Raw genomic sequence first — 133,578 nt, forward strand, 5'->3', positions numbered from 1 at the left:
ACCATATAATCAGATGCCAACAAGTAAATAACCAAGCGTGAAAAATTGCACAATTATATACATGTTAGTCTGATGACTTAGGCTGCGGTTGGGCCCACACGTAACAATCCTTGGTGTATAATACGGCCGTTCTTTGTGCAGACCGCACGCAGACCTTTAGTTCTTTAGCTATTATAAACACCTTCGGGCGCCCAGCACGCTGCATATCCGTATTGCTTAGGCCTGTGACAATAATAGATAAAAATATGACACATTTTTAATTATTTTACTTTGATTGTGGAAGAGAAATACAAAATATACTCAGAATAATCCTCAAAAACTAATATAAGAAGTACTGTTTATCGTTGTCAAAGTGAATCTGTAGCTCTTTATCATTAACCTTCAGCTCTATTTACAAGACTACTACCTACTTTACAACCGTTACTCAACTAACATTGTTTCTATTTCCCAACCTCTCATCTGAAACTATCTTCCATGCCCTTATGGCCTCAAGGTCCAAAGCACATAAACTTTTCTTTTGTAAAAATTTAATGTACAAGACTAGCCTACATTATGTAAGTTAAAAATTCCAGTTTGACGTTGTACGAATGGCCCAACTTATTTTTTGGGTTCTTATATTCGACGGTCGCACATCGAACGGTATAAAACCGGCCGTGGAAGCATCTGTCGTCGCATTTAGCCATTAATGTCTATTAATGTCTATATGAATGCTCTACGTAATCTTCCTCTCCTGGATTTGCCACATGTGCAGGCGCTGGTATACCTCTGGGGTTTTCGGTAAAGCCCGGTCATTGGTATCATTGTATCATTGTATGCAAATTTGAGCGAGCATGCAAGTCTTACTTGACAGACCCTCATTCTCTCTCTTCCCCCCCTCGCCTCCGACCCATGATAGTCCTGGTTACCCACCTAATACCATCGGCCTACCGCGGCGCCGCCACATCGTAGTAATACTTAAAAAAGCGGCTGCTCTTCCAACAAACATATCTTTTCGGCGCCAAAGTGGCCCATTGGCATATGCACATAAGAAAGAAGGTGCTAGCTTGCAAGAGCCAGCGTATGATGCGTTGCATCTTCAACCTAGGGCATGGGCAAAAGTGTATCCAGCCATGGCGCCGAGGCATTTTGGACGCGGGTGAGATTTCAGGGATGGAGTCCGCGCTCGGCGTGGCGAACGGCGATCTACCTACCTACCTACCTAGGTAGGTTGGATACGGCCGGGCTATTTTCAGCTCGTGCAGCAGCTCCTCCTGACCTCGTATGCGATGCCTACCTTGAACTTTCCCAAAATGGGTTATGAGTAGACGGAGAAATTACAAAGACACTGGTGAGGGCTAAAGACGGAATGCTGAAGAGAGGGAGGGGGAAAGGCCAAGACGATGTAGTTGAAAAGTGGTCAAGCGTGAAGCTCTATACTCCACTGCTGTGCATGGGCGGCACTGCTACAATTGGGCACGATCTGTGGGGGATGGCGCCCTCTACCCGGCGGACCATAGTGGATGCCAGTACTGGCGGGAAGCTAGCCGGGAAGAGTCAAGCTAGGCTAGGCGCCTTTACAGTTTCGGGCCGTCATTTTCTTGATCAAAGTTCAACTTTTTTTTTTTTTTTTTTTTTTTTTTGCGCCCCGTCCACTCAATCCCTCTATCCATACTACTTAGTCATAGTTTGCAAGCTGCCCTGTTGCTACCTGCCGAGCTGTCAAACATGATTTTCGCGGCAAACAAGCCAATTGCTTTATTTTTAATTTTGTGTTTTACCCAAGATGTGCAAGCATCCTTCTATCCGTTTGAGAAGTCTCTCTACAAGTTGTAGTCCTTTGAGCGTATATCAGACGTGTTATTTCCCGCTAGACTGGACACCAGGAACACTTTGTTTTTCTGCTGTGGAAGCGAAGAAAAAAAGTATATTAAGACTTGTGCAGCAATGGCATGTCACCTCAAATGAATGCGAGAACCTTCCTGTCGTAGACAGGGGTTTCATCTCGCTGGTCCCGCATCTTGGTCTATGGAATGCGGTTTTCGGGCCGCGGTGACTTACGTGCCTGATGGTTTATGTCTGCGTGGTTTCTATTTTTACCTCGTGAAGGACAAAGGTATTGAACTTCCAAAGTTGATATTTCCTGGCGCGAAGCTCGGGTAGGAAAGGCGGAGAGTGTAGATCTGAGAAACTGCTAAGATGCCAAGAAAGCTACCTAATCCCACTGAATCTTGGTTGCTCTGAATGGGCAAACCCAAGACTCCTGCCCTTGCACCAAGACCCAACACACGTGGAGACCTGGGCAGATCTGAACGAGTTGAGACAATAAAACACCTCATTCCATAGTCAAACAGGTCACATCTCCAGTGGGGTCAAAACATGACAGCTGAAGAATAATAAGGCTTGACAGTGGAGGCGTTCGTGTCTGAAGTCTAGGCATCGGACCGGCCCATGGGATTTGCAGGGGGTAAAATGAGGAGAGGATCAATATAGCCGTCGCCAAAAAAACCATTCAATCTCCGAGCCGTGCAGAAATTGGCAGCATCCACCCAAGGCTTTCGAGGTGTTGAAGATGTTGTTGGGGGCCGAGCAGCCGCCGATCCTGACCCATATTTTCAGGGCTCGACCGGAGATGATTCGTGGAATGGGCCGTGAGAAGACTATATGGTCCACTAGAGGTCTCTCGGTGGTCGGTTCTTACATGCATGCAGCAGAGGCCGTATTGAAGCTCTTGGCATGTACGGAGGGTAGCCATTTCTGATCGGTTCTATATACGATTATTTGTGATTGGGGGGACTCGCAGTAGTATGGTTCTGTAAATAGAAACAATGTGTAGAATTATAGACGCGCGGCGGGATATATTGGATATAGCCGCCGTCTCCAACGACTGACTATATAAACCGCAGATCCAACCAGTATGATCTCCTGTTAACCTTCTTGTTCAACCAGCAGCAGCATCATCTGGATCACACATCACTCTTAAACAGTCCCTCGCTTCATCTCCATAAACTAGCTATCATCATGGCCTCCTTTTTGCTCATGCTCGCCGCGGCCGCGTCCATCGTCAAGGGCTGCGAGATCCCGACCGAGGAGCTCCCCAACACCATCACTGAGGAGTTCGCCATCCAGGTCCAGAACCCTGCTTTCCCCGAGATCCACAACCGTCTCTACAACATCTGGTCGTCTGGTGGCGGCGACCAGCACCCGTTCCTTTCGCCCGCTGGCAACTCCACCGATGAGCTGACTCTTGTCGACGGCGTCATCACCATGGCCACCGTCGTCCCGACCATCCGTGCCGTCATCAACGGCGAGGTTAGTTCTGCACTGGACAGGCGACAGAAAGGTAGATTTGTGAGCTTTGACAAAGACAACTAACGATAACATAGTACACCGAGACCGACAACACCACCAAGCTGTTCATGACGGAGCGCGGAGACCCCCGTGCCATCTTCCACCCCATCTACAGCTGCAACCCCGACACGGATGAGCTGCAGACCGAGCTCGCGTTCGTGGCCCGAGCCCTCGAGGGTGAGGCACCTGGCGGCCACATCTGCGTGCGCTCCGCCTCGGGCGAGAGGCATGAGTTCCGCTGGTCACCGGCTGGAAACCCCGGTATGTGTTTTCCCCACTACCGCTCTTAGAAGTTGCCTCGGAGGACGCGATTTGTTCGTATTGTGAGCGACTTGGAGTGCAAGCATTTACTGACATAACACTCCCAACTGCAGCCGAGGACCCTGAGCGCCCCTGCATGCCCGTGAACCTGGTTGTCTACCGCTCTTAAGGGCTTAATGACCTAAGTCGATTGGTGGGTCAAGTATATACTGCCGAGAAAGGAGGGGAAGGCTAGATGCCATAAGTTTGTCAGATGCGCTGCAAACTTTTTAGGAGTTTTGTAGATAAATAAGATGGATATAGCAATAGGCGTATGTCTTCTTGAATAGCAGGGTACCTGTGCTCCATACACTGCCAAAACCTCAGTGCCAATATCAAGTATTGACTCTCGTGTGCTCCCCTGCGTGACAGTTGTGTGTATGTTGGAGACACTTCCTAGGCATCGATGGATCTTTGACTTTTAAGAATCAGTCTCCCTGTAAATTCAAAAGGATCCGATATGAAATGACACGAAGAATCACCAGCCGACCTATTTTGTGAGAAGGCCGCCATAACTAAGTTGTTTTCAGTCCTAGGTAATAAGTACCGCATTCAGAATAGACATGTGTTCAGTGACTCACCAGCATAAGGACATGACGGATATTTACTGTTTCAAGAGCTGGTATAAGTTGAAACACCAATAAAAAGACGTTTGCTACGAACAGAGGCAAAAAAGCTATTGGTTGCCAATGCGATATTAGGCCAGCGGATGTATTGTTGACTATCATAAAAAGACAACAAGGCCAGAATGCATAGATATAATCGCCAGCTCAGACTCGAGCTGAGGCATGAGTATTAATCTTACTGCCAGCTCATTGTATTTTACCCTCCACATCAAGTACGAGCCCGCCCGAATAGAAAAGAAAGCGGTGTTCATCAATATAAGCTAAGAGAACGGCTAACATAGCAGAGAAAAAGTCCGTACAATTTGATTTGGAAACATCAAACAGCAAAATGTGCCATGCATTGTGGGTTGTTATCATGCTTTTGGTATGGGGCTTCTCCGACGATGACTTGGACGAGTTTAACCTGGTGGGGGAAAGCATCTGCTTCAAGGCATTACTGTTGTACATGCCAGGAATACCAAATATCAAGGGATAATTATTTCTATACTTTGATGACTATTTAACGCCCAATGCTCGCTAGTCTATAAACTCAGTTGGTATTCTCCCAAGCAACAAGATTTTTTTAAAAAAAAAGAAAAGAAAAAAAAAAACGACTTTGCATTCTCAACATACAAGCGAGCTCCTCACAGCCAGACTGAACATTCTCAGACCCTGACAGTTCACTGCAGCATCTGCTGCATGGCATTGACACGATAGCTCTCGCTCCTCTCCAGAAGCTCTCTGTGCGAGCCCCTCTCCACGACCCTACCTCCCTCAACCACAAGTATAACATCAGCCTTTTGGACAGTGTGCAGGCGATGCGTGATGGCGACGACGGTGATGCCCCTCGCGACCCTCTCCAGCCCCTCCTGCAGCGCGGCCTCGCTCTCCGCGTCCAGCGCCGACGTGCTCTCGTCGAGCAGCAGCAGCCTGGGCCGGCGGACGAGGGCGCGCGCAATGGCCAGCCTCTGGCGCTGGCCGCCGCTGAGCCGGCTGCCGTTGGGCCCGCACTCGGTGTCGTAGCCGTCGGGCAGGGTGTCGACGATGGTGTCGTGCAGGTTGGCGAGGCGGCACGCCTCCTCGATCTCGGCGTCGGTCGCCTCCTGGCCCGGCCGCGCGCCCAGCCCGACGTTGAAGCGCACCGTGCCGTCGAACAGCGCGTTGTCCTGCGGCACGACGGCCACGTCGTCGCGGAACGCGTGCCGGCCCGCCGCGCTGCTCAGGTCGACGCCGTCGATAGCGATGGCGCCCGAGCTCGGCAAGTACAGCCGCTGCATCAGCGCTAGTATGGTGGATTTGCCCGCGCCAGACGGGCCGACCAGGCCGACGAATTGGCCGGGGTTGATGGTGAAGTTGCACCCGTTGAGGATGGGTACGTTTTGTCGGGTGGGGTAGGCGAAGGATACGTCGCGGAAGGTGATGGCGACGCCGCGGTTCTCGCCCTCGGATAATAGCATCGTCGCCGGCGATGGGGACTTGGGCTCGGCGGACGCCTCGACGTCTTTCTGTTTCTGCTTCTCGCCGGCGCTGCTGCCCTTCTTGGGGAGGGCCAGGTCACGATTGGGATTCAGGTCGATCAGACCGAGGATCCTTGAGGCGGAAGCCTTGGCGCGTGAAATCTCAGGGGCGAGAGCAAACGTGTGACCCCAAAGGTTCGCGCTCACCAAGAGGGCGATGTTGACTGTGAAGAACTGGCTCTGGGTGTACTCTCCCCTCATGATGAGCTGAGATCCCCACCAGTAAACCAGGCCATTGACAAAGTAGCCGGTGCTGTTGGCAACCGAAAGCCAGATGTTCGTGTGCAAACTAGCCTTGAGGATGTCTCTCTGAGGGCCTTTGAGCATGCGACGATAAGTCCCAATCAGCTCCTTCTCCAGAGACAAACTAGCAACCGTCTTCATCGAGTTGACTGCCTCGACCGTGATTCCAATGGCGCTGGCGTAGGCCTTTTCATGCTTCTCGTCGAAGCGGGCGAATGCATGATACTGCATGACGCCCGCACCTAGGAGAATCGGAACAACCGCCAGACAGACCAGGGCGATCTTCCAAGCTAGGATATGGGAAAGAATTACGGCAAACAAAAAGTTCACCAGGATCGACAGCAGAGTGCCCACGATGGAGCCACTGAATCCCTGAAGGGCGGCGCCGTCTTTGGTGATGATGGAGAGCAGAGAGGCGGGCGTGCGTCCCTCGGACTGGTGCCACTCCACAGTCTGACCCATCAATGCCCGCAGGGACAACACTTTGGTCTTGTAAAGAATGTTCTCGGAGACGACACCGAATCCAAGCCAGCTGCCCACATTGGCGACCAGTTCGACAAAGGCAAGCATGAAAATCAGCCCACCGAAAAGTTGACCAAACCTCAAAACACCGTCAGGGGTAGTGGTACAGGGATTAAGAAGAGCAAGAGTGTTTCCGACGAGAAGACCCGATGCGCTGAATGCGCAACCGACGATGGCGGCACCAATGATACCCATGATTAGCCACCATATGCTTGGTCGAACAAGCCAGCCGAGCCCCTTGACGACCTCTGATGCAGGCTTATCGGAGTCCTTGTCCGCAGGAGCCTCATTCTTCTCGTTGTCTGAGTCTGCGGGGATCGGTGACTTCTCGGCTTGCTCACTAGAGCGCTCAGACTGAATTGGATGATCTTGCTCTTTTACCGACACAAACGCATCAGCACCTTTTGCGTCAATGAATGTGCTGCCTGAAGACAAGACGCTGTCGTGGTCATCACCCGAGCCGATGCCCTGGAGATTTACCATGGCAGCAAATGCACCACCAGAGGTGACTAGATCCGTGTATGCGCCCTGTTCCACTACCCTACCATCTCGCATGACCACAATGTTGTCCGCATTTCGAATGGTGGAGAGCCTGTGGGCAATCGAAATGACAGTCCGGCCACCAGCAGCAGCCACGCGGTCGATGGCGACCTGGATTCGTCTCTCACTAGCCGAATCCAAAGCCGCCGTTGCCTCATCCAAGACCAAGACCCTTGGATCACGGACGAGTGCTCGTGCCAATGCGATCCGCTGGCGCTGCCCACCACTGACAAGCTTGCCGCCCACGCCGACCTGGGTGCTGTAGCCGTTGTCGAAGCTGTCGATGAAGGTAGCGTCCGCAAGCTGTGCCGCTGCATATACGAGCTCCACAAGCTCGGCCAGGTCGGGGTCCTGGCCGCGCGCGACCTCAAGGACGTCTTTGTCCCCGTTGGCGACGAGGTTGGCAAGGATGGGGCTGTTCAGGATGGGTTTGAACTTTTCGTGGGCGGGAGCGGGAGAGTTGACGAGGCCCAGAGCAATGTTCTCGAGCACGGATCGATCGAATAGGGGCGCTTCCTGTTGTACCAGACTGATGAAGCTGCGAAGGTTGCTGACGTTGAGTTGACGGATATCGACGCCGTCGAATGTGATGGTCCCACTTAGGGGGTCGTACAGGCGAGAGACGAGCGCCGCCACTGTGGACTTGCCGCTGCCAGAGAGACCAACGAGCGCGGTGTGTTTCCCAGCAGGGAAATAAAGGTTGACATCACTCAGAGCGAGCTGCTCCGGTCTTGAGGGGTATGAGAAGGATACTCCTTGGAGTTCTATGGCACCCGGCGTGTCGTGTGGTAGTCGATCGCCAGAGTCATCGGTGCCGTCGATGGAGCTGGGCTGATCCATGTCTGCCTTGAGCCGCAGGTAGGCAGATGAGGCACCGCTAAAGATTGGAAGCATTGGAGTAACACCGCCAAAAACGATGCAAGCTGGAATGCTTGGTAAGCATATACTCCCTGATAATGGCCATTGGGGGGTGGGGGGGTCAGAACATACCATCGACAACCAAGAATACAACCGTAAAGACCTTTCCGACGGTGGCATCACCCCCATGAATTTGTGAATCGGCAATCATACGACTGCCCTGCCAGTAAGCAAGCGAGTTGGCGCAGTAGCTGATGAAGTAGATTGAGCCCGCTTGAAGTGAAGCCACAAAGGCCTTCTTGATTCCGGCGGTTCTCGAGGAAGCCATGTGTGATGCGAACTTGGCCTCGAGTCTCGGGCCGGCCCCGAACGCTTGCACAACAGCCACGTTGTTGAGTGCCTCGGAAGCAATCGACGCAGCAGAGGCCGAAGCCTCCATCACACGGCCGGAGAACTTGACCAAGGGGCCGCCCGTGAGCCAAGACATGGCGACAAAGGCGGGAAAGATGCACGTCATGATCCCCGCCAGGACCGGCAAACGTACAAACGCAACAATAAAAGAGGTGCAGAAGAAGGAGATTTGGCCGATGACGGTGCCGACCTTTTCCGAAGTGCCGGCCTGGACGGCGGCGCAATCGGCGCTCAATCTCGACGAGACTTCTCCTGCGCTCCTGTTGTCAAAGAAGGCTGGCTCGTGCGCCAAGACGGACCGGAAATAGGCATCGCGGAGGCGGTGCGTCAGTCGCTCGCTCTGAAGCCGCCAGCACACGGCATAGATGTAAATGAGACAGAATTGTGCCGCCGCGATGATGACGAGCAGCTTGACGGACGAGTTGACACTGGACTCGATGGCGTACGGATCGCTGCTATCACTGCTTGTGCAGCTGGCGCTGTTCAGATCATCCATCAAGTTACCGAGAACGATACCGATGAGCGGCGTTGGCGTTCCGGCCCCGATTGCGGAGATGGTGCCTACCAGGACGAGTATGATGTCGACCCATGCTGGCTTTGTGCGGAAGAGAAGATTGAGATAGGTGAAGATTTGTGACGAGCTCTATACATTGTACATTAGTTACCCATGGATGCTTGGTGAGGCACGGGTGTGGGAAGCTGTTACAGCTTTGACCTACCGAAGGCTGTTTGTTATCTTTTTGCTTCTTGGCATCGGTCGACTGATGGGTAGTATCTACCGCAATCGTCTCGTCGACAACAACAGTAGCAGTAGCAGCAGCAGCAGCAGCAGCATCGCTGTGACGAGGTTCCCTATCAGCTGACATTGTGACGACAGACAAAACAGACGACAAACCGTGAGGGAACAAACGTCTACAGAAACGCAGGAGAAGCGTCGTCTCTCATCTCTTTCTGAGGTGTTTGACAAAAGGCCGTCTTGGATCAAAAAAGGAAACCCCGGCGACGACCTTCGCGTAGGTATGTAATGGCATGCTCGGATGCAGACGCCAAGGGCCCACCGATGCATGCGACTGGGGACAATTTCAGTGCCGGCCCACAAGTCGATCCACGCATAGAATAGTAGCATTTTCTTCTGGGGGTGGGCTATACTTTTTGTTTTTTGCTGTTCATTTTGCGGAGTATTACGCGTTCTCGAATGCATCTAGAACTCTGTATTGACTCGACCATATCCATTCAGAAATACCCGATTCGGGGAATTCGTGATTGTAAGTTAAGTTTCTCAGGGGAGTTATTTACCACCATGTAATTCGGTTGTATGACTGTGCACTTGAGTATTTCATCCAAGCGACTGCCAGTCTATGGCGAGCGATTTTCCAAATTGGCCGAGACGCCGAGTCTCTTTTTCTGGTTCAAGAAGGTGGGAGGGTGGATTGTCACTTGGTAAGGAGGGGCTTGGGAGGGGGTAAACGAACAGGGCTTGCAAGGGTGTATGTACTATGTAAATGGGGCGATGTCGGTCTTTTTTGATCTGATAAAAATTTTTGCTCTCTGGGATCCACCCCGAGCGCGGATCTGATAACTTTGATGGAGCGTTCGTTGGGTCTAAACTGGGGTTGTTTTCGCAGGGTTTTGCCACCAATTGAAGCTGGTTCAGTGCACGTGATTCGACAACTCAACCAACCACAAGCGGCGACGTGATTTGATTGCATGCCTGGACCCAAACTTCGGTGACTGGCGTTCGTTGCTCTTAAGTGCCTCATCTTAATGTCAACCTCGATGACTCGGCTAGAACGAGCAAGCAAGTCGCGAGAAACTACCTACGGATAAAGAGCCCTCAATTTAGTATGCTTTCATCTATCGCTTCAGCGGCGGAATTATACTTTTTTTTGGATATTTACTCATTTCAGCTCCCTAGCTGAGCTACTACCATTTCGTAAAAAAAAAAGTCTGTTTTATTCATGAAACAATCATCCTCCATACACTAACTGTAGGAAGGATGGAAAATTGCCGACATTGCATCAAAAGCAGCAGTTGGAGCCGCCGATTGGGGGACCACCACGACGACTTGGCAGTCACAGGCTTCTACCGAAAGCTGGCTAAAAATCCACACCTCATGGCTGCCAAAAACGGAGCTAAATCCGGCACTCGGTCTGTCAAGGAGAATTGAAATTTTCTTCCGATTCTACCCAGTGGTCCCTTTCCCAGTTGCCCTGAATACCACGCATGTTAATGGTAGTGTCGGATGGGAACAGGCCACAAAAAGTCCCCACCCCCCTCCGGCTTGTGCATGAAAATGATGTCGTTTATTTGCCTCCCATACCCAGAGCTTTTCTGGTTCGCGTACGACGCTATCGTTCAACGTCCACCAAAAGGACGAGGACAACACATACCAAACTGACATGCACCGCGCTATCTAGAACTATAACCCCCCCGGAGCTCTTCATACCGGTCTTGTGGAAGTTACCGGTCACCAGGTTGATGATCTGCGTATCTTTGCACTTTTGCAGTCTCCTTGTGTCGCCGCCCACTTACCGATACTGGTATTTCTTTCGTCATACGACGATTTACCATCACTATCCACATCTTACCCACCTGAAGGGCATGAATGAACGGGTCAAGCGATCTCATGCAAGCTTATTAGAATAGTAGAATCATCGCACTTTAATGTTCAATGTCCACTCAAGGTTACCAAAATAACACAAGTACATCAGAAACCCCTTTTCTTCCCTCTATAATCCTGGCATGATCTAATCTTCAACACATTTGCTCTGCTCATTAAGGAGTGCCTGAACTGCATCGTACAAGTCGGATATTTTGAACCCTCCTGGATCATGGCGTCGCCGGTCTCGGTCTCGGTGACAGGTGCCATCACCTCTGCACTCCACTCGACCCATATGATACAGGATTGGTAGCGATGGATACCTTACTTGCAACCTTCCGGTCCTGGCCGAGTAACCGTAGGGGTAAGTGCCCACCCCTATCCTCCGCTAGCGTCTGTCTGCTCAGGCCAAAGCCGAGGATCATCTTGTTTTGGCGGTTCGTAGTTTGAGTAGCCTTCAAGACGGCACTTTCCAGGGCACCCTTTCCTTTCACGCCTATACGAGGGATATATATGTGCCGTTCCCCGGCAAATTTTGATAATCTTATCTGATCTGCTCTGAAGTGTTCATTCTCCCCGCCGTCCTTGTCTTGGTCTTTCTCTCTTTCACCCTCCAACCAATTTTGCCATTCCATGTACAACTGCATCATTGCTGCATCACCATCATAATCTATAAGGGCTCCCCCACGAAAGCTTTCCTAACACTATACATCTAAGGAATATTGACCCGGTTTTCTGCATACATATTATACCTAAATGCTGCAACTCACACCCCAGGACCCGGAAACGCTCCGGAATGGACGTTTAGACTCTGCATCTCGCGGATTCCAGACACACGGATCAAGCAGCAACGGTCCCACCAGCCCATCAGTGACATCAACAACTCTGTACACAAGGACGCGCGATGGGTTCCTCACTTATTGTAACCCGGCAGACATACCCCTCAGTGCCGCGTTGCTGGCATGGCGGCTCCTCGTGGCCCGCTCTGGTGAGGAAGACGGCATAGAGGCCCTGAGATTTGGTCGCTACGTCGATGATTGGACGTACCATCGATACTCTCAGACGACGCAGCCCGACGGGGACCAAGTCCAGACGTTCACGGCTCAAGTTGCCAAATTTATGGTTACACCCAGTGCAACCATTGAGGAGGCCCACAGGGAAGCAGAACGTCTCATTGCAGACACAATTCACAGATCAGATGAAAGAGTCGGAGCCAACAGTACGGTATACTTTACCGATGCGGCGCAGTCGGATATTAAAAACGGTGTAGTTTCTCAAATTCTTGTGAGTCGCCCCTGTCCAGTTCTATCTCGGAGGTAGATGCAGTCTTGGCTTGAGTTATGCCTTTACACGTGCTGACTTCATTGTTCTTTTGCACTTGCAACTGCAGTATAATGTTTGTATCAAACTCAAATCGTCTCCTGGACAACTCGTCATTTCATTCGAATGGACAAACTCGGAAATCACACGCTTGTGGGCCGGAAGGGCACTGCAGACCTTTACAAGATACCTGACAGCCATACTCTCACAAGTCATCATGTCCAAACCAGGGACGCGTATTGATGGACAATCTGATTCGGCTCGTCTAGTCTGGGACCTCATTGGTCCTTCCAATGAAGATCTCAATCAGATATGGTTCTGGAATGCCTCCATGCCACCGACTGTTGATCGATGCATACACGACCTCATCTCAGAACGAAGCATCATCACCCCAGATAAAGTTGCAGTACAAGCCTGGGATGGCGACTTTACATATCATGAGATCGAGTCCCTAAGCAACACGATAGCCCGCCAGCTTCGCACGCAGGCCGGTGTGCGCGTCGGGGATATTGTCATGCTCGTCTTCGAAAAGTCCCGCTGGACAACCCCGGCACTGCTTGGAGTACTCAAGTCCGGAGCCGCGTTCGTCTTGACGGACCCCGCGCAGCCAGAGGCAAGACTCAAGACCATTGCATCCCAGACGCGTGCCAAGGCAGTTGTCTGCTCCAAGCTTCAGGCCGACTTGGCCTCCCGCATTGCTCAAGACGCCAACGCCGAGGACAAGTCTGGCCAACAAAAGCCGGCCGTCGTTCTCGTCACGTCCGACGACACAACGCTAGAGCATGCCGGCTGGGGGGTTGGTGCCTCGATGGGCTTCCTCCCGGTAGTACCACCCAACAGCCCAATGTACGTCATCTTTACCTCGGGCAGCACAGGTGTTCCCAAGGGAGTCATTTGCAGCCACGCCAACTTTGTGTCTGGTGCCATCCCAAGAGCAGAGGCGGTTGGCTACTGCGAGACCAGTCGCGTCTTCGAGTTTGCCAGCTATGCATTTGACGTCAGCATCGACTGCATGCTGTGCACGTTGATGCAGGGAGGCACCGTCTGCGTCCCGAGCGAGGCCGGTCGAGTCGACAACCTCGGCGCGGCCATCATGGCGAGCGGTGCCAACATGGCCCACATGACGCCCAGTGTCGCCCGTGTTCTAGAAGATCCGGAAAAGGTCATGCGCTCGCTCGACGTACTTGGCCTGGGAGGCGAGGCGGTCAGTGCTGGCGACGCGGCGGCCTGGAGTCGGTTGACCAAGGTCGTCATCGCATACGGGCCGTCTGAGTGCACAGTTGGCTGCACCATCAACCACGAGGTGTCTGCCGAGAACACCACCATCGGCAAGGGCAAGGGTGGCGTCACCTGGATTGTCCATCCTGATGATCACAACAGGCTCATGCCGGTAGGGTCCGTCGGCGAGCTGCTGATCGAGGGCCCAGTTGTCGGCCTCGGCTATCTTGGCCAGCCGGAGAAGACTGCCGAGGTCTTTATCAAGGATCCCATCTGGCTGCCCAAAGGCCACTTCGGGTCCAAAGGTCGCACTGGTGTGCTCTACAAAACCGGCGACCTCGTAAAGTATGACGCCAACGGCTACATTGTGTTCGTCGGGAGGAAGGACCAGCAGGTCAAGCTGCGCGGGCAGCGAATCGAGCTGTCCGAGATTGAATACCACCTCCGCAAGAACCTCCCACCTTGCGTCAAGATCGCCGCCGAAGTTGTCCGTCCGAACGGCGCGGAGCCGACGCTGGTCGTTTTCGTGGACGAGCAGCCGATTGTTAACGGAATCAAGACCAAGAAGATCAAGAACGACAAGGTCGGCATGGGAGAGATCGTCAAGCTCAGCCCCGAGCTTGCCGTCATCATGGCCAACATGGACAACCTGCTCGGCGAGGAGCTCCCGCGCTACATGGTCCCCGCTGCGTACATTCCGCTCCAGCAAATGCCGGTGCTGGCTTCGGCAAAGATTGACAGGAAAAAGCTCAAGGCGCTGGGCAACTCGATGACGCGTGAGCAGATTGCAAAGTTGAGACTGCTGTCGCCCAAGCCCTCGAGGCCGTTGAATGATCTGGAGCGGACTCTTCGGTCGCTTTGGGCGAGGATACTCAACACAGATGTCGAGATTGGTCTGCAAGACAGCTTCTTTGGGATTGGTGGAGATTCTTTGAGAGCAATGAAGCTCGTCTCTGCTGCAAGAGTCGATGGCATCGCTCTCACTGTGGCTCAAGTCTTCAACAACCACACGCTTATGGATATGGCTGCCGTTGCTGTTGTCGACAGTAACCTGGAGAGCTCCAAGCCTCAAGATATTGCCCCGTTCTCTTTGATCGAAAAGACGTGGACTACTGAAGAGGCAAGACAAGCCGCGAGTAAATATTGCGACATTAAAGAGTCAGAGGTCGAGGATGTTTACCCCTGCACTCCTTTACAGGAAGGTCTCATGGCTCTCTCGGCCAAGTTCCCAGACTCATACGTTGCTCAGCGTGTTCTGCAACTAGCAGATATGATAGAAGCACAAAGACTTCAAGATGCGTTTGAGACGGCTGCTAGGGATTCTGCCATCCTCAGAACACGAATCATCCAGGTTCCTGGTCACGGCCTCCAGCAGGTTGTTGTTCAGAAGCCGATCGAGTGGCGGTCGGGCGTGACAGTCGAGGCATATTTAGAGGCAGACAGGGAAGATTCCATGGACCTGGGCAAGCCTCTTGTGCGCTACGGTCTGGTTCAAAGCGCGGACAAGGTCGACTTTGTATTAACCATGCACCACGCGCTGTATGATGGCTGGGCAATGCCTCTTGTCATTGACCGGGTCAACAGAGCTTATGACGGGCTGTCGACCGAGAGGCCTGCCGAGTTTAAGCATTTCATCCGATTCCTCACCGAGGTCGATCAGAGTGCATGTGAGGCTTATTGGCGCCAGCAGTTGGAGGGAGCCACAGCGGTTCAGTTCCCAGCCCTGCCGCATGAGGGTTACATCACCCAAGCCGACTCTCTATTGGAGATATCTATCCCTGCGCCACCAAGAAGCAGCGCCTCGGCGACCACAACAGCAACAATTGTCCGCGGTGCTTGGGCTCTCGTCGCATCAATGTACGCTGGCCACAACGACATCGTCTTTGGCGAGACGCTGACTGGCCGCAACGCCCCTGTCGCCGGTGCCGATCTTATCGAGGGTCCCATGATAACAACCGTTCCGATCCGCGTTGCCGTCGACAAGCAAACCCGCGTCGCCGACTTCCTCGCACTCATTCAAGATCAAACCGTCAGTCAAATCCCTTTTGAACACACCGGCCTCCAGCATATCCGCCGCGTCAGCCCCGACGCCATGGAGGCGTGCGAGTTGCGCACCGGCTTGGTCCTGCACCCCGCAGGCGCCGAGGATGCCTTTGATCCCAAGTACCCGGCCAGCAGGCTCGTGCCGGCAAACGACGCCGAGGCGGCCAAGGAGGCGCTCAAGTTCAATACGTATGCGCTCATGCTGGTGTGCGCGTTGGCTGCTGATGGTTACCACGTCATGGCCAGTTTTGACTCCCACACGGTCGACATGTCGACAATGGAGCGGGTTTTGCAGACGCTCAAGGACGTCACGGCCCTGCTTTGCGAGGGCTTGGTCGACGAGAGCGTCAAGGTGGGGGATGTTGTGCAGTCCGTTGTAGCGGTCAAGCCCACCGCAGAGACGCTTGCTGAGTTGGATCAGCTCGGTCGGGATGCTGTTGGGTCCGTTGATGTCGGTGCCAAGGTGGACAGGATCTGGTTGGTTGACCCTGATACAAACCAGATTCTTGTCCCGCGCGGCGCTGTGGGTGAAATTGTCGTCGACAGCCCCGATGCACTGAGCCTCCCTGCTATCGACGTCCCAACTTGGCTTAGCCAAGTACCGCCAGTCGACGGGGAAGGAGTGGTCCATTTACACGCTACTGGTCAACTTGCCAAGTTTAATCATGAGGGCAAACTGGTTCATATGGGCCGCAAGGGCGAGAGGGTACTCCTACCTCAGCCAACTAAAGAGAAGAGATTGAGCAGGGTTCAGAACGGATCTGAGCTGCTTTCGGCCAAAGAGATTCGTCTGCGCGATCTCTGGGCTCAGATCTTGTATCTTGATGCTGCAGGAATCGGTGCCGATGACAGCTTCTTCAAGCTGGGTGGCGATTCCATCGGTGCCATGAAGCTTGTCTCGGAAGCGCGGCCTGCCGGCTTCAAGATTTCAGTTGCGCAAATCTTCAAGACCAAGACGCTTGCTGCCATGGCCAAGATTGCCGAGGATATTAGCATCGCCACGACCGAGGCGCAGGGAGAAGCATCTAGCACACCTGGACGTGTCACTAGCCCCTTTTCCCTTCTCGAGGAAATTGGTGACGTCGACGCATTCGTTGACCAGCAGATCAAGCCCAAGCTTGCCAAGCCCTGGAAGGTTTCCGACGCCTACCCGACCAGACCACTGCAGACTGTTGCTGTCACTGGCAGCACGCAGGTTCCCCGCTTCTCGATGCGGTATGAAGCCATGTACTTTGACGATCACCGTGGTCTCGACTTAGCACGCTTGCAGCAGGTCTGTCAAGAGTTGGTGGAACAGAACGAGATCCTCCGTACTGTGTTCGCAACCGCGCAAAACAACGTTTGTTATGGCGTCGTCCTCGATGACATGGTTGCCGAGTTTGACCACCACGATGTGGCAGAAGGCACCGACATCCAAAAGTTCACCCATGAACTGTGCAATCAGGACATAGAAGGCAACATCCCAGAGGGTGCCGCATTTGTCAAGTGGTATCTCATCAGGTCGCAATCGACCGGCGCCAATGCACCCGGTGCCCTGGTGCTGCGCATCTCGCACGCGCAGTACGATGAGATCTGCCTCCCGCTCATCCTCCGCCAGCTGGAAGCCCTGTACACCGGCAAGACCCCCATCACCAAGACGATCCCCTTCTCGAGCTTCGTGCACCACACCCTCCGCACGGCGAACCCGACCAGCGTCAAGTACTGGAAGGACCTGCTCGCCGGCTCGGCACCACCGACGGTTCTGCGCCCGGATCTCGGCCCCATGACCCAGGTCCCCGCATCAGGCCGCATGCACTTTGCCGTCGACCGCACCATCGACATCTCGGCGGCGGCCACCAATACTCCCGGCATCACCGTCGCCACGATCCCGACGGCCGCCTGGGCGCTCTGCCTGGCCCGCCGCCGCGGTCTGACGGACGTACTGTTTGGCGAGGTCGTCTCGGGCCGCGGCACGGGCTTCCCGTCCGCCGAGAAGGTCGTCGGCCCCTGCTGGCAGTACATTCCGTTCCGGGCCGAGCTTGCGCCCGGCGTCACGACCGGCACGGACCTGCTCGAGGCGGTGCAGGAGCAGCACGCCGCGTCGTCGGCGCACGAGGGCATGGCGCTGTCCGAGATCGCCAAGCTCTGCTGCCCGGCCTGGGAGCAAACCGGGGAAAAGGTCGACTGGTTCGACACGGTGGTGCACCAGGACGTCGAGCACGTCGAGGACCTGGGGTTCAGCGGCCTCGGCGCGACCATGGAGACCATATACCCCCACCAGGAGCCGCTCAGGGAGTGGAAGTGCCAGGCGTTTGTGGCCGACGGTGGCAGGAAGCTGACCATGGAGATTGTGACTTTTGAGGCGTGGAAGGAGCAGGCCGTAGAGGTGTTGGCTGAGGTTGCGGCTTGCGTGGAGGAGTTGGTTGGGCGACCTGGTGAGGTTTTGAAGCTGTGAGGGGAGGGGGTTTTCTTTTGTGTATAACTCTTGTCTTTTTTCTTTTTTTGTCTGTTTGTTGTTTTGCATATACCTGCTGATACAGCTCACATTTCCTTTGTCATGACCTCTTTGCATTATTTGTACCGAGACATTTAAATACCATTTCTTTGATACTATCTTTAGTCACGAATCATGTCTTTTAGCTTCCATAGTCCATTTTATCTAAATTAAGTAATACGTAGGTATTTTCATGAACATTGGCTGTGACGAATGTCTAAAAACGTGCTCCCACAAAAACACCAGCCCCTCCAATCAATGAGCAATGCTGATGACAATTGTCTTCACAAGTTTTGAACCTACCCCTTCTCAAAGTAAAAAGCACTTCTAGTACACATATACAAATTCATCGTTCTGCCTGTCGGTAAGGTCCATAAAGGCATTCTCACCGAGCCTGACGCCGCCCTCGCCCACCTCCTCTTGTTCGGTCTCGGCGGCGTGCGAGTAGCTGTGCTCCATGGACAGATCCTTGATCTTTCTCGGCTTGCCGTTGGTGACCCTCTTCTTCTCCTGCAGCTTGTTGAGGAAAACGAGGTTGGCAGCCTGGAGACCGATGACGGCGACGAGGGCGCAAGTGATGCCCATGACCTTTGTCAGGCCGGAGTGGTAGTAGGGGGCGTCGGCCGAGTTGAACAGCAAGGGGCCGATGATGTTGCCGGCGGAGCTGCCGGCGTTGTACAGCGACATGATGACCGACTTCTTGGTGGTGCCGCCCGTGTTGGATATCATCCACGACACGATCAGCGGGTTGCCGCCGTACACGAAGGCGAGGAAGTAGTAGGCCGTCAGCAGCGGCGCGACCGTTTTGCGGTCCAGCACGTACAGCATGATGGACCCGGCCAGCACGGGAAGCATGATTATGGCCAGGAAGGCCGACTTTATGCGGTACCGGTGCGCGGCCCACGAGGAAGGAAGGATGACGATGAGCTGCACGAGCCCAAAGGGTATGTTGAGCAGCGACGCCCTGTACTTGTCAAAGCCGAAGCCGGCCACCACTATGGGGCCGAACGTGTTGGTCACGGCCGCCGTCGTGTTGACGCACATGGCCAGGCCGAAGAAGAGCCACGTCTTTGGCTCCAGCAGCGCCTCCCAGACGTGGGGGAGTTTGAACTCGCGGCTTCCGGTGCCGGTCTGGTTGGCGCGCAGGCGCTCGATGGCCTTGAGCTTGTCGTCCTCGTCGAGGAAGCGGGCCGAGGGGATGTCGTTGTCGAGGAGGTAGTAGCAGACCGGGGCGGAGATGACGGTCATCAGGCCGACGAAGATGTACAGGATCTGCCAGCTGTGGATGCTGCCGTCGATCTGGCCCAGGCCGTACGAGACGGCGGCGGCGAACATGGTGGAGAGGCCGTTGGTTCCGTACCAGCAGGCGACGCGCATGGGCTGCTCGGCGCGGCGGTACCACTGGCTCGTGATGATGGAGAAGAGCGGGAGGCAGCCGGCCTCGAACAGGCCCAGGAGGGCGCGCGTGACCATCAGTCCCGAGTAGTTGTGGCACAGCGCCATGAAGGTCTGGGCCGTGCCCCAGCCGAGGACGAGCGACGGCATCAGGATCCGGTGAGGGACCTTGACGATCAGCCACGACGAAAACGGTTGCCACGCGAGCTGGACGATGGCCGAGATGGACGACACCATCGAGTACTGGTCGCCGGTGAGGTTGCAGTCCTCGCGCATGCCAAAGATGGCGCCGTAGCCGAGCACGCTCTTGTCGAGAATCTGGAGGAAATAGATCCAGATTAGGATGGTCAGGATCCTCTTGTCGGTCAGTCTGCGGATTCGCTTGTTCTATTGCGCGGATGTTTGTTTTGCTTTGTTAGTATTGGATTGTCTTTTTTTTTCTTCCCCACCCCATTTCTTTCTTGACAATGTTTCGCACAAGGATTTATTGTCTGCGACTGACATCTTCATCCGTCACCACAACCTGACGATCACCAATCATCTGAGCCGCAGTATCAACGCCTCTGCTGACAGGCCGATTCTTGCTGATGGAGGCATTATTTTCTTCGTGGTGCGCGCTGGGCGCCTTGTTCACGTCGATGTGGCTCATCTTGTCGGGGGAGAAGAAGAAGAAAAAAAAAAGGAAGAGGCGATTCCACCGCTATGCCAACTACCAAAGGAAAAAAAGAAAAGGACCGAAAGAAGAGTCAGTATCGTGGTTACAACATGGTAATAAACAAGTCGAGGAGGTCGACTGGGGGTTTAAATCACCAATCGGATAATCTCCATTATTATTATTTTCAGACTGATCGCAGAGAAAAATCAGACAAGCTTACCTACCCCATATGTTTCTTGAGGGGTATACACAAAAAAAAAAAAAAAAAAAAAAAAAAAAAAAAAAACTGGTTATTACAACCGAAAATGACGGGATGGCAGATCCATTTTCCCCCACAAAGCCGGGGTTGGCGTGCGGGGGAAATTCTCAAAGAGGGATGTTTGCAGTGCCGACTGGGGACCTTGACGTGGAGAAAATAACGAGACCCAGGAAGAGTTACCGCGTGGACAATGCTGTAACATGAACGGGAATCCCCGCACTCATAAGCAGGAAGCCAGTCAAAGAAAATTCCCAACTGCAATTGAAGTGCGATGGGCTTGCGATGTCAAGACGGTAGAGTAAGTTACAGGATCAATTCACATCTCCTAGAACTAGAGTAAGTAAGCCTTTGCCCAGAGCAGGATCTGAGTAGCTTGACTTTTGGAGTAAACCAATTCTTGGAACGCGAACGCGTTAATAACTCACCAAGTTGGCTTTAGCCAAGTTTCAAAAAAAGCAACAAGCTTTTTTACTCTCCAACCCTGATAATAATAGTACAAGACAGCGCATCGAAATATAGGGACAGATAACAAATGCATGATCAAAAAAGTATCGTATCTTATCGACCAATATAAGGTTTTTTTTTATTTATGTCGAAAGATTGACAGCGCATCCAGATAGCGGCGGTCAGTTGTAGTAGTATCGTTGTTCTCCCGCAAGACCGTCCCCCATTTTGACTTTTTCTCAGAAGCTGACGACGAAAACCAACCCTGGGCCCCGCAGCTCGGTGACAGGGGCAGGGTAGCCTCCAATGACTCCAGAACAAGGTTCGGGTATCGTTTTCCGATTACCCCGAACTCAGCTTGGGGAAAGTGTTACGTGCCGAGATTGAGTCGGTCGGGATCATGGACGCGAGACGAGTGCTCTCGAATTGCGTGGGCTTTTGCTTGGAATGAGCGGGCTGGTCACGTTTTTAGTCACGGGCTTTCTCTTTCTTCTTTTTCTTCCTCTTGCTCCGGTCAATTAAACCGACAATAACAGCTTTATCAGTCTTGTAAAATAGCACCGGTTGGTCCCAAACAAAAATAATTAAAAAAATGAATAAAAAAGAATTTAGCCCTCAACATCAACCAGCATTTACTAACTTGGGAAAGCTCCGTTGACAAATACTACCCTATTTACACTTGAATCTTTAGTATCTAATCAATTGATATTTGAACTTCAGAATGCACCAGGTTAAGCCTCAGTTAGTTACTAAAGCCAACGAAGTTATGGATCTCCGGCCCTTAAAAAAAGAAAAAAAGAAAAACACCAAATCCGCAGGCTTTTATTTCGGTTTGCCCATGGATGGCTTCGGTGAATTATGCAAGACAAAACTTTCAGTCAGTCCCGCTTGTAGAGATGACTAAGGTAGGTACCTGCACTTATTGCGGTGAAGTTAGCCCATTGGATAACGTTCGTCAAGCTGGCAAGGCTTTAAACCCTGTCAGTGCAAGACCTCTGCGGCGCTCGGACTAACACATGAGACTTCAAGACAAATTGATAGACTTGTTAAAGTCTTTCTGTTAGTAAAAACCATTGGAGAATATCTTTTTCAGAACAAAGGCTTTTCGATATGTGCCCGACCTGACACATCGCCAAGGGATATAGATTGGGTCATTGATGCCATTTCAGACGTGTCTACCAATCACCGCAAGCCAAGTTCACTGCCTACGACGTCAGAGATCTACTGAAGGATTATATAATCCGTCTGCAGAGCTAGATCCATCTTCTAGAGCTTCCTGCCAGCCTCTGGGAGCGTTCATTGGGTAACAGCGTAGCAGGCCCTCTGATAAGCTACTGTGGCTTTGCATAAAAGCCTCTGCGATTAGAGATAATAAAAGTACCGCTGTACCTCAGTCCTTGGGTATGGCCAAACGATGAAGCTTAGGGTGCCGCAATGTTAGGCGTCGGTTTTTTCCGGAAACTCCTATTGACTTGGAAAAAGACAACATTGATATCCGGCCGTGGTGAATAGCGAACTATCGCCCGTTTCTGACTTCAGATACTTCAATCAGTATAATGCAGTAATCCAAACAAGTATCTCGGGCTTTGGGAAACTCCACAAAGTATAAAGCCTACATCTGCTTGGTGGCAGAGGCCCAGTGATTGCCGACACCCAAGACTCAGAGAAGCAAGAGATCTGCATTTCTCTGATAAGAAAGTATAACTCACACGCTTTGGTGGCTTACAAAGTACCGCTTCTTTGCCATTGCTGTAGTCAGTTGCTGTTTCTGAACTCATCAAGTCGCCTCGCTGTTTTTGGAAGCCAGTTCCCTGGAAAGAAATACAAGCAGCTTGCCAACATGTTGCTTTCACTAATTCAAACATCTTCCATACGGATGTCACTATACACCAACTTTAAAAGAACATAGCTATTTCAGAGTTGTCAGCAAATCAGACACAAGAATCAAGCATTTCACCGGAAACCTTGGCTCCGTTTTCTCTCTCGCCATATACTATAAAAAGGCTGGGCATCTCGACGATCATGTCCATTTACCCGCTGCAACCAGCCCTACCCGACGCAGGAACAGTCGTTATTTGGGTGTGTCTGAATTTTGGTTTAATCGCATTTAGTTCCCAGGTTCCTGGTCTCTTTTTTTTGATCTGTTAATCTGAAACACCCCCAAGAAGCGGCACGGCCCGTTTTTTTTCTTCTTCTTTCTCACTCAACTAAGTCGATCATCATGCGAGTCGCCGGCGCGCAGCTGACAACTGTAAAAGTCTCCTCTTTATTTTGTCTCTTTTTTTCTCCAAGTGGATCAAGCGGGAGGGAGCTCACAGATAGTAGCTTGGAAGCTTATTCGATGGAGAACAAAAAAAAAGGGTTTCTTCATTCGGCGCTACTAGCCTACTACTGCACGACGGGTTGCTCCCGAGTGAAAGCCCTACATCCTGCAGTATGGTGTGATGACGGGCGTTTTCCGTTAAGGTTAGGCTTTGGGGATGTTGCTGAGGAGCTGGTAGAGATTGTGGCTGTGTTGAGTGTCATCGAGAGATCGTGGGGAAAAAAACGTCATGGTTCTTGAGCGTACAGCAACATCTGAAGTTTTGGAATCGAACCTTGTGTAAGGCGCGGACAGAATTAAGACTATAGATAATAGTAGTTGTCATTTGTGAAAAGAGGTGGTTCATGAGTGATGAAAGCATTGAGGACTGCCAGGTCCTGGGGCAGGAGCACTTCTCGTAGTACATTTGAAAGACTTGTTTGACAGGTCTTGGAGTGATGCAGGGAGAGATGAAAGAAAGCAACCAAGGCTACTAACGTAGAACGATCACGATGACTATCTGCCCTTACCTGACCCTTCCATGGCGGGCAGGTTCTTTACCCCAGACGAGATAGAACTCAAAAAGCCGCCAGGGGAAGGTCACACTACTAATTGCAACTCCTTCCCCTTCGCCAAGGTCTTCCATCCTGTCAGCATCCCTCAACCTTCCCCTTGGGGGGTCACACCCCGCATGGGTTATCTGTGATTTGAGGGTGTGCCGTCACCGAAGATGCGATGGGCCTATGCCCGATTCAACCCTCCTTGGTAGTGAGATATCGGGTGTGGGGACTGGACCTGATTGTGATGATATTCGGGCCGGCTCTAGGAAGACACGGCATTTGAAGCTTCTGGCCTTGTTTCTTTTGTCTGTTCATCATCGACATAGTATACATCCAAGGCTCTTGGCTTCTTGCTGTCACGACGTGAAAAGAACTAACCTTCCTATCCGGGTGAGTGACGCTGCAGTTTTCACGATATCAAAAGGGGGTCAGTGTCCACGGGATTTTTATTCCAAGGAACATCCTAGGCCACGAGTCTAGGTGCCAATCCAAACTTGAATAAAAGGATGCAGCTGGAGTGCCTTTGCGAAAGTCGCAATGATGAAAGCATGGCACGTATTTGCTTGGCTATTCTGACGTTCTCCAATATTTGACGCATGTCTTTTCTTGTCCTTGGCCGGTAAAAAAAAAGGGAAACAAGGGGGAAAGTGCTGTGTCGTTCTAGCTCGTAGGGTAAAAAAAAATAGCCCATGGTCCCGCGAATCACAGTCATCAACGTCGCCTAGATATTGCCCTGCATATGGAAGGGTACGAGCTACTTGCCGTAAAGAAAGAGGTAAGCCTTGTGATGGTTGTAGCAGCTGTTGCATTGCATGTTGCATTGCCTTTGCAGCGAGTAAGTAGCATGGTTCTGGTAGGCGAAGTGGCAGCTTATCTATTAAGTTTTTCTTTTTCTTGGTCGCCGGAGAAAACCTTCTAGAATTCCAAAATACCAAGACATTACAAGGTGGTATTGGTCGTGTGTTGTGCACACGCAGGCAAAGACATTTTCTCCTTTCTCGTCTTGAGATTGGTGCAATTCATCACATTCCGACGAGATAAGGATCAAGGGGCGGTGTTGCCTGATTATCCCGAATAGTTGACGATCGGCGGTGGTTTTGTTTTGATACTTGAAGCCATGGACCATGGATCGGATTGATGACGGTATAGGACTTGTCCATATCCTAGAACTCATTTCTTTCTGTTTCAGTACTAGAATAGAACTGAAACTAGATCTAAAAAAAAAAAAAAAAAAAAAGACTGCCGTCGGCAGCTTCCGTAGCTGGCTTTCCGGTCGTGTTTCCTGATCGATCCGCCAAGGGAACCCCGCCAACATGCCTGTCTGCATCTTTATCATCTGAATTCGAAGATTAGGGCTGATTGGGTAAGGTAGGCATTTGGAAATCGCAAGGCTTATGAGTACAATCCTGGGACGGCTTGGACGGGACTTGTTGATCATTTCAAAGGAAAGGCCGGTAGATAACGGATGAAGAATGCCTGCTAGTACAGGTCCAGTCGAGCCAGTATCTGCGGGACAGAGCACAGACTAATGCGATCTAGTTCTAGCCTACGATGTGCGGGGCCGTCTTGCGGGGCCGCTTCATCCTACAATGCGAAAATAACTGACTGCGGTAGATGGCAATCATAAACTCGTGAATGGTAAAAAGAGATCAACCCCACTACTTTTAGTGGGGGGACCAGATCAAAAGGAAAGGAAAAAAAAAGAAACCTCTTTGAGCACGAGAGCAGAGCTCGTCATGGGAGATGGTGGGCACACTTGAGACATGCGTGATGTGGTGCTATACCGTATGGGGAAGGACGTGTTAACTTGGACTGCAGTGCCAAGCAAAAGTCATCTCGTTGCTTTGCCATTCGAATTCCAATCATTCAATGTTGTACTGTCAAGTAGGATTACGCAAATTTGCAGTGTTCGAGGGGGAGGCATTTTATTTTATCGATTTTCTTTTTTGATCCTCGTTGGGGGCTGCTGCAGGTGGTGTTACGTTTTTGTCCCGCCCTCCCCGGTGACTTTTTGTTATTGCTCCGCAGGTCATCTACACTACGTCGTAGCTCAGATTCCCATGATAACAATTAATCCCGGCCTATAATTTACAACTCTTAATGGCCTCTTAATAGGCTACTCCATTAAAAAAAAAAAGCAAACTGATTGCGTGCCTCACAACTTACCATCGACGTTGCAGAGTACAGCACAAAGCCAAGACATTTTTACATAGATAGATACTTAGCACCAAGTAAGATAGCAGGCATTCCCCTCATCCAAGCAGGTGACCTATCCTGAAGCTGCTTTTTTAAATGAACGGGGCGAATAAATCCGAAGCTTACTTGTAGCTCGCAAGATATCGTCAAGGAAACTAGGCTATAGGTAGAGCATTATGCCATGTAACTTTGTGGCCATAGAGGTGTTTTGTCAACAACGACACACCCGTTGTTCCACCCTGGATTCCACCACGAATTCGCTAGATGTAGCTCGTTGGGTTAAAAATACGTACAGGCACAAAAATCTGATCTTGCTGGTGGAATATTTCACGGCTGCCTAGTGGCTATGCAGATTCTCTTGGCCATCATCTTCCTACATACCCGACTATGCCTCCTATCGACCCGAGGAGTTGCATGAAAGCTCCTGTTTGCCACAGCCACTTCCCTCACCGGATCCCTCCGTGCTCCCACACCCTTCACGGACACACGGTGATTTTGTACAACCTGTTCATTTACCTCCAATCCCACGCGCACCCCTGTAGGGTCCAACCAGAGCCGCCCGAACGATCAAAGACATGCACCGACCGCTTGTCAACGACCAGTGTTTCTGTCTGCCCCCACATAATTTTCCGACCTCCCGCTACCCGGACACTTATTTTGATGTTTCACTTTTTTTTTATTCTTATTCTCGCCGACGTGGCATTTGCTCGTCTGCGCTGCAGCCAGATGTAATCCTTGGAAGCGACAAGGACCTTCTTCTTTCATCACAGATCTGTGGGATGGTAGTGTGTGACAGACAACACTACCGAGTCAACAAAGACAAGAAAAGATGAGACCTACCAGCAGGAAGCCTTGACGTCTTTTATTGCCAAGATGCTCTCGTGAGGGACCGTTGCGGGCCTGCTGCCCACCAACAACCGGGCGGCTACCGGGACTGAATGCCTCGTGCCGTCAGCAAGAGGATCATACCAGAAACCCTGATCGACGACATCCTTCCCGGATTCGGAGGTGGCCACCCTCGTCCATCCTGTCAGCTGTCTTGACACTTTACTTCTACCCGTCGCTGTAAATCTATTACCAAGCTGACATGAGATAAGCCGCCTTTACTATTGGCCGACCTCTGATGTTCGCCGCTTGAAGATCCGCAGATGGTCAACCAACAGATGACCCTGTAATGGGATGATTGATACCAGCAAGCAGCAGCAGCAGCAGCAGAGGCGGCGGCAGTAGCAGTGGTAGCGACTAGAGAGCATCAGCAACATCACTCAAGCGGGGCAATCATGATATTGACAACCGAACAACCCGTATAGCATTACATAGCCAGGGGTTCCTCCTAGGGCATCTGGTCCCCCCTGTCCGGCATCTCTAGCCAATAGTGACCTCGGGTAGACCTATCCGCCACGGCATCACGACATCCCACCCGCCTCTGACGCTTGTCGTGAAGGAACACACCCCCCGGCGCTCTCCATCTTCCTTCCCCATATGCGATGGGTCTATGTCCTGTCGGGAAGGACGCAACCATATACTGCATAATGTGGGCAACTGAAGCGGATCTGCATCCCTCTCGGGAAGGTGATCAAGATGCCAGGAAGTCAAGTTGCTCGTGCCTGGGGCCGGCATCAACCTTTGAACTGGCATCTCAAGATCGTCTCCTGGGTCATGATAAATAGGGCTACGACATCCCGTCTGTCTTGATCAATGTTGATATCCGTCAAGCAGGCCCAAGACCTCTAGTCCCAGTCCAGCTCAGCCCTCCAACCACTCCTCTTCCTCAAGTCTGCGGATCCTTCCTCAGCTTTGCATTTTTTTGCATCAATTTACTTTGTCTGCAAAAACAAAAGAACCATCATTCTTTCACAGCAAAGATCGCCCATCATGCGTTCCTTCGCCGTCCTGTCGCTCTTCACCCTGGCTTCGGCCGCTCCCCTCATCAAGGCCCGTAGCGGAACCACCATCCCTGGTGCCTACATCGTCGTCCTCAAGAATGAGTCGGCCGACGAGTTCCGCATCCAGAGCGCCATCATGTCGACCGTTGAGAAGACTGCCGAGTGGAAGCAGGAGGAGTTCAACGGTTTCGCCGCCAAGCTGAGCGGCGAGGAGCTCCAGGCTCTTCAGGACGCCCCTGAGGTTAGTCAACTTTGCTCAGATTTCTCTGTGTACCTGAAAGACACAAGCTGACACCACCAAAAAAAATAGGTCGACTACATTGAGGAGGACGCCGAGGTCTCCATCAACGCCATCGTCACCCAGACCGGCGCTCCCTGGGGTCTTGCCCGCATCTCGTCCACCACCAGGGGTGGAACCACCTACCGCTACGACGACAGCGCCGGTGTTGGTACCTGCTCGTACATCATCGACACTGGCCTGTACGCCGCCCACAGCGTAAGTTCTCCACTGGAGGCTGTTTTCCCCAATTCCGACACATCACCAGACGAACAAACATTTCTAACTGTACCCCCCCGTATAACAGGACTTTGGCGGCCGCGCCTCCCAGATCGCCAACTTTGTCGACAGCTCCAACACCGACGGCAACGGCCACGGCACCCACGTCGCCGGCACCATCGGCGGCACAACCTACGGTGTGGCCAAGCGCACCACCCTCCTGGGAGTCAAGGTCCTCAACGCCTCGGGATCCGGCACCAACTCTGGCGTCATCAGCGGCATGAACTTTGTCGTGACCGACGCCCGCACCCGTTCGTGCCCCAACGGCGTCGTCGTCAACATGTCGCTCGGCGGCAGCACCAGCACGGCCATCAACTCGGCCGCCGCCGCCATCACCTCGGCCGGCCACTTCTTGGCCGTCGCCGCCGGCAACTCCAACGCCAACGCCGCCAGCTTCTCGCCCGCCAGCGAGCCCTCGGCCTGCACGGTCGGTGCCACCACCAGCGCCGACGCCAAGGCTTCCTACTCCAACTACGGCGCCCTTGTTGACATCTGGGCCCCCGGCTCCGGTGTTCTGTCTGCCTGGATTGGCGGCACCACTGCTTCGGTAAGTTCTTTTTTTTCGCTCCTTTTCTTTTTTTGCTTTCACTTGAAAGAGTAAAGACAAAAAAGAAAAAAAAAGTCCATATCTAACATCACCTACCATCCTCTCAGCGCTCCATCGACGGTACCTCCATGGCCAGCCCCCACATTGCCGGTCTCGGTGCCTACTTCTTGTCCCTCCGTGGACGCCAGACCCCCGCCGCTCTCTGCTCCTACATCGCTACCAACGCCAACCGCGGTGTCCTCACCGGCGTGCCCAGCGGCACCGTCAACGCCCTTGCCTACAACGGCGCTTAAGCGACCAGTCTGGGGCGAGAAGGGAGTTGGTCGAGGTGGTGTCAGAACCCATCGGGCCTGGTTACTCCCACTGGCTGCAAGGAGGAGTTGTGGATATGTCGGGACAGCATTGAAGGCTGGTATATAATTCTTGCTCGGGAGGATTACACACGATCACAGCATTTTTTGTTCATATATGTGATGGCTTTTTTGTACATACTGCGGCTGTGTTGGGTTGAATTGCAACTACAGTATTGATTTGAAGAGTGAAGAAAGCTTTCTCGCAAACATACAGGAAAAGAATGTCGTCAGTGATCATCGGCAAACGTTGGGAATTTTCTCTCCGCACTAGCCCCAACAAAGCACAAGCCACCGCCGCCATGGACCCCGGCGCTGCTACTGATTGCATCTCGAGCAACTGTGTACCACTTGTTGGGGGATCCCAAAAACATCAGCTAACTTTCCATCACAACATGAACGGTGGAAAGCATGAAGATCAAACGATTAAGGAAGGGGAAAGGTAAATTGAGAAAAGGTATATATGTAGGGGTTTGCCATCTGCCTTGGTTTTTTTTTTTGGGGATGGAGCTGTAGCTGTTGAAGATGTCTGAGACCCTTTCTTTTTCTTTGACAGATTAAGAATATAGCATCATACTGTAGGTCCCCCTAAATACCCAATTGTAACCGGTTCATCTACCAAAGTCTATATTCAATTCCCTACTCCCAAGTAAAAATGCCATCCAAACGTCAATCCACCGGGTCGACATCGAGCCCCAAGCGCGCTCGCGCATCTTCCCCGGGCTCTGCTTCAAACGTAACCCCCTCGTTCACAGCCCAGGAAGCCACCACCACCACCACATCTACATCTGCACCCCAGCTCGGCGCTGCAGAAAAGCTCGCCATCGCACAAATCCTGGACCGCTGGTCTGACGTGTCGTGCTCCAAGAACCTCGACAAGGAATACCAGGGCAGCCTGGAAGAGAGCAAAAAGCCATTCGAGTACTTGTGCCAGTGCAAATCGCCTTTCAAATCCCTCCAGGATGACGGCGACGACGACGACGATGGAGATGAAGCAAACGACAATGAACAGCAGGCCGACGAAAACGCAACCCCTCCCCAGGGCGACGGCGTGCTGCAGACCCTGCCCAAGTACAAAAATGTCGCGTGCGACCACCGCAAGAATGGCATCTGCGGCAAGCCCGCGGCCGAACATCCGGACCACCCCTGGGCCGTCATGCGCGCCGCCATCCGCAAGACCAACTCGACCTACACGCACCTTGACGTCCGCGACCCCGACAACCTGGGCATGGACACCTTCAAGGACCACCTCGGCTACGGCTGGGTTCAGGTCTTTCAGAATTTTGTCCTGGATTATCAGGTCGCCAGGCTCCGGAGGAATTGGCGCGAGCAGTGGGTTGTTTGCACCGTTATAGGCAGGATATCTCTGCAAGTTTCCGACAGTCCAATAGTTATGTAAGTTTTTTTTTTCTTTTTTTTTTTTTTTTTTTTTTTTTTTTTTTTTTTTTTTTTTTTTTTTTTTTCTCTTGATGAAATTGTCCAAAAAAAACCCCCCCAAAACCGGATGAACCCAATCTCAGCTAACAATCCACCCTCCAGGATCGATGACGCCGAGGGTCTGGAGGAACTATTCCTCCTCATCGCCAGCCTGTTCCTCGACATGCTCGCGACCCTCGAAGACGCAGGACAGCTCGACCCCTCCACGACGGAGATCAAGGACCTCGGGCCAGTCATGGCCTGCTTCATCATCTCAGCCCAGCAGCTGCGCAGCTTCAGCATCATGGAGAAGCCCATGGGCAAGAGTAGGCCCCAGTCGTTCGATGGACACCTGATCGACGACTACATCGTCGCCTACGCGCAGCGGCACAACATCACCCTGGGGATGCCCGAGCCGTACCGCACCAGGGCCGCCGAGCAGACGGCCGGCGCGAGCCCGGATATGCTCCCCAAGCCTGCAGGGGAGGAGGGCGGCGCGGATTCGAGGAAGTACTGGGCCTTCGAGGAGAGGCTGAAAAAGTACGAGGACCAGTACAGGGGAACGTGGGCCAAGGACTCGAAGCAGCAGGGAATCATCGGTGGCGATTCGTTGGACCTGACGTCCTGGAAGCCGGCCGACCGCAAGAAGAAGGCCTCGGGTCAGAAAGATCCCCTCCCCAAGGATGTTATCAAGGCTTTGAAGGATGGTATGATTGTTGGGCTTGTTTAAAAAAAAGTCTTGGCTTGAATGTGATTTCTGTACAGGATGCGGCGTACTTTCCTAGTGTACGAGTTGCAGGTTTTGAGTGGCAGTCTCCCTTGTTGTGTCATTTGTACTGTATTCCCAATGTTGTGTTAGATTTTGTATACCATTGTGAAACGAATAGGTCGAGCGCATCTCTCTCACCGATAAGTGCTTCCAGCAACCTCCCCATGCCCTCAAAAGGTCCCTAGTCAAAATGCATCGCGACATGATGCGCAACAGCAGCCTCGTCGCCCTCAAACTCGCCACAGACCGGACACGTCGACGACTCAACCGCCTTCTCCTCCCCACCCTCCTCCGCGGCACCAGCACCAGCACCCTTGGCACCCTTCCCCTTCTTCTTCCCTCCCCGCACCTTGGCGGGCTTGATGACGAACGCATCCAGGCCCCTCTCCGGCGGCGGCGCGCCGTACTCTTGCTCGTCCAGCCGCACGTCCCTCGCCATGCCGCGGTGGCGCGGCGGGCCTTCTGTGGCGACGGCAAGGTCTGCCGAGGAGGAAGAAGCGACTGCCGAGGCCGAGGCGAGACTCTGCACCCGCCCGACCCGCCCGTCCGACAGGCGCACCTTGATGCCGCGCGGGTGGTTGCCCTTGGTCAGCACGTCGCGCACGGCGCCAGATACGGTGCGCCCGGTCGGCTGGTCCTCCTTGAGGACGATGTTGACGGCCGCGCCCGGGACGACCTGTGTCGTGTTGGGGACGCGGGATCCGCCTCGGTGCGCCATGCTTTTGGTGGGGTCGTCTTTTTGTTACCTCTCCTTGTGTGGTTGAAATACGGAAGACGATTGCTTTGCTAATGTCTAGATATTGACAGGATTGAACGCTCTAGCGATACAGGGAATGTTGATGGGGTATGAAGTGATGCTGGCCGCTTTGATCTCATAGAATGACGACCTGCTGCTCCCTTCTTGTTAAACGTTACAAAATTCAAGATCAATTGCCCCACCTTAAAACAGGAACCACTTAAACCAGAATCCCCTGAATGGTCCAAAGCCTCGTCGTGCATCCAGAAAATCCAAGATTTCAATTGAACCACAGGAACCCAACGACACCACAAGTAATCGCATCACTCTTTCAACACCTCCAACCTGAATGTAAAGTCAAACGGCCCAGGCTTGCATTTGTATTGCTCCAACGGCCTCGGCCCGACGGTCGCAGATCCCAACCCGTTCCCACGGTAATCCAGGTTCAGCACCGTCACATCCAGCTTCTTCAGCTCGTGCGGGTGTTTGGCCCGGTTCAGGTCCTCGGGCATGTACTTCCCCGCGTGAAAGGCAAACGTCTCACCCTGGGCGTCGTTGCGGCTGTTCCCATTGCCGTCGCTGTCCACCATGCTAGCTCGCAGCACCAACCCTTCTCCCGCGTTGCCCACCGACACCCACCGCGTGTCCTCGTGGTTGCCGTTCTCCTGCGGGTAGTCGTAGACGGTGTACAGCTCATCAACGGTCGCGTTCCAGTTCCCAAACCTCCCTGCCTGCTTGCTGTCGCGGTACGTCTCGTTTGGTCCACGCCCGAACCATGCCACATCGTCAAAGGCCGCGGGGAGCCACGCCAGGAGCCCGATGCGCGGGAGAGTCTCGAGCTCGAAGTTCTTGTCGTTGTCAAATGAACCCGAAGCTTGGATCATCAGCGATGGGATTTCCGCATCGGCCTGGGGGTCGATCGTGTAGACGACGTCGGCGTCGATGGCCCACACAAAGACCTTGGGCGCGACGCGGATCTTGTAGTGGACCGTCGTGACGCCATCCTCGCCCTGCTGCCAGCGCACGTCGCGCACTTGAGGGTGCAGCTCATAAACGCGCGCTGGGTCCCAGAACACACGGCCGTCACCCCCGCCAGCTTCGTCGTTTTGCGTCGACGCGCGGATGAAGTAGAGCTCCGGCCCGCGCTGCAGGATCGACGAGCTGCCGTCGACGGTCCATGTAACGTTGCCACGCAGCAGGTCGAAGCCAAAGGTCGATGATCCTGCGGTTATTTGGAGATGCGTTCCGTTGTAGGTTGGGTCGGCTTGGCGCAGGCTCATGATATCCTGCGCCCTGGGCTTGTAGGCGCTGTGGCTCTGGCTGGTACGTCGGCTTTTGTGGGATGCTGCTTCCCCGGGAGGGATGTGTAATTGATCCCAAGCGACCAGGTGGCCTTGTTCTGCCCAGTTTGTGGCCTTTGCTAGGCGGAACTCGAGAACAAGGAAGGCTTCGCCGGCTTCGAGCTGGTTGTTGTCGAGCGGTGTGGTGATTGTTAGGCTGTCCCCAGCTGCCACGGCGGGCACATCAAAGACCACAGGCTCCGTCTTTTTGCCATCCTGAACAACATGCCAACTCGCCTCAAGATGGCTAGAGTCGACGAACCCGTAGTGGTTGGTTATGACGATCTGGCCCGAGGCGGAGCCTTCGCCGGCCCAAACCGCAACCATTGGCTGGATGACCTTCTTGTACTCAAAGATGGAGGGCATGGGTGAGTGGTCCGACAGCATCAGGCCATCCATGATAAAATCTGCGTCGTTGGGGAAGTCGCCAAAGTCTCCGCCGTATGCATAGTACTCAAGGTCGCCCTCCTTCTTGAGAAGTCCATGGTTGGACCACTCCCAGATCAGGCCGCCTTGAGCGCGGACGTTGGATCGGAAGGCGGCGATATAGTCGACTAGAGAACCAGGGCCGTTGCCCATTGCGCTATGGGAAGCGATATCGGTTAGTATTACAAATCTCAAGGTAGGTTGGTAGGTACCAATGAGAACTTCCAAGGACAACAGCCGCAGCGTATTCGACCAAACTTACTGGGCGTACTCGCACAAAATCAGCGGCTTGTCCGTCTTGTTGACGACCCACTCCCGAACCCACTGCGGACTCGAGTACATTCGGCTGTGGACGTCGGCCAGGACACCCTCATAATCCTGCTCGTAGTGAATGAGCCGCGTCGGATCCGTTGCCCTGATCCACTCGGCCATGGCGAACATGTTTTGGCCCATGAAGCACTCGTTTCCCAAACTCCAAAATATCACCGATACGTGGTTTCTCAGCCGTCTCACCAGCTGTTCGGCCCGGTTCACGTAGGCGTCTCGCCACTCCGGGTTGTCGGTCGTGTACGACTCTGCCGGCACGTCGCTGCCCTTGTCGCCGAAGCCGTGGCACTCGAGGTCCGCCTCGGCAATGACATAGAACCCGAGCTCGTCGGCCAGGTCGAAAAAGTCTGGATGGGGAGGCTGGTGTGACGTTCGGATCGTGTTGATGTTGTGCCGCTTCATGACGAGCAGGTCGTGGCGGAGCGCGGAGTACGGTACTGTCCGCCCGTACAGGTGGTGGTGCTCATGCCGGTTCACGCCGTAGATCTTGATCGGCTTGCCGTTGACGAGGAAGGTCGAGCCGTCGCCGCTGCGCTCCATGCGCCGGAACCCGAGGCGCTGGCTGATGGTCCGCCCGTTGAAGGTTATTAGCGCCGTGTACAGGCTGGGCGTCTCGGCGGACCAGATGTGTAGGTCATCGCCGGTCACGGTAAAGTTGGCGTTGCTGACTTGGGACGAGGTGCCGTTCCATTCCCCGATTTTAGAGTTGCCGTCTGGGCCTAGGAGTTTGATCGTGAGAGGCCCGTCATCACCCTGTATCTTGACTGCGGTACGCAGGGTGCCGGTGGTAAGGTCTGCATCAAGCTCCGGATGCACCTGGAAATCCACAATGGACGAGTTTGCAAACGGGGTAAGATAGACGTCCCGAAAGATCCCAGATAGCCACCACTGGTCCTGGTCCTCAATGTACGTGCCGTGCGACCACTGATAAACCCTGGCCGATACGTTGTTGGTCTCTCCGCCGCCGTTGAGGTAAGGTGTAATGTCGAACTCGCTCGGGTTGCGGCTGCCCAGGTTGCTATAGCCGACCGGTTGGCCATTCACCTGCACGTGAAACGCGCTGTCGACGCCCTCGAAGCGTAGTCGGATCTGCTGGCCGTCCCACCCGTCTGGCACCTCAAACTCACGAAAATAGGAGCCGGTCGGGTTGATGTACGAGACGTTGGGCGGCGTGACTGGGAACGGGAACTTGATGTTGGTATAGTGTGGATGCCCATACCCCTGGAGCTGCCACATTCCCGGCACCTCGATATCTACCCATGAGGCCGTGTTTGCTGGCTCGAAGGGGGGTGCCTCTGGGTGGTGGTAGTTAGTAGGATGCAGGACTTGTGGCGGGAAGTAGCGTTTGCTTGTGGACAGCAGTTCACAAAGCTCACAACTTACCAAATGGGCTCGCGGCGTAGTTGAATTTCCATGTGCCATTCAGGCTGGAGTACTCGGACTGGTACCGATCATAGGTGAGAGCAGCAGTCTCGGATGCGTACGAGTAAAAGTGAGCTCGGGCTGGTAGTGCATTGGTATGCAGCACTGCCAGGTTGCTCCAGTCAGGTAGAGCTACGGGGAATGCCATTTTGGAGGCCCACTTGATGGCAATTGGCAAAGCTGGTCAGTGAAATTGACCAAGCTCCCTGGTTACTCTACTTGCTGGTCTTCCAATTTTTGAAATATCGAGGCATCGTGGCTTCCCTTCTGATTTTATATCCCGCAGACACGCCAAGTCTGCGGGTTCTTACTCCTTCCTACTGCATGATTTTCCTGCTTTTCTCCTTTGCAATTGCCATTCTCCTGTAACAAACATTGGTCACTGCATCAGGAATGTAGTGTTTTTTTTGGAGCTCGAAGCAACATAAAATCAGCAGGCTTGCTCATAATCTTGCGTGCAGATCTTCAAAATGCCCTCCGTGTTACGTTGCAATCCAGCTTCATATTGCCTTGGCCTATGTCACTATTGTCACTATGAAAGGTCACGGGAAAGTGGGTTCCCAAGAAAACAGAGGGTTTGAGTGGTATATGGGGAGTTGAAGGGGGTAGGCACATTTACCTACGAAGTAGTTGATGTTAGAAGAAGTCTGCAAATCACATCTATATCTGTTCAAAACCAGGCATGACCTAGAGCCGTGACCACCAGAGAGGTGGTGTCTTGATTGATGTCTTGGCCATTGTCTCAGAGGTTTGCAAGACATTTCAATTTGATTGCCCAGGCCTGGCCAAGCCGGTACATCTCAGCTGACAGTTGAACCTTAGTAATGGATGTGTGTTTTGCGGGGGTCAGAACGTTCCCCGCGTTTATGAACGGCGCCAAGGTGCGTTGACCGCGTTCGTCCCAAGATCTACCCCAACCACGCTTATCATCACGAAATATATGTCCATGGGTAGGTATATTTCCGGCCATGAATAGAACACAGCCGCCTCTTTCGATGTTCTCCACAACCGGGCATATGATAGCCATTAATTGTTGTACTTCAGTTCACGCTGATGAGGAGGACTCGAAGTTTGAGAACTATACAAGTCAAGGTCTCCTGCTTGAACATCTCCTCTTGAACGAGTGGTGAGCTTTGGATGTATGGCCTGCCTGATTGATCTGCCAACATGTCTTTTTTTAGTTCTGAGGTTTGAACGTCTTGGATGGAATCTTCGGGCTTGGATCTCAACATTCCTACATTAAAGGTTCTTCTTGGGCTGTTAAGTCACCTGTGGGTATTTTATTGTCATATTTTAAAATCTTTGAGAGACTACGTAGGCAGAACCCGAATAATTGTTCTTTTTTCGTTGGATATATTCAGCACTATGATTGCTGAACTTTTGCCGAACTTTTGTGCCTCAACTATATAGCTTGTATGTTAGTCACGTGGAGGGGACCTCTATAAAAGGCTCTGATACTTTGTTCACAAGCTATTCTGGAACCTATTCCAATACAATCAAAACCTAAGGCCTCCGTACGGTATTGAGTGCTTTGTTATCGTTGTGTCATCCCAGCTTTGTTGAACCCTTTTGATTTCTGAAGTTTAAATTGCTATTGTTTAAATTGCTATTTAGACACGGCGCTGTCATCGTGGGGGCTGTATGTCATGCGACTAAGAGCCTCATTTCAACGAGAGATAGGATACAATTCCTTGTGTTGATACGATGCCTGTTCTTGTAGACTCTGCTTCATCTTGGTTCTATTTCCTTTCTACTGAAACCATGGCAATAATAAAAGGACCTCGCTGAAGCTTTTCATACTGTTGTTGCTCTTTCCAACATTGTAAATGCAAAACTCCCCTTTTAACGATTTGCTACTTGCTGCTGGGCCCATTTGTTGAATAATAGAGTTGAAACAAAGCTAGCTACCTACCTGCTTTATCTAGGCCGACGATAATTATTCGACCATGGTTGCATTGTTCAACATGTGGATCTTTGAACCGCTGAACTCTTGTTAGTGTCTGTTAAAGTGATTCCAGTGGGCTGCACATGTTTACCGAGAATTTAATCCCGCCAGTAAAGTTTGGTGGCAACGAACACTGAACCTTTCACGAGAGTAAACAACGCGTAACAATACTGTGCACTGCTCCATGCCTAGACTGGAAGGCGAGTAAAAGCAGATTATAGGGGGTTAAAAACGTAGCGAATCACGATCCGACAAATGCGAGAGAAGTGGGTACCTGATGTACAAGACGGAAATCTTACAATTGCATGATCCAATAAGCATAGGATCTAGACTAATGGTAAGGACCCTGAAAATGCAAACCAAGTCTAAAGAAAGAGTGGAAAGGTACAAAAGTACATCAAATTTTCGGTAGGGCTCTGCGTAAAATGCTAGAGCATAGTTACCAAAGTACCTTTTAGTCCATTTAAGGCAATTCGCCGACGGTCCAATGCTCGATGAAAAAGGCGGAAAGTCCCGTTTGGTGTGTTGCCCAGACTTCTTGAATCCGCCAAGACTGTTCTTCCACTTGCGCCAAGGCCTCCACTGTAAGCCCTATCCAACTCGCTTCGATATGGTTCATTTGATTGCTCGAATATGGGGTCCAAAAACCATAAAGACATCCACTGTGGCGCTCAAGGAAGAAAAGTACCTTGCATCCTTAGACGAGCAGCATGAGGGGAAAAGTCAGACAGCGAAGTAGTCTAGACCAGTTGAAGAGGGAACACAGTCTTGACAGGGTCTTTTCTGGAAGGAGATGCAGTGATGCTTAGAATGTGCCCACAAGAGCATGCAGTAGACTGTGCCTGCTTGTGAAGCGAGAGCACGAGTTTTCAGTGCCAAGAGACAAACGGGGTCAGTGGGGGCTAAGTTCTGAAAAAGAAGTCCTCACATGCTGATTTTAGTCGGCCGCTCGTCAGAACACGCTGGGAGATAGAAGCTAATATCCACCGTCTCAATTCAAAGGAGAAAGGCAAATACAGAACTTGACAGAACTTTTCTACATCATGAGAAGGAGAAATTGTTTTGCAAACAATCCCTAGACGCCCCCGCCAGACTTCCAGGGCAGATGTATATATCTAAAAGAGATGGAGTAATACTGGGTTGACGCTAGCAATAGCCTCACCTAGCCACGGAAAAACTTGTGCAACGCCCCGGACCATGGTAAGCAGCTGATGATGCATCTGTGGGGTGCAAGGCGGCACGGTAGGAGCCCCTGTCAAGAGGATGATATCGATTCATTCACATGCCTCAAGGTCTAGAAGGGAGTAGGCCTGATAATGGAGAAATGCTGGTCCAAAATTGGTATAAAAGCAACCGTTTGGCACTCACAGCTTGGTTTTGTTTTGTATTCTCCATCATCGCCATCAGCTCCATCTCTCCTCTCCTACACCGGCTCTAATCCCACCAGATCACCAAACGCCCATCAAAATGCGCTTCTCATCTCTCGTTCTGGGCCTCGCCGCCACTGTGTCGGCCATCGACATCAGGGGACACGATCAGGATGTCTGCAGAGGAGGCTATGTTGCCTGCGTGAACGTCGAGCCCAACGTTTGCTGCACGTTTAACAACAAGGCGAGCATTTGGGTGGCTGCCGTGAGTGAAGACCCTTTTTCCATTGTCCATCTCCTGTTACGCCTTTTACAAAACTAAAACAAAAACATATCGCTGACAAAATCACAGATCCCGCCGGCGTGGCGCATCCGTGCCAGGTCCTCCACTGGCGGCGGCTGCACGTACCTCGCGACCGAGGGCGACAACAACGGCACCCAGGACATCTGCCTGGCGTACACGAGCCGCGGCCTCCGTACCGGCGCCATGTACTGGTTCCTCAGCCGCAAACGCGCCGAGGACGAGACCTGCCCCGTTGCGCAGCCCGATGGTGGCAAGTGCGAGGCTATGGCCAAGCCCAACGTGCTGGGTCTTGCGGACGGCACCGAGTACAACATTGAGGGCCTGTCTGATGAGAAGGTTGCGGAGATGGTTAGTACTCCTTTCTTCTTCTCTTTCCGCATGACTTGCCGTTGCAAGGGAGTAAACTTTTGATAGCGTTCAAGACGAGCTCGCGCGGATCTGAATACTAACTTGCTTTGCCCCTCTTACAGGAAAAGATCATGGCGACCGGGGCTGGTGCCGACGCCATGCCCGCCGAGTTCCAGACCCTTCGCCGCTAGATCGAGGTTTGATACATAAACCTTAATGAGCTGTTTCAAACATGATTTATAGCGACGACAAACCTGGCTGATGCAAGATTTGGAATAAAACGGATTGGAGCACAATTGGTGATTGCGTTCTCCTGTATTGATTACGACCGCTGTAGTACAACGGCCTCTCTGTTTTTTAGAATCTGCACCACTGACAGGATGAATATGATTGAGATGAATAATCTTGGGCTGCGTGGACAAAAAGAAGTCAGTTGGTCAGTCAATTTAGGGCTTTATGGGAGACTTTAACGAAAGCATAGTGGTTCTGTATATGTGGTTGACATGCAGTGTTTCAACAATAAAAAAAGGGTATAGTTACTTAAACAATCTTGATTTGAACATCAAACCACGTGGAAGGAAAGTTTCCGACTGTTAAGGATATGATTTGGTTGCAGTATATGTATCTATCTTAGCCCCTTTCACAAACTACCGTCATACTGCCACTATTCCGCCGTCATTTGTCGGTCCGTTTGAGCGGTTGGACTTGTTTGAAAAAAAAAAAAAAAAAAGAAATTGAAAAAAAAGAAAACATTGGCCCTTATGGGCCGGTTCATCATTCTTCGGTTGCAGATGAGGCAGGATATAGGATGGAAATTCATCGCATGATCAGAGTGTGGGAGAAGAAGATTCGAGTTATGAAAATCTACATAAGGACATGGAAGAGCAAAACTTCCTTATTCGTTTCCCGGGAATTAAATAGTCGCTTTGTCCCCAAACTAGCCCTTAAGAAGACAGTTGCAGCAAGATTGGTACTGAAAGCAGAAGAAGCAATAAATATAGAAAGAAAATCAAAACCATAGAAATAAACCCTCAACGCCTGGCGCTGTCGCCCGTTACTCAACAACCAAACCACCCCTTCCTTGATGACGACTTGCCCACCACCGATGGCATTCGGAAACAGTTCAGCTTAGGTGACGGCGGCGCACGCGCCATCGCAGCCCGTCCCGCCGCCTCCTTTGGTTTGGGCAAATTTAACTCTTTACGCTGGCCAAAGTCGTCAAATACCACGCCTGGATTAACGTATTGGCCCCCAGTAGTGGTCGGGTAATAATCGCCGGTGGTGGAATCAATGCTTGTTGAGGAATGACCCGACTGCAATAGCGGCTCTAACCAGGCATCGACGGTACGACCAGCAGCTGTAAACATACCTTCCTGCCTTTGACCCCACGCAGGACAGGCCGCCGATCGCCCCCTGCCACCCCTGCAATCACCTTCGTCGTCCCTAACGTCTGCAATGCCCATGATTTTGCCAGCGCGAGGCTCGAGGGTCTTGTGCTCAACAATCGGCACCGCGGTGGTGAGAGATATGAGAGGGAGGAGAGCAAGTATGAGCCCCTTGCCAACCATTTTGTTTGTATTATATAATTCTGTGAGATTTGCGCGCGACTGGCTGTCCAGTTAGCAATTGTTATTTATGTTCTGTAATTAAAAAAGAGATCAAGGTTGCTATGGATGAGCAACACAAAATCTTTTGTGTGGTGAGCATTGTCACTTTTGAAAACACTTCGTCGGGTTTTGGGGGATATGCCTTGATGATAAGGTCTGACTCGTTACCTACTTGTTTATGATATCGGCTGGTGTCCGTGTGGGACGAACACTGCTGAGTCCTGTCGTGGTAAATGCATACAGATCTTCTTTCGCGCTCAAGACATTACAATATCTATGTGGAAAACGTGCCTCTTTATATTCCAAGAGCCGAGTTATTGCACTTCCAGGATCTTGGGTCCGGCTTGACCGTGATTGCTCGTAGACATGAGTCCCGAACCTAACAAAACTATGACTCGCCTCTGGTCTTATATATCCCTACTTCCATAATACCGTATCCCCGACTCGCATCTAACTATAGGTACCATTTGAAGATCGGCAATGCGTGGTATGAAAACTTGTCTAAGCAGTTGTAAGGCTCGGAAGATATTCTTTTAATTCTATTCTGAGCTAATACACCCTCTTGCATGTTTCTAAAAAGGGAAATGATAACTGTCAAGGAAAGAAAACAAAAGAACAAGCTAGATCATGTGACAGTGTGACTTGAAATCGAAGTTGTTTGATCTCACACCAAAGCCTATACCTTGTCAATCTTTTTTTTTTTTTTTTTTTTTTTTTTTTTTTTTTTTTTTTTTTGAAAATTGCGTTCTTTTTCTAGGATGCGATTTAAACATGCTTTCTGAAGATTGAGGTTAGAAGCATGTTAACCAACCGTTAACAACTCATGACAGAAACTTTGATTGGCTGGTAAGAATATCATTTTCTGATTTAGAAGCACCAGCCTCAATTTGACCGGTGAACTACTTTTGTTTGCTTAAAATCCCACCTTCATCACTTAGTAAAACATGACCGTGCAGTCTTCAATGCACTTCCAAAAATAATGCCTTTCACAACCGAAACCATTCAAAGATTTCCAATTGCCTAGATCCCCAAAAGAGCTTTTTTCTTTGTCAATACTTACGTGATCTTACCATGTCGGGTATGTCGCAACGTCTTGGTCGCACGAGGGAATGTCCCTAGCTTGCGGCTTCTTAACCTTGGATAGTCCAGGTTTCATACTTTTCACTTTTCGAGGGGCCTGCATTGACGTCGTGTTGGGTGTCTATTTGCACCATCACCAGTCTCAACGCCTGGATCAAATGGTTAGTGAAAGGATATTATCAATCGCGCGGATTGATTCTGATACCTCGGGTGACTAGGGGTTCACATCATCTCACGTATTTAATGTGTTTCAAAAAGCGACCCCAGAAGCCTTGGACACTGATGCTCCTGGCACAAATCCTCAAGTCGTCAACCACGGCGCTCCGGCTGAGGAGCAAAGGGCTTTGGTGAGGTATCCACCGCAGCAGCCTTCCTAAGGCATTCATGACATGATCCCGTGGGTTATGCGCTGCTTTGAAGCAATTTGTACTACCACGTCAATATGATAACGCATTTTAGGCATCGGATTGGGGCTTATGTCGTAGCTTGAGTGTCGTTCCATTTTGTGTTGGACGTTTATTAAGAGTTGGGAGTGAAGATAAAAAGGGATCCGACTGTTCAAGCCGGGCCCTATGCAGAAACTTTTGAATCTATCGAATTTACAAGAAAGAGCAGAAAGCCATCAACTTTTATGTATACCTCCGTAAAGTAGTAAATGCAAACCAACTTTTTTTTTAACCCAATCAATCCCGGTAACACCTTGCGCAAAATCAGAAAAGCCAAATGCTTTTGAAGATCCAACAACAATTATAGGCGATGGCTCACCGTCCAATGTCTCAACAAGCCCCCTGAATTACCGCCCCACCGTCATCCCCAATATTCAAAAGCTCAAAAAGAAGCGCAAGAATTCCAAGAAATAGATAGCGGGTGTCTTCGAAGCCTGCCAAATTCCTTCTGATGCCCTCCAGCAGCCTACCCAGTATCACAAGGCTGGCCCGGCTGGAGGTCCAAAAGGCACATTGAACAACAGCGAGGGGCTTTGCGACTCCGCCTGACGTTGTTGACTGGCTTGACGGGAGCCTTTGAAGTTGGTTAGGCCGCCGAAGGTGATTTCTATTTTTCTATTTTTCAAAGAATGCGGGCCGACAGAAGATTATTGCCCGCCGTTGATCTTGCGCTGCTGGCGCTGGACGGGCTTCTCAGTGGACTGGTGGGGCCTCTCAGTGGACTGGTCGGAGGGCTTGCTATCACTGGCCTCCTCCGAAGGACCACCGCCCAAGCGACGGCCCTGTCCGGGAAACGACTTTTTTCGGGGCACCCTATGCCCCCCAAAGCCCAGCTTGGCCCATATACCATTCTTTTTAGCTTGATCCCCTGTGCTGCGTTGTTGGAGCACGTCCGAGATGATGGGCGCATCGTTCGTCGTTGCCCGTGGCGTCAGGGTATCCAGGGCAGCGTTGCTTGCCAGAGGACCGAGGAGACTTGTTTCACCGGCTGGTAGTGCCGAGGTGAAAGAAAGGAGAGGGATGATGGCAAGAATGAGATTGCTGGCAATCATTTTGATGGATTATTATGTTTTACTGAGTATGAATATAAGCTTTCGTGACATGAGAGAGGAGGTGGTGTGAGAAACGGAGAAGGAGGGACGAGAGTGCTCTGAATTTATCTGGTTGCCAGGAGTAGGTGCTATGCTTGAGCAGAATTTTTTATCGTGACAATAAAGCACGAACTAGGTTTTCACGCAGAGTGGAGCTCTCATTTAAGAACGCGGATTACTCCGGGAAGAGCACTTTCCAAAATGTAATATGCTAGTAAGACGAGTCATAGCATTGCAACTAATTATAGGGCTTAATGCATCTGGGCGATGCTGGCCCAGCCCGATCCAGGATCCATATTTCTAGACTTTAAAATATGATCAGATGGAAGTGCACCCAGCTGCTGGGTAGTCTTAAATTTGGAAACGCAGTTAAACTCTTTTTCAATACAGCAGTAAACACTTCCAAAGATATTGGGGGCCACTAAATCCATGACATGACATCGACCGCAAGCTCAGACGCGGTCGATACTTATAGCAGCACTCAAGTGGCCATAGACCGCCACCATACTTGCGGTGTACTACGGACAGTATAGTTAAATTGCAATGCATGGAAGCAATACTTTGCTTGAATTATCGGATGCTACTTAGGATTTCTTTTGGAACTCAAATATTTATTCTTTTCTGCATTAACTTGGGTTGGTATCCAGGTCATTTTACTCTCGCTTAAAAGGCTTCTTTTTGATTCCTATCACTATAGCTGTTCTTCAACTAACTTTGGGACGGTGAATTTCAATTACCCCTTTCCGCGTCAACGCTTTGCTAAACATCACCTTCGAAACCCAAGTGAGCTATTGTTCAAATGTAGACCGACTGGTAGGCTCAAGTTGTGGAAGAGTACTGCAGAAAAAAAAGGGCGAAAAGACAAACTTTCACTTGCGTCAGGTGTGCATTGGTGCATTGGTTCATCGGTGCATCCACTTGCCGTCTTTCAAGGCCATTAACAGGCAGTTAGGGCTGATATTCGAGCGGCTGATCTACAACAATATGACCCTCATCGGAATTCCGGCTGTGAAATTTTCGAAATCCTATTCCTCGATATGATTCTAGGCAATGCTAGCATCCTAAGATTTATTTTATATTACATCGCTCTAATTTAATCCACCTACATGGTGATATCCTTGTTGAGCTACTATACTCTGCTTCGACAAACTTCGCTCATTGATTCCCGTTACGTAAAGTGAGAAGAAAATATCAAATTAAGTAGAACAGTCATTCGAGATTTAAATAGTATCACATGAGCAAGTTGTGTCTTGAACTTAGAATCATGTAATTTTGCTTGTGAACCAGCCACAAATACCAACCCTGTCTATGGGCCCCCAACTAGGAGTACTAAGAGTAGTAGCAATGGAAGTAGTAGAATCTATTTGCAGTCTGGTGGTTCCCGGACCTCTCGCATGGCCCCTGCAACAAGTAGCCTTGGCCCATATCCTCGATCGGCTTTATACATTGGGTGCATAGGTACATTTCGGGTGTATCCATGGCAAATGATCCAGCGGATCTAGCACCGGTAAGCATTTGAACCTATTCATAGTTCCAAGCCCTCGTCTCCCAAGAAAGTTCGGCGAAACAACCTCGCCCCACCATTCAGCGACGGAGCGATACGACGGTCCCGTTCATCGGGCAAGTCAACAGGCGTTTCCCAATACTCCAAGGCTCCGGGTCTCGACTCTCAATGACGGCAAAGGTTTGCACAAACCGCACCACAACGTACGACGCTTCGGTCAAGGCGTATTGTTGACCAACGCAGATCCGTGGTCCGCCGTTAAAAGGTACGTAATTCCAACCCGGCCGCAGCGTTTCCCACCTTTCCGGGCGGAACTCGAGCGCATCTTCCCCGAAAAGGTCTTTGCGGCGGTGCTGCGCGAGCATACTGTAGAGGACTATGGAGCCTTTGGGAAGGAAGATGGGTGATTTGCCGTTGGGTCCGCCGCCGCGCGGCAGGGTAGTATCGAACGATGCTTGCTTCCCCAATACGCCAACCACAGAATGCAGGCGTAGAGCTAAGGAAATTGTGGAATGAGTTTGGCTAAATTAGCATTGCTCCAAGTTACGTAATACTTAAAAGACAGCATTCTTCAAAATCTGACGGGGCCGTGTTTGCTTACATTCATTAATGCACCACCGGACATATTTCATGTTGCGTATGTCTTCGTATGTTGGCAATCTGCCTTCAAGAAACATGATCTCGTTCTTGATTTTTGCCCAAACATCCGGCCTCCGGGCAAATGTATGGAACAGGTTGCTTAAAAGCGCAGCGGTCGTATCACGACCAGCCATGAGTAGGTTCATCAATTCGTCTCTCAAAACCTTGCGATCTTGGGTCTGTCTTGCCAAAGCCTGAAGAAAGATGTATCGTCCTTCGGAGTTTAACCCTTTTTCGTCCCTGCCGTGTGCAAGCTCCTCGTTGTGAAAACGGATAGCTTGATCCACATACCTATCGACGTGGGCGTGGATCATCTTGACGCACCGGTTGGCCTTTTTATCTTGATATATGTAGCGGACAGGTCCGAGGATGAATCGGAACAACATGTCGTTCTGGGCATACTCCCAAGCCTCGGCGAACTGTTCTATTCCCTTCTGGCTCCAGGGGCTGCTCCCGTCGATGCCGCCACCAGCGCCGATATGTTCGGGCGACGCGTGCGCCTGCAACGCCTTGACCGACTCTCCAAACAGGAAATCGGTGATCGAATCCATGGTGAAAGCAAAGAAGAGCGGTACCAAGTCGACTTCCGAGCCGTCTTTGGGAAGAATGGAAAGGAGTATTTGGAAATGGCGTTCCAACGACCCTAGATCCGCGACTTGATCTCGAGCAAAGTTCGGCCGTACCAAAGCCCGTGATCGTTGCCATTTTTCACCGTCCGCCAAAAATATCCCTTTGCCCATAAAGTGTCCAGCTGGTGCTGAACGGAGTTCGTTGTCGAAATGGTCAAATTGCCCGTGCATGATTGCTTTGAGGTTGTCGGGCTCGCACGTAAAGAAGATCCGGTGCCCAACGACTTTGCTTACGTGAGTATACCCATATGTTTGGAGTCGTTCCACCGTGTTGTTTATGAGCCGGTGTTGGTTGATATCACTCATCACCAATTTATACGAGAACCCGATGCCGAAAATCGGGTCCCAATCTGGAATCTTGGGCGCGGGCATGCAGCCATGGAGTAGTTTCAGATTCCGACGCCGATAGTACAGCATGATACGTCTCCATAACCACACAGAGGCGATTATTGCCAAAGCGATTTGGGCAGTAGTAGTAATGTTAAAAATCTTCATCTTTGCCATGAGGACAAATTATCAGTCTTGAGCGATACTGATAAACCGATCCGGTTGGCTATAGAGTAAATTTTTCCCCTTATATGTTGTGGGGTAAACCAACACTTTGCCATAAAGACTGAGGATCCATTCATTGCTCAGGCGTGAAACGTATCATCTAAACGAATACGAGTCTTTTCTATCCTTGATATTGTACCAGCGAATTAAGTTTCAACCGAATTTGTGAAGATTAATGTCTAATTTCGACCACAGTCGCCAAAATGCAAGATGATCTGCCTTTTGGGAACAAAAGCCGAGCAAACTCCGAGAAAGGTTTGCTGTTTTCTTTCACCGGAATGTATACACAGTAAAGCCAAGGGTCGTCATCGTGGTATAAAAATAGTAGACAGGCCATTTCGGCTCATTTATTCACTACTTAATTCGTCTGACTTTTCATCCCATTGGCCTTGTTGATCCGTCAGGTTGGGAGGGGAAATAACCAATAAAGAGCGTGAATTATGTATGTCACATGTCAATACAAAATCGAGCGACCCTTTTCAGTCATCTTATTTGTGGCACGAATGTTTTATAGAAAGCTACTGGAATAAAAATAAAAGACCAGCAGCTGAATGCAAACCTCTCATTCATGACTAACGATGCAGAGAGTGAAGTTTATGCAAATCTCATGTTCTGCCTGACGATATATTTCTGTGAAGAAAAAAAAAATAAAATGAATTGCCTGGTAGAAGAAACGTTATAGATAAGGTACTTCTACCTGCTGCAACGTCAATCGCTGACCTAAGAAACTTTAATCAGCATGCGTGACGAACGTGCGGCAGACCGAGTGAACACGATTTCAACAGATACAAAATGAAAACCAAAGACAGCAAGAAAGCAAAAATATATCGAAATAAAAACGCAAGAGCATAGAATGAATGCCGATATGCCCGTAAAAAAACTTCTTCCCTTCGCAGCTCAACCCGTAACTAGACCATGACCAAACAGTCGCAGAGAAGCTAGCATAGTCAAAGCCGACTTGCAAATTTCTGGCTGCCGCCTCTATACAAATACAAGTTTAGCCATGCCACCAATTAGATTCCTTAGTAACACCACGACTTCGATTTGGATTAGAGTCTGACTTGGACTTAGCCTGGGCCAGGGGATCGGGCTAAGTCTTGGACTGAGGCTTGGGTGGAGGCCCGGACCTGATATATGCCCACTCATCATCGGTTCCGCTAGAGTAACCTCTCACTTCTTCATACTCCTGATGGGGGCAGGCATACCACCCCTCGTCGTTACACTCTGGGTACCACGTTCGAGGGCCAAGGTCATCGTAGGTGCTGAAACGGGCCTGGAGCTTCTTGTTCTTTTGACCTTTGGAGCATGCCTTGCTGCCTTGCAACAAGAAGTAAGTGCTGAATAGTTGCTGCTATAATAAATGAGAAAGTTCAAGAGAGACCTGGAATGGAATGGTGTGGAAAGGGATTCAACAAGAGCCAGAAGACAGAGAGGAAACTAAGAAAATAAGATTCTCAGAGGTGAAGGTCGAAAGCGAAATGGGGAGAAGAGAAGACTACATAAACGTTGGAGATGGGCGCAAAGACTCACCCTTGTAAAAGAGAACCGTGCCGGGAAAGACATCATAGAGCGGAAGGAGGACTGTGGCAGGGTTGCGTCGATCACAGACAATATAGCCACGAAAACATATATTCGATTTGGACGCGATTGATCAAGAAAATAAGAGCATGTAGGCATAGGCATTAACAAAGGCTCTCACACATGGATTTGATCATTACGCAGTTCATAAATATATCACTTAATTATTTAACATTTATATACGCACTATTTTTGTTTTGAAAAGAAAAGGTAAAATCCACCTATTATCTCAATTGCTATATCGGTCGAACGACCGATCTTGTTGTAGAGCTTCCATTCCACCCGTAAAATATTGTGTGAGCAACGTTGTAGGTTGTTTATGTTGATATATGACGTGGGAAAAGGATATTTAAAGCAATTGGCCTGGATTTCAATTCCACATACGGCAACACAGCGATTGTCAACCACCATATGGTCTCCGCAAGCGCCACCAACCGGACTTTAATTATCCGTACACATACGTCACCTGCACTTCCGTAACCTCGCATAAATCCTGACATGTGAACGGTCAAAAATACTTTGAATATAAAATTTTTTACAGATTAAAAAGGTAGTTGAAATCAGCGACTTTTTATTGACTCCCATGATGATTACTATAAGCAGGTATAAATTAGCTATAGGGACGGGCTAATAACGTTCACGGTTAGATGCTTAACAACCGACATCCTCCAACTTTTGGCCCATATAGCCTGTGCTTGTATTGGGTACGTTTTGAATGGAGTTTTGGGTCAGATTCTATAGTACGTATTGAAAAAAAGAGAAGAAAAAAAAAGAACAATGGTAGCGGTTATAGACACAACAGGGGCGAAAATTTAGGGGAGTTATGTAATTGAATTCAATTAACAAAATTTTCACAACGATAATTGCCAAAAAAACACTATGACAATTGAATTTAGTGTGTTTAATAATTCCGATCTAAACGAACAAAATTTCATATCCGAGGCCGGCGAGTACAGCCGGCTCGGCGTACCAAAACCGTAATTAATCGGTGTCAAGTGCGGTACATCATGCATGGCAAAATGCGGTGCGTTGTGAGTTATGCGCTATAAATTGCATGAGTTGAAATTGAAATAACTTTTGCCAGGCTTGACAAAGGTCTAAACAGATTTGGGTGAGGAAAAGTCGCAAAACATATATGTTTAACGATAACATTCGGCGATTTGTTTTGGATATTGAATATATAATTGTGGATGCTATTTAGTCTGTCCCTATTCTTCATGAAAACTTTATTCATGTTGATAGGAATAGAGTGATCGCTGCGATCGGTAAAAACAATATAACAAAATAAAACGGTATTCTCATGCATGCTATCTATCGTTCTGTAACTATCTACAATCCTGCAGAGATCCGTTAAAATCTCTGCTACGTGTTCTAAGATCACGTGTCACCACACGTGATCTACCCACACGCATGTCTGCCCGCGAACAAACAATTCAAATAATTTGTTATTCTCTCAAATTTGGGTAGGGTGTGTAATATTACCATAAGAGTGTAAACAAATTGCAAAATGCAAAGGTAAATAACGGCCAGGGACACAGCCACATAAACTCTTTACTACGGTGACGGGCGAAAAAAAAAAACACCTTGTCACCGTATGTGTATGCGTGGGCTCTTATGAACTTAAATGTTTGCGGGAGCCATCAAGTACCTAAATTTCTTTATTGCTCAAAACTGTTACCAAAGTCGGCAAAGCCCAAAAGGCCCACACCAGCGGAAACTGTACAGGGGGATGGACTTTTACCCTTACCACCATAGTAAAGCTAGACCACCGTTTTGTTCTATTATTATCATTATCATTATCGACCAATATTGGCACCGTTAGTATCTGCATAGAACTGCAAATAAGTGACCAAACATATGTGTTCGGTCATTGTCCAACACAGTCAGTCACGACTACGCTTAATAGGTATTCATGTGAATAAACATTAATTATGCCGACCTTGTAACTTTGCTATTTCAACCCCGAGTCCGGCAATAAGACACAGATAGCCCCTTGATTATGCTACAAAGATTTGCCATGGAAAAGGAAATTATTGGCTCGAATCACGACCACTTATCTGGCAAATAATTGACTACTCCATGTATAAAGCCCAGTCAAAGCTATTATTTGGAGGCTCGAGACAGCGCGTCGAAATGAGTACAAACCTTTCTGCTATCAGTCTGCGAACCGCCCGCCGGCGCTGGCCACTCGAGCAAAGCCGATTTTGACTTTTTGACGGTAGCTTTGCGCCCCCTTGCAGCCTTGATAGACTTGTAAACTCCTTGAGCGGGGTAGGCCATTAGTCCAAACATTGCTGTTTTCAGGATGTTAGCAAGAGTTTTATCCCTTTGTGGAATCGGAAAAAAAGGCCCATCCGGACTTCTTGTTTTACTCACCTGATCCCGGCTTCACAATGAGTCCAGCTGTACCCTTGCCGGCACCCTTGAGAAAACCCAACGCTCCTTCTTCTTTTGCCCCTTTATACGGCTGTGTCACAAATCCAGTCAAGCCATGGTAAAAGCCGTGACCAAAGTTCTAATTGTTCAAGAGATTAGTATATATGAACGAATTTTCCGAGGAAACAAAGCAAAGGTGATCATGGGGGAACAAGGGAAATGTATAAACGCCAAGCCATACCTTTGCAGCAACAACACCTCCACTTGCAACTCCTGTGACTTGACCATGGTTTTTGACCTCTTCGCCATACAGCTTTGGGATGTTCCGAAGACCTTCGGCGAGGGCCAAGGGCGTATCGACCAAAGTCCCCTTGGTCACCACTCCAACCATGGAGCCGACGCCACCAGCCGCGGTCATCATTGCGGCACCGCCGGCGGACCCGCTGCCTCCGTCTTTCCTTTTGAGCTTGTAGGCCCGGAAAGGGTCGATAAACGTACCACCTAGAGCGGTAGTGAAGTCGGTCATTATCCCCAAGGTCGACGCCGCGCCTCCGGTAAGGGGATCCCATCGCTGCACGTCGGTATTGTATTTTTTGGATTTCAGGCTTTAAGTAGAGAGTAAGGAAAAACTTTTTGTTAGTTTTTCTTAGATTTGTTTTTGGTGCTCAATGATGCTGCTGTTTTTTTTTAGGTTTCCGGCTCTTTTGAGTCCTTGCGAAATAGAAAAGGAAGAACTCACGCATAAAGATCATCCTGCTTAATCTTCTTTTCAGCAAGTAAAGTAGAGACTACTGCATCGGACAATCGCAGACGCCGTTTACCCTTGACCTCGACTTCCCATCGGGCGACGCGGCTGGGGTCGATCTCGCAGCGCATCTGTTCGAGGGGAAGCCAGCGGTGGAAGGATTCCACGGCGGTTGCAACGCCATCCTCTTGCCCCATCTTCTGTGCCAATATCGCAGCAGCATTAGTTGCGTCGGGTGAAAGGGCGAACTGCAACGCTTCTGTGAGCCTTTCAACGGTGATCTTCTTTTGAGGGATCGGTCTTGGTCCGGCCCCAGCGGCTGCTACCACGTTGGCCCAGAACGGTTGGCTATGCAAAATTGTAGGTTAGCAAACAGGAGAGCACGTTTCTCTTTTCCCCCAATAGACAGTGAACAAGTTTGAGGAGGGTAATGGCAGATCATACTCGCCAAAGAATGGTACAATAATAGTAGGGCGCCCGTTGCTTAAGCCGCATCCCGTTGTACCAGCTCCACCATGATGCACCACGGCTGAGACTTTTGTGAAAAGCCATTCTGCAATGGGTTGGTGATTTCTTTTTTCAGCGCAAGGAACTTTCTTCGGAAGAATCGAAGAGGGAAACAAGGGGGAAAGAAACCTACCATGAGGGCAATCTCCCAGGTAAAAGACGTGATCGTTGCTGGGAGAGTCTCCACCAAGTTTGCTCCATCCTCGCGATATGATGACGCGAACCCCACATCTCCTCGTGGCTTCGAGGATGACATTTGTGAGCCGTTCTGGGTCATCCAGAACTATACTTCCGAATCCGACATAGACTGGGGGAGGACCAGCTGATAGGAAGGCTTCCAGTTCCGGTGGGGGTTGGTAGGCGGGCGGGTCTCGCATAAAGAATCCACAAACATCTTTTATTGTTACATGCATAGTCAGTTCAGAGTAAAAGGGGGAAAAGGCATAGCTCCGGGGAGAGGCACGCACCAATCTCAGGGCCCCAATCTGCTGGCTTGCTGACCAAACTAGGCGACCAGCAGTATGTATGCGGAATGCGTAGATAAGAGGTGATACCGGGGCCCATGGAAGCGGCTAGAGGTTCCAGCTCAAGATCTTGCTTCCTCCACCCATTGATCACGTCGCCAAGTCTGTGAGAAATGGGGACCTGATTAGCTGTACGATGCAAAAAAAGGAAGGAAAAAAAAGAAACAAGGACAAAACAAAACAAAAGAAAGCTACGAGACCATACCCTTGCCACGTCATGAGATCCACAACACCGTAGGTCAGCCAGTTGGCATTGGCGGGCTCAATGCCTTTTTGCTTGATGTTGGCCAACGGATGGGGAAAAGCCCTCGTCGCGCACCACGGCATGGTGAAGATGATGTGCACTGGGATGCTCAATGCCTGGGCGCAGTGGACGTGGGCGAAGCTGGGCGGGTTGGCGATTATAGCGTCGGCGACGAACGGCGCCCCGGAGATGGGGTCCGCGTCGATGCAAGATAGCCAACAACCATGGAGCATTTCCCTGACCATTGTTCGCTTCCGTCCAATGTCGCCCCCTCTTAGAGACTCGAGGGAAGGGATCAGACCGGGGTTCTTGACCATGTACTACAGAGTGCATGGGCTGCATTAGTTATATGTGACTTCTTTCCCTTTTACTTCATATTTTGCCTAGGAAACGGCAAAAAAAAAAAAAGAATTCCCCGCTGACGTACTGCCATGAGGTCGGCAGGGTCACCACCGATGGGATAAAACTCGATACCCGATTCCCTCACAAACTTGTCAAACGTGTCGTGCGTGGCGAGACGAACACGATGGCCGCTTCGTTTGAGAGCCACGCCGAGTGCTATAAAAGGTTGCACATCGCCTGCAAGAATGATAGAGAGAAAAGATTTAGCGTCATGGTTGATCGGGGATGGATCTTGTTGGTCGATCTCGTAATGACGCGAAACCTACCTCGACTACCAACGACCTGGATCACGATATTCAAGCCAGGAATGTTTCCTGTCGGCGTCGAACCCAGATTACTTGACAGCGCATTTGGCTGAGGCTCGTTTTGCTGTCGTTGATTTTGCTGATTATCAATCAGCTGCTTCAAATCGGCTGGTAGAGTCGATGCGAATGCGACATCGACAGATCCAGTAGCTGCATTTCCCCCAATTAACATTTAAATAACACCCATCAAGGAGAGCTGCAATATTAAAATACCTGTAACGGCCGCCGACATGGAGAGAACATCTCCGGTCGAGTGAAGTTCGTACGGCGGAGGAGGTGCCTCGTGCGCCCCGTCATCGTGAATCAAGTCATTTTTACTCATGGTTGTGGTTTTGTTTTCTCCCTGCGTCAGAAAAGTAGAGAAGGGAAAAAACCAAAAGCAACGAATGAATGCTTTGGGGATTTATTTTTCTTTCATCAAATTGGGAGCTTTAACATGCAACTTTACGCAGCGCGACAATTCCTTTAATAGACCCCATGCAAATCGACCGATGCGAGGTCATTCGTAAGCACGGTTCTGATACGAATTTTTAGGCGGACCGAAAAGAGAGAGGAAAGTCGGAACGTTTAACCTTATCGGTGAAGAAAAAAAAAAGAAAAAAAAAATTAATGGCAAAAAAAAAGGGGTGGTTTCATTGGCGCAGTGTCACAGCCACAACCGGGAACGGCAGTGATCCTCTAAGGCAGAATTCTGTTCAGGAGCGACTAGACGAGAGAGAATTCGACGTAAGCTGAGCAGAGTTATTGTCTCGTTCGCTCATTCGGATCGTTTAAGCTCGTTTAGGTCATCTAGCCCCAGTTGAACTACTGCAAAGGGCCCACTTTGATAAACGAGTTCCGAGTCAGCCCCGTCAAAATTCCCGTTAAATTCAGCAATGAGCAACCGACTTAACGACATCAACTACCCCACTGTCATCTTATATCAGAGCTAGTAGGTAAAGATTGACGTTCGAAGCAAGGATCCCACCGACAAATCGCCCAGCACCTTGATGGGATTTATAACCAAAACACGTCCGTCCGCATAGGCGGCAGAATAGAAAAACCCATGATCCCAACGTTGATGGATACGTCTTCTCTTCAGTGGCTTATCCCTCGACCCCACCAATGGAGTTGTGTATTTGGCCTTGGATTCTTTAATCTTATCAGAGAATACCCCATTAGTTTACAGTTTGGACAGAATGCGAGCATTAGCCCCAACAGCAGCACTGAATCATCAGCCCCTATGTAACACTTAAATTCAGGGCAAATTCTCATGTCGGCCCCATTATCCTTGATCCCGTGGTAAGTGTTGGTAAAATGCCGCCGAATGGCCGAGGATTGAGGGCAGAAAGCCGGGATGGGTTTATGAATAGATTCTGGTCTCTTTTTGAGTCGCCCTGAGAATCGTGTAGAGACATGTACCAAGTCTTCGCCCCATTTATCGAGTGTAGCCAACTGTTTCTGAGGTGCAAACGTGACGATGGAATTATCCAGGCGTCTGCCTAATCGAGCCTTTTCCATGTTATTGAGGATCTGCAGATACAGCGCATGCATATCAGAAGGTACGCTGGTAAGAACGTTCTCGATTTCGCTTTCTGTGTAGGCCTCTTCAAGCTCTGAACCTATCAGCGAGGCCCATAGAAAAGAATCCCCCGATGTTTCGATGATTTACGAGGCCATGTCCCAGGGGCTGGACCACTTTGATGCTGATGGAAATGGAAGTCGGCCGATTCGGGACTCTAAAAGCCTGCTGATATCTTGCTTGCTGTTGTCTTCATCAATGCTCTCGGAACGGATATCGAGATTGGCCATAGAACCACTGATATGTGAGGACGCCGGGTCTCGGGATGTGATCGGTATTGACACTGGCCACTGTTTCTGGATTCTGCATAGAAAAGACATCATCTCGGCACTTCTTTTGCACTCATCCATGGCATCAATAACCAAAACTGTGGGCGGTTGATGGGCACTTTGAGCAGAGTCGCAACAAAAACCTTCCTCCAGACCAGGTTGCTATCGTTCTTATCCAGAGTATGACCAACTGACTCTGCTAAAGCTCCTGTAGCTTCGACGAGACATCTGAATGGAACCAACTCATCTGCCATGCAAGTAACCTGAGGCATGCGTTGATGTTGGACTTGGTGCTGTCGTCGCCCTGAAAGAAAAAGAAACTGCAATCGTTCTCTCCCTCCTTGAGAATCTTGATGATGTATGCTGCCAGTACGGTTTTACCCGAGCCAGGACGTCCGTGTACCCAAAGCATGAGGGCATCCATAGAATGCCTCCAGGACTGGAAGTATTCTTTGTCTCTAGCCATTCGCATGAACTGTCCAATCGCGCTGAGATATATGCTGCAATGTCGTCGTCCGGGGCTGCCAAATATCCAGTCATTTTCGACGCAAATCCCGCCTTTGCGCATCGCGAATGTAAGTCTTTATTCAGTGATATGCCTATATCTGCGAAGCAAGAGGTCAATGGTCGTACTACACTCGATAAGATGAACTCGCCCCTTGGTGGGTGCCTCGGCATAATATCACTGATATGTACGCCCTGAAATATGCCGAGCTCAAAGGCCGCTCAGAGCCTTCTGTGGACTTTATAGATTGTGGGCTACTATATCGCCTGTGAGTACTGGTGAATCAGCGCAAGCGTTATCCTAAACTGGCTGACTTTCGAATAGGAGGTTTGACGCCCACTCATCATCGCTTTGCCCCGGGTATCTGGCGTTTCGTGAAATCTAAGGCATTCCTCCTCTATCACCGTCTTAGTGATAACTGGCTGTTGCTAAATTATGTGTCGTTAGTGTGAGAGAGACAATGAAGCAGCTTGTCGCCAAATACCCAGGCGGCTACGAGCAGTATCAGATCGAACGAGAATCTCAAATGATGACGGTATAAACGGTCCTCCGAGCTCATGCGAGACGTTAGCCCTGATGTATGCTCCAGAGCAGCGGTAGATGAGGCAATTTGAATAAGATTTTAGGGTTGAAGTACAGCGCGACAGGAAAGATCTCTGGAGTTTTCCCTATAAGTTTCTTACTTTGAATAAATACGAACAGGGTTTCATTAGGCTTAGTAATCGTCCTGCAACTAAAAGATGTATTATTGGTGCATTACGCCTCATTCCATCTGATTCCATATACCAGCAGCCTTCAGCACATGCAGCCAAGTGCAGCGGTGGTTGACTACTAGGTCCCTGGACCTCTTCCAAAGCCGCACACAAGTAAAATCGACACCAGGTTGTTAGAGGTCTGGACTAACGAGCACTCAACTCCGACTAACTACCACATTGTTCAAGCCGCAATTAGCCCCGCCCAGTACCAAAATTGTAAAAATACGCTCCTGGACTTATCCCCAGCAAGATTCTTCTATATATACAACTTGTGGAACCCTGTGCTAAGTTTATTCGCCGAAGTTTGCCACGAAACGGTAAAAAAAACCATATCCGATCTGTACGGTTACGCGCGTATTGTGGACCAAATTTGGGCGTGTTGTTGCGGCATTTAGGCGTATTAACTACGGATGTCGGACGCCAGTGGGCTAAGTTGGCCGACCGGAAATGTAGAAATTTAGTTCATGAAATCCAATCAGGTAACCACCCTGATTTTCACCTTTTGTTATATTTTTTGCCACTGCTACTTTTCTTGATTCATACGTTTTGTCTCATGTGGCCGAAAATTCCACCAAAAAAGTATTTATTGCAGACGCAGCCTGTGTGGGTAAAAACAGTGGGGAATTTTGGATGCTGAATAAAATGATCGTGGATGCTATTAACTACGTAGTCCTTCTGTAGCATTGCTACTTATCAAATCTGCGGTTTTGAAATATAATATTTAATAAACGTTAACTCGTACATTGTAAGTAATTGCGCGACTAAACTGGAATATAAAATTTTATTAGTGCAAAATTTGATTATCATTTATTATTATAAAAAGGTTAATTTATCCGGTACCCAGTGTATTTTATTTCACACCCAAAATACTACACATTTTAACCCATATAATTTGCATTTATAATAGGTTTGGGTGTAAATCTTTTAGCACTGACAACATATTACCACTGGTATTAGAAACAGACCAGGTCGCGGAAATGGTTAAAAAGAGCAAGTGTTGTAATTTAATTGTTACAATTTTATATTTTCAACCGACGTTATCATACGCCGTATATTATACCTTCTATTTTAAATATTAATCCCATACAATTCTACCTACTCCCACCAAGTTCTACTTTTAAGCCAGACCCATTTACACAAACTTTAATGGGGAAGAATATAAAGCCGCATATATTATTATAATCTAAATTAAATTCTTTCTTGTATTTGTTAATATTATATATCGCGTGGATTTATTTATAGTATAATATAGTCGTTCTACCAAAAAGAAATCCGCAGAAACAAAGCCAACATAGGCCAATATATTTATATACAAAAAGAATAAATAAAATTACTTTAATGCACGATGTAAAATAAGAACATCTTTATGCAAAAGTGTAAATAAAAGTATTTTAATTAAACATTATAGAATTGGTTGCATTAAATAAAATCAGGATTCTTTACGTACATTAATAGATAATAAAATATATACTATGGCAATAGGCGAAAAGAACCCATTTTATCACCGTATATACATCGGTGGGCTTTTATAAACCCGATTTTTTATGCGGAGCAATAAGTATTGACCGTATAATACTTTTAAGAAAAGCCTATTACCAAAAATGGGATTTTTACCCAAGCCACCAGAGTATCAGGTAGAAAAAGTGCAAACTATATAAATTATAATATTTCCCTACCAATATTAAATAAAGCTTTTATTATCACTACCATCGGTGTAATAATTTGACAATTTTATTTCACTCCAATCCTAAGCCTTTATCCTTATTTTCATCATTCTCATCAGAATGAAAACTGTTTATCTTTTCACGTTCGCCTTATGGGCCAATTTGGCAGCGACTGGTATTGCGAACCCCACCAAAAATTACGACACATGGATTTTACCAAACGGCAAAATATATACGAACCAGTATAGACATTTAATAGACCAGGACGGCGGCCCGCTCGGACCCATTGCTATACATATGATGGCAATGAGAGATTGCGAAAAGAAATGCCGAAAAAAAGAGAAACACAAGTTTTCATCGAAGTCAGAACTTAAAGACTTTTGTTTTAATGCATGTCAAAGCGCTGGACTATCCAATGAATATATGCGCGAACATTACAGACACTGGTTATATGCGCCATACGGTTGAATTGAGGTTTTATCTCGAGTTTGAAAAATCTCTAAGTGGGTTACGAGACCCGTTATGCGCCTCGCGCGAGGGCATCAAAGTGGATATGGTGGATCTAGAGTTTGGTTGCTTGTGGTAATGGGCTTTTTGGTCCATTTAGCTTAACGCGTTTCTAAATACCAATGATTGTTGCAAAGTATAAAATAGGGTTGAGGTTTTACTGGTAACTAATGCGTTTGGACGGTAACTTTGTATTGGTGGCGGGGTTTCTTTTTAAAACAAGTCCTAATGCCGTAAGCTTTAACGACTGCGTAACCCAACGACATTTAATATACCGTTTCCGCGATAATATAAATTTCGTAAAATGTGGTATTTATTGCGCGAGAGCCGGTTGGGAAACTGTTACCAAATTGTTTTGGGGCGTTATTTGTGGCGTTAAAAAGGTGCATAATCGCCATATAATACGTTATATAAAGAAATTAGGGCTTATGTTTGTTTCTCATATTCCTAATTCTTATTTTGGGACAAATAGTAAATCCCTAATTATTACCCGCGCAAAGAGTATATGTGGTTTAGCAGTGTTAGGTATTACATTTTTTGCTTTGGCAAATGAAAAGCAGGGTAGCTTGGATATAATGCTATAATTTAACCGGTTCGAATACGGTATGAGGAAGAGAGAGCAGATAAATAGTGGACAAAAATATATTTTAATAACAGCGCGTTACTAGCCTCTTTTTGAGGCTGTATGGAACTTTTCCGAATGTTTTTTGTTTGATCTTCGTAGTCAACTCCTTTTAAATTTCGTTATTTGTTTCGTCTCACAGCTTTGATTTCCTGTTAACGGTTAGGCCAATAATATTTACTAATTTTAGCTCTTGGACACAATCACGTGGCAGGAGTTTAAAACGCGGACGGGTAACGCTGCTTATTTGTTGTATAGGAGATAATTTTGTTTGCGTATGCAATGTATACAAAGTAGATTGACGGACTAACACAAGATAGTTAGTTACAAGAAAGAACCAAAATGTGGGAGTGGCGGTTTTGCCAGAAATGCTGTATAGAGCAGCCGTAAAATCATCGTACCGCTTGTTTAAATGCCATCACTAGTTAATCGCCAACGGGATTTTTAATTGGTCGTATCGAGGGTATGAGACCCACTCCTGTGCGGGCTGGTGCAATGACAGCCGCGCCTTTGGTCGACAAACTTGTGAATGTATTGGGCAGATTGTTGCTGACTGCGTAACATATCAAGAGCCTAAGAAATTTCTGTATGCTACTACAATAATTTTAGTATAACTGCATGATTAGGATTGCCCAAACATTTCAAAACCCTCTCTAGGGACTTTTCACCACTGTTTGTCTCGTATGTCCTGCTTTCTGCTTTCGACTTAATAGCAGGGCAAATACCGCAATGGTAAGCGGTGAATAATTCGAAAAAAGAAGATGGAAAGACAAATATAAATAATCTCAAAAAGCATAATCATCCAGTATTGCGATTCCGGCGTCAAGCGAGACGGTGATTATAATATTGCTGTGTAACTAGTAGATCAATCGGGGATTCCATGAAAGGCAGTTTGCTCACCAGATTTTAATATCACTCAAATACATAATTCTCGGACTTTGCACCGAATAACGAATAACACAGCGCCACAAGTTAGACCTTTTTGGTAATAAAGTTTAATATCCCGTCTGCGAGGTCCAAACCAAGCCCGGGACAAAAGGTCCAAAGAACGGCTGCTCCGAGTGTAATCAGAAGTAAAATAGCAAGCATGGTGAATGAATAACACCCAAGTCGAGTATGAATTGTAGGTCGCCCTATGGAGCTGCCGAACGAACGCATGCGATAAATTGAAAGATGAGCAGGCAAATTAGAGCTTATCCTCGAATAGTCGCTTTATACTTAAAGAAGGGCTGCTTTCGACCACAAGCTAAAATCAATCAGCAGATAAACTTTACACAGGCTTTGTATAGCTTACTTCGGTATTGAGGTCCTGGGACAACCATTAGATAAGAGATATTTAATGAGTTTGGAAAATCGTCGATGGGCTTGAGTGAGCTCTGCTCAAAAAACACTTGTCTAATTACAATCGTTATCGTCATTCTCCTTTCTAACTTCACCTTCACCAGAGTCTCGTCATTCATGTCTCCCCATTCAGCAACGGCTTTCAAATGACTTCGTCTATTGCCAAACCTAACTACACCAAATGCACCAGTACTTAATTAATCAATCCTAATCTGGTGCAACGATCCTCTGGTGGTCTTTGGGCTTTATAAAGGAACCAGGCCTTTTCCTCCTTTGATATTGGAACTGGAGCGGAGGTGCTGGTGCTGGAAGCCACTTAAGAACGGGTAGGTTTGCTTAACAAGCTTATTGCGGACAGCTGGGACGTTTTCGAGGTCTTGGATCTTGTGTGTCCTCCCGTCGACGACGGTAACAGTCACATCGCACAAGCCGTATTTGGATTGGCTTTTGCTATGAGTTAGTCCTCATTTATGCATAGGTAGGTTTTCGCCAGGAGGAAAACAAACGGAACTCACCATCCAAGCCTGGGGCTGCACTCCCACTCCCAAAGTCCACCATACCCACGGGCGCCGCAGCAATTGCCATATTGAAACTCTCTATCGGTACACTTGTACTGACTAGTCCCTCCGCAGGTTACGTCGGGACCTGGGCTGAAGGGCGTCCCTTTTACTTGAGAAGATGTGATACGAATGGACATCTGATCAGTATCTCGGTATTGAAGATGCACGATGTTGACGAGGGGCTGACAGGTCCAAGAGATTTACTAGTACATATGGAGGTGGCGGCAAAATAACCGTCGAACTTTTGTACCTCCATCACACTCGCCTGACTGACAGTTCCCGAAACCGCACACAGTATCTTTGCTGCCACAACTGCATGTGATATAGTGTCGAAATCAGACTCTTGTGAGTTGTGAAGTGTTTTAAACGCTTGAATTGGATTCCCGACTTTGAACAACAATTTCCAAACTCCCCGCCACAGAGGAGATGGCCGTGGTCCATAACACAGGCTCCGTTTGTTGTATACCTAAGTCCGGGGCAGACGCCGTCCTGACAATTACTTCTGGCGCAGAACTCAGTAAATTGTATGAGAATTCAGGTTGAAAAAAATCTTTCCTACCGTTGGCGGCTTACTCAGAGGAGCGGCATCTAGATGTAAAAGTCGCACGTCAGCACACTGAGACCATGTATTCTTTCTCTGGTAGATAAAGTAAAACCCTGTACAAGCTCCTCATCTGGGGCGCAGCGCTGGCAGGGGCGTACAACAAGCCTATCATTTGCGCAAAAGCTAATGGCGAATCCCCTTACTTCGATGAGGCATTTATCGACTGCGTATTTGCACACTCCTCCGGACATTTTTGTGGTTTGTAGCATGCAAGCGAGCTCTGAAGCGGAGGAAACTATTTTTGGTCTTCTAGGCAACTGGCTTCTGGACAGCTTTCTCTCCAATCTAGAGTCGCGGGCAGCAATGGCCCAACGATTTGACCAGGGGTACGGCTGGGCTGAGATTTGACAGGAGCGTGGATCAAAGGAAGAATCACCATGTCTTGTTAATTTGACCAGCCGAGACAGCAAACACACGGAGGCTTATTATGCCCTATGGGAACTGATGAGAATTTGGTGGATGTTTGAAAGAGTTGCCAACCTGGTAGCTCGCCGTATTCCAAACTGGGAACATGGGGATTCCTTTGAGGATATCAAAGAATGTCCTCTACAAAATTCTGTGGTTGTTTTCCCCCGTGTGTTCAGAGCTGAAAAGACAACTTTGCGCAAGCAATGGCCCGAACACCAGTCCGAGCCACTTTGGGAAGAATTCGTCATGCCTGGTTGTGACAACGCTCTCAAATTCGGCGAGACTAACAGACAGGATTGATGTGTCTAGGAAGCTAGAGTCTCCCGTCTGTTTAATAAAATTCATGGAGAGTCTGGATTGCCAAGTTGCGTCGAGGTGGATGACCGTTATTACCCCGTTGCGTCATTGAGACTCGAGTCTTTTGAGTATTTTCTTACGGCAGCACCTTGGACTTTGTTAATCGACGAGGGGTTCTATGATGGACTTGATCGCCTTCCCTGCCTGAAAGAGGCTTCGAAAACGAAATTTCGAAGCTGAGTCCCAAGCCATTGGATCGTGTCACGCCGGGATGCCATGGGACCCTGTCATCCATGGTCATGACCAGCGTGTCCTTGATCAGGTCAAGACCGATCCGGAAGCTGTCATGGCTGCGACCGGCGCAGAGAGCAAATAATTTGCGCAAACTATTGCGTGAGACGACGAGATCCGTATTACGCAGGTGATAGGATGGCGACATTCTGGTGATTGACTGAGCCAAGGGGGCGAATATGTGCGGAGGCATGGTTTTAATCTTGCCGGCAGCCTTCAGGTTTGGCGCTCGAGGCAGCACAGCGGGGAGTTGGACGTTCTGGAAGACGGGCTCGCCACCAGGGACCCTAATGGTCTTTTTGGAAGTCCAACAAAAGGTGCCCAATACCTTAGTCTCCTCCTGACTTGTGACTAGCTCGTCGCATGGCACGAGGCCCGCGGGAGCAATTGTGCGCAGACATTTCTGGCGGTCTAGACCCTTGTATAGCCACCGAGTGCTTTGCTTATAAGGGTTGCGTTGCCGCTTGATACTCACCAACATCTCGAACCTCTGAGGTACTTGGCCTGATGGGACTGTCGTATTGAGAAGGAGTGGGTTTGAAGCGGGACCGATGTGTGGTCCGAAGATCGATGATGGAGAAAGGATTCCTGACTGCCTGCCAAGCTCACCATCCACGTTGCTATCAGCTCTGTTCGCCGTTCACCATTCACAAAGTGGTCCCATACCCGACAGGGTAAACCTGCGAGTGGGTAGATCACGTGCGTAACTATGTGATTAGCAGGGATTTCAACAGGTTCGAGCGATCTTGTAGATATAATTAAAAGCCAGAATCTTCCACATGTCGTCTTTATTGACATGAGCTACCGTGAGCGTCCCCATGTTGGCTCCAAGCTTACAGCCAACCCTCGCCGACAGCCTTTTTCTCCATTGCTTTGAGCATGGGATCCAGAACAGCGACAAAGAAGCCGCCGAGCGCACAGCGCGTGATGTTCTTTGTCGCGACGGCGGCGCCCGGCTTCTCAGGGAAGATATCAACAATCAAGGCGTCGGAGATCTGGTGCATGAGGGCACACTAGAGCCCGAGGAGACCCTGAAACAAAAGCGGCACCGCTGGGCGCAACCGCTGGTGGATGGTCCAGCCGTAACTGGCAATCGCCCCGGCGGTGGCAATCATGATGGTGACCGAGCCCCGGGTGCGTGCCCTCTCGATGGGGAAGTTGTCCATATCATCGCCGCGCACGCGGTGGATTGGAAAGCCGGCCTCGTTTGCCACATGGCGATAGTTGTGGTCCACGAGTCGGCCGGCCACGAAACCGGTGAGGAGAACCTCGCCTGCGCCGGGGAGGGAGTATAAGCCGACCTGGAAAGGGTTGACCCAGTATATAGTGGCGAAGGCGGGGGATATCGAGGTCTGGTCGCAGAAAAATAGACCGGCAGAGTTACCCAGATAGCCAGAGCACGGGAAAGGAGTCTACGTAAAAGCCGATGCGTAGGGAGGTCAGTGGGTTCGGCATGATGAATTTGCCCCTCCCCATCCTGCCTGCGTTGAGCCCTTCGGATGCTGAGGCAGCCAGTTTAGTATCTCAGCTCAAAGGCTCATCGTAATTTGGGGTTGGTGCAGCAAGTTTGGGAGACGCCCTTGTCCTCACGACTACCTCCCACAAAGTCCTACAAACCCCAGGCGCCGGAATAGCGCCATTTCCGTCTCCGGAATGACCCACCCAATCAGCAAGATTTAGCTGCCCCCAAACGTCAAAAGCGCACGAAAGCACCACCGCGGGTCGTCAGTCGCCAAGAGTCTCCCGGCGCCGACGACAGGCCCGATGCAAGGTGGCAGCGGTCAAGAAAGAGACAAAATACCTGCTGCGCTCCGAGTGCATAGCAAAGTCCGAGACGGGCGCGTAGCCGATCGCCAGTATGGTCGAGCCGTCGACGCCCTGCAGGGCCTCAGGAATATAAGCGCCCAGCGCACAGTGGTCGCGATCGACACTGAAGAAGCCGAGCGACGCGGAGTTCAAAATGCCAAAGGTGGCTAGGTAGACGGGCCGGCGGCGCCACGTTTCTGAGAGCGGCGACCATATCACCGGCACTATCCCCTGGAGGAGAACGTAGATCGTGATGGTCAGCTTGATTTCGTGGGTTGAGACGTGGTAGCGACGCGCCAGCAGGTCAACAAGGGGGAGTAGATGGTGCTAGCGAGGGATGACGCAAGGCAGAGATGGCCGAGCATAAAGGCTAGGAGTCGGCGTTTGCCCTCGCTCCATATGGTGTAGCGCTCGGCGATTGCCACGTCGTCGGCTTCGAGGGGCGGCGAATCTGGCCTCTCGGCTCGTCATGGCCCTTGTTTCCCCTTGATTCCTGGTAGGTTATTGAAAATTGAACAGTCGCTACACCAAGCTTCTTTCGGTGGTGGATTTGAACTGCCATCCTTTCACTTTTTCCTCCGTCTATCTTCTCGCAAGGGATGGTACAGAATGCCACTGCCTGCCTAATCTACCCCGCTGAGACTTGGCGAACCTGCATTTCTGGGTTTTTGAAGAGTAGCACATTTTGTATGCATGTGTCCGCCACCAGCTTTGAAACCCCCATGTTGAAAATCCCAAAATAAACGATAACAAGGTGACAAAAGTTCCAGAGATCAGTGATCATGCACAGGTTTGGCTGCATCGGGACAACGAACAAAGGGGCAAATGATTTTCACGTGCTTGAAGATACTCAGGAAGTCAGGGATAAGACTTGGCTTTATTGGCACGACAGTAATCGGTCCTGCTTTCGGGGAATAAAAGAGGGTCTGCGGCACACATTTGGCAAAGTTGTCAGAAACGGTCTTGTAAGCGCCGCAAGAGCGAATTGCCGAGCTCTTTTTCTTGAAATTTTTGTGCACCAAATCTGATGTTGATCTTTTGCGATGGTGGGTTTCTTCGCCTTGGCTGTGCCAGATGCATGCGCTATATCGCCATTGGAAATATGACACCAGGTTGATAGCAAATTGGCAATGTCATTGGGATCAAAAGGTTGTTGACAAGCCTTTTTGGCGGCGGCAACCAGCGGATACGGTTTGTGTCTGTTTTTAGCAATCCCCATGTTGATTCGTCATGTCGTAGTTTGGTGCCCCATTTTATCTGACCACAGCCGGGAAACACGCGGTTCCTTTGCGGCGTAGCTTTTGCCTGCCGCAAGTTTGACATCGTACAAAACACAGGTTTGGGGGCGGAAGCCAAAATAAAAGCAAAAAGAAAATAAAATAAAAACCTGTTATGCACGGCATCAGACAACCGAAACCGCTGATGACCCGCAATAATCTTATATCGTTGCCTGTAAAAATGGAAGCATATTGTGATGCCAACCTAAGATCCTTATGGACTTGACAGTAATCCTTTTCGATAAGAATCTCTGCCTCGGACTTAACATGGTTTCATTTGCCCAGCATTGGACCCTCCCTTCGCCACTAATAATAACCTCCTACCCAAGTATCTCATTCTCATCCTACACAATCCAGAAATGTACTCTTTAATTCCACCAACCATGGTACGAAGCCCAAGTGGGCTCCCAGGATGGTGTCATCTTGGACTGGCAGGCAGCTATCGCCTCTGCAGCCCCTAGGCACATGGAAGGGGATTGGGCCCCCATCCCATGGAATTGAGGCAAAGTCACCTGTTGAATATACATTTTCCGCCACTTGTCACTGCCTGGGACTGCTAAGACTGCAGCAAGGCTACTAGAGTCCAGCTCCGGCCCCCATGGGTCTTTCAGGGGAGGGTGAATGAAATTATGAATGGCGCTGAGCTACTCACTGACGCGGTATATAGTATGCCTCTCGACCGGTGGTGCCAGGCTTTTCAATGATAGTACAATTCCAAAATCAAATAATCTCATCTTCTATTACTTCCCTACTCCACAACATCTCTTCCATCATGGGCCACAGCACTGTTTCCCTGGCCATGGCCACACTGGGAATATTCATCTTCTACCTGATCTCCAAAGTCCTCCTGAAAACATGGCACAACGCCACAGAAGCCCGCCGCCTCGGTTGCAAACCACCGGCCTCCTTCCCCTACTGGTGCCCTGTCGGCCTAGACATTGTGCGTAAGCTCATCGCCTCTCGCCGGCAGATGCGGACCCCCGAGTGGCTGCGAGAGCAGCTGGCCAAGACGTCGACGCCGGCAAATCCAAACAACCTGACCTGCTCTTTCCAGATCATCCAAACCAGCGGCATCCTGACGGCCGACGAGGTAAACGTGCATGCACTGCTCTCGAAACAGTTTGACGATTTCGAGGTCGGCCAGACCAGACGCGAAATCGCCCGCCCCCTGGTGGGTGACAGCATCTTCACTACAGATGGTCACGCGTGGAAGATACTGCGGGCGCTGGTCAGGCCGTCGTTTGCTCGGCACCAGGTCGGCGATCTTGAGCTGGATGAAAAGCATGTCAAAAATATGATGGCTTGCCTCGAGACGGGCTCGGATGGCTGGACGGGGAATATAGACCTCCAGACGCTCATGTTCAGATACTCCCTCGATTCGTCCACCGAGTACCTTTGCGGCGCCTCGGTTGGGTCTCAGCTTAAGGAGCTACAGAAGGGGAAGACGGCCGAAGACACGGACGAGATCGACTTTGCGTCCGCCCTGGACCGAGCAATGGAGGGCCTCGCCACCCGCGGGCAATTCTTCGAATGCGGGCCATACATCTGGCCGAGGGGGTTCCAAAAGGCCTGTGAAGACTGCCACGCCTTCATCGACAAATACGTAGCCAGACAGCAGCATAAAAACCTCACTGCCGTCGCCACCGAGAAGCAACCCTCGGCCGATACATCACCCGACGCAAAGCACAAATACATTTTCCTAGATGCGCTCGCCGAGAGCTTCCCCGACCCCGTCGAGCTTCGCTACCAGATCCTAGGCGTGCTCTTCGCCGGCCGCGACACGACGGCCTCGCTCATCAGCTGGGTGTTTTACAACCTCGCACGCGACCCGGCCCGGTACCACAAGCTGCGACAGGTCGTGCTGGAGCAGTTTGGTGGGCCGGGTGAGGACCCAAGCCGCCTCATCACGTTTGAAAGCCTCAAGGAGTGCCGGTACCTGCAGCACGTCATCAACGAGACCGCGCGCCTCTGCCCCGTCGTGCCCGTCAACTCGCGGCGGGCCAGGCGCAACACCACGCTGCCCAGGGGTGGGGGTCCTGATGGTCAATCAAAGGTTTTCGTCAAGGAGGGCACGTTGGTTTACTTTGCGCCGTATATCATGGGGCGGAGGAAGGAGCTGTGGGGTGACGATGCGGAGAGGTTCGTTCCGGAGAGGTGGGAGGGTAAACGGCACGGGTGGGAGTTTATACCGGTATGTCTTTTTTTTTTCTTTACTCTCGCTCTGCTTCTACTTTGCAGTGGCTATTAGGTGATGCTAACTGTGTTCTTCATCTTCCCAAACAGTTCAGTGGAGGACCCAGAATCTGCCCGGGCCAGCAGTCGGCACTGACAAAGACTGCATACGTGATCGTAAGGTTGCTGCAGCGATTCGACAGGATAGAAAGCTGGGACCCTGAGATGGATGTGAAGCATGATGCAACGGCTACCATGTGCTCCGGGACGGGAGTCAAGGTTAGATTGCATGCGGATGGGTTTTAATGCCGCGCTCCATGGACTTGAATGCCGACCTGCGTTATTTTCAGTTGTGGCGAGAACATTGGATTCCTGGCTGGGCTTCGATTTTGATTTTATTATGAGCGAGCTATATAAATAGTCTCATCATATGATGCGACTTCCCTTTTGCACTTGGCCAATTTTAATTTTCGAACACCTTCAATTCATCGTCATAGAAGTGACAAAGCCACAAATAGAGACAAACTTTCACTTCACTGCAAGTGGCTTTGGGGCCAAGGCTGCACAGATGACAGTCGCAATCAACGCCAAAGGAGATTTTCAGCCATGGTAGGCGGATCGGAGATGGGGTGTGGTCGGAATGGGAAATGCTGATCTCATCTCCTTCCCTGATAGAACGGATAGCGTCCACAGTCTCCGGGGAGTAGTCCGGGTTCCAGTTGGTATGGGCATTAGGGATGCAGCTGGGGTTAATCAGACATATCGTGGCGTGGGCACCCGAGATGGAAGCGCCGGACCCGCAAGGAAGAGCACTAGTATTCATGATGCTGCCGAGTGGATGCTTTCCTGGCCTGCTGTTATGCAGGGAGAGCCTGGCGCTGCTTTTATTTGGGCAGTGTGCGCAGTTTGGATGCGATGGCCTTTTCCAACACGTCGGGATTGTTGTCTTTGGCTACGACAAACAACGACTTCTCGAGCAAGATTCTTGTGCCCTCTGGTATATCCACCCTGGCGTAAAGTCCTCTTCCTTCAACTGGTCGGATAGGATCTCGATAAGCGGCAAACAACCGCTTTTAATTCTATCAGCGATCGGGGTGCTATCGGAAGAGATAGCAGGTGTGTTGACCTTAAGATTAGATTTGGCGGTTTCGGTGGTTAAAGACAGGTCATGCTGGTCCGGTTCGTCTAGATGCAAAATGGTGCGGGCGACGTTGGTTTGCTTGTCGGCGTCTGAAAGACAATCATGGAGACTGCTCGCATCTTGGCCTGTTTATGTTTACATCGTCATATGTCTTGATCGACTCATGAACCTCCCGCCAGTCATAAAGGCCGTACTGGTCGGAAGACTCATCCCACCATACGATCTGAGCGTCAAAATGCTGTCGAGCGATGGACCGACCTTTTGCCAAGTAGTCATACACGCAATTGGAGGCAACAGTTATTTTGGAGCTAAAACGTCGAACTTGTGGTCCTGGAACGGAAGCAATGGGTGCTCGCCCGCGTGAAAGTGGATGACTTGGCTTCAATCCGGACCCGGTCGTTCTCTTCGTAGGTCTTCTTGACGGCCGAGATGAAGAGCAGCCATCTCTCGTGCTTCTTGGCATGGTTTCCCAGTGCTGGGACCATGTGAAACCCGGCGCCAATGCCCATTGGGTGAGAAATTGCCGCAATGTAATAGCAGACACCAAGGAGAAAGATAAGTGGCGTGTTATTGCTGTTCCTGAGGTGTGAGAATGATGATGACACCCGGACAGGACAAGGTAATGACGACTGGGAGGAACTAATGCCACGGGGGGCAAGATGCAAAAGTTTGGGTGCTTTATAAATTGCCTATTTGTCGTCTAGCAAACGGCAAATTTAAAGAAGATAGTGGAACCAACCGCGTGGTGCACGTCAGCTCGCGTCGGCATAGACAGATTGGTTCGGCTACACGCAAAGCAAATAATTTACAAAGCTGGCCGCCCTACAACAGGAACCGTTTTCCCAGCAGGTTATTCGTTTGTTACGTAAAGCCCCGGTTGACTTCACTGTTCAGAACACCCTTTGTGATCAAACGAAACCTCTCGCCAAGGAGCGTGTATACCGCATCGGCGAGGCCGCCACTTCGAATCCCTTTTACGCTGCCGTCCGGATATTGCCAGTGGAGGCGTTGTGCTGAGCTAGAATCTATCTCGTCGATATTGCCACTAAACCTTTGTTGCCTAGTATTGACCGTCTCATATTGTTTTTCTTTTGGGGCCCAACGCCAAATTACACCAGACCACAACAATTTATTCGTAGTTTTGGCAGACCGAAGCGCCTTGGTCTGGGATTGCCCTTGGGGTATTGGCTGAAACGAGAACTGGGGGGTGTTTTGTATTCAAAGTCCGGCACCGGGTTATGTCTCCTGTTCGGGCCGTGAATGAGTTTATTCGCTGTCACTTTGTTGCCCGACCCCTTGAAACTCTTAAAATATGCATCAATCACTTCTCCTGTTCTTCCCTGGCGCATTTTGTTCAAGCTCCACGGACGCCGTGGCCGGTATTTTCTCAAGAGCCTGGCTTCTATCTGGATATTATTATCGAAGCATTTCTCGCGGTCGATTATGCCGGTGTTGCAACCATGATAAATTTGGAAGCGCTGGGCCTTCCGCCAGTACGTGCCTCTGCAGATATGCTCATCCCAATTAGGTAGCTTCGGCGTGTGGCCAAGTCGACAGCAGTTGAGCGAGTCCCGATCTCTACCTGGTAGGCAGCAGTGCCCGTCGCCCGTCGGGAGCGGGCTGATCGGAGGCGCGGCCCACTGCCACGTCGGGCATGTCTCTACAGGTTCGAGCGCAGTGACAAGGCCGTCGGCTGTGGAGGGATCGGAGCCCGGCGCTGGCGATGTTTGCTCTGGCCAAGGTTCCAATGCCTGTTGTGGGCTGCTTGACTGGTCGGAGTCGCCATTTCCCGTCGCCACCGGAGAAACAGCGGAAGTGAATCTGCCGGTGGATATAAAAACGGCGATCAAGAGGATTGATGGATGCATAGTAACAGTTTGTATGTGTTGTTGACTGTGTGCTTCCGAAAGAAAACAAGGCTAACTATTGCTATATACGAGTAACAAGCATAAAGAAGTACCGAAGCAAAACCAAAGCGAAAGGTGGATAAAGAGGGGAGAAGAGAGAAGGTTTTAAGTTAACGGCGGGAAAACAAAAAGTAAACGGTTAATGCGGATGTGGTTGAGGAAGTAAAAGGGGGAAAAGCATACATCCAGAGCAGGGTAGAAGCCCGACTAAGTTATTAATATATTAGAAAATGAAAATTGCGTGTCCAGGGAGGGTACATGATTTGTGTACCTATTATCGCAGGCACCTGCTGGCATTTGATCCGATTGCGGGGATTCCCTTTCTTTATTCCAGTAGCTTGCTCATTTTGGGCTATATGTAGATCTGCCGTCTTTCGATCTCCCCATTATCCTCAAAATAACTACCATAATGGCGAGGGGTACCAGTTGTCTCGATTGCTTACGAGCTACCTAAAATTGAAGATCTCATGAGGTGGCCAACATGCACTCGTATATTTATAAAGTTTAACGGTTGCTATGTTCAGACCCGCCACAGGTTGAAGAACGTTTACCCTAACCCTAGATACCTACTCTAGACATAGCACCTGTGCAAAAATATTGCAACCCAACAGGGTCAACCCCCCACCTTGGTGGTTGCAATAAAATTGCACACCTACTGTAGGAAGTATGTTGGCTAAAGGCATTGGATGGCGGCGCAATCTTTTGGCGGGGACCAGTGGGCGGCGGGATGATTGGCGGGCCTGGGGAAAGGCTACCGGTCCCTCCAAAAACAATAACAGCAACAAGTGGGCAGATGGTCTGTTGCATGCAATATTGTATCTGCCCCTCGTCCAAGACCAGTAAGGAGCGATTCGCAAAATGCAAAATTATGGGGTACCATAATCAGTGCTAACACCGGCTTGTCAGCCCTGCAACCTAGGCCCTGTAACATAGCATATCATAACTCCCTGTTATTCATTACCGCTGTTGGATGTTTACCTAGCCGTACCTTATGTCTCATCTTACCCATCATACGCTCGAATAAGTCCCGCGGTGGAAGGTGGGGGAGGTCGAGGAGGTCGAGGAGGAGCTGCTGGAGGCTTGTGAAGCATCCATTTCGGCCGGGATTTCAAAGCTGACTGCTAAAAGCTTGATAAAGTTTAAGTGGCTATGGTACCTGCTCGTTCGATACGGACTGCGTGACTGAAGATGATGACTGGAGGAGACCATCCTTAGTCCAATTCGTGAATCAGTTCGTAGAAGCAGAGCCAATTGGGATGGATACCGTTACATGAATGATCAGAAACTTCACGCCCACATTCTACTTGGACTCAAGTTCAATTCACCACGTTATTATGTCTGTACAGTAATCGCGGAGATTATACGATCCCTATTAATGATAAACGTTTGTTAAAATAATCGCACCGATTTACGCATGCATTTCTTATCGATAGTTACAAGGGGCCGGGACGTGTATTCAAGATCTCCGGATGACTTGGCAAACCACCGACTTTTGTATCTCCACTCAAGAAGCAATCCAACCCAATTACTTGTTAGTTCGAACCCCTTGATTGGGACCCCTGACCCAACTAACAAAAATCAGTTCAGTTACACGCACACCCTCTTGGATCCTTGAATTCCAAGCCCGAACAGTCACATGCTCTGGGCATACTTTATGCGCCTTGAATTCATTTGGCCGAGTCTTCTCAATGTTTCTACTCCTCAATTCTTTTAATATGCATGAGTCGTAAAATAGAATTTATACGCTAATCTTTGCTAATATTAGCCAGCCCACCCGGTGCTAAGCGACGTAAATTAAAGATTTAGTTTTCAAATATTAAGGTTTAAAAGTGACCGGTTTAAATATTTCATTTACACGATATTTATTTATATGTAAAAATGAACCCGTTATTTAGATGTATATATATATATATGCTTTTTTGAATACACAGGTAATATAAGCTTTTCAAATTAAGCCGCTATTTAATTTTACTAAAATCTCTTTTTATTATAACTAATATCTTACAGGAACGATTATAATTTGTAAAAATGATTAAAGAGACTGTTTATTTACACTGATTGTTCCCGGAATTCGGTTGATTTCGACGATTTAACTGCTTACCTAAATTAGATCTGTAAGAAAACCACAAACACGATGTAAATATTACCATTACACTTTAACATATATTTCTAAAATAAAATATACATATAATTATTCTTGAAGTACAAGTAATAAAAGCCGAAATACGTTTCATAATAATAAATATATAGGTTTTACCCGGATTCTTTTACAAGTTAAGCTGTTAATATTACGTATTTAAAAAAAGGTTATAAACGTATGGGCGGCGCCCCAAGCGATTTATCATCCAAAGTGTGGACAAATATTGCCGTATGGGCAGTGATATTAATACCTTGCGTAATTCTAGCTACAATTGCCCGTTTTACAAATATATCGCAAGTTTAAGTTATTACAACATTGGGGCTAATGAGTTCTGCTACAGCTACCAATAGATTATTTCATGCTGTTAGCAACGCACCATGCAGCCCTGAACCTCGTAACGTGGTGTGGAGCTCAAAATGGGATTAAGACGGCAGAGCAGAGGCATGAATGTGAGTGTGGGGAGCAACGACATCCGTTTCTTGACGCAAAACAATCTATTTTGGGACGCCTTGGATCCCTGATTTAGATAGAGATTCTAGCTGTACGCGTATGAGCCCTTATTCAAAAATCTACATAGTATAACCGAGAAAAAAAACCCCAATAGTCGACTTCTGCCCAAGGAATATCGCAGATTCCATGCCTTCCAATTCGTATCCCCACTTCTTACGGAACAGCTCGCTTGCAAACATTAACGCAATAAGTTTCAAGGCCGTTGGGATTATTGCGGAAATCGCCTGCAAATTCAGCCCTGCATTTTTGCATGCAGAGAATCCTATCGTTGTTATATCTCCGGAGTACTTGTGGCTCGTCGGAGGAGACAGAGCGTTGCCCCCTGGCGGCGATAATGGGGCCCTCTTTGTTGGCGCTCAGGTCGACAAGCAAACTTAGTGGGCTTTTGGGGTTGTAAAGAGGGCAGAGAGAATGCGCGGGGCTTAGTTCTGAATGTTTGTCTGAGTGAAAGAGTGATGATGGGGATGATGAGGAAAAAGGTTCAAAGTGTCCAAGGCCAGCTTGGCGAAGCCTTCCTTTATACTATTACAAGACCAAGATTTGTATGGGGTATGCACACATCAGAAGCATACGCAGTACGTCGGTAGGGAGTGGGATTCCGCTTTTCTCGCAGTGGAGAGTGTTGCTTCTGTGGGCTTGTCGTATGTTCCTAAACTTGATCATGGCTCTAACAATAAGAGGAAAAGAAAAACACACACCCCCACACAGGATGTTCAGGCAGTATCAATTTCCCAACACACTATTGGGGGCAGCTTGGCAAGAATGTGCATAGCCGCACATATGCATGGTGGGGCGAGATTTTTCGGTGATGTAAACAGCAGCAGTGGTCGTATAGAGCGGATATGATCTTCCTGGTCAAGGGACATCGGATCCGGCTCAGATATTAGTTGTTACAATAATTCAAAGCAATTATGTTCGTCGATCCGTCAATCCTTCAATCCGTCAATACGCAGGCAGATTCGGTGTTCCCGAACGATGGGACACATGTGGGGGGGGAGGGACGCTGACCTAACTCGGCGTTGCCGAATATCGCGGCTAGTCATATTGTTGACCAGCAAAGGGGAGCCGGGACGATTGGTTGCATATAATTCTCAATAATGAATAATAGCAAAGTGAATTCAAACTAATAAATATAACCGGGAAGGGAGTTTTTCACCTAGTCCCGTATAAGTGTAGCATTACGTAAATTTTGGTGGTTTTATATATTTATCATAAAGATCGATATTAGTTTGCTATTACGTTGGTATTCCTGGTGTTGCTCGGTGTTATTTTGCTAAAATTCTACTCGTGAAATAAAACCTGTTGGCTTTTACCCAAGAAGGATATTATGCTAAATAGTTTTGCGAATGAATTCATAAGTATTTATTAAAACTATTACACGACTAAAGATATTTATAAATTATCCCTTGTTTTATCATATGAAACGTCAATACTTCCGAGCAGCCGGGCTTTTTAAGCGAGTTTAGCGCTGTTAATAGGGAGCGGTAAATACTTCCTTATTCAGACCTGACTGTTAAACATGAAATTTAAAATATTGAGCAGATTAACTTATAACTGTATTTATACTTATAAGATTTACACTTAATTATAATCTCGAAATATGTTGCGATCCGAACAATAAACATTTTTATTAAACTCTGCATAAGAAACTCCACAAAAGCTTCCACCTTTTTAATGGAATAATTTGCGATTCGCGCAATTAATTTATTATGGATTCAGGGTGTGGAAATTATCAGCTTATTAGCGGAAAATATAATATCAAGATGTTAACGTTATTACTATACATTAGCCCCAGAGCTTCCTTGCTCATAACATATAGCATTGTATATGTTTAAAGCTGTTTTTCTTATCCATTCATCAGATCTATTTACAAAATCGTAGCCGATTTTTTATAATTGCCGTCAACACTAAAAATGGCTACCTTTAATCCTGGCTCGACTCAATTGATCAGAGCGATGCGGTAATTCAAGACCCGGGAGCAGCCAAGCTCGCAACCGAGCAATCCATCCCTGAAAATACGGGCGGCATCGCCCTCCAAAAGAAAGAGATCCTCGGACATGCATGAGAAGGACTCCATAACCCCGTGACCTCCACCCGCTGCATGGCATCGCCGCATCAGTAGACTTTTCGTCAATAATCCAGCCACTAAACGCAATCGTCATGTTGCCGCTTATACGGTGTTACGGCCACGACTGGTGTCTTTACTTTGTTTGCGACCTAGGACAAAAAGATTACGATTGTTGGGCCTATTGATATCGGCTCAACGAATGATCTTGTACAGATGCATTTAAATTCTCTTTTGGCGGTGTTGCGCGAGCTGTGCGAATGGGTTGAGGGTCCTTTCCGCAATTAGTTGAATACGCGATTGGGTTGAAAGAAAAGGCGGATACGGTGTAGTTGCTAAAACAAAACAAAAAAAAAGATGTCTTTGGGGGTCCACATATAACACCCCGCCCCGAGTAGTTATATTATTCCATTGTACTCATCCATCAGCCTCTATCCATCTCACAAACTGGATCCTCACAGCACAAGTCTGCACTGGGTACCGATACCACGAGTCAATGCCACTAAACGGCCAATATAGGTACATACCCAGTTCTTTATAAGCTACCTAGTCATGCAAGGGAATACCCAAATCAATGTCAGGAAGACAGCCGTAGACAAGAGGCCGTGGCAATTTAGCCGCGGGGCGAGACTGACTCACCTTTTGGGATCGGGTGAAGATTTCAAGAGTCAGTTGGCAGTGGCTTGGTCCAGGCGATCCTGGCATAAGTGGACAGCCCCTGCCTCTGCTCCTCATTCATTTATCATGCATTGAATATAACGGGGCGCTTAACCCTGCCATATAAGGAATCTAATCGAGCTACTAGGGTATTAGGCGGAAAAGACCACCCCTTGTCATCGTGTGTGTACGCGTGGCCCTCGGTTAACTTGACTGTTCGCGGGAACCACCAGGTGCCTAAATTATTATTATTTTATTGGTAGAAACTATTACCAAAGTCGGCAAAGCCCACAAAGCCCACCAGTGGACACCATAAGGGGGATGGACTTTTACCCATACTACTAGAATAGTCTGGCATCCTGACTAGAGTCAATGCCTGCCTCGGCGTTCCTGTACCGTTAGAAATTGTTTCTAGGCAAATTTGATGCTCTGCTGTCGCGATGGCGGGAGTGCCGAACTGAGTTGGAACTGTGCAACTCAGTACAGGTGTATGTCTCTTATCAGGCTGAGGGCAGCCTGTCACGTCTAAGCAACACTGACGTAAATTCATGGATAAATCACACCCACCCGGCTCTTGGCGGCGGTATTAATGATCCAGAGGAATTACCATGCTGCACTCGGCCAATCCGAGCTGGGAGGCCCAGAACTTTCAAACTTGTCAATTTTAACAACGTGAAAGAGGTAGGGATCGTCTCGCCCCCCAGACCTTTCTACTCCGCTGCACTCGGTGACCCGATGGCCGATCCAACTGTGGCTATCAAGGGCGGTTCGGGGCCATCTTTGAGGAGCATTCGCTGGAGGCTTCTCCAGGCGTCCGTCCAGGCTCCAGCCCATACCGTTCCCTTTGCATTTAAACCTAGGCACAGGTATGGGCTTTGCAGCCATTGTCAGGTTCGTGGAGAGGCGTCGGTGAGGGAATTATGGGACCTCGGCTTGTAAGTAATCAAAAACAGAACACTCTCACGCGTGGGCTTTTTTTTTTTGACATTGACACCATGTTTTCCTTTGCAATATTTGAAGCCTTGGAAATTGGTCAGTTAGTCACAACCATGGATTATCGTGGTGCGTTTTTCCGCGAGCTTGTTGATTTTAACATATGGAGGTAATTGGCAGAAAGAATACAGCGGCCATGGGCCGAAATGTTCTGGAAGGGAAGGTAGATATTGATGCAATGATGGCCACCTCAGCTCTGTTACCTCAAACAAGTTGCAAGATAGAAATGCAACTTTGTATAAGTCTTATCAATGCAAAGAATGATGAATTTGCATTCTAAACGTGGGTGTCTGGGAGAAATACTGGCGTAGTTGAAATTTTTGCAAAGCATCCGATAAACACTCGTTTCAACAGCCACAAAGACACAGATCGCTGACCAAGTACAGGAAAGTCGCCGATGCACATTCATTTTTAACAGTAAGATTTTGTCCCTTGGCAGTCCGATTACACATGAACACACCTTCATAACCCCTCGAGTTGCCCCCTCGACAGGTAATGCGAGCCGCCCGCACACCTATAGCCTCCATCGCTTTGCGAGATCCACGCGTATCCAACGGGACACATTCCCAGCCTGGCCAGCTTTTCCTTGAGAGCCAGCTGCTTCTTCCGCCTATCTTCCTCTTCCAGCAAGCGCGTGACTATGGCGTCCCGGTCCGCGTCGCGCGCCTCCTCGGCCTGCTTCTTCAGCGACTGGTATTCGGCCTCCCGCCGGACCTCCTCTCGCTTGTCGCGTTGGAGCTGCTCCCAAACGGCGTCACTTACACCCACGTCTCGCTTCGCGTATAGCCCCGACGACGCACTGCAGTCGTCTGGGCTGATTAATGGAGCGGTTTTGAGGGTTGCCGATTGGTCTTGCCCTTCTTCCGCTCCGGGGTCTTCTGTTGTAGTCGTCGGAGAAGCAGAGGCCAACTTGGTTGCTGTCGTCGTTTTGAACATGTTTTGATGTGCAGGGGAAGCGTGAATATTTTGAATGTCGCGGGCGAGGACTCCATCTGCTAGACTACTCGTCACGGCTGATGAGGTGGCCCTGGATGCACGCTCACTACTGAAAGCCTCGAGCTCCAACAGCACGTCGTTCGGCCTGACCACCAACCTCTTTGCGGTCAAACCTGCCTTGTCGCGTGTGGTCCTCTCAAAAGTCTTTTTGGCAACCGTCAACACATCCCGGGCGTTTGCCCAGTTGGGCTGGTTCGCGATAGTAGCAAACATGCCCAGGACCGCCGCAGAGAAATCGGGCGTCGGTGAATCAAGAGCAGTGAGGTCGATTGTGATTCCCTTCAATTCCAGACTGCTCCTTTTGGTGGCGAACTGACTCTTGAGAAGATCCATGCACTCTGGCGGGCTCAGGCTGCGAAAGTTGATGACCTCTGGAAACCGCGAGCTCAGTCCTGCGTTGGTGGACATCAGCCGGTTAATGTCATCCGTGTAGCCCGCCAAAATGATGACGAGCTTTTTGTAATACCTGTCCTTCGTGGCAGAGTCGACCAGTTCGTCCATGGCCTCCTTGGCAAAGTGACCCTCGCCCAGGCGGTAGGCCTCGTCGATGAACAGCACCCTGCCCAGGGCCTTGTCGAGGAGCTTCAGCACCCTGGGTCCAGTCTGACCAACGTACTCCCCGATCAGATCCGTGGCGGAGCACTCGACGACATTGGCCGTCGCGAGGAATCCCATGTCGTAAAAGACTTTGCCCATCTTCTTGGCTGTGGTGGTCTTGCCGGTTCCAGGTGGCCCCCGGAAGAGAAAGTTGAACGGGATACTCTCTTTAGGATCCTCTCCGAGTTCCTTCATCGTCCGGACCGTGCTTTGGTACCCCTCCAGTTTTGCCACAATGTCTTCGCAGCCGACTGTCCCTTCAAAGAGCTTTGCAATGTTGGTCTCGGAGCGTGTAGATCGGTCGAAGTCCTCATCAAAGTCTATTGCTTCCAGCATGGTCGATGATTTGGCCAACCCCTTGGTATATCGGGATTGATGTCTAGCTTTTGTTGCATCTAGAATAATATCAATCTCTCCGGCATTTCCAAAGTTGGGCCGGTTTCGGGCGCGGTCGAGCATTTCTAAGGCGACATTCTTGGCTTGGTCGGTGGCATCGAAACCCTGCTGCTTCAGTTTAAGGTTCAAGATCATGCGCAGCTCCTGGTTGCTAAAGTCTTCAAAAGAAAACGCAGACGCGATGGGGAAACGACGGCTGAGGCCAGGGTTGACGTTTTGGAACATATCTTCCATTTGATCCTTGTAACCCAGCAGGAGCACGCAGCGATCGTCTCCGGGAACGCTCTGCACCTCGGCTACAATGGTGTCGACGACTGCAATCTTGTAGGGGTCTTGGGTACTACCACCGTATAACCCGTAGGCTTCGTCGATGACAAGAACTTTGCCGACCGTCGCGGCTAGGATGCCTTTTGTTTTTTCTTCGGACTGACCGAGGGCTGCGCCGACAAAGTCCGAGGGATTTTTTACAATGACTAACGCACAAAGTCAGAACACGTAAAAGATTTTTTGAAAAGATACTGTGAACGAGCGCAAAACATACCTTCGCCTTTTGTAAGAAGACCCAAATCGACCAGGATGCGGCCGTACAGCTTGGCAACCGTGGTCTTGCCCGTTCCTGGATTCCCCAAAAATACCTTGTTCAGGGAATACTCGATCGGTGGCTGCTCGTCCAGCTCCCGCTGGTAGTTCTGCTGGATGCTGTCGACCAGCGACCGGACTGCCTCCTTGACCGAGTTGAGACCATACAACTTCTGCAGATCCTGCCACCCGCTCGACCTACTCAGCGCCTCGGACGGCTTGGGTCCGATGAGATCTTCCCGAGTCAGATAAAGGTCGTCTGGTTTGTTACCCTGACGCCTTTCACGGGCCAGCCGCGTCGCCTGACGCTGAGCAATTATCGCCAGCGAGTTTTCCACAGCCCTCGCATTGCCGAAGCCTTCCTTGCCGCGACCGCGACCAAGGCGTTTTGCCACGATGCGGCAGTAAAGTCCGTAAAGACCATCCTCACAAACCATGGCACCGTTGTACTGGGTGTTGATTTTAAGCCCGAGGATGTGGAGCAGTTCGTCATCGGTGTAGTCAGCAAACTTCATCTCGTAAGGGAAGCGGCTAGGTAGGCCGGGGTTATGCGCAAAGAAGGACTCCATGTTTTTGTTATAGCCAGCCAGCACGAAGGCAATTTTTCCAGATTGGTTTTCAACTTCGGCTAGTAAAAAGTCCAGTACCGCACCGCCGCCATGGCTGTTGCCCGATGTGAGTTGATACTGCAGTTTCCCCATAGATGCTCGTCAGATATATCCTTCAGTACGAACCGTAGCCCCAATGGAAGTATGGTATCTGTCACTTACCGCTTCATCGATAAAAATCACTCCTCCTCCGTCGTCAAGCACGTCATCGAGTAGCTTTTGGCACCCTGAAACACCCATGTTTGCCAGCTTGGCCCCCGTGGTCTCCTCGAATTTTATGCCGGGAATCACACCAATCGAAGCGAGGAACTTGGCGTACAACCTGGCGACCGTCGTTTTCCCTGGGTAGTGGTGGATGCAATTCATGGCAAGGGGGTCAGCAAACCAAGAAAACAGAATACGGACACTTGGAATGAGAACGTATCAAAGGATGAATCAACTTACCCGTCCCGGGGTTCCCAAGCATTACGGCACTATATCGCTGCTTCTGTAGAGAAACATTCTGGCGGACATTGGTGTCGACGCGGTTCTTGATGTCCATAAAGGCTTGCTTGACCTCTTCAAGACCGATCATGCCCATGAGCTCGTCCAGAGGCGGACTTTGGGCGCCCTCGGTCGTTTTCAGATACTCCCAGTCATCGCGGGCCTGGCTGGGACTGTCGTTTGCAATAGACACTGGTTCAGGTCCACCAGACGCCTGCTTTGCCAACCCCAAAGATGCCGCCGATTGCGCAGCAGCCCGATTTTCCTTCGCCTGCTTGACCGACTCCCTCAGCTGTTGCAGGCTCTCGGCCTGCTTTTTAAGCTCCTCGCGGTCCTTTTCCTCGTCCAGCAGTTCCTGCCTGACCCGCTTCTCATGCGCCACCTGGTCCTGAATGTCCTGGAGCTGCCGGCGGTACTCAGACTGACGGTCGCGTCTGCTGCGCTCGAGGTCCAGGTCCCGTTTTGCACGCCTCTCTGCCTCGAGGTCTTCTTCGAGGCACTTCTCGCATGCGGATTTTCTCTTGCCACAAGGGATTCGACGTTTGTGCAGGCGGGCGCATATCTCTTCGACGAGCTGCGTGCAGTCCGTTTGGGAGTGGTCGGCTAGACGATGGCATCGGCGCTTACACTTGTGAAGACCACAATGGAATGGAAGGTCGCTTTGTGAGTGTTCGAGTTAGTTTAAGATGAGGCTCTACTGTTGGATGTGTGCGGCATTAGGGACCGCTAGGAATGTGGGAAAAAAAAGAAACTTTTTGAGCTTACCACAACTCGGCGCATCCACCATCAGGGCAGTACCGGTCAAAATCGCCGGGGGTCTTGAGAACGGCCTTGGTCTCGGGGTGCCGGACGCAAACCACCGGGAAGCCGTCATATAGGTGGCCATTTTCTTTCATCAACTCGAGATACGGGACCCAGGTTGCCTTGCCCTTCTTGCTATTCATAAACGTATCCATATTGCCGATCATAATCAAGCAGTTCCTCGCCCGAGTGATGAGGACGTTGAGGCGCTCCTGAGCGGCCATGAAGCCGATGTCCCCCTGGGAGTTGCTGCGGGTCAAGGAAGCTATAACGATATCGCTCTCTTCTCCCTGGTAATTGTCTATAGTTGTTTCTTTAGCCGTGGTGGCCCTAAAATCGGAATCGTGGGTGTTCGAAACTGGGTCAAAACTTACCAATGGTAGAAATACGGAGCGGGCGCTTCTTCACCTTGGACGCGGCGAAGGTCATCAGTCCGGCGCTCAGCAAGTCCGATGAGTCGAGGTCATTCAACACCGGATCGTTCTCCTTCATCAGAATTTCATGCAACAGACGCAATTGTCCAATATAAGGTGTTAGAACCACCATCTTGTCTGTCCCGTAACCCTGCTGCGCCAGATATCTAACCAAGGCCAACACCATGGTGGCCTCGAATTTGTTGCTCTTGCTGGTTTTGGCATCGGCATCCCTCTTCTCTGCTATGTGGTTGTCCGCCGCTTCTGGATGCTCATGATTGACAAAAATAATGCGGTCGGCAAGGCCCTTAATTTCTGGTCGCGCGGCTGTCTGAGGTCCATCAAGTAGGTTGGGGTATGTGAGCGCCCGGGGGTACAAGGACAGGTCCGGGTGCATTCGATGCTGACGCTGCAGGGTGGAGTGCGGGTAGCCCTGGATTACCAGGCGTTCAAAAAGAGACATGTTGAGATCGAAGCCGTCTCCCTTTTCAACCGTCAAGGCGTAATTGTTGACCTTGGGCCGCAGCTGTTTGTGGTCCCCAATGAGGATGAGACGTTTGACGGAAGGCATCAGTGCTGCCAGAACGTGACTCTCCAAGATCTCGCCCGCCTCCTCGACGATCACCACGTCTGGCTTGGTGGCTCGAAGCAGTTTCATTTGCATGGCTGCCGCAGTAGTCGTGCAGCCGATGATGCGCACGGATTGGAGCGTCTCGGCTTTACGCTCACTGGAAAGTCCGTCGAGCTCGTCTTGGGCGCTGTTCATGGCGTGGACGAGCTCTGCAACCCTCTCGGAACTCTCCATGGTCATTGCTTTCATCCACCTGGCCAGGTGCTCACGACGAAGCTCAGTCTCCATGTCCCAGATAAATTCGCAATCCTTAGAAACTTGCTCGCGGAACGCACCCGGGTCCTCGCCAAGTATCCATCGATTGAATAAGTAGTCCGGCTTGACCTTCTTACCCTTTTTACCTACTTTTCTCCAGCCGTCCGACTTGCTGGTTGGGATTTTGAAGGCGTCAAAAAATGACGCCGACTCCTCCGAGAACTCAAGATACTCATGTATTGCTTGGAATGAGAGCGACAGGTTACAATAGTCATTGAACGCTGTGTCGAGCGTATTGGCCATGTTGGACCTTTCATTCTTGATCTTATCGACTAGTGCCCAATGACCACTGCTTGATCTAAACTTGGTGTTACGATTGGAAAGGAGGAGTGGCTCGGTGCGTGACGTATACTTTGATCCGAGACGAACAATATCAGAGGCTGGAATCCCAAGATCTAGATAGCCTTCGAGAGATTGATCGAGGGCGTGATTGGTGTAGCTGATGACCAAAATTCGATAATTTGACCTTTTATAAATGGTCTTGACTGCCTGTGTTCCGATAAATGTTTTACCAGTACCTGTAAAAAAAGGTTAGCAATGCTTTTATATCTTATGATTTTGAGGTCTGCTCACCGGGCGGTCCTTGAGTGACACTGACTGGACGCTCCAGAATATTCAGCAGCGACTCCAGTTGGGACTTGTCAATTACTGTCTTGGAAGAAAGACGAATGCCGCCCTCTGCGGTCTGTTGCACGCCCCTGAGTTTGGACGCTACTTCTGTCAAACTATCAGACAGTTGGTCTTCATTTTCCTCAAACTTGGAAGCCATGATGATTGCAGCGAAAGGCGGCGTTGTCATGGTTTGGAGAACCCTCAGCACCGGTTCGTAAGCAAATACAGGCGTATCCACCAACATAAACTGCAAATCTTGCGGGTTCTTGAGCACCAGCAGTGCCCTGCGGAGTGCCTTGTCGTCAACAAATTGTAGGCAAACCACGGGTGGGTCGGCTGCAAGAAGGTCCACGTTTCGATCAATGAAAGCAAAGCCGCAGACCTCCTTATCCCGGACGAGGGCGCCAAATGCTTGGTTGCGGAGGTAAGCGGGATTTTCCTTGAGAAAGCGACGGCGCTTCTGCTCGTCGCTAAGATTGACGAGGTCGGTCAGGCCTTGACAACATTTGATGGCGATGGAGCATTTTTTCGACCACTTTTCATCTCCATAGGAAATACGAACCGGGTCCAGCTGGCTTAGGACCTGCGCGGCCCGCCTACCCTTGCGTTTGCCCAAAGCTATCTGTAGATCGTTCCGGAGCTCACCCAACATGTCCTCCCGAAGCAGGCGGAACTGGTTATCGATGTGGACGGCGGAGAGGAGGTCGTAATCGGCGTCTTTCTCGCGGCCATCGGCAAAGACCTCACTGCGAGGGCGATAGAAAGGCTTCTCAGCAGACAGGAACTCGTCTGCCGTTGGGTAGATGGAAATTTCTCGAAAATTGGCATAGTCATTGTCATGCCTTCCACCCGGACCCGTTTCGGGCATGGGCATTGATTTGAGCTTGACTGCCTTCTCGATCTTGTATGCCAGGTCTCGAATGTCATGCGACGAGGCTTTCGAGAGAGATCCATGCTTAATCAGTTTGGTGATGTCGGGAAGGAAGTCATGGCTCATATCTCGGGTAGTAGCCACAAGCTGGTATGCAAGCCATGCAAAGGGCTTAAGAAATTGCTCGTCGAGCAAGTTGGCGAGAAAAGCAGCGACAAGTGCATTCCAAAAGGTGGGGGGCAGCACGATAGCATCCAAGATACGTCCAATGAGCTGGCCTTCAGCTAGAGAGACGATTGACGCTTGCGAGAAATAACCCAGCAACTTAAGGCTATGGGATTGGAGAAAGTTAAGCGAAACATCGGCCCGAACGCATTTCCTCACGGCTTCCAAACCATGGGAGCTGCTGATCAAAGATTCGACACATCGGTCGGGATATTGCTGGATTTGGACGGCTTCGATGAACAGTTCTGCGTCTTTGGAAGTGGCAATGGTGGACTTGCCCTCCAGGACGCTTCTGAAACGCCCATGTAGGCGTCGGGTCCGTACTGCATCGTCAGGTGCTGCTGTGGACATGGCGACGGCGAAGTTGAACGAATTCGCTCCGCAAACAATACCAGAATTCAACTTGGTACAATTATATGCCGACTCTCTCAGAATTGTTATAAATAAAAATCATAGGCAGCTCTGGTTCTTGTGTTATCTTGTGTTGTGGTGGAAAAGATTGTTGGGGAAACATAAACGTGTGTGAGGGGTTTAACAAATCCGACTTGGGTGACGGTATGCTGAAATAATCAGCGCTCCAATAGATGAAATAAACCAATTTCCTTGGACACCTACTTAGGTTTGTTTGTCTTTTTGAGCCGCCCAGTTGCTCGAAAATTTGGTTGTTTGTTGGCGGATAAAGCTGCCTGGCACACTGCCTGGCCACGACCCAATGGCTGTGCAAGTTGGCAATGTAGAAACGCTGCGGGAGGCCGCCATCCCCTCAACGTACGACCAATTATCGCCCTTTTCCATTATTGAGGCAGCCAATAACATAGGACACACGGGAATCTAGAAATGGAGTAGAGTGTACAAAGATCTCGTCGCTTGCCGCCCGGGAAGTACAAGAGGCAAACACCCGTCTAGGCGATTCAATCATGCAGGATCTATATTCTTTCTGCTTATCAAATTTCTTTTCTGGCAGCCAATACCTGACGAAAACTTTTTCTTTCCATAATTCTCTGCGTGTTCTATCCTATTCCCCGCCTTCGCACCAGTTTATTCCTTCAAAACATCGCCAGAATGTCTGAACTCAGATGGCAGGCCAGAGGCAGAGGCGGCGCACCTTACAGAAGAGGAGGTCGCGGAGGTTGGGCACCGCGCAGCTTTGTTGCACCACCCAAGGAACCCAGTTCTCCGGCACCACCATTGGGGAACTTGATACAAGATTTGAAGCCCGAAGACCTCGAAGACGCTTCTCATGATCTCGAGGGCGTCGCCAACATTACTAAGAGATCCCTTGTAGCATCCTTCAACTGGCTCGAGGGTGACAATTCTACCATTGTTATACCTGGTCGGTTCAAAAAAATCGCAAGCTCAAAATGCCAACTGCACATCTAACCTCGATATTTTTGCTTTACTAGGACGTCCACCAAAATGGTCGCCTCCGTCTGAAACACAACAAATCCCTGACGACAATGGCAGATACGGCAATAAATTCTCCAAGAGCACTCGTAAGGAGTTTCGTGATCAGAACGCAGCTCGGTTCCCCCAACATCCAATGGAACCTGCCGTCTTGGCCGCCCTCACCATGTCTCCAAACCTGTGCAGCGAGCAGATTATCGACGTGGTGGCCTGCGGCAGCACCATGGGGAACTTACTTCGATTCGTCACGTCTCAAGATAAGCAATTTCGCATTTTGGTCGAGAAAGTCGGTAGCACCATTTTTCTGGTTCGCAGGGAGAATTCTCCTACCGAACTAATCCCTGACCTTCAGGGCTACGGCCACTCCTTTCCTGAGCATTACACCGTTTGGGAACGCGACGTCGCGGGATCCAAGTCTCACCAGAGGATTGTGCGCTATCGCTTCGGCAGCATGAACTTTATGGTGCGGTTTGAGGGCGATGGCTTTATTGCCAAGACAGCAGCTTTGGAAAATTCCAATAGCAGCAGCACCAAGGTTAATGCAAGGGCGACATCGTCATTGGATGAGCTTACAGACTCTTTGTCGGAAACTACATTGTCCAAAGGTCTTACACCACCATGCACAAGTCTCAAGGTCAAGCTGTCCGGTGACCTTGTTGACCAGGACTTGATATTCGATCTAAAAACCCGCAGCAGCAAAAAGATCGACCAGATCCAAGACATCATCAAAGGCGAGATACCAAGGCTCTGGCTGGCCGGCATCCCCAAGCTCATACTTGCCTTCCACAATGGCGGTGTTTTCAATGACGTTTTCATCATGGAGCTGAGCGACAAGATCAAAGAGTGGGAGGCCGCCAACAAGGTGCCGCTCGCCAAGATGGCAGCACTCATTCACCGCATCGGTGACATCGTCCACAGTCGACCAGAGGGCAAATTAGAGCTATGCCATTCCAAGGCGGGCGTCTTGGAAATACGTGAGCAGCTCCCCGACGCGGGTGACGCTCTTTCGCCCACAGTGAGAGAAATGTGGTTGGAGAGCACCCTCCAGTCGGATGACGATGACGCATCATCTAAGGAGAGCGGCTCTGGTGATGAGAGTGCAGGCGTTAAAATTGATTGGGATGAGGAAGAGCAGATGGACTATACTGCCTGCTCGACTGAAACGTGCGGATATTGTGGCCGTTGTAGCTACTGAATGGGATGAGGTTCTACTATTTGTTTTCCTGCTCTGTTATCTGTTGGATTCCGGCTATTAGTTTGTACAAAGATGCCAAGATTGCCTTAGCCATGTTTCCACCGTAAATCAAGAACTGTACTGATCTTTCTCTGTGAGCTTTTCTATCTACACACCACACAATCTGGAAAGAAAGGTCAGTGCCGATGATTATCACCCCCTAGAAACCATCATAGTGTAGAAGTAGTGTAAACACGATCTTAGTTGTTTGGAAGCCAGGAAGATACTCTTGCTGATCATTTGCGCGATCCACAGAGCAGATCTTTGCTCATCTCCAAGGCCAATAAGGAGCGAATTGCATATTTTCATCGGAATGGCAATAAATCCATCCGCACCGAGCATCTTGTCCCTCAGAAAAAGTTTGATCCGCCAACGTTGTGTATACAATGTTGCCATAGATTGAAGAGATGGTGCTTGAGGCTAAAGTTAAACTGTGTACTGTTTCGAAGGTATCCAGATGCTCACTCTGAGATTATACAACTGGATATTTTCCCTGCCCGGGCTTCTGAACTTACCACGCTTAGCTAATGGACCAAAGTTTAAACTTTTGATAGTCTGCAGCTGCAAGCCACATATATTTTCCACTTTTTTTCGCGCCATGTTCAGCCATTACAATTAAGCACATGATGCGAACCCTACCTGTATGCGGTGGTAGAGTTTCCGCGGGAACAGCTTTTTTAGACTTTTTCCCCGGCAATAAATACCAACAAGTTCACACGCCGACTTCGAGGGAAACAACCCGAAAAAAGAAATCAGAAAAGAAACCAAAACATACAGATGCACTCCTTAGCAGCCATCCTCTTTCTCCTCATGGGCTTTCTGGACTCGCCGTGCTCGGCCCGGGCTCTTGCGGCAAGAAGCCATGCCCCGAGTCGCAGGACCTCTTGGTCATCGGCGGCGACTATCGACCCAGATCCGATTGCTCTCCCACCTTTCAACGTAAAAGAAATCAAGGCGAGCGACCAGCAGTGGCCTCCTGGCGCCAACAGGAATCAGAATAAGACGGCCGCGGGTGGATATTTCGAGAGCTGCATCAACTGCAAGCTCTTTGGCAAGTACGAGAACAGCATTCCCAAGGACGGCGGGAGTCTTTTTCGCTGCGAGTGCGACTACCCGGGAAGGCCGGGCGGGTTTCGCCGGAAAGAGTCGGTCCTGAACTTGAACAACTGGTTAGGGAATGTGCAAGGGAAATTGACGGTAAGCTTTCCCCTATTTTCGCTTTTCTTTTCTTTTTTTTCTCGTTTTTTTTTTTTTTTTTTTTTTTGCTATTTTGCATTCCGCTCCCTTTTTTGCAGCCAGAGCCTAACCTCCTTCTGCCTCTCTCTCCTACAGTGGGCAGCCCCAGGTCTACCTTGTGGAGGCTTCACCAGCTCATGCAGTTGCGACCTTTTCGGGGGCCGCTACCTCTCGTGTGGGTGTTATGATGCGCCTCCCGGAACCCAGATGGTGGATTTAAACGAGCACATCGCCAACAGGAAAGGGTTTTTGAAGGTGGTTCTATAAGTGTTTTGCCTTGTATTTGTTTCCAATCTTTTGTTCGTCTGATTGTTTTGGGTCATGTGAGTTGAGCGATGTAAACTGGGCACCTTTTTGGGCAGGATTCAGCGTTATATGCATACAATTTCTAAAAGATCGGGCTGCATATGGGCGGGCCCCTTAGTTCAATACTGTGTCAAGTTTTAGGACATGTGATGCGAAGAATAGGGCTTCCTCGCGAGTTGCGGGCCCAGATGCGTTTCAAAGTCAACACCGGTGTATTGGTTGCCGCGTGTCAGCTATGCGTTTGACATGTGGTCTTTCCGAGATCCAATGGGTCTCATCCATAATCGGACATTAGCAAACATAAGGGGTATCTATGAGTTCAAATGAACTAGTCTTACATCGGTAGTCAGGAAAATACCTCAGGCGAGTAGTCCAAGTCAGGCAATACAGATAAGCATGTATGTTATTGAGGCATCATTCAACCGGGCTCGAGGCAATTAGGCAATTGCTTTCTTTGACTAACCTCTCAGTCTAAATTGTACTCCTCTTCCAAGAAATTGCTGTAGATAATATGAAATTATGCGTCTCACATTGCGATAATCGGCTGGTGTTTATGTTTGCCTAAATGACCCGCCAGTCTGGGCCGCAAACACTGGTTGTGGGTAACGATGTGTCAAGGTTTCAGAGTTTCGTGTGGTCAATGGTGCGAATTAGATTCACTGCCCCTTATCTTGCTCGCCTTCCTCAGTCCAAGAGCCTAAATGACCCTCTTATTGTTTCAATCACCTTTAAAAATCTCCGACATCGCAACGACGAAAAGCCAAGACAAGACCTAGCTCGGGTTTTGCTTGGCCGGGGGAAGACATGCTACGTATATTCCTTTTTGGGTAAAGCACTTCTCCATTGAGCAGAGTGCGAGGCAAACTGGATACGATACAGAATTCACTAGTCTGTCGTTTTGGGTTGCGACACGCATTGCCGTTTCGGCACCTTGCCGGGCACCACCCTAATCAGCGTCGACAAATTTCATACTGTCGCATAAGTCTCACTCCGTTGACTTTATATATGTTGTCGCACTACAATCTGTACTTGACGTATGAAGAACAACCAATGATCGAATAGAAATATAAAAGACACCATTCCCTCTACAGAAGAGCCCTGATCCGTTGCTGCTGCACACTGCTGGGCTTTGTACATACTAAATAAAAAAAATAATTACCACAATCAGCCGAACATATCTTAGTCTTCATAGCCTGGTGCTCTCTTCAAAATCTATACCCATCGACATAATGCAGTTCTCTACAGTTGCCACCTTTGTCCTCGGCTTCGCCCTTGCAGCGATCGCAGTGCCGACCAATGACGCCGCCAACGCACAGCCTGCCGTAAGCCCCAGACAGACGGGCGCTGGCGGGCGAGGAGCCCCTTGCTCCACAGGAAAGGAATGCAAGAGCGACATTTGCATCATCGGACTTTGCCAATAGAGGAGCCTATGATTTGACGAGCCAAGACGTCGTTTTCGAGGTTCGTGGCTCTCTTTCGATTCGAGGTGTGGTTGATCAATAAAACTTGGAGGAGTGCGATCAACTGCTTTGGTTTCGATATCATTTCGGACGAGGACTAGCACTCTTCAAATTTCATCTCCACGGATCTGTTCGTTATGCTTCCGGCTGACACTCGGCGGAAAGGGATGGTTTAGGCTTCATTATGGCTGATTTACGGAGGTACACAATCTCTCATTGTTTGAGCCTCGCTTAGTCCTTGCTCGTGCTGGACGGAAGATTTCAGATAGATCGTATTTCAGAACAATATCTGCGAAGAATCTCGATACGCAAACTTTTGGTTTTTGGATTCGTCCCTAAGTTGACCCTACGCCGCATTGAGACGCATCGAACTGCTTTGCGCTGCTTTCAGTTTACTTTAAATTTATTTTGAACCACAATGGATGCCACCAAACTGCCGTGAGCCTATTCAACTTTATCTTACGCCGCAAAAAACTGCAGTAAGTTGCATTATACTTTTTCTAACTTTACCGCAAGCCCCATTAAATTGCCTTAAACTACGCTGCATTGTTATTGTCCTTTTGTGGGTTATAACCCTTTGTTTCATTTGTGTTGGTGTATTTTGGGAATTCCACAACGTGCTTTCAGCGGACAATGGTATACAGTAATGAAATTGCATATAACGAGGCAAATATTTGGGTTAAATTTGCTTCATTTGGATATGATTTTCCGTTTATATTTGCTATTCGACCGTAATGATCTGGTGGCGGTGAAATAACCATACCCTTTTTGATATAGAAGTGGAGCCTCCCTTGTATGTGAACTGGGATTCTCGTACTGGAGTCCGGCAATACCGGTTTTGCGATACAGCTGAGGAAGACCTGGAAATTAAGTTGTTTCCGATGCTAGGCTGCAGCAAACCAATGGACACACTTCTCCAGGCTCGCAATCTCCCCTTCAATCTACCTTATGTGAACTGCTGAGGACGAAATCTGGAAACAGCATATTGTCAGACGCATAAATTGCTTTCTTGAATCTCCCTTGTCAAGTCTGACTCTAAACTGTTGTTGCCAAGACTTAACGATTGGTGAAAATTTATTGCCTTAGCCGATACCTATTGATTGCCGGGCTGGAGCGGTAGGTGAGCGTTGCCTCAGCTTGTGGCGGCGCAGTCAATAAGGCGAATTTTTGGGCAGTCGGGTACAGTTGGCTCAACCAAATATAGGCACAAATAACTACCTTCGGTACCCAGGCAAGGCTTGGCTTGAGTTTGATTTCGGCCTCTCCGTCTTTCCAACTTTCTGCTGAGGCAAACCTGGTTGGGGTTGGCCATTGATTGGTACCCAAGAGATGAAGAAAGATGCCGCTTACAGGAGGGCTTGCATAATCATGTTCAATGGCTCTACATCAAAGTTTATCGACAACAAATGCTTGGCTCGGCAGTCTGGAATTGGCGATTTGGAGAAGTCGCGCAGGGCGGCCCCTGGTAAATTGTTATGGGTCATAGATATGCGGCTCCCGCACTGCCCAAAAGCTTGGCCAGGCTGCGAACCGCAAAGGAGGTCAGCAGGGCCAGTGACCTCCCAATTTGCTGAACATGCTGACACTACATGGAAGCCAAGTAGAAAAAGATTGGCGCAGAGGCAACCCATTGGCCACGGCTAGACGTTATCGTCTTACGCCAAGACCCCGGCACTCGCCCCCGGAAATTGAATCAGCATTCAGTATCGGAACCTGCCGACTTGCCCACACACCCTCAAACCCATGCAACCCGGAGGAGGGGGCGGCGGCAACATTAAACCCACACGGTATGTCTTCGCTGACCCAAACACCCCGCCAACCCACCACCACAACTCCCCCCGTCAATATAAGGCCCCCCCTTTCCCGAATGTCCTCCCGACCACAGTCACGCGCAGCGTTCCAAATCGCCATCGCCTGCGCCCTGAGGCTGGAGTATGACGCGGCGACCCTCCTCTTCGACGCCTTCCACGACGAGGATGGCGACCCCTACGGCCGCGCGCCCGGCGACTACAACCGCTACACGACCGGCCGCATCGGGAGCCTGGACGTGGTCCTCGCGCTGGCCTCGGGTATGGGCGGGCGCGCCATGGCGGACCTGGCCGCCGGCCTGCGCGCCAGCTATACGGGCCTGCACCTGGTCGTACTGACGGGCATTTGCGCCGGGATCCCCGCCGACGGCAGGGAAATGCTGCTCGGCGACGTCGTGATCAGCAGGACGCTGGTGCAGTACGACTTTGGCCGGCGGCGGCCGTTCGAGTTCGAAACCAAGGAGTCCATCGCCCACGGCCCGCACGCTTCCATCCGCGCCATGGTCGAAGCCTATACGACAGACCACGAGAGGGATAAGCTGCTCAACCGCGCGCTCGTGCTCCTGACCGAACTGCAGGCCAAAGGCGCCAAACGGCGCCGGCCGGTCGATTACTCGCGTCCGCCGGCGGCCACCGACGTGCTCTTCGACGCGGCGTACCTGCACCGGCACGCGGCGGGCTGCGACGGTTGTTCAGAGACTCAGATATGCAACGTGGCGGCGGCGGCATCGTGCGAGGAGCTCGGCTGCGACAGCACGCGAGCAATCGTACGCCCACGCCTGGCCGCCCCGGACGTTGACATGTTTGTCGGGCGGATCGGCTGCGGCGACAAGGTGATGCGGTCCGGCAAACACAGGGACCGCTTGGCGGCGGATTACGGGGTCATTGCGCTGGAGATGGAGGGCGTGGGGGCGTGGGACAGCCTGCCGTGCGTGGTGGTCAAGAGCGTGTGCGACTACGCCGACAGCCACAAGAACAAACGCTGGCAGCTGTATGCGGCTGCCACGGCGGCGGCGACCACCAAAGCGATGCTGGCGGGGTGGGTGCGTGTCGACAGTGTAATTATTGGGGATGCCGGGAAGGGTCACAATGGGGTTGACGGTAAAAGTGAGGGTGAGGTGCATAATCGAGGTGCTGGAAGTGTGAGCGTCGGGTCGATTACCGCGAGAAATGTGCTCAACGGTGGGACGTACAGCGGTGATAATCAGACTTTTACATTTAACTAGCTAGCCTTTTACGGAATTTAAAGGGATAAATCATGTAGAATAAATATTTGAGACGTGAAATAAACGACATGACCGTGGAGAAAAAGCCATGAAAATTGTCCCAACAGCCTCCTCATTCCTCAAAACACCCCTTTCTTCCGCCTGACCATGACGCCGGGCTGTCTATGCCCCACGGCCACATGTAGCGGGTACTCGAACGACATCTGCGACACGTCGCCGCAGTAGGATATCAGCACACCGGTTTATACATGCGCGTCGGCGCGAGGGAATCTGGCTTCCAGGGCTATATGCGTGCGTGCCCCTGGGACAACCAGGGATTTTGGGATTCTGTGTGCAGTTTCGGGTTTAATGATCCCGACGCGCAGAATAAACTCGTTTTCGGGTTTAACGCGCTTTCCAGATGCTTCAACGGCGGGCATTGTCTTTCCAGTTTTCAGGCCGAACCGCTGAACTGTCCGAATTGGTCGCAGCTGCCGGGCCAAAAGTTGGATGTATCATATGACCCGCCTGTGCTGTCTGTAAACAATTCCACCATAACGAAAGGCGTGACCTCGTGACGGTGCAGGTGCGTACCCTTTACGATAACAATCTTGCCAATTTCCGCTGAGAAAAGCTGGCCAAACAGCAGCTCGACGAGTACGTCGGCATCTACTGGGACAGCTACGACAAGCCCTACGCGTGCTACTTTGATGACGAGGACGACCACATCTGCGACGTGATGCCGCGCCCGTTGTTCTACTACGATGAGGTCCTGTCCGACAACAACGACGAGGCCAGACGCTGCTTCATCCACCCTCTCGAGGCGGAGCAGTGGTGCAGGACCATCAGCGTCACGGCGCGGCCGACGCGGACGTTGACGACAAACCTGATGGAGTTTACCAACACGGACTTCATCATTCTAATCGGGTTTCCCAAAAAGCTTTGCACTAGTACGCGCTATATTCACGGTAGTGATCGTATGATAATGATAGCTTTCACTTCCTATCACTCCAGGAGTCAAAAGAATAAAACAGAAATCTTTGTGATAGTCAAAAATGTACCTTTGCTCATCATTACGCAGTCAGTACCTCGGTCAATACTCGTTGGGGCCAGCCAAGCCCAGTTCACGTCGCCTGCTGTTGGCCTTGTGGTCGCAGCAAGGCTGTTCTGCCAAGCCGGACACCCTTGTACCGTAACCACTTGCCCTTTCTCCTTCGTAATCCTCCGCCCCACCGTGCAATGTAACTCTGTTTATTGCTGTCATCTTTATCCTCAACCCCATTCTCAACCTTACACGGCTCAAGAATTATCGACTTGCCGGTTATTCGAGATGGACGAGGCCCCGGGCATCCACTTGAAGCGACAGTGGATATCTATGTTGCCTTTGAAGACGCTGAAGGAGGGAATCAAGGATCGCGTCGCTCTCGTTCTGGCTGGCAACCTACCCTGACCACGGGATGCGTCCGCTCGAAAAGCTTGGGCCCGGCGACGGCGTCGTCGCGGTCGAGCACTTGCATGCAGAGCTGTACACGCGCTCCTTTTCCGTAAAATATTTTGCCAAAAGCCGGAGAACAGTTTTTTTTTATACGCACTATAACCGCTTGCCCAAAGTGTGTCGCATCAGATCTCAGAAAGGCCATCGTTCGTGGCCGATGGAAAGAGCGTCAGTTGATCAGCGCCGACATTTGTCAAAGATCTCCATCAAGAGAGCAGGTCCAGAGCTTTTCTAGAGATTTTGTATTTGGGCGATTAAATTCTCTTAATTGGAACATACGATTTTACTTGTACAAGCTCGGGACTATACCATTGGGAAAACAAGGTCAAATAGATCAAATTACGTAGTCTTGGCTTGTTCATTCGTGAGTGACAGACTTTTTCAAACAAGCTTTGTCGGGCACACTTGGGGACCACGAGGTACTGAGTCTTCGGAGTATATAAATCCCACTTTCAAGCACACACAGCGGTCGTATACACTGGATTACTTTTTTGGTGTGTTTTTGGCTGAAGCCAAACGAAGTGTATAAATTGCAAAAGTAATTGCGGCATTTAATAGTAACAGTTTGGGGTATCACATAATTAATACAACGAACCAAATCTCATATTTTCGGCCCCGACCGTAACCGCAGCCGGGCGTTCTAATTGCCGGTATTAAGACGTACCAGTTTGTGAATAAGAAAACTCTATTGTGTTGCGTCGTGGTTTCAATTTGGGATTTGGAATTAATTATATGTACCAGCCGTTATCAGCTGCCTGGGTACGGCCAGGTTTGTTACAGGACGGGACAGACTTGGGTGGAGTTTGGCCGGGGCAAAGTCGCAAAACGTATCATTCAATGCTGGTACTAGTTCTAGACTAGGTCGGCATCAGGTGACCTATAGCTAGCCGGAGGCGACCATTAGATAGTTTGGCCCTATATATAGTACCTTTTCACCTTATTACTTAGTCGCAATTTAGAAAGAATGCAAGGTTACCTACTTTACATTCCTATAAATAGAGCGCCTCCCCAGAAAAAATAGAATATACAAGCCACAAGTCGTTTAAGCGCACGAATCGTAGCGGTAGATCATATGTAGATCGGTCTGACCTTATCGCTATAGATAGCTACCCAGGTACCTAACTTGCTAACAATCGGCTTACACCGGATCGCCTGTGCTCTATAAATATCGCAGGATAGACAAGGTATATACATGACACTGAGTAAGCTTAGCAGAATTGACTGTCTTGATTTAACTCTTTGCCAGGTAGGAGGCTTTTCCAGGCTTTAACTGAAGACACAAAACGATACAAGTAGGCGGGCACATATTTGACAGGGCTTACAGAATCACGTCTAGGCGCAAGAAAACTTGTTGTGTTATCGAAGGCTACGAAGTGATCATTTCTCTAGCTGCAGTTTTCTATTTGAAAATCTATTGTTGTTGAGGTTAAGCACAGTACCTGATCATCGCCCCGTTTATGGTCCTTCATGCCCCATTCCAGGGATAATTGAGGTGTCTATAAACTGACTCGGGCCGTTTGTCATGCGAGGGCTGATACGAAATTCAAGACATGTAGAAAAGTGCACTCTTAACTATTGCTAAGGTTTAAATTTGCCCTGCCCTCTCCAGAAACTGTTTCTACCAACCTTTTGGATAGCTTGGCTTCTATTCGATTGCATCAGCCACTCAGCATTACCGTCTTTGAGAAGTCAAAATGCATTTCTACTTATTTGTTTCTGCTTTTACTCTTTGGTCATTGACTGGCACTGTCATAGCCGCCGTCCCGGCGGTCGCGCCTGGCTCTATTTACAGAGGAAGGGTTTATGTAGTTAGTCTCGATCCGCCTGAAAAGTACCATGACAAAGGCTTCGACGTACAAAACGGAAACGACGCTTATATAGTCGGGTTCGCCGATAAGGAGATGGCGTACGACCAGGGAGCTAAATATGCCATAAGGGCCCAAATGGGCGCGGCGTTCACCAGCGATGTACGAGACATGCCACGGAGAGATAAAGCCTTTTATCGGTACCACGTCGACACAGTCGGTGCTGAAGCATCCTTTGTTGACATTACCAAACAACTAACTGACTACGGCGTCTTTATTTATGAGGCAAATTCGTACGTGTACGGCGCCAAAAATATCCCTTGGGAGAGAGTTAAAGGGTGGACTAAACACAACGCTCGCACGATCGACGTTTATACTTCGAGAAAGAGTTATGAAAGGGCCAATTCCGGCAAAGCGAGACATCCCTCATCCAACAGCCCGGCCCAGACTTATCTCTCTCCCTTGCTTCGGCTCCTGGGACCGAAACCGGAGCTTGACCGCTCCGTCAGTCACGGATCTTCACAAGCTGGTAACTATGGTCATTCCTCCGGTCAGGCTCCCGCACAGGCTGCACCTTATAGCCGATCCTCCAGTAGCGCATCTCAACAACATCGCTCAAGTCTCGGCCACCAGTCTGGTCCGCCTGCCGTACCGCCCCAGACTGGTGGCAGCTCCTCTAGTCAGAATCGTCCAAGCCGCCCGGTCTACAAGTCCTTTGAATACGAAATTGGATACGTACAGGGTCCTGGTGGAATGATTCCGGATGATTACTTTCCCCCATTTAAACCCGTGCCGGGAATGCCGGAGTTTAGACTGCCAGTTCTCCAGTCTCCCCATTCATCCCAATAAGCTCGTGCGGCCAGGTACCCCTCACATCGACTTATATTCAGGGCGTGCTGCCGCCTGCGGCTTCTGTGGCGCTCCGTAATCATTTGATGAGTGTGCTAGAGCATGGTGAAAACTGGCATCATGCCAAGGGGGTGAAAAGAAAGAAGAAAAAACAGAAAAAGAGCAAAAATCTGAGAAGCTGAGAAATAGAGGCTAATTTGTTATTGCGAATGGATGAGCAATTAGAAAAATGGGGCAAATTTCGGAAATTTATCGTTGGCCAGTTAGTGTATAGTAAGGGCCTTTAGTCAAACATCGAAATATGGTTGACATTGCCTTCGGAAGAGCAACAGAGATATGGGGATCAACATATGGGGAAGCGAAATAGGCTGTATAGTCAGATAGAATAGACACAGCAATAATAACCCATGTTCTCTTGAGCTGGGTATAACTTGATGCAAATCTTTCAATCTTGATGGGGTCAAACATGTTCTACCTTGTCACCATGCCGTTTAAACATTCCTTCGCTAGTTGGTAACAGTCATAGACTCTGGTCCTTCGTACACATAAGCTAGTAAGTATTGTGAACGTGAAATGAGCTAGGAACTATGCCATTCTGATTGAAGTTTATTATGCACCATAATGCAAAATCCGGGATAAAGGGTTTGGAACTGGAACTACTGAAGACAAAGCTGGTAATATTAGTAAGGAGTAAAACATAGCTACCAGTCAACAGCAGCGGGGCTACTGTTTCTCTTTTCCCCAAATCACACACAGTTCCAGGGAAGGTGTTGGGGTTCAAAAGAAGTCCGTGGGCTCTCACCACTCTATTCATCCACTTCCACGCATAGAAGTCCAGTTGCACATACGCAGAGTACGTCAGTGACTCAGTCAGAAAAAGGGGCTGCACAATAACCCAACCATAAAGGACCTGGAATGACCCAAATCCATGTACAGTCAGCAAATAAGCTCACAGCATGAAGTATTGGACACCAAAGCATATACGAAGCGGGATGCGCCCCGGCGCACATGCAGTGTCGGCCTAATGGGTAATGACAGAAAAGCCAGCACCAACGTATTGCTTGACTGGACTACCGGCTTTTGTTGAATTAGGATCTGGCTTGATTTGGACGATAGCCAGTCGAAACGCGGACTTCTATCAGCAACCTCTTGTAGGATTTTATCATATTTTATCTGGCACGCATTGTCATGAACACCTGGCATTTGGAAAAGTATGCTTTTTTGCTGCTTTTTGCCACCCCTAGATCCCCATCACATCAATTACCTGCGGGGAAAGGATTGCTGCAAGTTCTTGTTTGGGGATGTCTCACCTATCAGAACAACTGCTGATCTCTTTTGTGGTACTAGAAATAGACCTAGTCTAGTTATTGACGTTGTGAGTACTACAGAAGTACACGGTAAACGGTCTCGGATCCACTTGCAAACATTCCCAGCTGACCCAGTCTACCAAAGTGGAGCATGGAAGAAGGGCGAAGATCTAATCAGATCAAAGCCTGGCAGGCACCTCGAATATGGCTGGTTGGTGATACAGAATACGAGGACTGGGATGTAATATCGCCAATGCGTAATACTGATCGATAGACTTGTACGTGGTGTTTTGAAAGACGACACTTGTCAACCGTGACGAGCGTCGTCAGCTTGCGCTGTCATAATTTTTAATCCTTTTTTGGACAATTTGACAATTTGGCAATTGTCGTGTTTTACTCAAAATTACCCATTGCTTGTTGAGTGGTACACGTGGAATCTTGGCCCTGTCACTTGGTGCAGCCGGGCGGGTAAAGCGTGCATGGTGCATACGACGGCAGCGGTGAACCGGTTGGTCGTGCATGTCTTGGGGGCCGGGGGTGTGTGTGGTCACTGGTCACACAAGAGGGGAGCACATGACGTATCGGTTTTCTCTTGTCAATTTTTTTTTTCTTTTTGTTTTCTGGTTTTGGTTTGCGCACAAAATGGTGAGACACGACAAATTAATTGCAACACGGTTGTGCATTGAAACATGGGCTTTAGGCATCGAGAAGATGGGGTGTTCTGTTCCGGCTATGGTGGTGGTATGTGTAGATCCGAAAGGACGCGCACCCGTCATTCCGTTTAAGGTACCGAAATGGGCTGTTGCGAAACCAAATTGGGCAGAGAGATGGAATTATCCGTAAAGAAGGAGGCGTTGTATTTCCCCATGGGACAAGATGAGACAGATCACGACCAAAAACGTGGCATGCTTTCATCCCATCCGTCACTTAAACCCTGACAAACCCTAGTTGTGTTGGGCATCGAAATTTGATACGGTTAAATGTTTTTTTTTTTATATTTATTTTGTTTTTCCTGCGTGGTAAATACAAATGAGAGAGAGAAAAAAAAAACCCCCCCAGCCACCGTGATGCATACATAGTTTGCGTGGTAAATTGTCGTTTTGCTCATATATGCGACAGAGGAAATGCATAGAAAAACAAAAATACGAACCTATCATAAACTCCAGAATTGGGTTGGGTATCAACGGTCGCCGTTGGGCTCGCCCGATCGACCCTGTTGGTGACGTGTGACTGGCTGCTCCGACCAAACCCCTGGAAGCGTGGCCTAGCACCAGCGGGTCGAGCTTCATGCCCTAAAGCAACAGACAAAGCCTGTTTATGAGTCAGTACCAATGGTACCGGATTTTGAACAGTTTGCCAAGCCCAAAAAGGGAAAAGCCACTTCCGCATTGCCTGCCCCCCTTTTACAACACATATAATAACAAAGCCCATCGGGCGTCCATGTCGTGTCTCCCTGCTCCTGATTCTATTCCTGGACCACCCCGACAAACAACCTTTTTCACTGTAAAATGCTAGAACAAACGAAACTTGCTTTTTCTTCTATTCATCCATGGAAAGCCGGACGACCGTGCTTCATTCACCGACGATTTTCACGCCTTGGAAGCGACACATGATCTAGTAGTAAAAACAATTATTGACTGAACAAAAAAAAAGACTCTGAAAAAAAAACCCCCAAAAAAACCTGCTTTTGACAAGAAAACGACAAAATTATACTTTGGGGGATAGACATAATATATCCAACCAAAATTCCACCAAATGATAGCAACTTCAAACCTGGCAGCCACCAACATGGACAGGGCACAAGAGAGGGACCGCTCCGACAGGCTGCGGAACCGACTATCGGGCGCAGGAGGCATCGTGCCTACCAGGCCTGCACAACCCTCACGTCGGCGGAGCGGTAGCCTCGATGAAACTGCCTCTCAGGTATCGCTGTCCTCCAACGCTCCCACCATCGGCTCTGGGTCTCATCTGAGCTCGTCCCGCGTTGCCAGGACCGGCCGGAGCCGCAGGCCGACAGTGACATTCCCTACCACCAGCAGCAGCCACCACTCAACCGGCTCGGGCAGCGACAACACTACCGACTCTTTGAGGCAGAGGACCGAACGACACTCTCTCAAGTCGGCCATGAAGACACCCCAGCGCCCCTTGACGCCTCCTCTGCCGGCAGACTCGACAACCGGGCCTTCCTTCGGCTCGTTGTCGGACTCACAAGAGTCGTCTCGGCGCTCCATCCGCCGACGCAGGCTGTCCTTCAAGGAGCCGTCGACCACGACCCAAGATAAGCGCCGCTCCATGCCGGGCGGCTGGGCCGAGAGGTTCCTCCCGCAGGTGACCAACGCCAACGCCCTCATGCGTCGGGAGCCGTTTGCCCGCCGCGACTCGTTCGAGTCCGACACGGAAGACTACACCGACTCCGAGCTGTCCGACGACACGCACGCTACCACCGTCATGTCCGACGCGACCGTCGGGAGTCCCAAGGTGCAGAAGAGGCCCGTGACGACCACGGCGCCCGTCGTCCAGATCACCAACACCCGCCAGGCACCCCCGACTTCGGCACACTCGGTCAGCGCCGCCTCGGCCCCCACCAAGCCCCCCGGCCGCACGCTGACCATCGAGGTGCACCCGGCGCGGGAGTCCGAGGAGGAGGTCCGCAAGCGCGAGGAGGAGAAGCGCCGCCGGGAGCGGATCGAGGCGGACCTCCGCAGCAAGATTGCCGGCCTGGAGAAGCGGATGCAGGCCGAGGCCGAGGACAACGCGCGGCAGCAGCAGCAGGTGCAGCGCCAGATTGCGAGCGTGGCCGCCAAGCAGAAGGAGCGGCAAGCCCCCGTCTCGGCACCCGCGACCCCGGCGCCACCGGCCCCTTCCAGACAGGCTCCCGTGCCGCCCATGAGCCGTCTGTCGCCGGGTCGCACCGAGTCCACTCCTGCCTCCCCCCAGCTCAACGCCCAGGCTAGGCCGTTCCAGCCGTCCCCCAGGCCTCTGTCGATGACGGCCATGGCCCCCGTCGTGCCGCAGATGAACCACCTCCCGCCGATGCCTACCCTGGAGATCATCCCACCGTTCCTGCAACAGGCAATTCCAAGCATGACAATCCCGCCGTCCATGCCGCCGCCGCCGCCTCACCCCATGCCCATGGTCAAGCAGCACAACCCCGCCGACCTCACCCTCCAACAACAACTAGACGCCCAAGCCGCGCAACTCGCCTCCCTCCGCGCGACCCTCGCGGCCGTCGAGGCGGAGCGCGACGAGAACAAGTCCGGCATGGCGACCTTGTCGGAGCAGTGCAAGACGCTCGAGGCCGAGGTGCGCACCGTGCGGGCGGCGCGCTCGCAGTCCGAGGAGGTCACCATCGCCAAGCTGGCTGCCTGTGAGCTTGTCCGCGATGTGCTCCGCATCAAGGTCGAGGGCTTCGAGAGCGAGGTCAAGACCAAGGCAATGGTCATCGAGGACCTCTCGACCGAGCGGGACAGGTTGGCCGTCGCGCTCGAGGCGTCGGCCGCCGAGGTTGCCGTCCTGACCGAGAGGTCGAGGATGCTGGAGGAGGATCGAGAGAGGGCCCACGGGGACATGCTTGCGCTCAAGGAGGAGCTGGTCAATGTGCGCGCTGCCGCTGAGGCTTTGGAGAGGGAGAAGGCCGAGCTTGAGGGCAAGGTTGTGGGGCTGCAGGGCGACTTGGGCACTGCGCAGTCAAAGATCGCTGAGCTGGAGCTTGTGGTCAAGGAGAAGGAGCTCGTTGTCAAGGACAAGGAGGGTGTGATCAAGGAGAAGGAGGACTGCATCGAGCAGCTGAAGAAGGATGGCGATGAGGTGAAGGCGAGCAACGACGAGCTTAAAAAGGAAGTCGAGGAGCTGGCTTCAGCTGGTGCCATCAAGGACAAGGAGTTGATCGAGATTACTACCAAGCTGGCCGACGCAGAGGCAACACTGGCCACGTCGCAATCAAGCCTTGCGACGCTCGAGACCACTCTGGCGACCACAGCAGAAGAAAAGGCAAAGGAGATCTCCGGCCTGCAGGAGAAACTGGCAGCAGCCGAGACGGCCGTTGCAGCAGCCATCACAACAGCCGAGGCAAACATGGCAGCAGCCACAGCAGAAAAAGAAACCGAGATTGCCAGCCTGAACGACAAGCTCGCTGCCGCCAAAGCAGAGAAAGAAGCCGAGCTCGCCAGCCTCAATGAGAAGCTCGCCGCCGCCGAAGCAGAGACAACTAAAGCACAGGCCGAGATCAAGGACCTGCAGGGCAAGACGCCAGAGGACTACGCCGCATCCATCGCCGCCGCCGCCAAGGAAAAAGACGAGCTGGCATCCAAGATCGCCGCGCTGCAGGCCGAGGTGGAGAGCCGCACGGCCGAGGCCAACGACATGGTGACGACCTTTGCGACGGAGAAGGCGGCGCTTGAGGCGGACAAGGCGGCCGTCGAGTCGGAGCGGAGCGAGATTGAAGAGGCGCGCGCGGCCGCCGCCGCCGAGGCGGCTCGGCTGTCTTTGCACGTCGCCCAGCTCAAGGCCAAGGTAGAGGCGTCAAAGAACAAGAAGACGGTCCCGACCACGGCGGCGGCGTCGGCTGCTGCTGCCGTCAAGAGCACAAAGACGGTCAAGACCAAGGCGGACTTTTTCTTTGTCAGGAACTCGCAGGACAGGGGTAGGATGCAGGTCGTCAAGAAGAGCGAGCTCAAGAGCTCGAGGAGCTCGAGCCGGACTCCTAGTGCCAAGGACGAGTGAATTGGATGATTTAGATATTATGATTCTTTTTTTTTTTTTTTTTTTTTTTTTGACTTCTTTTTACCGTTTATTTCCTTTATTGTTTTGAGTTTTATTTCTCGTTTTTATTTTAGGATGGTACTTGCTAGCGGCGGAGCATGGATTTGATTTGACGTGTCTTGGGTTTTCATTGGGGCGGCATGTAACGGAGCATGTAACGGGACAAAAGCAAAGCTGGAATTATGGTCAGGGATTTCATGTATGGGAAGCATTTAAAAAGGTCATGGCAACATGTTTTGACTGTAGTATTTCTAGTTTTTCTAATCGAAGCGTTTATCATTTCACTCTCGTTCCAACATACCTAGTGATGTAGTCCCCGGTTCCATTTCGCTGACCCCAGGTGTGCGCATCGCCCTGAGCTGCATTTCCTGTCCCTATTAGGCAATACAGTCGCCTTTGTCCTGATTTTTGATGACTCGTACGAAACTTGGTAAAATCTTGTCGTCTGAAAACAACATAGGCGAAAACCTGTCAGCAAAAAGCTAGCCTATGTCTTCTCCTAGGGTGTGGCTATAAATCTCCTTTTGCTAGGTCCGAACCCCCCGTCGTCAAGCTTTCCTACCCGCAGCTGGCGATGCTCGGTTGGCAAGATGCCGAATTCGACCGACACTAAACCAAATCCATTGGAAAGTTCCGGGGTTCCAGGGTCTTTTTACAGACGTGGGGTGTTATGCCTCGGCTCAAGCTGTACGAATTTGCCTGTCAAGTCGGTTGTCCTTGACTCGTGGCGCGTTTACTGTCATCTTCGGCTACAATCTCGTCGTTTTCCCCGCGATTCCTCGAGACACTATTTCGGGACACTTTGACTTCTCTCTACGAAATCGCGTGTTCAAAAGCAAGTACGAGGTAACGCGCCCCGGGCATCAGGATAAGCTTTCGGAATAAAGGGAGTACCCCTGAAAGACTACCAACATTCGTCCCATCGCCCGTCGTTGCGCACGCACACCAGGCGAAATTCTCCATCTTCCGTCAGCCCTACAATAGCCCCCTAGTTTTCCCGCTAGTTCCAAAATGGCGCAACCACAAAAGAAGATCAACACCAACCCGACCGACCCGGGCGCCCTCGTGGTCAACGAGCAGGTCAAGGGCATCCCGGCGGCCGAGATGCTGCGGCGCTCCTTGGCCCTTCCCGGCGCTCCTCCGTTCCAGGCCGTGCTCGACAACCCCTGCAGTGGAGGCGTCATCACCGCCCAGCTGTTCAAGCCAGAGTTCGCCAGCGACAAGCTGTCCCGCGTCGTCGCCGTCGACCTCGACCCGGGCGTCGTCGCCTTCACCTCCCACCGTGTGACAAAAGAAGCCGGCTGGGCCGGCAAGGTCGAGGTGCTACGGGCTGGACAGCACCCTCTGCCCCTACCCGACTCCACCTTCTCGCACGTCTTCAACAACTTTGCCGTCTCGGCCCCCGACGACGACGCCACCCTCAAGGAGACCCTCCGGCTCCTCCAGCCGGGCGGCGTCGCGGGCTTCACGACCTGGAGGAACCCGGCGTGGTGGGACGCGGTCGCGGTCCCCGCCGTCAGCAATTACATCCCCGGTGCTCCGCCCCTGCCGGGCCTCGCCGCCATCTTCCCGGACCGCGGCTGGAGCGACAACGCTACCGCCGAGGGTCGGCTGACCGCTGCCGGGTTTGTGGACGTCGTCTCCCAGGACTTTGTGTTTGCGCCTGATGTGCCGGCGGATGCGTTTGCCACGGCTTGCTCGGGCTTGGTCAGGGCTTTTATCAAGTTCAAGTGGTCGCCCGAGGAGAATGAGCAATTCTCGGCCAAGATTGCTGGTGCTATGCAGAGGCATCTTGAGGAGACTGCCGGTGGGAGGTGGAATGCCAAGATGTATGCCATCATTACCTTTGGGCGGAAGCCTGGCTCCAAAGATCGGGGCGCCAGTTTGTAATGTCAAGCATGAGTGTTGGTTTGCGTTGGGAAGATTTAGTAATAGTGGGCTTTCTGAGCCAATGTCTCGCATGAAAATAGCATCTAACAATCATAGCGTGTCATACTTCAGCCAGTACGATTGCTTACAGCTTGAGCGTAGTTGAGCAAGCCATACTTGGGCAGCATTTTTTAGTCTTTTTTGTTGAGTCTAGATGAGTCCGGGCAGGTTGGAAAGACATGCCGATGCAGAACGGATGGTAAGAGTCAGACGAGCCAACAATTATAAAAGCTTTCTCTAGCTCAAGGCTTCTGGCATCTGGAGGACCACATTATCACACGGGAAAGACCCGACTAAATAAATTCTGAAGTCTATTATCGTACAGCTACTTCGGAACAAGAACATTTTCCATCAACGGAACCGAGAGCGATGTGCTATACCTACAGATTCTATTTTCAATGCGGGCACACTGTCAGCGTGAATGATTGCCAATATGAGCGCCAGCCTTGCGATCCCGAAACCAATAAGGTCAAAAGCTATCGGTCAGAGGATGTGTGTCTTAGCTGTGAGCCGAAGCCGTAAAAGATACAGCAATTTTTCATGTGGAATTGCTGTTCAATATGCAAAGATAACCTTAAACGAAAGGGACTGCATCTGGAACATCATAACGGTGCAAGTTGATAGCTGCAGAAAGCGAATCTTTTGACTTGGGAAGAAATCACTTTAAATTTAGAGGTTAGCGCCTAAGTTCAGTCATGGGCATGTGGAAATCATATGCAGTCAGAGCTACTATAACTATTCACCGCTCATAAAAGGATGCACATGGAGCTAGTCTGGGTACATCGCATTTCACTGAACTAAAATATCCGCATAAGCAAGGTCACTTGGTCTAGTTCTAGTCTAGTCCTTAATCCTATAGAATGATATAAGAGGAGGTGAAGATGGAGAAGATGGCAAAAACCAGCCTACGCTCGTCCCAAAAACCCTATCTAGCTACCACATCGGTCCAGCGAAGATTCCAGATTGGCCAAGCAAAAGGTTCAGATCGGCCAAACGGGAGGGTAGGGTATAGATGCTTACTTGCCCGCCAATTTATGCCTCTCTACATCCGACCAAATGGAAGATTTTCCCGGAATGATTGGACCGCCTTAACTGCCGATACCTAGCGGCTGGGACGTTCCGACCCGTGGCTACTGTTTAAATGTCCGACTCAGCCGCTAATATGTGACTGCATCCTCGATTGTCCAATCGTGTTCGGGATTGGGATCATGCAGGTTCGAGTTGGTCAAGAATTGAGACTAGACCTAGAACTAATTGCTTACAACACTCAAAATTATCTCACTGAAGTGTCTGCCTTGTTGCAAAACTCAAGAGGATGCCAAAATTTGCGTGGCAAACTACCTTGCAAGGAACCTGTGACAGACCTGCAAGCGATTCATGAGTGGGTGGGATGAATTTCTATTTGCATACAGCTGCAATGACTAAGTTAAGTATCTACGCGACCTGAATTTGAGCAGTTAAGCGCCGTCTTTCTCTGGCTAACGGTTAGCGCATAATGCATTCAGACCATATCGAGAATTTTGACCTTTAATATTGATGATTCTTGGACACGGGATTTTCAGTGCTCAGGCCACCTGACCTACGCATGCCTGCCTCTGCAGTCTTGAGACACATTAGGGCTGACTGTGATATGAATACAACCCGGAAATCGAGCATCCTATCGAGTTTCTCCCCACAGTAAGCCGCCGCCTCCACCGGGGCGGATCAAAAAACCGGGTGTAAGTCATACTGATAAATAACAGCGTGAGGGATTCCTCGAGTTGTAACAGTTGCCGTCTCTTGTTACTGCTGTAATATCGTAAGGGTGTGGTCATTCCAGGTCAGCAAAAACGCTAAATCACCAGAACGTCAACGTATCCGGCTACCTTTACAGTACGAATGGCTGCCGGTACATAACAACCACAAGCCACAAGCCCAGCATTCCCATGGCGACTCAGGTATGAATATATTCTCCCCTATGTACACGCCTGCGGAATCTCCAAGGAAATTTAATGTTTACTGCAACTGGTGGTTTTTTGTGGCGTGTATGTACCGACATGTGTTTGTACTGTAAATGTATTCAAGGTGCGTTGCGGTGATTTAGCGTTTTGTGGCCTGAAATAACCACCACACCCCCATTTACGATAAAAATGGCTACATCATCGGCTCAAACAGCTACAACGACATTGGAGGTTTCAACGGCTTCAGATGATGTGAGATGTTGCGGGAAAAAGTATACTAGGATGCGAAAACTTGAGTAGTACAAGTGACCGCTAAAATCGTCCCTGCAATTTGTCTAAATTTTACGGAGGTCAAAGTTTGCAAGTTGATTTTAAACCTCGCGCCTAGCTATGTGTCGAAAACTCTCGTGCCCAACCGTCTTTTGAATCTCAAAACCCTCAACATGTTAGCCTCTATCATCACCCACGTCTTGGTTCTGTTCATTGGGATTCACTTCAGGCGGTTGTCGAGCTACCTTGTTGATCACCTTTGTTACGCTCGGCTTTGGAAGTCACGCTTCTCGTACTCCAAAAGTGGCAATGCCACCTCTGTTGACGCGCTGGCAAACATCAAGGTTGAGCTTCTGGACAGGTAAAAAAAAACACAAATCCACGCTCCTCAAGATGCTGGCTTGGGAGAACCTCACGACTGACTGAAGACATCAGGTACCAAGTCGAGGTAAAACACCCCCAAGGAACATGGCAGAGACAGGCGTATGACGACTTTGTCGGGGCCCTGACCAACCCGGCCAAGAAATTCCCTTGCATATACGGGACCAAAGGATTCAAGGCGAACGAACTCGACTTTGTCTTTCTCGACTCGGAGGAGCTCGGCAACATGGCGACATCCAAACAAGGCGCAAGGGCGATACTCGAATACCACAAGATACTCGACAGCCGAGGCCGCAACATCTCGCTCGTGATGCTGTGCCCGCCTCCCAAGCGGGAGCGCACCGTGCAAGAGTACCACGACACGTTTTGGTCGTTCCTCCACCGCTTGAGGCAACTGGACCCCAAGCCTTGGCCGGCCAAGATCCCACGCAACACCGGGCACGTCAAGTGGTGCATGAACTTTGACGGCATCGAGGCCTTCTTCGCCGTCCTGACGCCGGCGCACAGGCAGCGCCTCTCCCGCCACGCCCCGAACTTTGCCATGGTCTATCAGCCCCGATACATCTTCGACATCGTCTTCAAGAATGCCCGTTACCGCGAGTCCGCCACCAAGATGATCCGCGGCTTGGTCGACCAGTACGACCAAATCCCTCACAGTCCCGAGATCAGCGATTATGGCTTGCCGGGCTCCACCGAAAGCCGTCAGTACTTTCTGCTGGATGAGAATGTACCGTCAAAATGTCCATATAAAACCCTGGATGACCAAGAAGCGGAGGATTGACCATATTTGGTGCTTTTATCGTTCGTTGTGTATGTATTGAACTTTTTGCTCTAGATGTCCATAGTGGAAGCATAACCAAAGAAGAAGTTTGTGGCGGCTGGTACGCGTGGTTTGCTAGAAGGTTTGGAGGTACGAGGCAAGGACAAAGGGGTGACACGGATTATATTACCTGATTAGGCTGGGTGGATCTATTGAACGTATACTTCCTATCCCAGTGATGTTAAGCCCGAAATAAGGATTGAAATTCAAATAAACGGAAATCTGCATTTATTCCTATATAAAGCCGAAGAAGACACTAATCAAGAATAAATGTCTATTTCTCTCTGTTACTGAGGCAACGTCCTCTCATGCTGCAGTTTGCACACCTCCTTACCACTACAACATCGAGGGCGCCAGCTCATTCCGGATCCAAGTGCGAGGCATCCATCATGATCCACGAGTTATGCCCTAGAAGCCTAGCCCAAATGTCTCCACACCAACAATCAGCCGGTAACCGCCGAAAGATATATAAAGTCCCGACGTCAATTTCTCAAATGAGCCGCGCATGGCCATGGACGTCTTCTTGAGAACCTCGAGTGAGCTTATATCTGTTCTCGCTCACAAACCGCAAGCCTGGATGGAAGTTTTGGATAATTTTAGCATCATGTACTCCCAATCGCTTTTGGGAGAACTTGGCCTGGAAAATATTTACATGGCCCATAGATAAACTGATATATATTTTTAGAGATCCAAGGTTTGCGGGGGATTTTGGGCTTGTAGAAGCCGTTTTGAACATTAAAGTTGAATTGTGGACGAGTTGGGTGTTAAAGTGAGTCAGTGACTTGCTTCAGAGTATTACATAACTTATATTGATCCATATTCAAAGTTAACTTGATATGGGAAGACACATGACAAAATCAACTTGACCGTTTTTTTTGGTTTTTGACCGTAGAAATCTTTCTTCTACTTTCCAAACTTCTACATCACTTAGTTTGTCTTGGAGTACCATTTCTTACAACGGAAGCTTGTTCGAGTAGACTAATTACGAGCATATGATCGTATTTCCCTTGCTCACCCAAAATAGTCGGGAAAACTTAGGAAAATGTTAGTTTTACGAAGCATACGCAATAAAGGCGAGCTTCCATTGATATTTTGAGGGTGAGGCATGTCAAAACCCGCCCATGGGGACCCAAAAATGTGTTCGAAGGGCCCATGGGCCAAATTACCACAAGGTCCCACAAATTGGAATAAACTCTGGCGGGGATAAGTCGCGACATGTATATCCTCGATGGTAACATTGGGTGGATAGAGTTCGGGTGCCAAGTAAAAACATCGTGGGTGTCGGATAATTTATCCAACCCTATTTCGAGTACATTCAAAGTTCGACATGCTAGACTAGTCTGATCATCTGGCGTCAAATTACGATCATAACATGTTGTTTTACTACAGAAATCAACAAGACATCGACGCATGATTTTGAGGCAGTTATGTGTGTTACCAGACGGTCTCAACACAAGCGCGGAAATCGTGCCTCGGAGGACAAATTTGCACCTGAAGGATGCCGTTGCAAGCCTTCGAAATGGGTAAGAAAATCTTGTTGAAGCCCGGATTATGCCATATTTTTCTTTCCAAAGAAAGAGAGCTCTTCCAAATGGATTTCGAGCAAATGAAACAACCAAGGTAGCCAACAGCACAACCGGAACCTCTCGTAGCGCATGTCATTGTTGTAACTTGTAAGACAAAAAGTGAATCTGCCCAGGCAGTTACAGCCACCTGGATCTCCTTGTAAGAGGATACATGTCCAGCGGGCTTTGGTACCCCGCATGTTGTAGCATAGCCAACCCCCAACATGCACTGTGCGGTTGATTGCAAACGTTGATCGGATATCATATTGACGAGTTGATTGTGGCGTACAGTAAATATCCACAAACTTACTTCACTGATGAGATATACATGATTTTCGCTATATGCCACCCATCGTATTACCTGGCTTGAACGGTTTTGAAGTACCTTGCATAGTGGATTTTTTTCACTGTTTACTAGGGGATCCACTTGCACCCTGGTTGTGACCTTTACTATGATGGCCGACTGTACAAGAAAATGATTTCTGATCAGGGCAGCTATATATCACAGCCATGGAAAGCGTAGAACGGAGGCTAGTATATTGGCCCTTATCGACAAAGTGTTTACTTTGAAGAGAAGAAAGGAAACAAACAAAGTTCTGAACTTGACGCGATATCCGCGGACAAAAGCCATCCGTTATAAGGAGTGAGGGGTTTGGAAGTTTAAGTGGTAACGAGCAGCTATCTTCTGCCGAAAGATGGTACCGAGTTATTCGGAAACCCGTCGGGAGGCCGAAATCCATTCAGAACCCTCTATAAAATTCCCTCTTTGGGGTTTTCGCCATCTGAACGCGCAAGACGAATTTTATCGGCCCAAACACGGATTTGGACCAACTTTTCCGCATCTTCTCTTTATATTATGCTCCTTCTATTCATCGGTCTACTTACATTCCACCTTTTCCCGTCATTCCAGAATCAACGTCTTCGATTTCGCTTGCCAATCAAGTTAAGATGAGCCAGCTCGCCAACACTTCACATGTGGGGTTCGCTCCAGTGGTCGGGTTCGATTATTCGTCATGGTACTCATCTTGCGTTATAACCGGCGTACTTGTAGCGCTGGTTGTGTACAGCATGCGGGACAAGTACCAAGATCTGCCACATGCGAATCCGAACAAATTTACCGAGTTGACTACTTCTAGAACCCGTGCTGAGTTCCTTGTTAATGCTCGAAGAGTTATGGATCGCGCGGCCCCATTCAAGGACAAGCCATACCGGGTTATGACGGACAATGGCCCTCAGCTCGTCCTCCCTCCCAGGTATGTTGAGGAGCTGAAGGGCAGCATGGACCTCAGTTTCAATAAAGCGATTACGGAAGTAGGTACCTACCTCCCATGTGCATTTATAAGTACTTCTTTATTGGTTATTTATTTCAACTACAACCTGTCCCACATGATTTATCCCCATTGACAAATATCCACACAGGTCGGCCATGGCTACCTCCCGGGCTTGGAACCAATTGGAGGGCCCCTGGAACTACCAAACGTCGTTAGTAAACACTTGACCAAAAAGCTGAGTAAGCATAAGTGCTTTCCAAATATCAACATATCAACCGTTGCTAACTCCGTCGTCACCCAAAACCTTAGGTTTTGTGACTTCACCCATATCAGAAGAAGCTTCCTTGGCTCTTCAGGATATTTTCACCGATTCCAAAGGTAGTGTGTACTGGTCGTCATCGCCCCGATTCTCGGCAGACAAATATCAAGTGGCCTTACTGAATAAATCACCGCACTATGCACAGAATGGACTGAATTAACCGAGGGCAAGATCATGCCTGTCGTCGCTCGAATGTCATCACGGGTCTTCATGGGGCAGGAGCTATGCAACGACGAAAAATGGATCAAAGCCTCTACCCACTACGTGAGGACCGTGTTTAAGCACCGTGGTCAAATATCCGCTTGGCCGCGTATCTTGCGTCCGTTCGCCTACCGGTTCATGCCGGCCAGTCGTGAGATACAACAGGCGCTGCAGGCTTGCCGGGACGTGTTGCAACCACACGTGGGCAAGCGGGCTGCGCTCAACAAGGAGGCCGTGGCGCGCGGCGAGCCAAAACCCTATCATGATTCTCTTGAATGGTTCGCAGCTGAAATAAAACACGGCTACGACCCGGCAATTGCTCAAATAACCATGAGCCTGGTGGCGATACACACCACAACGGACCTTCTTACGCAGACCATGGCGGATCTTGCAGGGCATCCCGAATTGATTGAGTCACTTCGACGCGAGGTTATCGAAGTCCTTGGCGCTCATGGTCTGAAAAAGGCAGCGTTTCAAAAACTGGTCCTAATGGATAGCTGTTTCAAAGAATCTCAGAGGATGAGACCTACTTTTCTTGGTAAGTCTTTCATTGTTTTGTGTTATATAAAAAAAGAAAAATTAAAAAAGCGCCTTCGTTCACTGGTCATATCATGACGCCGATGGCTCAAATAATCGTTATGGCTGGCTCTTTCAGAAAAAAAAAATTGATGCCAACATTACCTCTCCCATCGCTAGCATTCTTTCTGCGCCAGGCCCTAGTCGACGTTAAACTGAGCGATGGGTTCGTTATCAAGAAGGGCACAAAGCTTTTCATGGATTCCTCGCCCATGATGGACGAAGAGATCTACCCGGAGCCTCACCGCTACAACCCCTACCGTTTCGTGGAAATGCGAAAAACCCCTGGCGAGGAGGCCAAGTCGCACTTGATCAGTGTCAGCGCCAACCATTTTGGATTCGGCCACGGAGTCCATGCCTGCCCCGGTCGCTACTTCGCGGCCAACGAGCTCAAGATTGCCATGGCACACATCCTTCTCAAGTACGATTGGAAGTTGGCCGATGGGTGTGAAAACTTACAGCCAATTACCATTAGTGTCAGATATGCAAACCACCCCAATCTGAAACTCTTGGTTCGTAGGAGGAAAGAAGAGCTAGATTTGAATACGCTTGACTGTTGATCGCTGATATAGTTTGTCGAAAGTCTCAAGTGCTGGCGATAGCAGTTCAGGATTATAAACAAGAAGGCTTGTTGCACCTCATGGGACTGTTCTCTTGTTGGGCGATCACTGTATACCAGGAGCATGCAGAAAGACGAACCAGCTAGTACTGTAATCCCAAACGCTCTAATCCAAGCGCACAGGTACTTGGACTAGCATCTTGAGCCTATATTTTTAGCAAGAGACACCCTTAGGCAAATTAACACAATCAACCGCCTTGCCACCTCCAGTCACAGTCACACCCTCCCAACTCCAGTCATGGCAGTCACCTAGCCCACACCTGATCGAGACGTTGGCAGCACCGCCATCCACCGTGCCCGTGACGTTCTGCATCTTCAAGTTGAATATGGTGACGCCGTTGGGAGGCGTGGCGGTCTGATCTCTGCTGTCAAAGGCCTGGTTGACCACGATCCCAGACCCGGGGGCCCCGCCGCCGTTGATGATTATGTTGCGGAAAGTGACGTCCTTTATGGAGCCGGAGCCGCCTGCGTAGCTCTGTATTTGAATAGCGGCCACTCCTGCCTTTTCAATGGTGGTGTCTGAAACGGTGATATTGGAGATTGTGGTTACGGACTTGCCGACAGGGCCGATGGTGATGCCGCTGCCGCTGGAGCAGAGACCGTTGGTGAACGCAATGTTCTGTGTGGAAGAATTTCGGTTAGTTACATGTTGTGGACGCCGTCACTAGGAATATGTTGACTGGGGAAAAAAGGAGATATGACACCAAATGAATAGTCAGTCAGGTTTCTGGATGACTGCACTTACGCTTCCACTATCCACCGTTACGCAGTTGTCCTGTCCCCGCACAGCCGAACCATCAATGGCTACGTTGCTGCTGTTTGAAATGGTGAAGCCAGCCGCGTCTCTGCCGAGATCACTACCAGCACCACCATCAATGCTCACATTCCTGATGGACAGGTTCTGCACATTGTTGAGCAAAAGCCCATGTGCAGGAGCGTTCCTGATGTTGAGGCCTACGATTGAGGAGTCAACGAGGTTCTGGAGGTGGAACAGAGATACTGATTTTCCGATGCCAGCCTGGTTTTGGACTCCCAGACCGTTGAACGTGCAGTCCTGGTCACAGCGGATATTTATCCTTGAACCCGAAATGGAAAAGACGTGGCCGTCTCCCTCTGCATGGTCAAAGCTTGTGGTTCCACGGAAAATGACCTGGAAAATTTGCCGTCAGTTTCGACTTTCTACAGCTGCTCTTCTGCCATCAAGGTTTTTTTGGGGGTTTTTTTTGGATCAACTTACAGTGGAACCATCTTGGAGGTTTGTCAAATCCAGAATCTGCCCGGCGGATATCTTCATCGCCGAGATGACCAAGGACGAACATGAGGTCTTGGACTTGCCGATCCTGGCGATGCCATCGGACCCGCCAAACACGCACTCTTGGCCCACATCGACCGCGCCCACGGGGATGCACCTCACCACCTGCGAGATTGCCGCAAGGACCACTGTGCTCCGGATAAACATCTTGGCATCCAAAAAAAGATAGGTTACCTGATGGGATTGATCTTTTCTGATGTTGGCTTTTGTCTAAATAACTCCCGAGCCTTGGCAAGAATAGACGACCCTCTTATATACCCATTTTGGACGGAAAGGTCGGGTGAGACGCAGCCTCTCTACGTCACTTCCGTATCCTTTGCTGAAGAACGCCCACGGGCTTGGGAAAAGGATCAGGATATCATGATGGGATGAAAGCCTACGACATGGTTGGTCCGAGGAAACGGCAACGCACAGATGGTCCAAGGGTTCCCTGCCAATGCATCGAGATGTTTACCCAAGGCATTGTGCTTTGTGAGTGCAGACACTGAACAAGCTGAAAACAAGTAAAAGATACAAGGTCGACAGATAAACAAGGAAAAGAGCTACTTTGTATCATCATGATGGGATGGATGTAAACTCCAAACTCAACCCCAGATCTACCAGGGTTAGGGTCGAGGGTTGAACGTTTCGGCAGACCCCAAAATATCGGTCATCTCTCCGTAGATATTGCCTTGGCGGCTCCAATTCAGCTTGGCATTTGCGGAGTACATTTGGTCCCCCATCAAGCCAAGAGAAAGAAAAATTTTGATGTCGGTTTCTTGGGGGGTGACGCTTACCCGTTCCGTCTTCATATTGCACGCTGCTGTAGATGGGTGCTTGAAGGTTGGGCTGGTGACTGCAATGGCTGTGCGGAGAAAAGACATGTGAGATTTTTTTCGTTCTCCCGGTCTTTTTCTTCCTTATGTGAGCAAAAGAATCTCAGATCTCAAGGTTGAGTTGAACATATTTATTATGCCACGAAATGAGTCGCAAGGCTTGGTTGAACTTGGCTTCTCTGGGAGCCCAAGCTGGGGCTATGCAGAAGATAACAAGTCTAGACTTTGGTATGTGGCCCGGAGTTCTAGACCTGACCCATCTTTCCCATGTTCTAGAATTAGTGCTGGACATGAACTGAACCCGACAATCATCCGGACTCGTTCTTATAAAGTGGCGCCATTTGCGGAGAAGCACTGCAACCACATGCGGGGGAGTTTGTTGTGTTTTCTTTTTCTTTTTTTTTCATGGCTCCAGGGTATCGGATTGGTTTGCTTGGCTGCTTGGCTCTCGTTGGCCTTGGTTGGGTCTCGAAGATACACTAGGCATCGGGCGCTAGCAGCTTAGCCCAGCCACCAAAAGTTCTTGTTTGGACTTCTTTTGTAGGTAACGCAGCTTACAGTCCACTGCATCCCTCTCGCATCCATCCATCCATTTTCAGCTTTTGCACATGCTGAAGAGGGTGTGAAAACGATAGTAAGACGAGCTACGTCACCTACTTCATAAAATAAAACGGGATCATGTCGGCCAGAAGACTGCTTTCCAACCTTGTCTCTTTATTTGCTTTCCAACCTTGTCTCTTTATTTGCTTTCAGCTCATCCCATTTTTCTGCCTCGTTCGTCCCATCACCGTCCTTAACCCATTTCTGCCTCTTGGGTCTGCGGCAGGGCAAAAGAAAAAAGAAATTAAAGATACAAAAAAAAAAACAAAAAAAAAAGGGAATACCAAGGACCCCCAGCAAGTGCCCCACGGTGTCACGCGCACATCTGCAAAAACTTGTACAACATAACAACCATCTTGGTTCCTACTTTCCCCGGCCCTCTTCCCCAGTTCACCCTTTCCAGTCTCCAGGTTTTATGCCTTGGCGCGGGGTTGCCAACCAATAAAGCTTGAAATGGGATATTCATCTCCAGCAGTCAGGCCTGGGCGAATGGGTAACGCCGAGCTGATTGTGGATGGTTGTTTTCCTTGGCGAAGATGACCTCTTTTCTTTTGGCGGTACGGTACTGCATGTCGGTCTGTTTTTTTTCTTTCTTCTTTTTGCCCCTCGTTTGTCTAGGCGACTTAAGATCAAGGGTTTTTGAGGAGGGGTGCAATGGTCTATAAAACTTGTGGCTGCTGACCGTTTGAAGATCAGAGGAAATGGGACGAGGCTTTCCCTTCTTCCCTCTTCGTCTGGTATCTTGTTTTGACAGCCGCCCTTGACCGGTACGTCGACCAGCATCCCCCTTGTGAATTATTTTTTGTTATTGAGCATCTCTCAAAGCTTTACTTCTTACTGCCCCTCGTATTTTGCCTATTTATTGGAAAATCCTCTTCCATCATGGGTTGGTCTCACGCCGCGGGGACGAATGATCCCCCCGAGGTCCGCAACTGGACCATTCACTGGATCGCTCTGGTGGCATCATGTGCAGCTCTTGCAAGTAAGTATCTTGATCAACCTCGACCCTGAAAACCATCAATCTCAATGCTGACAAAACTTTACCATAATAGTGGGCTACGACAGCGCCGTCATCGGTGGCACCATGGCCCTGGACTCGTTCAAACGAGACTTTGGCTTCAACGACATCCCGGCCTCGCTCCGTGACGCCCACAGCGCCAACATCGTCAGCACCTTCCACGTCGGCTGCTTCTTCGGCGCACTCTTCACCTTCCCCGTTGCCGAGAGGATCGGCCGACGCTGGGCCATCTTGATCGCCTGCCTCATCTTCATGGTCGGCGGCAGCATGATGGCCGCCGCCGACGGCAAGGTCGCCATGATCATCGCCGGCCGCGCCATCGGCGGTCTGGGCATCGGGTCCGCGTCGCTCGTCGTCCCCGTCTACATCGCAGAGACCTCCCCTCCCAGCGTCCGCGGCAGGCTGGTCGGCATCTTCGAGGTCGCGTCGCAGTCCGGCGGCATGCTGGGCTTCTGGATCAACTACGCCACCGACCGCACCATCGACGTCGGGAACAAGGCCCAGTGGGTTGTGCCTCTGGCCCTGCAGCTCCTCCCCATCATCATCCTCGCCGCCGGCATCCTCTTCTGCCCCGAGTCCCCGCGCTGGCTTGCCCGTGGCGACAAGTTCGAAGAGGCAGAAAAGGTCCTGGTCTACCTGCGCAACCTGCCCGCAGAGCACGAGTACATCCGGACCGAGATGGCGGCCATCAGGGCACAGGTCGAGGAGAGGAGCACGATGCGCATGAGCAAGAAGCAGCAGTTCGCCAAGGTGTTCCAAAAGGGCACTCGGAACCGCATCGCCATCGGCGCCGCCCTCATGTTCCTGCAGAGCTTCACTGGCGTCAACATCATGACCTACTACTCGCCCCGCATCTTTGAGACGTTGGGCATCACAGGTACCGCCACCAAGCTGTTCAGCACGGGCATCTATGGCGTGGCCAAGATGCTGGGCATGCTCGCCTTCACCTTCTTCGTCGTCGAGGGCATCGGCCGCAGGAAGGGTCTGATCTGGGGCGCCTTCCTGGGCTGCCTGCCGCTCTTTTACGTCGGCGGCTACGTCATGAAGGCCGACCCGCTCAGCCGTGCCGCCCAGGGCGACCTGGTTCAGGATGGGTGGGGATACTTTGCCATGGTCTGCATCTACCTCAACGCCTTCATTATCTGTGCTACCTGGCAGGGGATCACCTGGACGTATGCAGCAGAGATCTTCCCGCTCGACATCCGCATGCTATGTGTTGCCTTGACCACTGCCACCACCTGGCTCGGTTCATTTGTTGTCGCTCGCGCCACCCCCTACATGATCACCGACCTTGGCTACGGTACCTACTTCATGTTTGGTGGGTTTGTGGTTGCCATGGGTATTTGGGCGTTTTTCTTTGTGCCCGAGACGAGAGGTAAGCCTGGTTTTTCATTACTCTTTGTATTTCATGTTTCTAGTGTGAGCGTACTAACAAGTATTTTCCACGTCAACAGGCATCTTCATCGAGCAGATGGACGCCCTCTTCGCCAAGCCCATGCACAAGGCGGTTTGGGACCAGCTCCGCGGCAAGCCTGTCGTGGTCGACTCGGCAGATTCCATCGCCGCCAAGAAGGATGGAGATGCCGAGTCCATCGACGAGAAGAAGGAGAAGGATGTTGTCCATGTTGCATAGCACTGTTAGTCTCGGAGTCGAGAACAAAGAATTATGATCTTGTTTTTTTTTCGGTGTGCTTTAGCTGGTCCATGAACATCGTCTCTCGCTTTTGAGGATATATATACCTTGTGTGATCTTGGGTCGGTATAGGCACTTTGTGAAGATCTACCTCCAAATACAGGACGCGGCCCGTTGTAAAAACCCCCGACTGCTCATTTGCGTATCCCGTGTTTTTTTTTCTTGGGTTTGCTGCCTATCAGTACCCCGACCTCGCCGCCTCCTCCCTCTGCGCCCGACCAGGCTCATCTTCATACTCGACGACGGCCTCCTCGCGCCCAAACACCTGGTCCGCAAAATCCACAAACAACCTACCCGGAAAACCCCCACCACCCTGCGACCTGACCCGCAGCATATCCAAACACAACCCCACCAACCTCACCACCAGCGGCGCCATCCGCGTGACGTTCAACGCAAACGGCACCCCCGTCTCGAAGCCCGGGCTCGCGACCCTGCGCATGGCGCAACACATGTCAAAGACGCAGTTTGCGAGCTGGAAGCACGACCCGCCGGGCCCGTCGCCCCTGTGCAGCCGCAGCGCCTCGAACAGCACGCCGTAGACCGTCGCCTGCACCGCGGTCGCCGTCCAGTCGGCCGGGGCGGTGCGCGTCGCTGTGCTCGGGGGAGTAGGAGGAGGTGGTGGTGGTAGCGGCGGTGGTGCCATGTCGGCGATGGCGGCGCCGAGCAGCCGCACGTGCGCGTCCATATAAGATAGCAGTCGTTGCATGTCGGTAACCTTGGCGCGTGTTTCGGGGTGGGTAAACGTCACGCCGTCGAGGGCGGTGCCGAGGTCGGAGTGGGTGAGGATGTTGGTGCGCCAGGTTTGATGTTGCGAGGCGAGTGGGTGTGTCGTCATGCTGTCGTTGATGACTTTCCATTCCGAGGTTATGAGGAGGTGGCTGCGGGTAGGGAGGATGGTTTGTTAGGGAGATGGGCTGGAGTTGCTGTTGGTCATGCAGAGACTGGTCGGCTGTCTGGGAAGGATACAGACTTACTGGAAGCCTCGGGCCTTGCGGACCAGGGGGATGTCCTTGTGCCGTCGAAGGTGCTCGACGATGAACTGTTGGCCAGACATTGTGCTTGCCTGTTTTTGGCTTTCCTTTTCGACAGTGGCCACTTCAAAGCACATTTATCCTTACTATTGCTCGTGCATACTTCCCCATGATGCAGCCGCAAGCGATTTTCATCATGTGGGTATTTATACTCTCTGAGTAAGTTGATCACATCCAGAAACAGTTGTCGTATTCGCGAGTATTATTTTCCATGCAAACAAAGTAACCGACACGCAGCTTCCTGGAGACTGTGATTCAGAGGCATCAACTTAATCAAGGTTATTTGGGATGCTGGATATAGGCCATACCAAAGCAGATGACAGTGCAAAGACTCGAGACCAGGAACAAAGAAAACATGTCGCGCCTTGATCTACCCGAAATAACCAACATAACAACTCGTCTTTCTGCTCATTGCATTCCAAACTCCCCATCGATCCCGGGCACAAAGTTCTCTGCGCCATCCCCAGAGAAAAACTCGGTTCCATTGATCTGCTGCGTCGCACCACCGTTGAAAGCATGTGCAGGGACCGCCCCCGCAAAGTGATACTGCATGTTTGGCGCAGTAGTCCAGAGCGCAGGCGTCATCTGAGCCTGCACCGGGTAGAGGTGCAGGCAGTTCATGTCCTCTGGCACGTGCATTCCGTAGCCGTGAGCCGGCATTGCAGGTGAAAAGCTAGCCTGTCGACCGATGGGCATTGCAATAAACTGCTGCCCGCCGTTTGCCGGCTGCATGTTGAGCTGATGCATGGGAAACTGTTGTTGCTGATGGCGAGGAGATGGCTGCGACATAGGGTTAACATGACCAGATGCGGAAATGGTCGTGAATGAGGAGGCTGTAGGCTGGCGAGAAGCACTCCCTGAAGGGGCTGAGAAGTGTGTCGAGGAGCCACCGACGCGCGAAGATGAATGGTGTCCGCTGCCCGTCAGGCTCGATGATGCGTCGCTCTGAGGGCCGTCGCGAAGGCTGGCCCAGGTTCGAAATGTCTGCTGCACCACGTTTCTGAGGCGCTCCATTGTGTTCTGATCCGCCTGCAGTGCAATGTCACCCTGACGGACCTTGTGGCTGAGTATGTTTACAAAAATGGAGGCGAACTCTTCGCTCTCTCTGGTCGGAGGACCACCTGAGTCAATTGGAAGTCCGTCATACCCTATTGGATTCGTCATGTTAGTTGGAATTGCACCTCGTGGACAGTCTCACGGTTGTCTGAGCTTACATGGTGTCGTGGGCTTCTCTTTGCCTGGGAACAGTATCGTCCAGATCTCGAACCACTTCTCAAGTTTGTGGGCCTCCTGTGGCTTCTTCCGGTTTTGCCTGTCTAGAGACGCCCATTGTGTTGTGCTTATGCCCTCTCGTAGGTTGGGATCACCTTTTTGACATGGCTCGTCTGTCCTCGAGTGCTCTTCTAGCTTGACTGACGCCTCCCTGCTTTGGCCTCGAAAGATCTTGTAGCATCTCTGGCACTGAACGACAGTATGTTTGCGTTTTAGGTGTTCCCTATGTAAACCAAAGAAGGTCAGCATTTTTTTTTTGGCTGGGTCTACGAAAAAAAACACGAAAAGAAAACAAAATATTGGCTGCAAAGGTCACTCGCTCACTTTAACCTCTGGATGGTCTTGAAGCCTGGCCCTGCACAGGGTCTGTAGTAGTCATTTTTCGTAGTGGCCGTCGTGGCATTGTGCTGAATCCCATACTTGATTGGGTTCAATTTGTGGAAAGGACACGCCAGGAGGGGCGAGCTGGGACTCTCTGGGTTGCCGTTGGTGTTTCCAAACTCTCTCTCGTCGTCGTCATCATCGCCGTCGCCGTCGCCAGCACCACCGCCGCCAGAGCTCGCTCGTCGCCGGCGTTTGCGTGGAGTTGTAGGCGACAGATTCGCACTCGCCGAGGATCCCGGTCGCAGACCATCCGAATGCTGAGGTCCAGACTCGGGTGAAGTTCCACACTGCCACATTTCAACCTTGGACCGTACCGCGGAGCTGAAGGAATGGTGCAGGAGAGGGATGAGATAGGCGGCCAGTGCTAGGTCTCCATCCACGGCGGCAATGATGGCAGCGTCGAAGCTATCATCCTCCCCACTCCACTCGTCGGTATACTGGTCCTCCTCGTCAGCCATACAGGATTCGTCCTCGCTCGCTTCGGAGCCTAGTGCCGCCCTAGCCCCGCGAGACGATGGGGGCAAGCTGGCCCAGCCTCCCATCGCCTGACCTGAGTCGCTTTCCGACTTCCGATCACGCCCCGAATGCAACGGTCTCAGGGCAACTGGGTATGTCGGGCGCTCCGACGACTGTCTACGAGACCGGACCGGTGCACTCCTGTAAATGCAGCTGGATATTAGTTTCTATTTGAATTTGAGTATGTAGGGAGGGTAAAAGAGTATGTGCTTGGCAGGAGCTGCAAATAATCGCAAAAAAGGGCGTACGTACTCTTCATCCCACTTGTTGTCACGAAACTCCTTCTTGCAGCTCTCCGGATAGCTGCAGTCTTCAACATCCCTCTCTTGAGACGCAGAACCCGTGCCCCACGAGCTGACCGAAGACGATGTCTTGTAAGTTGAGGCATCTGTTACTGGCGTGGATGACCTCGAGGTCTCACTAGCGGCGATAGCGAACTGTGGTGAGGGTTTTCCAGAGCAATACACTGCTTCTTTGGTATGAATAGTCCCTTTAAGTCGAAGAACACCAGCCAGTGAGGTCTGGCCTCTACTGTTCAAGTGTTGTGACATTTTGCTTCTGGCTTTTGTCTGTGTATGATAGGAGCGGTAACGTCCTTCCCACTGAGCAGCTCTGCGAGAATTGGAACAATGCCAACTTAAGGAGTTAAAGAGGAACGAAGTGGACAAATGGTATAGGGATAAACACAAGGTGCGAGAAGCGTGACATTATGGCACATCATGCTTCTTAAAACCAAAAGCCGCACCTCTCTCCCCTCCCCATCCCTCCTGGCCTAACTTCATGATCACCACGTACCGGGCCGGAGATAGAGACGTTGCGCTGGCATTTTGTTTTTTGCCATCATTGCGATCTGACGCAGCTGCGACGGGAAAAAAAAGTCAATGGGCCTAGAAATGGCGGCCAGCCTGACCACCGATGTAGAGTTGTCCAACGAGGTGAAGGAGGCTGAGAAGACGGAAAAAAGGTACTTATAGCACCGGCAAAGGTGAAGCGTGAGGTGGGTAGTGGTGTGGATATGGATGTGGGTGTGAATGACGGGCAAGCTTTTGCCCCTCCATGTCCAATCAGAGGTTTCCAGATTCCTCGACAACGCGGTCCCAATAGCCCCCAGACCTGCGCCTGCCGCTGCAAGAAAGCTGCATGCCGCGCGATTTCGTGCGTTTGGCTCTCGCGCAACTGCGATGGAGTAGGATCTGCAACGAATCAGATCGAGTCGTACCATCGCCGTTGCGAGACTGCTCTATCGTGTCAACACACTTACCTCAAAGCCGGGCTTGGCGTGGGAAAATATTATAAAACGCAATATCGGAGCATGTCTTGACTCCGACAATCGGATGTGGGACTACTTTTGGTTGTTGAAAAATCCATAGGAGCTGAATCTGCGACGAATGATTTGTTTACCTACATATTTAACGACAAGTCCGGAAATCTAGCATGTACTCGACATACCTTTTCCGCAACAGTGTTATGGAATTTTTATATGTAACCCGACTTTGCTGGAAAGCGAGCAAATTGATGGTATACGCTCAAGTTAGCAAGAGTTCCTAAATGTCTAACCATATTGACAGCTCTTATTTTCCGAGTCCAGTCTTATATTTTGTGTCGAGTATTATTATCTTGTTGGTGCAGGTTCAGAAATTGTACGTACGCACCTATGCGAGAGATAACTGCTTTACGACATGTCAAGGTAAACATACCGTGAGAAAACTCAAGAACAAAGAGCAGGCCTGTAATGTCACATCACTCTGGCAGCTTGGAGACTCGTTAGATGGTATACTACTGCCTTCTTGACAACCCAAGGATATACACCACATCCGCAAGCAACACCCATCTTTGCCCACAACTGCGGCTCCAACCAAACTGCGGTTAGAAGTGCAATGATTAAGCAGAGCCTCCTCACGTGAGAAACCCGCTCAGCATGTCTCAGAACAGTCGGCAGCTAGGGACTCTTGGCCGAAGCTTCGTCCGAGCTGCCGGGCCGACGTGCATTTCCTCTGCAGGCAGGCAGTCCCGTCGAAGCCAGTAGGTTGCTGACGGCCGCGCAACTGGCTCCACTCTGTAGAAATGTTCTCTTTTTTGGCGATGAGAATTGACCGATATATAGTGTTGTCAGCTCAAAAGTCGAAGAAATCGGAGAATATTTGATGGATAATTTGTGGTAATCAAGATAGGTACCTTAGGTACGTCGTGTCCGTGACCCCCGGCTTGATACGACGTCGCTGGGCAACATACTTCAGACAGACATTTTTAGTAAAGAAACAACTGCACAAACGTCCCCGTCGGGATGTGGGGATAATTTCCTCGAGTTGTCCGTGGCATTTCATCAATGTCACTCTCTGATACGTCAATTACGTCCGCATTGGTATTTTGGTTTATTTTCCTTCTGCGCATCTACCCACAGCATTCACGAATAGATTGATGCTTGGGCGGGTTGGGTAGGTACGAAGTAAGGTAGGTAAGTAGGTAGGCAGGGGTGAGAGGGTGACAGAAGAAGGCGACGACCGAACGCTGACAAAATTAGGTACATTACTACGAGGTACCCATCCAAGCCATCCCACTGTCCGTGGTGTTATAAGCAAGGATTACATGCACACTGCTAGCTAGCGTTCACACCGTATTCATGTATCTATGCACGGTCTACTTGCTGTCGCGATATACTTGGAATCACAGTGCCAATTATCTCCATCCCCAGGTGCGTATCAATCCCTGCCTGTACATGTAGTGGGTACATTCTTAACTGCAGCGGCGTTGGTTGCATTGCACCACCTATACACCCAGCAAGCCAGACATCAGCTCCAAAGAAAACGGCCGCCACGAAATTTGAGACAAGAAACTCAGCCATCAAATCATTCAATCAACCGAGCTTCAAGACTTGCTGCAGTCCACGCTCGTTTTTGCTTCTTCATTCATTTACCTCTGCAAGGCATTGATTGATCTGCCGTTTCACACCAAGCCTTCTCCGCACTTTGACATCTACAAAGACCCCGCCGTTGCCTATCGCCCTGTACGACGTTATTCATTGGGCAGCTACTGCATCCACAATCGCGACTCTCCCTCAGGCCCTTGACACTAGGTGCGCGTGCTGCTTGAGGTACTTGACACGGCCGATTGCAGGAACGGCGATTTTCCTTCGCAAACGACATTCGACGACTCTGCCGTATCCCATGTCTGCGACGAATCGATAGAGGCTTGCTCCAACGCGACGGCGTCGGGAGCCCGCGACCGCTTCAACAATGCTTTCGCACCTTCGTTTCCACAGACGGGCTCCCTCGAACCCAACATCACCAATCCCAGACCAAGGGAGCCCTTGGGAAACAAATCAGAACCAAGACCTCCCTCAGCCCATTCAAGATGCACCTTCACAGCAAGGTTCGCGCCCTCGCTCTTCGCATGCGGCGACCGGTGCACCGCCAACGCTCCCACCAATACCTCGAGTCACGTCCGAGAGCGAAATGCTTTTCGACAAGAGCGAGCAACAGAGTACGACTTTAGCACATTCAAAATCACCCCCGCAACATCGCGCCTCCAATGGCGGGGGTGGTGAGAGGGAATCGGGTTTCATGGGGGGTGTTGCGCTGCAGAACTACCGTCTGAGTCTCCAGCAGGCTCAACAGCACGCTGCCAATGCACCCAGCACGACCACGGTACCGAGACTGCCGGAAAGCGCCCTTACACGATCGAAACCGCCACCTCCGCCAATTAATACCGGTCGCCCTTCGCAGCCCAAGGCATCCTCTTTCGTTGCCCCGACTGAACTTTACGGGTCGCAGTCAGGCAGTAGTAGAAGACCAGCTGGGACCAGGCTGGCAACTGAGCCGGCCACTCTGGCACAGCTTAATGGCGTAGGTTTATCGCCGGTGATTGAGCCACAAAAACCAAAGAAGGGTTTACCATTTCTAAAGAATCCAATGTCGACGCTGCTCGCGCGACGAAAAACGGCGCAAAACGCAGCCGATATCGCGCCTATCCTAAAATCAACGCGCACCTCAGAACCGGTATATGACCCAAGGATAAGGGGCACACGGGTACACGATTTCAGCGCGCCGCGCCCTCGGCGTGTCGTGTCGACCATGCCAGACCAGATGGCAGCACCAACTACGGCTCCCCCGCCGCCGCCAGCACCGACTACGGAGCCTCCGGCACCACCGCAGAGATCCCTATCAGGTAACATCCCCGACCTTCAAGACATAGGTAAAGCTGTGACACAGTCTCCGGACGAGGACGTTCCACCCGAGATTCCAGCACGTGCTTCAAGCAGACCCACTTCAAAACACCACTCCGAAGCTGCTTTGCAAGCCACGGCGTCAGAAGAAGCAAATCGGGAAAAAATGGGTGACGTTTCCGAGATTGATGATCAGGTGAGGCGGTTTTCCTTGGAGGAGAGGACGGTGTCCGCCGGCTCAGTACCACCAGTCCCGCCAAAGTCCAAATCAAGGATTGCGCCAGAGAAAGGCGCGGTTCCCCAACCAAAGGCCAGTCCTTCAATGAGAACCATTATGTCTCGCAATGCATCTGCTTCTGCCCGATCCATTCGGGACGGGACTTTGACCGCTCTTCCGAAGCATATGAAGAGCACATCATCACGATTCAGTTTCGACATGGTTGGTGCCGCAAAACAGGAAAAACTACTCGAAGAGCGCCATCGGCAACGGGAGTTGGAGCGGCAGGATGATGAACCTGACGAACCTGGGTATCGCGACTCTAGGTTTGACGATATTGACGATTTTGACTACGACGCCATGATGGATGACGATGGCTTCGAAGAAAGGATACCGGGCGTCAACACTGATGCCGAGGATTTCGACTATATGTATGGTGAAGAGGAGATACCTATGACAGGGGAGGATGACTATCTCTCGGGGGCTGGCGATAATGGTTTTGAGTCTGAGGAGGCCAGGCTGGATCCTGATAATGACCAGGAGAACTTTTCTGGGTTTGTCTTCCAAAGATCAAATCCGGTCTCGACTCTGACTAGCCCAACTACACCTGGGATGCTCGTCACACCAAGAGACGACAGTGGAAAGGTGATTGGTTTTGCCATGACGAAAGACTCCGGCACCCCAGGTCTACATGGCCAGCATCTACTATCACCTTCACTTCATGAGGCCCCAATCGCTTCTCCCAGAAGCGAAACTGCGATTTCCGGACTCGGAATCGTCAACTTTCCGCCAACGTCCTTGGGAGAAGAAGAGGAATTTCTGCAGAGTGAAGTTCATGAACAGCAGCAGGCCTCGACCTTTGGAGTGCAAGCACCGAAAGCCAGGGGCGACGAACTCTACTACGACGGAGGCTTTGTCGGAGATTTTGCTGATGAGCTTAACTTTGAGCATCAAAATCCTAGTGGCGAACCTTTTGACGAGTCCATTTTCGATCTTGACGATACGGATCGATATGGCCGTCCACTACCGGGAGTGTTCGCACAGGTACAGGCCCAGCGCGCAGCGGAAAGGGAAGCTTCGGCAGCAAAGAGAGAATCGGACCAGACCTCTCACTTGTCGGGGCAGTCTATCTTGTCACAGTCGCCAAGGGCTTCTTCTATTAGCACTAGCTTGGCGGCGGCTCCAGCATATGAAGAAGTCGGCGGCCCATCAGCCAAGGCCGATGCCGAGTCGTCGGTAAATGTAGATCAGCCTTCGGAGGAGTTAGGGCCTAAACTGGTGTCCCCTGCCCCTTCCAGTCGGGATGCCCTCTATCAGGCGGCACTTGCAGAGGCAGCCAACAAGGCTGCAGCTTCTGGAAAGTTTCGTCGCGACTCGTCACCGCCACCTATTCCAACAGATCTTCTTGTGACGTCGCCCACAACTGGGTCTGAGGCGCCACCATCTGGACGATCAGGCATTGATGCTTTTGCGGATGACGATATTTATCAAGACGACCCCTATTCTCAGCCCATGGACGATTATGATGATATGGATGGATATGAATTTGATGACGACGACATAGTTGCCGAGGCTAACGCCTCCGCACTTGCCAATGACCAAGATGGCTTCTATGGGCAAGAGTTTGGATTCTACTCGAATGCGCCATCCCAGTACGGTCAGCATGGGCACAATTACGCAAGCGGTTCCAACAGCCATGCCGCACTTAGCAAAGAGAATCTTTACGAATATGCAAACGGAGGCTTTTTCGGGCCGTCGGGTGGTCTCGAGCGAAGCAAAAGCGGACGCGTCGTCTGTCGGGAACCAAACCTCACCCCCATTACAGAACGGTCCGAATACTCGAATAGGAACTCCATTATGTCACTAGGCCTACCGTCCGCCAGCCTCAACAGTGCGCATCCGGATCGCAACTTGCATAGTCCAGGTCTTGCCCAGCTTGCCATGATGGACGACGGTGATATGTCTCTTTCGTCGCTGTTGCGACTACGGTCACGTGCATTTGGTGGCTCGCAAGCCAGCCTGGTGAGCAGTCGTGGAGACGGCGGCAGCCCCCGCTCCGAAAGGCCTGCAGATGGTCTAGTCTCACCGTGGTCGCCGCCCGGGCAGGGTCCTCCGCTTTCCGCAGGTCTGCCCTACCTCGGCGTTAACCACGGACGCAAGAATTCTGTCCTGTCGGCTCATAGTAGAGACTCGGATGCGGGCAGCATGGCGGGGAGCCCTACCATGACCATGAACATGTCATTCCCGACCCCACAGTCGCCGTCATCTCTGGCGCCACCTTCGAGATCCCTGTCGTCGCCTACGAGGCCCGTGTCGTTGTCATTCTCGACTCCTTCATCACACATTGCTCAGATGCTGCACTCCCCATCCAATCTCCCCTTGGGCCGCATGTCCACGGGTGGCCCTGGGTCTGACGACTCCAGGCCGGGAATCCGCATGAGGAGCCCATCTCTGGACGACAACCGTATTTCGCTCCGGAGCAACAGCAACATTGGCTTTGCTCATCCAGCCGCGCCATCTTCTTCGTCGCCCTTATCCCTGAGTTCTGTGTTTTCCACCAACCATCGTGGCAAAGGAGTAGACGTGGCTGGGCATGGACAGGTACATGCCGACGACAACCAGGGGGACTCACATCGGGATGAGGATACGGCTAAAACGAAACGAAATACATTCGGCGAAGTAATACTGGACGAAGAGGCTCTCAGGCGCATGATGGCATAATAACCAATAGAACAGTAGAGTTAGCACATTTATCTCGGGTGTTTTCTTGATCGCTGCTATTTTTTTTTCATTCTGTTATTGGATTTTTGATTGTATAAAGTAAAGCGTTTGGATACATCAGCAAGCATCAGTTTTGGAATCTGGAATTGGAAACCACCCCCGTTAATGCCATCATAGGGCAGTGGAATGATGACGAATTATCAATCAACTTCGTTCATGTGGAGGGTACTTATTCATTAAATCAGTCATAGCCACTACATTAGCCTTTTGTGTGACAAGAAATTGTTGTCTCTATGTTCATATGTGAATATGTCTGGCTGTACCTATCTACAGTAGATATACCGAGGCAAAATAGCGTTGTTGCCACCGAAAAGGACAATTCTTTTTGTATTTTTAAATAAAATACATCATTCGCGGGGAATATATCTCGATGATGCAAAAAGTTCCACCTTGACAATCTGTAGGCGATCGATATGAATTTCATCGAGTCGCCATCATGTCAATCATCAAGTCACTGACTATGAGAACCCCGTGAGGTACTTGAGGTACCTTGGCAGGGTAGCTTACGAATCGCGGAGGACCACACAATTTGCATCATACTGGAATCTGCCAAGGCGATCAGTACCCAAGGGAGGCGAACATGGTCGAAAATCTTACAACTTTTTTTTTTTTTTTTTTTTTTCGAAAATAGAAAGAAAGAAGCATTTCAGAGTAAACTTCTCCACGTGTCAAGTTTGGTTGACAATTGAGTGCTGACCCTTTTTTTTTATTTTGCCCGAGCCGAAAGAGTGGGTTCTTATGAAGAGCGGAAAGACGACCGCAGTTTTGGCTGCAGAACCACACACCCCGGCGATCTTCCCGGCACGGATAAGCAGATAGACAGGCAGGCATGAAAAGGCCAAAAACAAATTGATTTTTTTTTTTTTTTTTTTTTTTGGCTGGTCCGGCGGTGCAAAACTACTGGTACACATCGTACGGGGCCATACGGGACATCCGACAGTTGGGATGACCGAAGGGGGGTTTTTACCCACGCGGTGTCCACAAAATTACCTACAAAGAGAAAAGGGGGGCCGTACATGGTTGCGTCATTTGTTGTGTTCCCCTCGGCCATGATTTCTCGTTCGAGCTTGGAATGCCGTGATTCTTTCAGCGCAGAACAAAAGGGAGGAAAGGAAAAAAAGGGTCCTGCCTAAAAAAACACAACGACTGACAAATGCAACTTTGGAAATGGCTGATCACAAAGCAAAAAATAACACACTGCCCCGCGCCCCGCCATGGATGGAAGCTTGTAGATTTTCTTCTCTGGCCGGTGAAAGCCGTGCCGAGGAAAGACGGCCAACGGTCAAATGCAACACGGAGGACTGGGGGGAAGGTTGACTGACTCGATTTGTAAGAGCTCCGATATCTGAGGAGGTATATATAACTGCTGTCGGCCTTCTTTTCTTTACATCAGATTCACGTACAGATTTCATCTTCATTCTATAACAGAGACATTTTCTCCTAGAGCCTTTTGGATACCCCTTGTCAACTTGTTTTACCGGCAAAGACATATAGATCACTATATATTTTTACTTTTTTTGATACCCCCAATCGAACGTTATACATTCTACAAAAATGGCACCTACCAGCAACAAGGCCATCATCTTCAAGAAGGCCCCCGAGGGCTTCCCCAAGCCCGGTGAGGACCTCGTGATCGAAGACCGGCCGATCGAGCTGGTCGCCCCCGAGGGTGGTGTCGTCGCAAAGGTCCTTTACAGCTCTTTCGACCCTTACCAGCGCGGCCGCCTTCGCAAGCCCGAGGTCAAGTCGTACTTCCCGCCCATGACGATCGACCAGCCGCTCGAGAACACTTCGCTGCTGCGGGTGATCGAGTCCAAGACTGATCGCTTCGCCAAGGACGACGTGCTCAAGAGCTTCATGTGCCCCAACCAGCAGTACGTGGTGCTGTCGGCCGAGCAGGCCAAGGCGCAGAGCATCTTCAAGGTCGAGGAGTCGAGCGAATTCGAGCTGGCCCACCACCTCGGCGTCCTCGGCATGCCGGGCCTGACGGCCTACGCCTCCCTGTTCGAGATTGGCAAGCCCAAGAAGGGTGAGACCATCTTTGTCAGCAGCGCCGCCGGCGCCGTTGGCCAGGTCGTCGGCCAGCTGGCCAAGCGTGAGGGCCTCACCGTCATCGGCAGCGTTGGTTCCGACGAGAAGGTCGAGTACTGCAAGGAGCTCGGCTTCGACCACGTCTTCAACTACAAGAAGGAGTCGCCCGATGCGGCACTCACCCGCCTGGCGCCCAACGGTATCGACATTTACTACGAGAACGTCGGAGGCGAGCACCTCGAGGCTGCCCTCAAGCACATGAACCAGTACGGCAGGATCCCGACTTGTGGAATGGTGAGTTATAAATTATTTGCTGTCATACCCATATATACCGTTGTTGGGAATCAGAGATCTTTGGAAATCTTGGAAATGCACTATTGCTAACACAACTTTTCTCTTTTTTACAGATTTCCGAGTACAACGTCAAGCCCGAGGACCAAAAGGGCATCAAGGGCCTGATGAGCATCGTCTCCAAGGAGATCACCATGCGCGGCTTCCTGTACAACTCGATTGCCCCTGCATGGTCTGCCCAGTTCAAGGAGGATGTTACCAAGGGACTGAAGGACGGCTCCATCAAGGCCAAGCTCCACGTTGTCGATGGAATCGAGAACGGCCCCGCGGGTTTCGTTGGCATGCTGCGGGGTGAGAACTTTGGCAAGGCCGTGCTTAAGATTGGCGAGTAGACTTTTGTTTGTTTTTTTCCTCCTGAACGGTGTCTACATTGTACATTAGACGAAAACCAAAAACTTTAATGATTATGATATGACCTGCTTCTTTTTTTTTCATTTGATATTGCGTCGGTGAATCCGGGGAAAAGCTTGTTGACATTGACATCAGAGGGAAAGACAAAAGCTTCAGAAACAACCCTAACCCTCTTGGGTTAAAGGTCCCTTGAGCGGAACCCCCACCTCGGCGATCATATGCGCAACGTAGCGTCGCGATTCGTCAATTCCTCAACATCCTCAATTGCTTCTCCTTCCATCCTCTTGAAACTGTTCACATCACATAAATCATGGGCTCATCACCAGCTTCTTAGCCAACATCACTATATTTTGAAAGCTCCTGGCCGTACAATTGCTGCCTCCTCAACACTTTATTCAGAATGTCACATAAATATCCATACAGCTCCGTGGACTGGTCACAGGATGGAGGAAGGAAACTACGGCTACAAAATCCAGAACCGAGATAAACGCATCGCGTCCGGTCTCGGCTTCGCCAAACAACTAGCACGACAAGCGACGGCAAGATCCGTCGGCTCAGCCCTAGTGGAGACTGAAATTAATCCGTCTACAGATGCAGCACAACCTATTATTGCTGCTGCTGCTGCTGCTGCTGCAGTGCATAAGCTTTCCCAATCGCCGCCATGCAAACCCGCCAAACGGCGCTGTGGTGCTCGAGCTTCGTCCCCATGCAGCAAAACCGCTGAGCAACTCAAACTATCCTCAGTAGACTCGTCCGAGTTCAAGGTGGAAGATGGCGCTGACAGCACCATGTTTATCTGCAACGCGCTGTCTGATCCCGAATCGAGTGCTCAGACGACCATGCATCCGCCCTGCCACAGCAAGTCGACCATGGCAATTCCAGGCCCCATTGCCGTCGACCTATCCTCAGTCCCGGACTCTGCCTTGTTTGTCATCGACAAGGTTGGTGGAGGCTTGGATCCGGTGCTTGACCCTGCCCAGTCTGCCTTGGTGGACCGCATCGTGCGCGG

General features: G+C 50.3%; 37 protein-coding genes across 37 annotated transcripts in view; 19 read left to right on the top strand and 18 right to left on the bottom strand.

Annotated features, from left to right (window-relative positions):
• Positions 1 to 2,888: 2,888 nt before the first annotated feature.
• PgNI_04428 (uncharacterized protein) lies at positions 2,889 to 3,939 on the top strand. Its single transcript, XM_031124475.1, has 3 exons — positions 2,889 to 3,288; positions 3,363 to 3,588; positions 3,702 to 3,939. Exons 1-3 carry the CDS (start codon positions 2,998 to 3,000, stop codon positions 3,755 to 3,757), a joined length of 573 nt encoding a protein of 190 aa, XP_030984312.1. The 5' UTR covers positions 2,889 to 2,997; the 3' UTR covers positions 3,758 to 3,939.
• Positions 3,940 to 4,912: 973 nt separating this feature from the next.
• Positions 4,913 to 9,189, bottom strand: PgNI_04429 (uncharacterized protein; the record flags this gene model as incomplete). Its single annotated transcript, XM_031124476.1, has 3 exons — positions 4,913 to 7,977; positions 8,045 to 8,966; positions 9,043 to 9,189. The coding sequence occupies 3 exons, from the start codon at positions 9,187 to 9,189 to the stop codon at positions 4,913 to 4,915; spliced, it is 4,134 nt and encodes a 1,377-aa protein (XP_030984311.1).
• A 75-nt stretch (positions 9,190 to 9,264) lies between these two features.
• Positions 9,265 to 9,929, bottom strand: PgNI_04430 (uncharacterized protein; the record flags this gene model as incomplete). The annotated part of the gene is made up of 2 exons (XM_031124477.1): positions 9,265 to 9,274; positions 9,673 to 9,929. Coding segments are annotated over 2 exons (267 nt in total), but the record flags the coding sequence as incomplete, so codon positions are not given.
• A 1,503-nt stretch (positions 9,930 to 11,432) lies between these two features.
• On the bottom strand, positions 11,433 to 20,197 carry PgNI_04431 (uncharacterized protein). Its single transcript, XM_031124478.1, has 3 exons — positions 19,874 to 20,197; positions 12,301 to 19,758; positions 11,433 to 12,195 (listed from the first exon to the last, which is right to left on the bottom strand). Exons 1-2 carry the CDS (start codon positions 20,018 to 20,020, stop codon positions 18,304 to 18,306), a joined length of 1,602 nt encoding a protein of 533 aa, XP_030985542.1. The 5' UTR covers positions 20,021 to 20,197; the 3' UTR covers positions 11,433 to 12,195; positions 12,301 to 18,303.
• Positions 11,679 to 17,937, top strand: PgNI_04432 (uncharacterized protein; the record flags this gene model as incomplete). Its single annotated transcript, XM_031124479.1, has 2 exons — positions 11,679 to 12,206; positions 12,313 to 17,937. 2 exons carry the CDS (start codon positions 11,679 to 11,681, stop codon positions 17,935 to 17,937), a joined length of 6,153 nt encoding a protein of 2,050 aa, XP_030985539.1.
• A 5,864-nt stretch (positions 20,198 to 26,061) lies between the features above and the next one.
• Positions 26,062 to 29,347, top strand: PgNI_04433 (uncharacterized protein). Its single transcript, XM_031124480.1, has 4 exons — positions 26,062 to 27,914; positions 27,984 to 28,169; positions 28,258 to 28,776; positions 28,884 to 29,347. The coding sequence occupies exons 1-4, from the start codon at positions 27,663 to 27,665 to the stop codon at positions 29,067 to 29,069; spliced, it is 1,143 nt and encodes a 380-aa protein (XP_030985540.1). The 5' UTR covers positions 26,062 to 27,662; the 3' UTR covers positions 29,070 to 29,347.
• A 434-nt stretch (positions 29,348 to 29,781) lies between these two features.
• On the top strand, positions 29,782 to 31,272 carry PgNI_04434 (uncharacterized protein; the record flags this gene model as incomplete). Its single annotated transcript, XM_031124481.1, has 2 exons — positions 29,782 to 30,521; positions 30,666 to 31,272. 2 exons carry the CDS (start codon positions 29,782 to 29,784, stop codon positions 31,270 to 31,272), a joined length of 1,347 nt encoding a protein of 448 aa, XP_030985537.1.
• Positions 31,273 to 31,492: 220 nt separating this feature from the next.
• PgNI_04435 (uncharacterized protein) lies at positions 31,493 to 32,029 on the bottom strand (the record flags this gene model as incomplete). Its single annotated transcript, XM_031124482.1, has 1 exon — positions 31,493 to 32,029. One exon carries the CDS (start codon positions 32,027 to 32,029, stop codon positions 31,493 to 31,495), a length of 537 nt encoding a protein of 178 aa, XP_030985538.1.
• A 128-nt stretch (positions 32,030 to 32,157) lies between these two features.
• PgNI_04436 (uncharacterized protein) lies at positions 32,158 to 35,760 on the bottom strand. Its single transcript, XM_031124483.1, has 3 exons — positions 35,524 to 35,760; positions 34,076 to 35,435; positions 32,158 to 33,970 (listed from the first exon to the last, which is right to left on the bottom strand). The coding sequence occupies exons 1-3, from the start codon at positions 35,708 to 35,710 to the stop codon at positions 32,371 to 32,373; spliced, it is 3,147 nt and encodes a 1,048-aa protein (XP_030985535.1). The 5' UTR covers positions 35,711 to 35,760; the 3' UTR covers positions 32,158 to 32,370.
• Positions 35,761 to 38,974: 3,214 nt separating this feature from the next.
• PgNI_04437 (uncharacterized protein) lies at positions 38,975 to 39,717 on the top strand (the record flags this gene model as incomplete). The annotated part of the gene is made up of 3 exons (XM_031124484.1): positions 38,975 to 39,139; positions 39,227 to 39,526; positions 39,649 to 39,717. 3 exons carry the CDS (start codon positions 38,975 to 38,977, stop codon positions 39,715 to 39,717), a joined length of 534 nt encoding a protein of 177 aa, XP_030985536.1.
• Positions 39,718 to 40,584: 867 nt separating this feature from the next.
• Positions 40,585 to 41,094, bottom strand: PgNI_04438 (uncharacterized protein; the record flags this gene model as incomplete). Its single annotated transcript, XM_031124485.1, has 1 exon — positions 40,585 to 41,094. One exon carries the CDS (start codon positions 41,092 to 41,094, stop codon positions 40,585 to 40,587), a length of 510 nt encoding a protein of 169 aa, XP_030985533.1.
• A 2,212-nt stretch (positions 41,095 to 43,306) lies between these two features.
• PgNI_04439 (uncharacterized protein) lies at positions 43,307 to 43,711 on the bottom strand (the record flags this gene model as incomplete). Its single annotated transcript, XM_031124486.1, has 1 exon — positions 43,307 to 43,711. The coding sequence occupies one exon, from the start codon at positions 43,709 to 43,711 to the stop codon at positions 43,307 to 43,309; it is 405 nt and encodes a 134-aa protein (XP_030985534.1).
• A 1,623-nt stretch (positions 43,712 to 45,334) lies between these two features.
• PgNI_04440 (uncharacterized protein) lies at positions 45,335 to 47,017 on the bottom strand (the record flags this gene model as incomplete). Its single annotated transcript, XM_031124487.1, has 2 exons — positions 45,335 to 45,750; positions 45,856 to 47,017. 2 exons carry the CDS (start codon positions 47,015 to 47,017, stop codon positions 45,335 to 45,337), a joined length of 1,578 nt encoding a protein of 525 aa, XP_030984223.1.
• A 1,147-nt stretch (positions 47,018 to 48,164) lies between these two features.
• Positions 48,165 to 48,637, bottom strand: PgNI_04441 (uncharacterized protein; the record flags this gene model as incomplete). The annotated part of the gene is made up of 2 exons (XM_031124488.1): positions 48,165 to 48,425; positions 48,605 to 48,637. The coding sequence occupies 2 exons, from the start codon at positions 48,635 to 48,637 to the stop codon at positions 48,165 to 48,167; spliced, it is 294 nt and encodes a 97-aa protein (XP_030984222.1).
• Positions 48,638 to 50,582: 1,945 nt separating this feature from the next.
• Positions 50,583 to 54,315, bottom strand: PgNI_04442 (uncharacterized protein). The gene is made up of 11 exons (XM_031124489.1): positions 53,969 to 54,315; positions 53,717 to 53,905; positions 53,476 to 53,627; positions 53,010 to 53,368; positions 52,748 to 52,908; positions 52,414 to 52,674; positions 52,218 to 52,326; positions 51,768 to 52,121; positions 51,270 to 51,633; positions 51,029 to 51,167; positions 50,583 to 50,946 (listed from the first exon to the last, which is right to left on the bottom strand). Exons 1-11 carry the CDS (start codon positions 54,075 to 54,077, stop codon positions 50,756 to 50,758), a joined length of 2,388 nt encoding a protein of 795 aa, XP_030984221.1. The 5' UTR covers positions 54,078 to 54,315; the 3' UTR covers positions 50,583 to 50,755.
• Positions 54,316 to 62,984: 8,669 nt separating this feature from the next.
• PgNI_04444 (uncharacterized protein) lies at positions 62,985 to 64,143 on the bottom strand (the record flags this gene model as incomplete). The annotated part of the gene is made up of 2 exons (XM_031124490.1): positions 62,985 to 63,652; positions 63,984 to 64,143. The coding sequence occupies 2 exons, from the start codon at positions 64,141 to 64,143 to the stop codon at positions 62,985 to 62,987; spliced, it is 828 nt and encodes a 275-aa protein (XP_030984226.1).
• Positions 64,144 to 64,864: 721 nt separating this feature from the next.
• PgNI_04446 (uncharacterized protein) lies at positions 64,865 to 65,416 on the bottom strand (the record flags this gene model as incomplete). Its single annotated transcript, XM_031124491.1, is given in 2 exon segments — positions 64,865 to 65,272; positions 65,288 to 65,416. The coding sequence occupies 2 exon segments, from the start codon at positions 65,414 to 65,416 to the stop codon at positions 64,865 to 64,867; spliced, it is 537 nt and encodes a 178-aa protein (XP_030984225.1).
• Positions 65,417 to 66,994: 1,578 nt separating this feature from the next.
• On the top strand, positions 66,995 to 68,700 carry PgNI_04447 (uncharacterized protein; the record flags this gene model as incomplete). Its single annotated transcript, XM_031124492.1, has 2 exons — positions 66,995 to 68,413; positions 68,506 to 68,700. The coding sequence occupies 2 exons, from the start codon at positions 66,995 to 66,997 to the stop codon at positions 68,698 to 68,700; spliced, it is 1,614 nt and encodes a 537-aa protein (XP_030984224.1).
• A 935-nt stretch (positions 68,701 to 69,635) lies between these two features.
• Positions 69,636 to 70,044, bottom strand: PgNI_04448 (uncharacterized protein; the record flags this gene model as incomplete). Its single annotated transcript, XM_031124493.1, has 2 exons — positions 69,636 to 69,793; positions 69,858 to 70,044. 2 exons carry the CDS (start codon positions 70,042 to 70,044, stop codon positions 69,636 to 69,638), a joined length of 345 nt encoding a protein of 114 aa, XP_030984220.1.
• An 8,047-nt stretch (positions 70,045 to 78,091) lies between these two features.
• PgNI_04449 (uncharacterized protein) lies at positions 78,092 to 85,841 on the bottom strand. Its single transcript, XM_031124494.1, has 7 exons — positions 84,140 to 85,841; positions 82,642 to 84,084; positions 82,232 to 82,568; positions 81,428 to 82,125; positions 81,146 to 81,324; positions 80,338 to 81,061; positions 78,092 to 80,269 (listed from the first exon to the last, which is right to left on the bottom strand). Exons 1-7 carry the CDS (start codon positions 85,623 to 85,625, stop codon positions 78,270 to 78,272), a joined length of 6,867 nt encoding a protein of 2,288 aa, XP_030984219.1. The 5' UTR covers positions 85,626 to 85,841; the 3' UTR covers positions 78,092 to 78,269.
• Positions 85,842 to 86,178: 337 nt separating this feature from the next.
• Positions 86,179 to 88,071, top strand: PgNI_04450 (uncharacterized protein). The gene is made up of 2 exons (XM_031124495.1): positions 86,179 to 86,607; positions 86,678 to 88,071. The coding sequence occupies exons 1-2, from the start codon at positions 86,337 to 86,339 to the stop codon at positions 87,871 to 87,873; spliced, it is 1,467 nt and encodes a 488-aa protein (XP_030985463.1). The 5' UTR covers positions 86,179 to 86,336; the 3' UTR covers positions 87,874 to 88,071.
• A 651-nt stretch (positions 88,072 to 88,722) lies between these two features.
• On the top strand, positions 88,723 to 89,368 carry PgNI_04451 (uncharacterized protein; the record flags this gene model as incomplete). The annotated part of the gene is made up of 2 exons (XM_031124496.1): positions 88,723 to 89,081; positions 89,245 to 89,368. The coding sequence occupies 2 exons, from the start codon at positions 88,723 to 88,725 to the stop codon at positions 89,366 to 89,368; spliced, it is 483 nt and encodes a 160-aa protein (XP_030985464.1).
• A 1,315-nt stretch (positions 89,369 to 90,683) lies between these two features.
• Positions 90,684 to 90,875, top strand: PgNI_04452 (uncharacterized protein; the record flags this gene model as incomplete). The annotated part of the gene is made up of 1 exon (XM_031124497.1): positions 90,684 to 90,875. The coding sequence occupies one exon, from the start codon at positions 90,684 to 90,686 to the stop codon at positions 90,873 to 90,875; it is 192 nt and encodes a 63-aa protein (XP_030985465.1).
• Positions 90,876 to 92,781: 1,906 nt separating this feature from the next.
• Positions 92,782 to 94,028, top strand: PgNI_04453 (uncharacterized protein; the record flags this gene model as incomplete). Its single annotated transcript, XM_031124498.1, has 1 exon — positions 92,782 to 94,028. One exon carries the CDS (start codon positions 92,782 to 92,784, stop codon positions 93,946 to 93,948), a length of 1,167 nt encoding a protein of 388 aa, XP_030985466.1. The 3' UTR covers positions 93,949 to 94,028.
• Positions 94,029 to 94,381: 353 nt separating this feature from the next.
• PgNI_04454 (uncharacterized protein) lies at positions 94,382 to 95,444 on the bottom strand (the record flags this gene model as incomplete). Its single annotated transcript, XM_031124499.1, has 2 exons — positions 94,382 to 94,846; positions 95,373 to 95,444. 2 exons carry the CDS (start codon positions 95,442 to 95,444, stop codon positions 94,382 to 94,384), a joined length of 537 nt encoding a protein of 178 aa, XP_030985459.1.
• A 1,672-nt stretch (positions 95,445 to 97,116) lies between these two features.
• PgNI_04455 (uncharacterized protein) lies at positions 97,117 to 98,076 on the top strand (the record flags this gene model as incomplete). The annotated part of the gene is made up of 1 exon (XM_031124500.1): positions 97,117 to 98,076. The coding sequence occupies one exon, from the start codon at positions 97,117 to 97,119 to the stop codon at positions 98,074 to 98,076; it is 960 nt and encodes a 319-aa protein (XP_030985460.1).
• A 3,062-nt stretch (positions 98,077 to 101,138) lies between these two features.
• Positions 101,139 to 104,105, top strand: PgNI_04456 (uncharacterized protein; the record flags this gene model as incomplete). Its single annotated transcript, XM_031124501.1, has 1 exon — positions 101,139 to 104,105. One exon carries the CDS (start codon positions 101,139 to 101,141, stop codon positions 104,103 to 104,105), a length of 2,967 nt encoding a protein of 988 aa, XP_030985461.1.
• Positions 104,106 to 104,633: 528 nt separating this feature from the next.
• PgNI_04457 (uncharacterized protein) lies at positions 104,634 to 105,029 on the top strand (the record flags this gene model as incomplete). The annotated part of the gene is made up of 2 exons (XM_031124502.1): positions 104,634 to 104,648; positions 104,676 to 105,029. The coding sequence occupies 2 exons, from the start codon at positions 104,634 to 104,636 to the stop codon at positions 105,027 to 105,029; spliced, it is 369 nt and encodes a 122-aa protein (XP_030985462.1).
• A 126-nt stretch (positions 105,030 to 105,155) lies between these two features.
• Positions 105,156 to 106,034, top strand: PgNI_04458 (uncharacterized protein; the record flags this gene model as incomplete). The annotated part of the gene is made up of 1 exon (XM_031124503.1): positions 105,156 to 106,034. One exon carries the CDS (start codon positions 105,156 to 105,158, stop codon positions 106,032 to 106,034), a length of 879 nt encoding a protein of 292 aa, XP_030985467.1.
• Positions 106,035 to 108,456: 2,422 nt separating this feature from the next.
• PgNI_04459 (uncharacterized protein) lies at positions 108,457 to 109,445 on the top strand (the record flags this gene model as incomplete). The annotated part of the gene is made up of 2 exons (XM_031124504.1): positions 108,457 to 108,644; positions 108,719 to 109,445. The coding sequence occupies 2 exons, from the start codon at positions 108,457 to 108,459 to the stop codon at positions 109,443 to 109,445; spliced, it is 915 nt and encodes a 304-aa protein (XP_030985468.1).
• Positions 109,446 to 111,997: 2,552 nt separating this feature from the next.
• Positions 111,998 to 113,976, top strand: PgNI_04460 (uncharacterized protein; the record flags this gene model as incomplete). Its single annotated transcript, XM_031124505.1, has 5 exons — positions 111,998 to 112,360; positions 112,469 to 112,559; positions 112,630 to 112,698; positions 112,785 to 113,378; positions 113,537 to 113,976. 5 exons carry the CDS (start codon positions 111,998 to 112,000, stop codon positions 113,974 to 113,976), a joined length of 1,557 nt encoding a protein of 518 aa, XP_030984160.1.
• Positions 113,977 to 114,189: 213 nt separating this feature from the next.
• PgNI_04461 (uncharacterized protein) lies at positions 114,190 to 115,494 on the bottom strand (the record flags this gene model as incomplete). Its single annotated transcript, XM_031124506.1, has 3 exons — positions 114,190 to 114,654; positions 114,781 to 115,185; positions 115,273 to 115,494. The coding sequence occupies 3 exons, from the start codon at positions 115,492 to 115,494 to the stop codon at positions 114,190 to 114,192; spliced, it is 1,092 nt and encodes a 363-aa protein (XP_030984159.1).
• A 1,488-nt stretch (positions 115,495 to 116,982) lies between these two features.
• PgNI_04462 (uncharacterized protein) lies at positions 116,983 to 119,575 on the top strand. Its single transcript, XM_031124507.1, has 3 exons — positions 116,983 to 117,744; positions 117,815 to 119,155; positions 119,235 to 119,575. Exons 1-3 carry the CDS (start codon positions 117,645 to 117,647, stop codon positions 119,411 to 119,413), a joined length of 1,620 nt encoding a protein of 539 aa, XP_030984162.1. The 5' UTR covers positions 116,983 to 117,644; the 3' UTR covers positions 119,414 to 119,575.
• Positions 119,461 to 123,553, bottom strand: PgNI_04463 (uncharacterized protein). The gene is made up of 5 exons (XM_031124508.1): positions 122,929 to 123,553; positions 122,101 to 122,817; positions 121,719 to 121,999; positions 120,448 to 121,652; positions 119,461 to 120,351 (listed from the first exon to the last, which is right to left on the bottom strand). The coding sequence occupies exons 1-4, from the start codon at positions 123,225 to 123,227 to the stop codon at positions 120,913 to 120,915; spliced, it is 2,037 nt and encodes a 678-aa protein (XP_030984161.1). The 5' UTR covers positions 123,228 to 123,553; the 3' UTR covers positions 119,461 to 120,351; positions 120,448 to 120,912.
• An 866-nt stretch (positions 123,554 to 124,419) lies between these two features.
• PgNI_04464 (uncharacterized protein) lies at positions 124,420 to 124,907 on the bottom strand (the record flags this gene model as incomplete). The annotated part of the gene is made up of 2 exons (XM_031124509.1): positions 124,420 to 124,747; positions 124,852 to 124,907. Coding segments are annotated over 2 exons (204 nt in total), but the record flags the coding sequence as incomplete, so codon positions are not given.
• Positions 124,908 to 125,909: 1,002 nt separating this feature from the next.
• Positions 125,910 to 129,776, top strand: PgNI_04465 (uncharacterized protein; the record flags this gene model as incomplete). Its single annotated transcript, XM_031124510.1, has 1 exon — positions 125,910 to 129,776. The coding sequence occupies one exon, from the start codon at positions 125,910 to 125,912 to the stop codon at positions 129,774 to 129,776; it is 3,867 nt and encodes a 1,288-aa protein (XP_030984163.1).
• A 1,075-nt stretch (positions 129,777 to 130,851) lies between these two features.
• The window catches only part of PgNI_04466 (uncharacterized protein), a gene marked incomplete at its 3' end in the record, with an annotated part of 5,976 nt that continues 3,249 nt past the window's right edge, over positions 130,852 to 133,578 (top strand). The window contains exons 1-3 of the mRNA XM_031124511.1: positions 130,852 to 132,161; positions 132,275 to 132,509; positions 132,993 to 133,578. The exon at positions 132,993 to 133,578 is cut by the window's right edge and continues 1,621 nt beyond it. Coding sequence (XP_030984166.1) covers positions 131,391 to 132,161; positions 132,275 to 132,509; positions 132,993 to 133,578 — 1,592 coding nt within the window. The 5' untranslated portion in view covers positions 130,852 to 131,390. The remainder of the gene's footprint in view (positions 132,162 to 132,274; positions 132,510 to 132,992) is intronic.

This window comes from Pyricularia grisea, assembly GCF_004355905.1.
Source record: "Pyricularia grisea strain NI907 chromosome Unknown Pyricularia_grisea_NI907_Scaffold_2, whole genome shotgun sequence".
Classification (NCBI taxonomy): Eukaryota; Fungi; Ascomycota; class Sordariomycetes; order Magnaporthales; family Pyriculariaceae; genus Pyricularia; species Pyricularia grisea.

Coding starts and splice junctions, on each gene's coding strand:
- PgNI_04428 (XM_031124475.1), top strand. CDS start 2,998: ATGGCCTCCTTTTTGCTCATGCTCGCCGCGGCCGCGTCCATCGTCAAG. Junction 3,289..3,362: donor GTGCCGTCATCAACGGCGAG/GTTAGTTCTGCA, acceptor ACGATAACATAG/TACACCGAGACCGACAACAC. Junction 3,589..3,701: donor GTCACCGGCTGGAAACCCCG/GTATGTGTTTTC, acceptor TCCCAACTGCAG/CCGAGGACCCTGAGCGCCCC.
- PgNI_04431 (XM_031124478.1), bottom strand. CDS start 20,020: ATGAGCCACATCGACGTGAACAAGGCGCCCAGCGCGCACCACGAAGAA. Junction 19,759..19,873: donor TTGTGGTGACGGATGAAGAT/GTCAGTCGCAGA, acceptor TCCGCGCAATAG/AACAAGCGAATCCGCAGACT.
- PgNI_04433 (XM_031124480.1), top strand. CDS start 27,663: ATGCGTTCCTTCGCCGTCCTGTCGCTCTTCACCCTGGCTTCGGCCGCT. Junction 28,170..28,257: donor GCCTGTACGCCGCCCACAGC/GTAAGTTCTCCA, acceptor CCCGTATAACAG/GACTTTGGCGGCCGCGCCTC. Junction 28,777..28,883: donor TTGGCGGCACCACTGCTTCG/GTAAGTTCTTTT, acceptor CCATCCTCTCAG/CGCTCCATCGACGGTACCTC.
- PgNI_04436 (XM_031124483.1), bottom strand. CDS start 35,710: ATGGCATTCCCCGTAGCTCTACCTGACTGGAGCAACCTGGCAGTGCTG. Junction 35,436..35,523: donor CTACGCCGCGAGCCCATTTG/GTAAGTTGTGAG, acceptor ACCACCACCCAG/AGGCACCCCCCTTCGAGCCA. Junction 33,971..34,075: donor ATTTTGTGCGAGTACGCCCA/GTAAGTTTGGTC, acceptor CGCTTCCCATAG/CGCAATGGGCAACGGCCCTG.
- PgNI_04442 (XM_031124489.1), bottom strand. CDS start 54,077: ATGAGTAAAAATGACTTGATTCACGATGACGGGGCGCACGAGGCACCT. Junction 52,327..52,413: donor CCTGGGAGATTGCCCTCATG/GTAGGTTTCTTT, acceptor AACCCATTGCAG/AATGGCTTTTCACAAAAGTC. Junction 50,947..51,028: donor CATTGTGAAGCCGGGATCAG/GTGAGTAAAACA, acceptor TCCTGAAAACAG/CAATGTTTGGACTAATGGCC.
- PgNI_04449 (XM_031124494.1), bottom strand. CDS start 85,625: ATGTCCACAGCAGCACCTGACGATGCAGTACGGACCCGACGCCTACAT. Junction 84,085..84,139: donor TGTCACTCAAGGACCGCCCG/GTGAGCAGACCT, acceptor CTTTTTTTACAG/GTACTGGTAAAACATTTATC. Junction 80,270..80,337: donor TCTTCTTACAAAAGGCGAAG/GTATGTTTTGCG, acceptor TTTGTGCGTTAG/TCATTGTAAAAAATCCCTCG.
- PgNI_04450 (XM_031124495.1), top strand. CDS start 86,337: ATGTCTGAACTCAGATGGCAGGCCAGAGGCAGAGGCGGCGCACCTTAC. Junction 86,608..86,677: donor TTCTACCATTGTTATACCTG/GTCGGTTCAAAA, acceptor TTGCTTTACTAG/GACGTCCACCAAAATGGTCG.
- PgNI_04462 (XM_031124507.1), top strand. CDS start 117,645: ATGGGTTGGTCTCACGCCGCGGGGACGAATGATCCCCCCGAGGTCCGC. Junction 117,745..117,814: donor ATCATGTGCAGCTCTTGCAA/GTAAGTATCTTG, acceptor TTACCATAATAG/TGGGCTACGACAGCGCCGTC. Junction 119,156..119,234: donor CTTTGTGCCCGAGACGAGAG/GTAAGCCTGGTT, acceptor CCACGTCAACAG/GCATCTTCATCGAGCAGATG.
- PgNI_04463 (XM_031124508.1), bottom strand. CDS start 123,227: ATGTCACAACACTTGAACAGTAGAGGCCAGACCTCACTGGCTGGTGTT. Junction 122,000..122,100: donor AAGACCATCCAGAGGTTAAA/GTGAGCGAGTGA, acceptor TGGTTTACATAG/GGAACACCTAAAACGCAAAC. Junction 121,653..121,718: donor AGAGAAGCCCACGACACCAT/GTAAGCTCAGAC, acceptor CGAATCCAATAG/GGTATGACGGACTTCCAATT.